The following is a 120,084-nucleotide window of genomic DNA, read 5'->3' on the forward strand; positions in this document are numbered from 1 at the left end:
ATTTCCCAGGCATTGTTTCAGGCAGATGACTTCAGGCTAACTTCCAAACTGCGGGACTCTAAACGTCACCGTGTGGGATACAGCTCAGTCCAGTTTCACTTAAACACAACAACCAGAGTTGTTGCAAAGTGTTGATCTATAAGACTAAAGTACATTTAGAACTTTGCTATGAGCTACAGGTGAATCTCAAGACATAAACTCACAACAACATGTGATATTAGCATCATTACACCATTGTTTATTAACCAGGCCCTCCAGACAGTTGTGATGTTCCGATTGCAACAGTTCACACAAATTCAACTAACTTCCCGCGAGTTCCACCAATCTTAGCAGATCTCCATGCAAATGTTTTAAATCATTTTTTATTTAGTCACTCATGTTATTCTGAGAACACAAGCTTCATCATTGTTACTGGCGTTTATCAACGCTCTGTGCACTTTGATATTTTATAATTTTGTGCTCGCTGTTTGAGCTCCAAAAAAGATGTTGCTTCTTTGTGGAATATCCCCCCAGATGCACTTCTTCATTTACAAATACAGGCAGGTAGGTAGATCGTTTTTAATACCCCTGTGGGGAAATTATGGTCTCACAGCAGCAGAGATATGAGAGAAAAGGAACAATAGTAAATAAGGAAAAAAAAACTATTCAGCACAATAATGCAGTTACAGTACAACAGGAAGACCAGAGATAATAGCAATACTGATACTAATACTGGTCTGAGAACAGTATCAGTAAGCATATAATGTATAGACAAAGGTATAAAGAGTGAAACGAATCAATCGTTTCGGAGATATCGTGTTTATCAAGAGTGGGGTTGATGTGAGGTCACAGTGATCTTGACCTTTGACCTTTAACCACCAAAATCTAATCAGTTGAAGCTTGAAGAAATTCCCGTTCTTGAGAATCACATTCACGAGGATGGGATGACCAAAGGATGAACAAAGGTTTTTCAGAGTTTTTCACAAATTGTCAATCGGCATACAGACTGGAATGTGCACAAAAGACAAGCTCCAGATCCACTGGTCAAACACACACACAAAAATACTTATCTGTCTCTGTCGTCTCTCCAACATAATGGAAGTATTACTGTTTTAGTCAGCGCTGTCTAGCTCAGTGTTGCTAACATTCCAGCTCAGGTGGACAACATTAATGTTTAAATCCTCAGCCTCTTGTACAACAGTGCATGCACGCTTTCTTCTGTGCGGTGATACGATTGGCAGGCATAGTTTCTCAAAAAGAAAATAGTTCTTACGTGAAAATGCTCAGAACAAGGTCTGTGGATTATTTTGAGTGACAAGGTCATGATTTCTGGAAAGAAACAGTGCTGTTGATTTTTTCCAAATGTGTTTTTTGCCACTTTGACTGCCAGAAGTCAAGTGCTAACTAGTTCCATTATATTCAAGAGAAGGCAGACGTCTCTACAGCTGATGTCTCCAAAACTCTGCAGCTCACACCAAAACAATTTGAATGGATAAATAGCACTACAGGGTTAAGCATAGCTAATGCTATCAGACTATGATTAAGATAATATGATTATGTACTTAGTTAAAGTATAATCACATTAAGATGTTGTTGAGTGACAGTGGCATGAAAAGACATTTGCAGGGACAACATCATAAAAAGGCTTCTCCTCTAAATGAAGAAGCTTTATTAAATCCAGGGGAGTTTCACTCAGAGAACCTCTGTCTTTTTCAGACCTGATCTTCACATGTTCACACCTGGAAGCTGCTCGGTACAACCACAGTCTGAGATGAGCAGCAGTCAGGATTAAGGGCCTTGCTCAAGGGCACCTCTATGGAGGAAATGAGGGAGGAGAAAGAGTCAACTTTAAGTTTCCCCACCCAGATTTATCCTCTCTGACCAGGGGATTGAACCAACAACCCTCCGGTCATAAGCTCGCTTCTCAATGCAAAGCATAAACTGGAGCTCATGCAGGAAGATAAATTAAAAAAGAGACAAGCAGAGAAGTTCATTAACGTGGTAGATAGGGTGTGAAAGTAGCAAGGACCAGGGCTGCGACACAGAGCTGCCTCCCATTGTTCGCTAAACAGGGATCATTTAGGGATTTCCCTGTTTGGCCAGACTTCAGGCAAATTGTGCCATTTGGAAAGTTCAGCTTTAGAAGTAAAACAGCTTTTTGGCCTACATAAATTTTGGAGTTCACCCAAATTAATTTTAAGGGTTTTATAAGCACCAGTGATGAAGTATCTTGAAGCCAAATTTAAATATGAAAATTGCTCAAATTGGAGAAACGCGCTCCAATAGAGGGTACGCATGTGATGTCACAGTGCGCAGAAGTCACCGAGGTTACACTCACCGAGGGGCAAACAGACTACTGAGAGGCCAAGTCTGTATTCATGCTGCAAAAACACAAAACCACATCAAAAGTGAGAAAGCGTACGATTGACTGTTCAAATAGATTTCAAAAGAAACCGGAGCGATCTTTTTACAAACTGCTGAAAGATGCAGAAGCAAATGGAACGCTGGAAATCACTGAAATCCTGGCACTGAAACGTAGATTCGTGGTTTCCATTTTGTGTTAGTTATGTTGGACAATTTGATAAAATCATACTTATTTACTGTATTGACTAACTTCTCTGTGTAATTGAGCCTCTTGCTCTACAAACACACATTGGGCATCATCACTCCCGACAAACATCAACACTGCTGCATGCAGACACGTCTCTGCAAAAACATCATAAAATAAAAGTCTGTCCAAACCTGTCCACAGACAAGAGTATCCTTTTGTGTCCTTGGCACTCCAATCTCACCAAATAATCCACCTTGAATACTGCAGCCATTTTTGCATGCCGTCTTTGCTTTGTGTATTTCCCCGCCGTCAGAATCAGGTCACAGTCCACATGTCAATGTCCATTAACCACTGTGTCTTCGGTAAGTTGTAAGGATAACTGTCAAGTTCAACTGCTTTTCATTTGAACAGCTAATCAGTTGTTTTGCACCTGGTTTTGCAGTTTTCCTTAGTAAAGGCAGCCATGTTGCAGGAGTGGGCGTGTACTGGGGAGACAGTGCCGTCAGTGCAAACACTCTATTCTGTGATTTTTATTGTATTTGTCAATCTACTTAGTTTCAGTGGTGCTCTCTTGGGAGTCATGGGCACATAACAAACTATACGTTAATGAAAATTATTCAAACAGTCAACAGTCTGTTGATTGAGTGTGTTCCATTGTAGACCTGTCGAGCTGATAGTGCATGCAGGCTGCTCTCGAACACTGTATTTATTGCTGCAGGTAATTCCAAAGATTGTGAGTCCCACCTCTATAAAGCCTTTGCTGCTGACCTTGCATGGTTATTTTAATTCCTTCCACTATGCTAGGCCATTCCACATTAGTGGGTAAGAAGAAGGGCTTTGTATAAAGTGATGAGGATTTCAAAGACTGCATATATTTTACAGAACGTAAAACTCCTAGATCTGTGCCATTTCCAACCAAACCTTAATTCTGACCTCCTAAAAGTTCCCCTCTAGACACATCTTAAATACTCTATGATTAATATTTTGTTTAATGTAGTTTTCCCACATAAAATGACTGGAAGCACATCTGCCCTTCCCTTCACAGAGAAATTCTTGAGCTGACCTCTTGTCCAGCTCACGACAGCTTGAACTAGGTTGACCAGTGAGACTGATTGATTGATTTATCTATGTGAAATCTACGACCTATCAGATGAATATATGACTGCAACTATGAGCATGCATGTAATTCTCTGTTAAGCATGTGAAGTAAAATAGATCATAAATATTGTTAAGATTGTATTACTGCAATCGCAATGCTAATTTCTGCTAGCGTGGTTATGGGAATTCCCATTATGTGTTAGCACCAAGCTAACTGACTTATATTAAGTAAGTTACTTGCATAAAATAGACTAAAATACACTTGAAGCGTAAGAACATGCATCAGTTTGCACAAGTGAAATCACTGACAAACAGAGGTTTTGTTTGTTTCAGCTAAGTAATATTTCCACACATAACCTCCTATAAAACCACAACTTACACTTCAGTTTTTGTATAGATTAAACAACCAAGATAAAATGGTGATGTTAATTAGTGCACTTTAAAGCTGTTTCTTTTTGTCTCCAAGTTTTGTGCTAAGCTACGTTAGCCTGCTGCTGGCTGTAGTCTTACATCAAATGAACAAGTATGACTGTGGTATCGATTTGCTCATCTAACTCTCAGTAATAAAACAAATGAGTGTATTTCCCAAATTGTCCAACTGTTTCATTACAAATCTTCAACATATTGGGCTACAGTTGAATTATTGTGCTCATATTAACATCACCGAGCATCTCGACATTCATTCATGTGGTTTCTATCCATCTTCATCTCTCCGTTTGCTCCTTTGCTGTCTTTCTCCTCCTCTCCTCAGGTATCCTCTCTTCCTCAGCGGTGGCAGGAATGGTTGCCATAGCAACAGAGAGCCTACAGCAAAGTGAGAGGGAAAAGAAAAGAAAGAAAAGAAAACAGATAGGAGACAAAAAAAGGGAGAGAAGGGGGAAGGAAGGGGAAACTTTTAAGGTCGAAAGCTGCACTTCACATCCATCTCGCTCCCTCACAGCGTCCGTCTCTCTCTCTACATCTGTGTTTCCTTCTTTTTCTTCACATAGATTGGTTTCCTAGAGCTTCTCCCGGAGCTTTCATCTGTTCCTTCCATCCATCCCTCCGGCTTTATCTCTAATCCTTCATCTATCCCTCTGTGTCCTGGAGTTAAGGGCCAATTATACCTTCTGGGTCTGAGAAACATGGTTTATGATACACACAACTACATTTCCCCCGCGTGTGTGTGTGTAAGCGTGTGTGTGTGTTCTGTATGCAGCAAGACTCCTCCTCCATTGTAAACAGGGAAGGATGGGTTCTTGCTTGAGGTAAAAACTGCTTGTTAGCTGCATTATTTACTTGTTGTCGGGGATGTTGTGGGTTGATTTAAGACAGAGAATCAAAGTCACGCAGGGTGTCTCCTGACTGGAGGGCTGTCTCATTATTGGGTGGCTTTTGCTCCGCTTTTATCCGTGCAATTCCAAGTTTCTCAAATGCAAAATGAATGCCCTGCCACTGAAATCTATTCTATTCTTAAAGAACTAATAGTGATGAAGTTGGAAAAAGTCAGTAGACGTTCACATCGCTGAAATGGAAACGATAAAATGTTTATGTCCCTGTGTGGTGTGGGGTATGTGCTGGAGAAGGAGTGTGTGTGTGTGTGTGTGTGTGTGTGTCTCTCTCTCTCTCTGTTTTAATCTCATTCATATATTCATCAGCAGGCAGAGAAGTGCTGACGCAAGTGAGAGGGAGAGGAGGCATGGAAGTGAGAGGCAGAAAGTGTGAGATAAAGTGTGAGGCGAAGAAAGAAATCCAAAAATGCATCCATCTATCCATCCATCCAGAGTGCTAATGGTGCTATTAGACATTAAACATATAGCAAATAGATGAATAGTGAATGGAAAGAAGACAAAATAGAGCAGGAAATATGGGAGTATTTAGGAAAAAGAACAGGGAAAATCAATTTCCTTCTCTCCTAGCTGATTTATTTAGGAACAAAGGGCAATTAAATCCTCAAATGTGGACTAAAATAACATTAATACACGCTCTCTCCTTCCAGAAATGTATTTCAGCTTACATCACAGTATGCTCGGCTCTCTGTTGTGTCGATCTCTGTTTACTTTTGTGCTGACAACACAAAGAAATGGAAGAAAGGAAAGTGTACAGAAATCAGATGAGACAGAACTGGGCAAACAGCAGAAAATGGAGAAATGATGAAAACTTGAGAGGAGGATATGGGATAGAAATACAAGAGGAAGGACAGAGAGAAAAGGAAGACCTTTGACCACAACCGTGGCTACCCATAATTCATCAGGAGCGTGTCCATACTGTGGACAGCTGGCTGAATCTCACAGTTAACCAGATGTGACATGCATCTGTTTTTCACAACTGTAAAGGGCTGTTAGACCAGCAATAACGAGATGATTACATGCTGGATTGTTAGCGACATGACATGGAGACACACAGGAATGTGTGTGTGGTGTATACTGTGTGCCTGATTGTGTGTAAAGGCTCGTCTAGTTTTGTGAGGTTTTACGTGGGTTTATGTGTCCTTGAAAAGTAGGTTAATTTAAACAGGAATTCAGGCAATTTGTAAATAAATGTAGATTACGATTCATTCTGTGTAAGTGCATATGTAGGACAAATCAGCCTGGTCTCACTCCCGACTCATCAGATACCTACGAAATGTCTCCGCCACTCTATGACTCATACAGACGTGCACCGGTACCCGTTTGCGGATGAAACCGCTGCATCTGCCTTTTCAAGTGGCTTCGATGTGAACCCATCCACGGCTGCACAAGATGCCCCGGGCTGTTGACGTGGTATAAGGAGGGAGAAAGTCCACACATGGAGGAGGAGGTGGGGTGGATGGATGGATGGCTCAAATAAGCACAGGACTTTCACCCAAGAGACTGTGGCTCGTGTCCCGCATGAAACCAAAATGTGATTAAAAATTGTAAGGGACATAACGTTATGTCACGACGGTTGCGTCACGAGCAGGGAGTGACATGTATCCTGAAGCTAATCGAGTATTTTTTGTGCTGAAACCTAACTGAACTGTGATCCTTTCAGGCAGTATCACAGTGTTAATCACTTGTTGAAAACACCAAAACTGCAGCCAAACAGTGTTTTCTGCCTCAGTAATCAGACGCAGAGAGGCAGCACCAGTATGAATACTGAATTCAGATGAGACCACATAAATCTGTGTTTATACTTACATGAAACACTGTGGTTCAGAGATGAGTGGTATAAACGGTACATAAAGTACACTTGAATAAATTTGCCCTCCAGTATGATTTTTTTTACCACATCGTGCTGGTTGGTAGAGCCCTTCCTCTGCATGGCCAAAAAAAAAAGTTGGTCCAAAAGGATTCATTGTCACCAGCCTGCACCAGCTAATCATCTGGAAAATGTGAGAGCTCGTTCTGCCTTTTTGGAAACAAAGTGCTGCACAGTTGAGCTAGCATGCTGTACTTGTGTAAAAGTCAAATACTGACGCTTTGGGTTGGATTGATTGTTGAGTGTTGGTATGTACCTGTGTATGAAACTCAACAATCAACCATCTTCCTGCAGAACTGCTTACTCCACCTTTAAAAAAGACATCCATGCACTTTGCATTTGTTAGAAGTGGTGCTTTTAAATTGGAAAACTGATTCTTATTCATAGAAATATGTAAGATGTGTCTATACAGCTCTATTCAGCATTTCCTGGAGGCGATCCCAGTTAAAAAGCCTGGAATTAAAATTACAAACCACCCATGAGAGGTCCAGTGAGGAGGAGTTCAGATTTGGATCTGAATTACTGCTCCCACCTGCAGCACAGTGTCGGAAAGACTAAAACTGCCATCTTGTCACCATCCAGCATGAGGAGGTGGACACTGTAGACTCACATCCTTCAGTGTGTGCAATAAGCTTCTCCACATGTTTCACCAGTTGGTTGTACTTAGTCCATCTTTTTTTTCAGCTACTTTTGTAGCAAGAAGGCCGCTTCTTGTTAGAGGCTTGGGACTCTTACTGCTTTCAAGTGGAGTCTTGTTCAACATGTTCATGAGAAGAATCTATATGAGGATCCCCTCTTGGGGTCTTCATAACCTTGTAACCGTGAATTTTCTGAAAGCTCCGAGCTCATGAGCTGTGCAGTTCCATTTGAAGGCAGCATCAAACTGTCTGATCACGGATCATTGGTTTGTCAAATGCTAATGTCACATCTGTGAAGGTCCCATTAATGCTGAAAGGCACATACAGGTTTTGGGGCAACATCCAGACGTCTTTTTCAGAGACTTCCCTGCTTATTTCAGCTTCATCAGTTTGAACATTAAATATGTTGTCTTTGTACGGTATTCAGTTGAATTTAGGTTTACTTATGTGCCAACTATTTTGAAATGGGAGTTGTTTTTCCAGGCAACAGGACAGGAATCATTCACTGGAACAGGAATAAAAATCCACTCCTGTGCCACCCCCTAGTCTGGAGTTTGTTTTGAGGTCTAGACCTAAGTCTGCAGGAAAATCTAACTGTGGCAGATTAGCAAAAATCCTCTTGCAGCCTTTAAACTCTTGGCAGCGGTTTGTTGTCGAGCCACAATGAAGGAGACATTCAGAACCAAAAAACAACACAGAAAACCCACTGAAACTCTTAAAATTAGCCGCAACACTCCACCACAACACCAACTAACCATTTCTGTCTTGATGTTGACTTGGAGACTAATAGCATGATTTTTTAACTGTTTTTTATAGAGCTCACATGGATTTTTTTGACTCCACAATTTTAAAAGGGCTGCCCAAATAAGGGTAAGGGATGCAAAGTGTAATGTTTGGTCCTTGGGATGCAGCCAATCTTGCCGGTAGTTGTTGAGACATCTTGCTCTGGACCAAAGCGTCAGACGGACAAACATGCACAAACTGAAACGTTCTCTGCTGCAGCACAAAATATTGCTTTTCTACACTGCAGCCCATTGATGAGATGCTTTGCCATGGAGAAAAATGCACAGTATGTTTGTCTCTTTGTGCCAAAATAAAAACACTGACAGTGACGGCCTCTATATGCACGTAATTCCTGTGGTTAGTTCAGCAGCTCCGGTGCTTCAAACTGTTGTCTTAATCCTTAATCATCTTAAATACAAGAACCAAGTCGCTATGCTTTACTGCACTCCAGTTACCTAGCAACACCCATTCACAAAATGCCATATAAGGCATAATGCAGTATAGAGGCTGAATGTACTCTCAAATTCAGAGAGAGAAGCAGAGTGAGAGGACATTAAAGAGACGTGGCTTTTCAGAGAGTACATAACAAACCAGTGAAAATCTAAAGAAACATCAGGAGCTTCTAGCAGGTCGGATGTCCACAAAACAGACACTGTGACTCCTGAACTCATCACCCTTCATGCTAGATGTCTCATTTATCTTTCCTGACATATGGACAGTCCAGTCAACCAACCATAGTCAGTGTTTTCAAGCCAGTTTAAGTCCTACATTGAGATTTTGCATCCTACTCTGTCTTACCATGTCGTCCAAATACCAGCTCCTGCCTACCATGTAATCCCATGTCTTTCCTCGGTGTGTCTCTCCATTGTCAGTCAGTCGTTCAGCCTGCTGGTCAGCCAGCCAACCAACTAGCCAGCCAATTAGTCATCTCAGTGGGAGCAGACTAAAACTTGGTCTCTTCCCACACCTAATACCTAACAGATCTCAAGGCTTACAATTCAGACAGTAATGGGCACCGCGCACAAGACAGCTTTATAAACCGCAGCTTTTGGCCCCTGAAAAAGAAAATAAAACACAGTGATTCATGAAACTGTGTTTCCATAGCAACCATGGATATTTCATATTGGCAGGAAGAAGACTGTGGGACAAGGCTGCCTACTGTTCTGCTCTGCTTCTGTCTTCTCTCTTCTACTCCACTCAGTTATTGTTGTATTCTTACAGCAGATCACTGTGGCTTCAGACTTGTTGAGGCACAGATTGCACAGCCACTCAAAATACACCGTTCATCCGAAAACCAGTCATTTTAAATGCAGATAAATGTCTTTAAACGAATTACATGAACATTTCATAAGCCTGCAGTAAACCGTTTTAAAACTGGTGCCGCATTTCGGGACTTTTCAGACAGTTTTGGTGATGTTATTCCTCAGCAGGCAACTTCTGGCAAATGAAACAAGCTATTCTGACCGTGGGGAGCAATGTTAATATGTCGGCTCCCAAAGCAGTTTAGTGCATATTGATGCAGCTGATGCGGACGCATTTACTGTGGCTGCCTGAGGCATAAGCAAATTAAACAGCCGTTTAGGGGCTCCCAGCCACTCATGGCTCCACAAACAAGAAAATGTGAAGTTTTTGTTCTTGAATTTTGTCATAATCTGAGTATTTATTCTCACAATATTATCATTTTTGCACTGCTTTTGTCCATGAAACAGAGATTGTGTTGAAGAGTTATTGATTAATTTTCACATTTTAACTTTTTTGTACTTGCACATTTGTTTCTTTTAGTTTAGTTTAGTTTAGTTTATCTCATTTCAGTGTGTACTTTCTGAAACCAAAGCCACTGTATATTTCCTGCCCCTTTCTTAATTAAAATGTAATCAAATGGCCTTTTTTCCTTTTATGGATCAAATAAAAATTCAGTCATACTCACATACAGTCAGTGACTGTCACCTTATCTTAAATATTAGTCATAATTCATAAGTTCCTAATGCCCCCTTATTTTTTCGCTATAAATGAAATATTAATCCCTTAAATTTAATCATATTTGAGCATCACTTTAAATCTTTGTCTGGACACTGTTTCACTACATATACTGAACAACATATTTCTTTTGCATATGAACTTTGTTGCCTTTGTAATTTTATTCCTAATATAAACAATTCTAGATTGTCAGATAATAGCCTATCTCTGGCTTTACACATGACTTAATAATGTTTTTAAATCAACTAAATCTTTAAATTTCAACACAACTTGATAAAGAGTGTTGTTGTCTTCTCCTACATTCACGTAATATCATTGCTCTTTTTTGTAATGCATACAAAGATTTAGTATTTTTTTTTATGTGTTTTACAGATCTATGTGAAATGTGCAACCAAAAGAATAAGTGAACAGTGTAGAATATGAAATGCAGCAAAACTGAAAGTGCCTTTTGCTTTGTGCATTGCAAAAATGATTTTTTAAACCTAACATAGCCTAAATACTCTGTATTGGTTTGTTTTGGTTCCTTGGTACACCAAATTTCCACTGTTCTTATCGCTCAGTCTTATTTATGACTTACTTGTGTTGTCGTGCTTTTTGCCTCATAGGTTTAAGTAAAGTCAGTGTAGTCGACGTGGAGCAGGAAAATGAGTTGTAGACAGAACGATATCAATAGCCTAAATATAACAGACAGACATTTATAGATAATTTATGTTCTATGCATTCTCAGTCAGGTAGCTCAAAGAAAAATATTAATTTCTCCTTTTTCTTCAGGTCCTGAGGAAACACTCAGAGATAATCAGGGCTGAGGAAAGCCTGTAGTGTGTGTGTGTGTGTGTGTGTGTGTGTGTGTGTGTGTGTGTGTGTGCGCGCGGGGCAGTGATTGCAGTTGAGTTAGTGTCTCCATGAATCACTTTATGATCTCGTATCACTTATTCATAGACCTATGAATTATAGAAACCTCAATGAATCGTTCATCTATATGCAACATCTCGAGGTTCATGTGTGCATTAGTGTGGCCTGTATCAAAGCAGTTTTATATGAGTTGTTTTGCTCTGCTCTCCTCTGGTGTGCAGTGTTGTGGGCTTTCATGTGGTACAATATTTTTCTGTATCCATCACATTAAAGGAGAAGTCTGGAATATAAATCCTGTAATAATTCATAAAAAGACGACGATAAGTCGTAAGAGATCAAGGAAACATGCTAAGTTGAAATACTGGCTACAGCAGCGGTTTTCGTTTGCCATTTTCATGTTAATTAGAGTACAGTTTAATGCTGAAGTTTTGCTGAATTAATTGGTGTTTATGAGTCGTAAGAAATCATTAATAATCTTTTAGAAGGAGTAGATTTTTATAACGGTTAAATTGAGCAATATGTTAATGGAGTCTGGCAGGCAGTGAGACAGGCAGTCACTGAACTCATCATCCTGAGTGTGTGTTTTCAGACTAGCAGCCTTTTGTTTTCATGATAACGGGCTTAACTTTACATTGACAACTGATCAACTTACAACTGAGGTCTCATGGGCGCTTGTTATTGTCAAATTACAAAGTCGTGCTCATCTTGTGCTCCTGCAGTGTTCCTGCAGTGTTCCTGCAGTTTTCCTGCAGTGTTCCTGCAGTGTTCCTGCAGTTTTCCTGCAGTGTTCCTGCAGCTTGCCTGAGCTTCTCCAAGTCTGAGGAGAAGATGGTGTGGGGACACAACTCCCTTCAACCACAGACTGTATATTAAATTCAACCTGTTTAATACCATCTATGGCTCCAACTCACTTGTGACATATTGCTCATTTAATTATATTTCCACGCAGTGAGAACAATTAGTGTTGCTGTACTGTCTCCTCTCTAAATAGATTCTCTAAAGTAAAAATAAAAGAAAAAATACAAAGAAAAGAAAAGATACAAGCATTTGTCTACCTGTGATCGTCTTGGTGAGCTATGTAGGTTGAAAATTTGGTTGAGAGAAAATACACGTGTTTGGAACTTAATTCAGGTACAATTTTTTCCATTTGTTCCATTGTCATTTTTGGCCGCACTAATTCAAAAAGTTGCCCCCAGGTGGGCTGCAATGATTTCTAGCCGCAACTCATGTTTGTCAACCAGACCAGACAGAGAGATGTTTTTAAAAGTGTCACATGTTCACCAAAGGGTGTTATCCCAGCTGAGAATGTCATTTTTCTGAAAATACTCAGCTGGGGGCACATGAAAGCGGTTTGGAAATGCGGTTTTATTTCAGCTGAGACGCTCTGTGTGGCTCCATGAGATTTTGTGGGCGAGGAAACATTTTGGCGAGTACCATCATTTGTCTCGAGAGCTAAAGTTGGATGGTCCTGGTTCAAGGGTAGCCTATTTACCCAAAACCGAACATTTGTAACTCTCAGCCATCAGGAAAAAAAAAAAAAAGGGTCACATGCTCAGCACCTCTTGCAGACTTTTCGTCCTTTTCGTCCAAAATTTTTTCATTGACTTATGATTCTGTGTCATCATATTCATGTTTAAAAGCACACAGACCTATTCACAGGTTCGTAGCTTGAACTCCACCCAGGCGGCTGTGATTATAGCTCAGAAATCCAAACCTCATAATGTAAAATTTCACAGTAAAACTACTGATCCTTTAGTACCTTTTTTTAACAGCTGAAAAATGTAGTTGTCAGGTGATCTTGGCTAAAGCTTCTCTTACTGGCAAGAGTTGTATTTGTTGCTTGGCAACATTAACTTAGTGAACATCTTAACAGGAAGCAACTATTGAGGCTTCAGTGATTTAATGACACAACTCTTTCTGCTGGTTCTGCACCAGGCTGTCAGTTCGCTGCATGACATCCTGCTACCTGCAGGGTACCATCTCATACTCATATAGTCTCTCTGGGAAGCAAGTGGGTGTGTGTGTGTGTGTGTGTGTGTTGAAGATACTCCTCTCTCAAGATGCTTGTGAATACAGCTGTAATGACACAATTCTGTCATCAACTATGAGACACACGTTTGCTTCTCCATGCTTTGCAGAACCATCACTGCTCCTAAGCCTAACCATAACGATCACGACTACATGCCCAAACCCCAACCCGTACTTTAACCCTAAAACCAAGTCTAAACCCTCAAACAGCCTTTTTGAGTTAAGTGAGACAATATGTTTCTAAAAATGTCTTTACTCTCGAGGCAAATAACTCAAACTATTCCTCAAAAAGACAGAAGAGTGCTCATATGAGTATATAATAGTAAGCAGGAGTTTGGACAGTTTGCAGTTTTACCTGACATCTCTGCGACCATTGCTCTTACTGTACTGTATCTGCAGAGCTGGGAATCCTGCAGTTGCAATATTATGAGCATCACTGTTGTCTTACCAGAATAGGTATGAGGTGTTGGAGCTGCAATTTTGCAACCCAAAATAGGCGTGCTCTCTAAATATACTGCAGCGCGACCTATGTTTTATGGCAGATCTATGCTTGGCTCTCTAAGCCAGAGCTGCCCAAAATAGGACCTGTGGGCAAAATCGGCTGAATCCGAGCTGCCTGAAATAGGGCCTGTGGGCAAAACCTGGCTCTCATGAACTGAGTTTGGCCTTCGAAAGTGTTACACAGAGTGTAAAATGTGCTCGCTCTCATTGATTGTGCTTAAATTTGATAACTGTTCATTGGAGTTACTTGACAACAACCTGCAGTATCAAGGTTCTCACCGTTCCTTGGAAACACATGAATTTTAATGTAATGTTCTCGAGGTTTGAAACAGCTTGGATTTTGGATAAAGTCCTTGTGATTGTATTGCTTTCATAATAAATCACTCTCTAACTGAACTGAACTTGAAATGGTATTTAATGAATATTTAATAGTCAGTGTTAATTTAATTTTACAAGAAAAGTTGCAAAAATGTTTGAGAATGCTGTCAGTTGTATTTTTTGGAAAGACTGAAAATCGGAAATGGTCAAGTAAGGTGTAAGGTGCTGGAAAAGTTTGACAATGAGCCTTGAAAATGCTTGAGAAGTGCTTGAAATTGTTTTTTTTTTTATTTGAAAACTTTTCACCATTCAGTTAAACTGTTTTAGAGATTATGCAACACTGTTTTTCTGTCAAACTGCACAACTGTTCTGTGGCATCAGTGTCAGAGTGAGTAGATAATGACTGAAATTTCATGTTTTGGGTGAACTATTGCTTTAATGTTCAACTCTGCTTGTGTGTGTGCCAAACTTTCTTCTGGGTTGTTTGAGTTATTGCTCTTAAAAGAGGAATAAGAACATGATGCTTGCACCATTTTTAATTTCTCCTTTACAGCCTGAAAAAGTAGGAATGGCAACTAATTGTGCATGTAATTTTCCACAGTAATCCTTGATTATTGGTGTTGGCAATGTTTCTGAGAGTGAAGATTGATCAATAAATCAAAAAAAGGTTGCAAAATAAGTTTATTCCTTAAGTAATCAAAAAGAACGACTGTTATTTTTTTTTATAAAACATTTGGGACTATCGAGCAAACCCTCAAGCAGCAGTCAGTCATAAACAGACACACCACGCGGCTCAGTAAAGCCCTCCTCATATTGATTTTAAATCACCGTAAAGCCTGGCCTCTTGTGGTTCAGGGCTTTTATAAAACAGTGGTAATGTAATACATCACTGTAATCAAACAGAGGGCAAGTGCGAGAGTGCACAGCTGCATGCAGAACAACCGTCATTTAAAGGAGAAAATGTTCAAGGATGCCTCGTCATTTTACACAATATAACACCTCTTACCAGTCTGAACGAAACAACAAAACAGCTCACATCTCTCCGGGATAAACACACTTTTTGCTTCAACTCTTTACATCCTTTTGTACACAAACTTTGAGACGTTACTCAGATGCTATGTATCATCCTTTCAACAAATACTTTAATTTTTCTGTTTGCGCTAGAAAAAAAATAGACCACTTAATTGTATGACATCTTATTTTGAGAACAAAACTTTTAAAATAAACTTTTATATATTGTTGCCAGGCAAAAAATACAGTCCCAGATGTTAAACAGGACTTGAACTCTTTCAAAATGTGTCTGAGAAAGTTTCAACCCTGGAAGTGAAAACTTAAAGATGTAACGTTAAAGTTGGTGTTTCATCAACTTCTATGAGTTTGGACGAGCCTTTAACTGGTGTTTTAAAATGTGAGGGGCATCCCATCAAGGCTGATCATCAAATCTGCACTAAACTTAAAAAGCTTAAATTAACTTTTAACACTCAAGGCTTAAGTTGTTCCACTAAGACATTTTAGCCTGGTCTAGTCAACACTAACTTTAGCCAGGCTGAAACAAGCTTTCATTGTGAGAATGCACGCAGTACACGCAGCCCCAAATAGCTGATTGTCGAAAAAGAGGACACTATTCCACAAAAAGAAGGGAAACTAAAAGTGTTTTTTTTTTTCTCAGTGTAGAAAAACAAACCCTGCTGATTGAACTATGTGAAGAATACAAAGGGTTCATCTTGAAAAAAGGCCAATGTTGCTGCAACTAACAAAGCGAAGGAGACAACTGGCAAAAAAAAAAGTAGACGTACTGAATGCCAAAATAATAAAATCCTGCTTCACCGCATCCAGGCACAATAGCTCATTTGGTAGCGCGTGTGCAGCATGAGGTACAGATTCAATTCCAACCAGAACACGACCTGTATGTCGTCCTCTCTCTTGTTCCCAACTTTCCTTCTTCAGTTGTATTATGTAATAAAAAAAGACAAAGAAAACACAAAAATATCTTAAAAACAAGTTAAACAGGCCTACTTAATGTCTACATTTTTTTTTTAATGTCTACATTTTACAAATTTTTTACAAATTTCTTCTAACTCGCTGCAGGGCACGAGTCAGTAACTATTCATAAAGATATTATAAGCATCATGAAAGTCAGAAAATGGACATGGAGCTGAAAAATCTAAAAATTAAGAAGTTGATGTTGGAGATAAAAAAAAAACAGAGAAAAAGGTCATGATTTAGACTTTATTTAATGTTGAACAAAATGAATTAATGAATAAATAACTTCAAAACAACTTTGGCACACTTTTGTTTCTTAAACTAATGTAAAGCCATTAAATAAGTTTCACTCTGTGTTCAAATGAAACAAAGTAAAGAATAAGAGGAGGCGTACCACTGTAAGTGTTTCTGTTTTGGTGACTGTTGAACTGATCCAAACAGGTTCCTGTTGGAACAGGATCCGGCATCTCCCAGATCTGGACGGGCGTCTATTTGATTGAATCTGGTACCTCTTTTTAAATTAATTTTGTGTAATATTCACTGTTATCTGGTGATTACTGTGAGCCCCACAGTGAAGTAAGTGGCCATTTGAGCTGTGAAATGGTTATATAAGTATGACTAAAATCAGAGGTGTAGTGCTGTTTGTGTAATTACCGGAGCACACCTACAACGCACAGATGCGTCCAGATGCCCCAGTTATATTGAGGCTTGTTTCGGGTAATTTAACCTCTGTTCAACAAACCACTGCAAGTTTACATATGTTTCTTATTTACCTCATTTATGTGCACTTGATTCATTTCAGCTCAGTGTGAAAGCAGTCGGTTTCTCTCTCTCTCTCCGTCTCTGTGTGATTCACCAGTTAACGAAGCAGAGCAGCGGCGTTACTCGAGATAACAATTCGTTTTTCAAAAGTCTGTGTGAGTTCAGCTCTCGGTGCTTTTGTAGCCTCTAACTGAATCTCTGGTTTAAAGTTTAGTCTGGTGTTTGTACCTTCAGGTATCTGTTTTATTTTACTGTTTCACGTTCATTTTCAGCTGATAGGTATGTTGAGTTACTGCTTATGAAAACAACATTTAGTGGTTTGGTTGCTTCAAAATAAAAGCTTCTACATAACTTTTATTGAGTCTGACTTGAGACAAGCGTGTCATTTTGGGTCAGTGTACAATTTCAGAACCATTTGAGTTTTGCCTTTGTGAATACAGACTGGACCAGCTGGAAGATTTAAGTAATGTGTCATTCTCTCATTGGTTTGATTCAGGACTTTTAGGTGTAAAAGTGCTTGTTTTTGCCACCAACAGGCTCAGATTGTTCTTGTAATTTATGGAAATTATCCTTACAGAGATAGATCTTCTTTAAAAAAAGATTAAGATCTTTCTTGTTTAACCAAAAACAGCTGCTATGTCGTTCTATTCAAAGCAACCAAACTCCATTAACAAAAGCAGTACTTTTATCTCTCTGGTCTACTGCTGCCTCGAAGGGGTTTTAACAATTTAAAACACCAAAAGACAATAACGCATAGAAACCAAGACACTTAAAGTTGCGTAATAACACAAACAAACAAAAACACCAAAGTCACACAATAACAGAATCCAATTAACCAATCAAGACAGAGAGGTAAAATTACAGTTTTTGTCAGTGGAGTCTGGTCCTTCTGAACAGAGCAAAATAGCAGCTGATCTATCTCTGTAGAGATCCTGTCCACAAAATTGTCAGACACATATAACTACAGTCTGAGGCTGTCAGTGGCAAAAACAAGCAGTTTGAGTGGATGCATTTTGATGGCACAGTTGTCTGGAGGGATTACTTTGCAGCTCAGATTTGCTTTAGTCAGCTGCTGCACTCTTGCTCCACACTGGACCAATTTCAAAAATGGTTGACTCCGTTGGTAACTTAAAGTTTGGTGCAACATAATTATAAGTTAAACAATGATTTAAAGTCAATCTATGTCGGTGCAACCCAGTTTTAGACAAAAAAGACGTGGGAAAACGTGGTCCGGGTTGAAAAATACTGATGTTACCCTTTAAGGTGACCCAGAAAACAGAGATGGAGAGAGAAAGAGACATGACGTGTTGACTGACAGAGTGACTGGTTGGCCGGCTTCCTGTTCTCTCACAGACTGTTGTTAAACTCAGTCAATCTTGGAGAGTCCCAGTGCTGCCATCTGGGTTTAACTGGAGCTTCATCCTGGCACTGCCAACTGGCACATATGGCGTAAGGATACTATGTCATTTGTTAGAGTAGAGTTGAGAAGAGCAGAGTGAAAAAAGAAGCGAGGGTTATGTTTTATTATCAAGTGTCAGAGGCCAGTTGTTTATCCACTTGTCCAGACCAGATTAAGGGGTTACATGCCTTTCATTTTGCATTTCAGAAACCTACTTTTATCCATTTGCCAATGTTACCGCTCCGGTTTTAAGCCTTCTGTTGTCATGACCTCCCACATGTCTGGTCCGTGCCTCCTGTAGCATCAATTATTGTCTACTCTGTTTGGGCTTGGATCATGAGAATTTAAAACAAACACACCACCTGACTGACACCAGCCTTTGGGAGGGCAGCTTTTTTTTTTTTTTATTATAACATCCTACTGAGAACAAAATAAATGAAGGGCACTGTCTGCAACCGAATGGTCTGAACATTTGAAATCTGATTGCAGTATGAAGTAGATGATTATTTTATTTTATTTATTTATTTTTTTACCTTTGTTTAGGTAGATTTACTGAGCATGAATTGTCTTTGTATTTCTCCACACTCACACAGTTTATACCTGGAAGCTGCCCGGTGCAACAGCATGTGATCTGCGCTGTGCTCAAGGGCTCCTCGGCAGTGGTTTCGAGGACGGTGCGACAAACAAATGTGTCCTGATGATCATGCAGGACCATCAGATAAATTTCCATGGAGTCAAACCTGCCAGAAGTCTGGTTGTATAAGCCCAGTTATCTCTAACTGATACCACAGCCAAATAAAGTCCACCTGCTCTGTACCAATGCAGGAAGAGTTGTTCATTTTCTCAAAAATGAATAAATCGGCACCAGTTTGGTTGATATTTCCCCCAGTGCACAATAAAAGAAAACACCATTTATGAAAATAAAATAAAGCTGTGATATCTTATCCAAACAAACCGCCTGTGCGATTGACATTCCTTGGAGTGCACCAAAAAAAGAACACGATTTAGGAAAATAAATTAAATCATATCTGATTTTCATGCCCTTTTGGTTGGTGGGTGGAAATTGAGGGTCCAGAGGTAGAAGTGGCGACGTGTTGCACATCTAGACTATAGTTTGTTTCCCTTTTTATTAAACCGAACCACAATCTTTCCATAACTGCGCCACATTCTTTAGTTCACTAAAGGCTCATTTATGTTCTATATTAGATCGGCATATGGATACAGACGGATCCTTCTGTCTGTACTCTGCATATCTGCACATATGACCACAGGTACGAACACAGGACTCAACAGACAAGTTTGGCATTGGATGTAATTCAAAAATCCAAAACGTGTAGCCGAGGTGAAAGACTGCAGGCAACAGATTACACCTCAGATCAAACCCCTGAGTTCAGGAGGTGAACAGTTCCAGTCAAACAAGCATGAAAGTGCTGCACACTGTAGATTAACGGGAAGTTTAGTTAATAATTTATCGCCAACCTGCTCATACTTAGATGCCAGTACTGAACAAACTACAGCCAGTCTGTTTTGTGGATTTTTTTGCTTTATAATCTGAATCAAATTGGCTCATGTTGAGCTGATTGGGCTCAGACTGTCATCACACAGCCGTCCACTCAGTAGGTTACTGACTGTGAGCAACACTTTGCCATGAGTTGAGATCTGACTGTCCAGACTACAAAACCAACAGAGGTCCTGTGCAGTTTATCATCTGTTACTATGAAATCAGAACTGTGCTACACCTGCAGATTGTTACCCTTTTTTTGTCTGTCAGGGTTACAGAAAAACTACTGGCCTGATTTTCATGAAACTTGGTGAAAGGATGTCGCGTGGGCCAAAGAGGAGGGTGCTTACGGGTGCTGGAAATCCTTGAAAACGCTTGAATTTTAATACAGTGCTTTCAAGATTTTAAAAGCACTTGAATTTTGGTTAAAGTGCTTGAAACTGCTTGAAACTGTAATTGCATTACTTCATATAAATCGCTACCTGACTGAATAGTTTGCCTTTTAAATAAAGAAATAAAATAAGTTGGATATTAACGCAGCCAGGCTGTGTCTAATCCCAGGTCTATTTACAGACAGGACACACATTCTGAAACATGAAACTGTTGTGTTTTCTTTTAATTCATCATCCTTCTGTAGAATCGTATCATTAAATATAATTTTGATAGTATACCACAATACCCTCTTATTTAATGAATTTTGAAAATGCACCTTTAAAATTCTTGAAAACTGCTTGAATTTGACTTTGGAAAAGTTGTAAGAACCCTGAATTAAATTGTGGAGTGCAACCAAATCACAGGGTGGGTATTTTCATTGTGAGACGGGGCAACTAACACCGGAATCCATCGTACATGCATGAACCGACCAAGACTAAACATACAACAGAACACCTCAAACTGACAAACGCAAAAAGTATCTAAGAAATTTGCAATATCTAAATTATCCTTACTGTTTTTTCCAAGTCGATATAACCAAAATAAAGTGAGTGAAATTAAAGTCGTAGTTAGTTATTGTGGACTAGCGTAGCACACATATAATCGCTAATTGTTTATTACAATATATTAACTTTAACAATCTTACATTATGACTTTTTTGATTAAAAATCCATGCAGATCGTCTTCATTGGAGCCAGCAGTGTTTTGTCTTAAAATATGTTGCAGGATCCACCGTTGCAGCGGTGTTACCTTCATGACGCTCACTGTTACAACTACTCTGCACTTTCTCTATGCCTGCATCAAGGTTGTAGCGCAGGAGATGTTCACGGTTTTGTGAAATTCTTCATAAACTGTCAGTCATTCTGTAATTCTTGCTTAACTTTGTGAAAACAGATATGTGTGACTCCTTAGTAATGGAATGTCACATCTTTTAAGTCTGTCATCTTTGTATAAAAGGAGTTGGAGCAGAAAGACTGAACTACTGGCCTTCGCGCTCTCCGAGTGCCCTTCTATTCAATGATTTTGATTTTTCTACAGTTCTGGACAACCATCAAACATTCTCAAGAAACATCTACAGATCAGGAATTTTCCTACAGATGCGTGCAGTTATTTAGCGTGTAGCGCTAATATAAGAGATGACAAGTAAATTTAGAGGTTTACTGTGAGTCAGGCACCACTATCAACAGCTGAATTCAAATAAAGAGCGAGCCAGAGAGCTGAAGGTTCAATGACACAGTGATGATCATTTTTGATAGATGGCATCGTTACCTTTCAGATTCAGATCTAATTTTGGAAACTAAAGTGTAGGTCAGGAGGATGATGAAGAGGAGGAGGGACACATTTATCCCGGGCATAAGGCCAAATACTTTGAGTCTTTGGCAGTGGGGACAGACAGTTGCCGATGATGTCCGTGATGTTTTGCAAACTGACTTTCAAACGCACAGCTGATCGTCTCAACATGTTGCTGCTGCTGGTTAGACTGGGTGACCTGCAGGTTTCACGTCATGAGTTAGTTGGAACGGGTCCCAAATTCTATCAGTAACTTTTTTTAAAAAACGTTGGCTCTAACAGAATTTACACAGTTCTTTACTAGCCGGCTTGTGCAAACAGTTCTATCATGTCTTCTTTGGCTCTGGTGGATCTCTGTCAAGCCTGAGAAAGTTACTGTGATGATGTCATTAAGGTTACCTCAGCTTGGGGATGGAAACGGGATATTTGTAACACAAGGCGTCCTGCATTACAAGGCTGGAGGAAGGGAACTTTGGAAGTCGAGACACTGTAGTACTGTGTTCACGTCACATGGGATGGATGGGGAGCATTCACGTCGTCGGACAACTCAAAACGGGTGTATGATTGCAGGATTGGACATGTGAGGGTTAAAAGGTTCTCTGCATTGACAATATGACACTATATTAATAAAGTTTAGCTAAATTATGTTGAATAACAGACTTTACATCATGTAAGACACCCATGTTTGCTGAGTTTTTAAGCACTTTTGTTTTTTTAAGCATCAAATCGCAGTTGTAATTACACCTTGTTGATGCTGACGCAATTACTTCAAGTCAGAAACTGCTTATTATTACGCTCCGATAACTCAGATATGACATGAATGTAGCAGAATGAAAGACACTACCAAGCTGCATCATGAGGACTGCAGGATCTTGTATTTCTGGAGTCAGACTTGCATACTCACAACTGCAAGTCAGGATATCTTAATGATGTCTTGCACTGTGATTTTGACCATCTTGCGTGCCCCCGACTGTGCAATGCTAAATCACCGTCCAGCATGCATATCAGGGCGGATGTGGCTCAGGAGGGTGGGATGGACCGACCACTGATCTCTGGGTTGGCAGTTCAACCCTCCTCTCCTTCTGCCTGCATGTCAAAGTGTTGTTGGGCAAGATTTTTGTTTTATTTTAACCTGTTACAGAAATAAACCAACTCAAACCTCTTTAAGAAAAGGTTCGCAGAGGACTGGCACTTGAATATTTGTACCGTTTCTATTATATAGGTAGCACTGCAACAATAAGTTGATCAGTTGATTATCAGTAAAGTTACCCAGAAATTTTCTGTCATTTGACTAATGGATTAAAAAGTTTGAGCATTTTTTTAATTTAAAAATACAGATGTTCACTTGTTTAAGCATTGCAGTTTGTGAAAATGGGCTGCTTTGGACTTTTTTGACCTTGGACTCCAGGACATTGTGGCATTTTCACATTTTTTTATGTAATATTAAATCACCCTGGTCTCTCCAATTGGCACACAAATGACACGACTTTCACTTTAAAGGTATAATGTGCAACATTTTATTCAAAAACAATGTAGACTCATAAAAACTCCAATTAAATTATCACTTATGACCCATCAGAAGAGTGTGTGGTGATGGCTGTATCTGCAGAGACCCTGTCTTCTGCCTCTATTTCCTTATTTTCGCTTTATTTTGCTGTAGTCGGGACACTCTAACAACTGAAAATGGTGGTATTTGACATAGAAAACGTTGGTGTTTGGTATCCTGGTATCTTTCCGTTGCATTTACCAACAACTCGAACAAATCCTACTGATTCTACCATTAAAACAACATGCACTGCACATACCAATGTTCCATTTTACATGCAGGTGATAGGCCAGTCCTCCCCATTAGCTTGTGTGGAGAGCAGATCCATAGCCAGGTGACCATCATCGTCATAGTAACAAAAAATGCATACATGATTACACTGAGATGGCTGCAGTATGGCTAGGTCTCGGCAACAAAATTACTTGGTTAGGTGTCATAAAAGATTGTGGTTTTGGTTACAGTAAGTACATAACACGTAAAAGTACGTAACTTAAAAGTTTAAATGACACTGAATTTGTTTGACTCATCTCTTTACACGAGCACCTGACATTTTTTATGTGTGGTAGTTTGATACATCTGGGAAGGATTGGTGTAGCACCTGCCAAAAAACTGGATTTGGCGTATGCACTGCACGCTGTTTGAAAGTATGAAGTAGCCTGGTTTGTATGCAGACTGAAGAGCCTGGGCTGTAGCAGATTTTCCAAATGATTAATCAAGAAATCAATCAGCAGATTAATCGACTATGACAATAATCATTAGCTGTTGTAGCCCTCCATGTATATGTTTAGAAAAACATAATAGTGTAATAAATCATCCCTCATAAACACACAAAAACCTTCTAATTTAAAATCATGTTTTAGCATCAGTGGGTTATTTTTGTCCTCAGAAGAAGCATTTTTTCTCACAGGAACAGAAAGAGGCAGCATGGCAACAGTCTCAGGGACAAGCGTGAGAGTGTGTGTGTGTGCGTGTGTGTGTGTGTGTGTGTGTGTGTGTGTGTGTGTGTGACACGATGAGATAAAAAGACGACTTCCATTCTTTCTCTCTCACACACACATAACCGTGCACAATTAGGCGTACGACACACAGACGCGCACCATCATGCGCACGCGTAAACGCACCTACTCTGGCGTCCTCGTTCCATCTTCATCCATCTCTCCTCCCTCCCTCCTCTCTCCTCTCTACGGGGGATAGATGGGAGGAGACGCTCCTGCTGAATGTGTTTTCCCTGCAGCGGGGTTTACGGTGACGGAGAAGAGGCAGAAGAAGAGGAGGGACGCGGTCACGGATCCGTTCGTTCGGTGTGATTTTCATAACCGCACGCTGACCTTTCTCTTCCCGCATCTTTGCTTCTTTTTTTCTTTTTTTTTTTCTCTCTCCATGGAGGCGGAGCGAGGCATCTTGTAAAGAAACCAGCCGAGGAGATCTGACTCAAAGCGCTGCGTGTGTGTGCGCGCGTGTGTGTGTCTGTGTGCGTGTACTTGGATTTAAACCTCACCGAATGCTCCTGAAATGAGTCTCACTCCGCGGGTTGACGCGCTCATCTCCTCCGCTTTCTGGCCCCGGGGGTCCTGCTAAAGATGCGGCTGGTAGCGCGGGTACCTGTCCTGGTTTCACACCGGCTCGGTTCGTCCCGGTAGACTGATCCTATCCGGTGCTGCGGTGTCCACAGGGGCCACCCGAGTGATTTTTATCTTCTTTAAAAGCGGATCCGCCACCAGCAGCCTGCCAGATGGATAACTACTCTACTTTACAACGTAAGGCTTGACACACAGCTACCTGCTGCAGTATTTGTCATTCAGTCTGGATTGTAATGATGGATATAATCATAAATAATCACATTAACATCTACTCTGTCCTTATTGTGTGATTACTGCACAAAATGCCATTTTTTTTTTTAGGCAAGATGTCCTTTAAATGTGTTGTCATGCCTCTCATTTTTATTCTAACGTTTCTCGTGATTTTCCCATGACCATGCATGTATAATTAGGCTAGTGTCATGTGACATATTTAATGCAATCATTGAATATTTTGACATCATTTAATATATTTGCATCATTATTGCTACTTAGCAACAAGACCTGGCTCTGTGCACTGTATGAGATTTTCTTTCCCACATATATTTCTATCAAAATGAGCCCTTCTAGAGCTGCAAAATTAATTGACATATCAAAAAGTGCAATATCCAAACTGCAAAAAGCTGCAGTTTTTTTTTAAATTAAATGAAAAACTGACAAAACAGTGTTATTATGAAGTACTGTAGTGCTGCAGAGATGCTCAAATCTTGTTCTCCAGGTGTAAGAAAGCATGTTTGTTTGGTTTAGACCCCAACAAATGTCACATCATCATAATTTTATGAGTTTTCATGAGTGAAAATGTAAATTGTGACGCAAAAATGATCATTCTCACAACTTGTAAGTCATATCACAATTGCAATATCTGTCAAATTCGTGGCAGTCTTGATTTTTCTTAACCACATCTTGCAGCCCTAGTTCCTTCATTCTTTCATTCACAGGCCTTTCGAGCTCTGTGATGAGCTAATGAAACAGCCATGACTGCAGGAAGAGAGGTAGCGAGAGAGGAGAGTGTGTGTGCATGAGTGTGTTTGTGTGTGTGTGTGTGTGTGTGTGTGTGTGTGTGTGTGTGTGTGTGTGTGTGTGTGAGAGAGGATGATATATGATGCAGTGTCATATACCCTCCCGTCTTGACATGTAGCCCCTAGCCGTTCTGCCATGATAGCTTCGTGCTTTCATATAAGACATTATAGACACACACTCACACACACACACACACCTGTTAAATCCAGCAGCCTGAGGTATTGTAGCTTATTAGCCTATCTCGCCCATTATTTAGCAGTATCAGTCACGCTTGTAATGACAAAAGCTTGTTAAGCATCTGGCTAAATGCTTTATTGCTGCTGTTATACACCTGCACAAGGTTAACAGTTTTATTGTCTGGATCGTATTTTTTCTGCTTATGTGCTGTGATGTTTTTTGTCCATGTCTTATTAACACTGAACAGCAGATACGCTTTATGTCTTTCTGACTTACAGCCAGGCCACTAAAGCAGCAACATGCAAAAAAAAAAAAAAAAAGTGGCTTCTTCTCGTAATCAAAGGGAATATTTAATTACAGTCTTCAATGCAACATATTTCAAAGCATCTCTGTCTGTGTTGCCTCTAAGATGGGCTCCATTAATACATTTTCTTTTCAGCAGGGCTTTGCGGTCGTTGCTAATAGCCTTATTTTGTATCATTTTGTGAACAGGCCTTTATGTGTTTTCAGTATTGGTCTATTTGGCGTCATGGAGAACAGCAGCCCAGGCTGCAGACAGTGAATCTACAGACATGTAGAGTGATCTGCTTTGTATCAGGATGCATGCAGTGCCGTCTCTTTCTTTGGACATATAATGTATGTCCTCAACTTCCTGTTGGCTTCTAGACGTGGAAAGACTAGCTACTTTTTTGAGAATCTGTGCTTTCAAGGGTTGGGAATCTCCTGGCACCTCATAGCACCCATTCCAAGGGCTACGATGCGATTATAAAATCATATCGTCGTCTTGAACCATCAGAATTTTTTCTTTACATGATTTATTTTCATTTATTTTCTCATGGTGTGAATACTTGCTATATTTATTTGTAATGGTCCATAATTACTTTAGTTAGACACAACTTGCCTACAGCATGGCTCTTGTCCAGGTTCCTTTTCTCTTCAGCTTCATAGAAGCCAAGATGCTTTCATACACTTGGTTTGATGTCAGGTTGTGACCTTCTACAGCTGGTCACGCTCAGGCATCCTCACCAAAACTCAACAAGTAGCCTCAGTTTAACATAATGATACATGTTTCCGAACGTTAAGTGTCACCAGACAATCGGTTCAGCTGAAAGAAATGTACAGCTCAGTCTTTCAAAATTGTTAAAGTTGATCATAATGTTGAGAAAGAATTGCAGTGTGTCTAAGAATAAATTTTTTTCCCCTTGTGCTTCCCACCATTTAAAAAAAGTTTTGAATGACCTAGTAAAAATTCTGCTATTTTGAGGCATTTCATTTATTTCCATTTTATGCTACTTTATATGTCTAATCCACTTCATTTTAGAGAGAAATATTATGCTTTTTACTCTGTTACATCTGACATCTATGGTTAAAGGTCATGTAAATCTGAAATTGAGTCCTTGAACTTAGATTTACTTATGAAAAGTGTGTGCGCAGGGGCGATCTTTTCTTGAACACAAATGAATTTGTTTCCTGAATTTATGAAATTTCATAATTAGTGCATTGACAAAAGCCTTTTCTCTCTTGTTAGGATAAAGATGCTCAGTCTTTGAATTTACTTAAAACAGGCTGGTTTGAATTAAAAACTGGTTGAAATATTCCTGCTGCTGCACAACACAAAGGTTTCTAGGACTCGGTGTCTATAATATTGAGGGATTTTATTTTTGCAGATCAAACAGCTCAACACTTTCTAAAGTTGTTCAAATCAGCTCCCTGCTGAAAAAATGCTGCTGCACACATTAATGCATCTTTTTTTTAATACTGCGAGTACATTCTGTTGATAATACTTCTATACTTTAACTTCAGTTAGAGTTTGAATGCAGGACTTTTACACTGAGGTATTACTATTTTTAACTAAACTGAAATATTTAAATACTTCTTCCACCCTGTCCAGCAGGGGTCCCAGGTATTTGTGGTCTCTTTAAGAAAGTTTGAAGCAGTCTGTCCAATAATCATCAGTAAGTTGATAAGAATGTGAATAGGTAAGCCTGAAACAAACTCATTTCATACGTAAGACGTCAAAAATATTTCCCCAGAGCCCAAAGTGACGTCTTGAAGTTGCTTCTTTTGTCCAACCAACAGCCTAAAACCCAATGACTCATCTTCTTTTATCATAATTGACAAAGAAAAGCAGAAATCCTCACATTTAAGAACCTGGAAACTGCAAATGTTTGTCTGTCTTGCTTGAAAAATGACAAACAATTATCAATATAATCAGCAACTAATTTTCTTTTGATTGAATTATCGATTACTGGACTAATTGTTGCAGCTCTGTTAACTGGCAACCATTTTGATCATCAAGTAATCATCTGCAACTTCTGAAATGTGACAGTTTGTTGCTTTGGCCATCTTATTTTGGACTGTTAGTCAGATGAAACAAGTGCACATATTGGTCAGGTTAATCGATAATGAAAATAATTGTTTGATGCAGCCATAACCGAGAATTATTTATCGTATAAGTGTTGTTTGTTTTTGTCTTTCGTAATTCCTTTTTCTGAGAGATTGTAGAGAGAGAAGCAGCATCCATATTTGAGACAGTAATGGTGGTGAAAGTAGCAGTAACGTTGATATGTACATTTCTTTACATGTCAGCCTGTCGTCATCTGTGCCACATACTGCACCTATTTCAGTCTAACTATAGATGTGCTCTCGATGTCCTTTTCTGTCAGTCTAAATTACAGTAGGCACCTCTTTAGTTGAGTGTAGTGTCGAGTGTTGAGAGGCTTCAGATCTGAGACACGATAAACGCATTAATATTCGCTCTTCAAAGAGCAAAACTTGCTTGCAGTCGGGAAGGACGAAGGTTGGCTCCATCTCTCTGCTGCTCCACTACAGCTCTGACAGGACACTGCTGCTCCTGCTGCTGCTGCTGATGCTGCCGGTTGCCTAGTGACTGTATCCATGGAACCGGCTCCCATCGTCATGGTGATGGGCCAAGGGAAAGAGACCCAGTGAGGGAAGGGGGACAGAGATACCAGTACATCTGCAGTGTGTGTGCTATGATGATGGGGATGAATTGTGATATCATCGAGGATGATGATGATGATTATGGAGGCTATGATTGTGATATATCTGTGTTGCTGGTTGTTGGTGATGTCACAAATGATGCTGAATGAAGTGATGGAGAGTCTAGTTGAATTAACTGAATCTTAATCTAATTTATAGAGGAAGCAGTCATGTTTTTGCCAAAATGTGACCATAAATGTTCCAGAGGACCTTGGGGCTTGAAGAGTGTAATAGCTCGACATAGAAGCAATGCTTTAAAGGAACAGTTTGGATTATTTGATGCAGGGTTTTTTTTTTTGAGATACTTGTCACCACTTTACTTTGCCATCAGACAGCCTTTTTCTGACACAAACCCCTGTTGTATTAGCCAATTATTGCTGTCTCCCAAGTAACCAAACTCCATAGGTAAAATCATTAATTTTACCTCACAGAGCACAGCAGCTGTTTGTTTACTGCTGCCTTGTCCTGTTAGTTTGTGTTTTTGTGTGACTTCTGTGTTTTAAATGATTATTTCAGATTCACCAAAGTCACATAACGACTCAAACAAACTAATAGATCAAAGCGGCAGTAGGCCAGCAACTCCTGTGTTCTGCGAGGTAAAATTATCGATTTCACCTCTGAAGTTTGGTTGGATTGTTGAGAGCAATTTTTTACTTATTTATCATTGGAAAAGACTGTCTGACGGCGAGGTAAAGCAATCAAAATATTGTAAACATAGTGTACACTTAAACTGATATTGATGTTTTTCAGGTGGACCTTTTTTAAGTGTCTAAAATACCTTTTGTTGCTGACCCTGTCCACAGCAGTTCATTGCTTAACTTCTGTCCCACTCTGCTTCTCCTACTTTGGGGACGTGCTGACCGTCAACTACAATAGGTAATATACTGACTACTGACAAGTATTTCATACAACCCTACATCAAATAATTCAAACCATCCCTTTAAGGATATTTTCACAAACCGTTTAGTACATGCTGCAGGAGAGAGCTGCAATAATTAGCTGATTAACAGAAAATTAATGTGCAACTAGGTTGATAAGCAATTAATCCTTTAAGTTATTTCTTAAGCCAATCTATCAAAAAATTATGTCGTTCCGGCTTTCCCAATATTAAGATTTTCAGCTTTTATTCTGTTTTATATCCTCACAAAACGAAGATATTTGGGTTTTTAGACTGGTTGTCGAATGAAAAAAAGATAAATTGAGGCATATTTGGGCTCTGGGAAATTTTTGATGATGATTTTCACCATTTTTCAGACTGAACATTTAATGGAGTAAACAAGAGAATAATGGGCACATTAATCAGCAGTTTTTGAGAAGTTATAACATTTTTCTTGACAAGACATAAATCCTTTATAACTGACCAAACATCTTACAGCCACCTTTCAAGCCTCCAGGGAGTGAATTTTTCTCAGATTTTGGATGGAGTACGGCTTGAAGCAGCACCCGTGTTTAAGCCAGAAAACACACACTTACATTATGATAGAGTTTTGCGGTATTTTCTTAAAACCACCAAATCCATGTTAGGGAACCTTTGCAGGATTTTAGAGAAGCAGAGAGGAGAGGAGAGGAGGGAGGAGGAACAGACAGAAACATTATCCTCTTCGTCACGGCACGTACTGTACTGTAGGTTCACACAGGCTGCATGAAACTGTTCCAAACTGGTCGCTCAGAGGATAAATTTATCTCACTCTCTTTGTTCATTTAACTGGTTTAATGCGATTTTTTTTTTCCCCCTTCACTGTGAGTACAGATTCATTCGGGAGCATCCGTTCTCTCCCCTCTCTCCAGTCTCGGTGACAGTGTTGCCATGGTTGCATCATGCACATTGTTCTCTCCGGGGTGACATAATTCTTTGGCTCGAACAAGAGATTCTGGATCCTGTTCTTGTACTACGGTCTTAACAGGGAAATGAACCTTCAGATATGAAATATTTAACTTTATCCAGCGCTAACAGGAACATTTTTGCTTTGGGTGGGGGTCATTCTGTAGTACATCATGTGTTCCTTTAAGTAAAATTAGTCAGATTTTGCTGGCACACAGCAGTCATAGTTCTTATTTGTGTGCTTTTATAGGAAAAGAACAACTCATCCCGGCACAATAATGAACAGGGGGACATAAAATGACTATTAGTAAGAAGGAAATAAATATAGAAGTACTATTTTTCCATGAACTTCTTTTATTAGAGCTAAAAAAAAATAGTCAAATAAGAGTCAGTCATCAGGAAATGAATCACCAGCTGTTTTGATAATCATGCAAGTCATTTATCATGCAAAAATGTCAATTATTCCTCTGGTTTCAGGTCAACCATTGTGAGGATTTTCTGCGTTTCTCTATTTTCTGTCATTGTTAATTGAATATTTTTGGGTTTGGGGACATTTTGGACATTTGGAGACATCACTTTGGGCTCTGGAAAATTGTGATGTGCAAGGTAACATGCTAAGTTGAAATACTGGAAAATATTATATTGAAATTTCCATTCTGGTTCAGAATGTGTGTTTTTCTTTGCCTGTTTCATCTCCATTTGAGTTCAACTTCATGCTGAATGTTTGCAAAATGAGTAAGTGTCAGTTTATGGGTCCAAAGAAATCATTAATAATCTTTCAGAAGGAATAGAAAGGTATAACTGTTAAACTGAGTAATATGTTAATAGAGTCTGGCAGGCAGTGAGTCCCTGTACGTTCAGAGCAGTTGGCTTTTGTTTTCAGGATAACAGGCTTAGCTTTAGACTGACAGACAACTGACAGTTACTGTACTGTAGATTAATCAATGATGAAAATAACTGTCAGTTGCAGCCCTGCTTCAGGAGCTTTTTGGAGAAGTTTGTGTAGTTGGTTAGTTATTATCTTTATTGGTCGGATAAAACAAGACATTGGAAGCGTTCCTGGTTTCCGCTTCAAGTCTGAGCAATACTGACCAATCACATTTAAGCAAGCTTTGGTTGAGTAGAGGTAAATGGTGGAATTTATTGACCGAAATGCATTCTTGTCTCATCTGGTGATGATTTAGCATTCTGTTAGCTTTTTTTGCGTGCCAGTTGGAAGTGTTGGCCTACAAAAACATGGTCTGGATATCTGTTTGAAACTCTGCCGTCAGAGGCTAAATCGTTGTCAGATGACAGCCAGTGAGTTCTGAGACAGTTTATAGTCTAAATTCTAGATTCTCGGACTGCGGTATGAGTTCGACTGCTGGTGCATGAGCTCCCTCTAGTGGTACATGATTTTTTTTTTAAGGAAAATAGATTATTTTAACAACATATAATACTATCAAATGCTACAAAATTCCAAAAGGAAGAAAGTTTTTTTCTTTCTTGCATTTTTATTTCAATATCAGCCCACTACATATTCATGTTTATGCATGTAGTACACGTATACGTCATCCATGATTACCAATAGTTACAACTCCTGAAGCTAAACTGTGATAGGTCAGATAGTAAGCGGAGGTAAAATGAACGGAAAAAAATTAATGCTTCAGAAAACACTGCAATAGTGGCTCCAAACAGGAAGAGAAATGCACATCGGGGGAAGAACATTTTGAGCAGCCATGTTTAAAAGAAGTGTACGACAGTGGACTGAACACAGGTGGCAGCAACTTCAAATAATTGTTTGCATTTATGCAAACAGTGTGAATTGCATGTTAGAGTAAATGTTTTGTTAATCTTAGGTTGCATCATAGCTTAAAGCGAACAAACCAGAGATATTATTTCTGCATCTTTGCACTGGAGTCTCTTAGGAAGCCCGAGACAATCTTCGTTTGTCTTTGTCCTTACTACAAGTATACTTACATTGTTTTGAGTGGTAGCCAAAAATTATACCCTCAGGTGCAAAATGCCCGATGTAGCGGTGTCGTGCGATTCCTCCGGCTTCTCTTCAAGATCCCGTGTCCACAGCTGTGTCTCAGCAGGCATCTTTTTTTGTGATACAGTGACGGGACAGGTCATAGAGCTCCTGGTATTTCTCTGTCTCAACAAAAAGTCTGTGTTCATCCATTGTGACAGCTTCAAGAGCACCAAAGAAGATGACCTGTCACCGACAGAGAGAGGTTTGGTGGGGGGGGGGGGGGAGTCAAGCCGGGATATTGTAGCTTGTATGTGACAGCTTGGGCGTCCATTCTGAGATAATGCAGCTTTTTAACAGGCGTGTAAAATAGGACACCCCTGTTGGGATGCACATAATACAGTAGCAGTGTTTACGTTCATGCTGATAACGGGCAAACTAACAGTTTAGCAAAAACCATAGGTCACAATGCAGTTGTTAAAGTACCTCACAGGAGCGTAGCAAGGTGTTTCACACTGTATGGTTGGCTCAGTGTGTGTGCATGTGTGTGTGTGTGTGTGTGTGTAACTTAGTCTTTCACACTTGTGTCCAACGTGTCACATGGTGTGACCCAGTGTTTCTGCTGAATCTGCTAGGTTTGTGTGTGTGTCCGTGTTTGTATATGCGTGCGCGTGTGTGTAGTTTTATTTTCCTCCATGTCGTCTCCATGTTTCCTGCCTGCTCCGTTTCACTCTGGAGGGAACTGGCCTAGGACAAGTCCTGTGAATCTAAGTAGGGCATTTTATTCTGTTGACGGTACGCCTACATACTGTATGTGTATATGGGTGAAGCTACAAATAGAGTGCATAAATTATTATATGTCTTAGATGAAATAAGTGTTTTAAAGTGTCTAAGATTTACAGGGATTTCTTTAGAGAATATAGCAGTATCTACAGAAGGCGCGGCTCCTCTTCCTCTTCCTCTTCCATTCCATTGAGTCTAGCCTGCAGATCATTTCAAGACCAGGACCAGTAATAAGATAGTCTGTACAAGTGGTACCTTTCAGCAAAGCCTGTTGTTGGATCTGAGATTCTGTGTTTTATTTGCAAATACTAAACTTGCTTATATATGTGGATAATCTGCCTAGAGTGGCTTTATTTTAACTCTGACTTTAAATTAGCAGTGACATTGCTGGTTGAGTTTTAGCCCTAATCTGTCTGTGGCAAATAGTCTCATTTTCAATCATACAGCATCAGCAGGGTACTTAGCTTACCTTTGATTAATAATAGTTGACTTATTTCTTCTTTCTGCACAAAGAAAATCACAAACTCAGTGTCTTTCGGCATAATAGATGGAAAATTAAGTCACTAAAATAACTTATTTGAAAGCTACCTGAAAAATGAGCTGAAAGGCAGCATAACAAAGTGAGTAATACCTTTCTTAAACTCCGTTACACAGAAAGAAAAAGAAAAATCACAGGCTTTTTGTTGCATGGAGTTTTATACTGCAGACAAACAGCTGACTGTAAAGCTTGAAAAGTCAGTCCCTTGGAGAATACAGATGTCTAAAGTTTAAGAGCTTTCTTGAAAAAAACCCCCGAAACAATGGGAGATAAATTCAATTTTTTTGTTACAAAGCAGCTGGTTGGGTGGTTAAGGGAGTCTATTGAAAGATTTAAGTGGAAAAGTAGACCATAATGAAATGATAAGGTTTCACTGGAGTAGCAGTTTGCTCTGGGGTCCATCATAGCTCATGGTAAACATCTTACCAATCAGGATGTCCACTGCAGATGCTTTAAATGATGTAAAAAGTCAGCACAACTTCTGATTGAAGTATGAAATCATTGGCTTCCCCAAAACACGTGCCAAGTCCAAACTGATCCAGTAATTCCTGGAGAGGGGATGTAAGTGTGACAATCTCCCAGGAGACGGAGGGAGAGAGGGAGGAGGAGGAGGAGGAGGCGGCTCAGTCTGCATCCTGTGCTGGTTGGTCCACGTGTTGCCGTGGGCGACCCAGTCTCCTCTTAATGAGACAAAGGGCCGGGGAGCCTCTGGTCTGAGCTCTTCATTAGACGCCTGCGATCACGTCAGGATGTTTGAATGTGAGAGAGAGGGAGACAGAGAGCCGACCCTAAGGCCTCTGTTAGAGTCTTTAAGACCCGCTCATCCGTTTCAGACTCACAGCATTTAACATGGAGGTAATTTGAACCTATTGAGTCTATTAATAATGGCCGCCTCATTGTAGCAAAAATAACCACAGCCCGCTTTAATGAAAGGGCACCAGTGAGATGGAATAAAAGCAGAAACATGCAATAGCGATGAACATGTGATCAAAAGTCGCCGCATCCTCGGAGGAACTTTTAGAGAGCGGAGCAGCACAATGAGCAGAGGGGCTAAAAGGCAGAGAAGAAGAAGAATGGGCATGAAGCGGAGAGCAGGAGAATAATCTTTCTAAATCGACAGCATCTGTCTCCTGTCCTGCCCTGTCTGTCTCAGCTCAGCTGTCATTGGCTATCAGACAGAAAGAGACTGAGAGATGGCTTGTCTCTGTGAAGACTGGGGTTCCCTGCTCTTTGGGATTTTATCATTTTAAGACAGCTTTTATTTTCTTTGGAAAATATTGCCACATATAACTTTATTTTGATATGACTTTTTCCAACTATAAAAGCAGTCTTTTAACCACCTGATACATCTGTAAGTCACCTCCCTTCAGCCAAATGATGTGTTTGTGTGTAGTATCCATGGTAACAAGTGTCATTGGCACCAGCTTTTAAAAATTTATGTTTTCACACCATCATATGCCGTATACCCTGGTGAAATGTCAGGAAGGTGTGCAGGCAGGATATCGCCCAAGCCTAATCTTCAGCAGACCTTTAATAAAGCATTTAAAATGTGTATATTGTTTTCCTCATGAGAGGAAAACACACATCTGTTAATTCCTACTTATTTTCTCTCATTTATTTATTGAAGTAGGCAAGATGAGAGGAAATAAAAACACTGAGATGGGCTGTTAACTCAGTCTGAATGCATTTATTTCTCATTTATAAAATATATAACGGTAATTTATGCACAAACTAAATCTCCCAGGATTTATTTTTACAGCGTGTTGTGTGATGATTCGACATTTTAAAAAAGTAGGTCCCTAGAAATAAGTTTGGGAAATACTGGTTTAATTCACAAAAGTTGCTCAGGAGTAACTTTTATTTGTGTGGCTACAAATAATGTTTCATTGTGATTCTTTAAAACTCTCTACAGTTGCAGATCATAACAGATTCAGCCAGCCTGCAGTGGTCGTCCACCACTGATGAGTGTATATATGACTTATGCAGGAACAGGAGGGGGGTCATCTACTTCGTGATAACTGGGCTGCTCCCAGCAGGATCGGAGGAGGAAATGGAGACTTGGCACCATGCCACTTCCTTTTAGGCTCAGAGGAAGGAAATTATTTCCCATCCTCTCCTCAGTAGCAGCATGCAATGAATGTTTTAACAGGAAGGAAAGTCAGAAGGATGATAAAACTCTGCATTCTGTGCTCACTTACTGTGAAAGTTCCTCCTGTCATTTTTGAATAAAACACTTGACCCCCCCAAAACAGCAGAGATGTTGACATCTCATAACAGGAAACAAGCAGATGTGATTAATAACATTAATAACAGCTGCATGCACGTAAATGGAACAGAACCATCATTAAGGTTGTTCATCCCACTTGTGCTTTTCTTGTTGTGACAAGTCAAAGAGTCAGCTGGAAGATGATTTGTTGTTGTGTTTTTATGCCAAAAGGGTTTAGATGTTTATATTAGGGAAACGCTCCATGCCCCACGCTCCACGATGATACATGACATTTTTAATGATAGTTTTTGCGCCACTCGCTGCTCCGTGGCTTCATTTCTTAGCGCAGAACACCAGCAAACGTCTCAAAGAGCTTCCTACAACAATGCACACGTGTCAAACGTTCATATTACAGAAATTCAACATGTAAACGAGCTGTAAGACATGACAAAGACAAGCCTCAGTGAAACGCCGTTTGAATGATGCTCCATTGAATCATTTTCGTCCATTCACGGCTTCGTCTCCGGGAAGGGACGTGGTAATTTTGTTTGACAGTGTTTTTTTCTTTACATTTGAGCTAAGTCCCCAGGCTCGCTGTAGGCACTGATGTGTGGAGAACGCTAATAGACCGCTACGCTACACGTGACTGAAGGGGAGACCTCGGACCAGTGTGTGTTTGTGTGCAGCATACTGTGTCACTGTGGAGTGTAAGTGTCCACCCATGCGTGTATCTTAAGTGAACTGTGTGCGTGGAGCTGCATGTGAATCTATGAATTGTGTGTGTGTGTGTGTGTGTGTGTGTGTGTGTGTGTGTGTGTGTGTGTTAGAGACAGAGAGGACTGCTGACTATGAATTTTCCAGTCACAACACTGTCATATCCACCCCTGAAAACCTTTACCTTCGATCACTTTACACACATCCCTGTGTGTGTGTGTGTGTGTGTGTGTGTGTGTGTGTGTGTGTGTGTGTGTGTGTGTGTGTAAAGCTCAGGCTCTTAATGCATCATTGACTTCCTCTTTCTCTCCACTCTTTCTTGCCTCTTCTTGTTGACTGTCTTCCTCTCTGTAGCGTGCTGCTGTATATCAGTATATGTAGGGCAGATCCCACAGGTCTTATGGGCTCTATAGGTGTCCATCCGACTGCCTGTATGGCAGCTGTAGCATGGCAGCTTGCTCTGCTGCTTTAAACATGCAGCCTAGAGGGTTCATTCATTTGCAATTCAATTATGGCCCTTGACATATATGTGCACCTTACATACAGTAGATATTTATATATTTTTTGAGTGATATCATGCATTTGAACGTTACTCTTCCTCTGAATGTTTTATCTCGATCTTGGGAAGCATTCAAACCTTTTTGGCGGTGCAGAAAACTGAAGCAGTCACCTCTTGTAACACAGATTATACGGATTTATCTGTGAGAAGTTCTGGTTGGTTATGGCTGTTAACTATCCTGCAATGAGCATGAAAGAGCAACTTTAAGAAAAGAAGTTCATCTGGCCTCATGCAAGAATCATTTGTGTGAACAGATTTGTTCTTAATGATTTAGGAGAACTTAATGCATTCACTAATTTCCTCTTATTTTGACTTTTCTTTTGGTTACAAACACAACTGAAAGTGGTCCAGATCTGTCATAAAAGCCATGTGCAGTTAGTCTAATATTATCCAAACCAAACCAAAGTTTTTCACTTTTGTGTTTGAAAAATAAATTACGCTTCTTAACACACATTGGCTGCGTTTGCATGCACACTAATTTTCCACTATTATTCAGAATATGACAATATTTCAGATTTGATGTGGGTCATGTAAACAGAAGATTCTGTTTGGATATTCTGAATTAGGCCAAATTTAAATGAAGCAGTTTCCAATTAAGACATGCGGGATGTGCTGATATTATTCAGGTTGTAGGAGCATTCTGTGGACATGTGCACAGTGCATTCAGAATATTTGCCACAGTTGAGGTTTTTACTACTGCAGTTTGTGACAAATTTACTTTTACCTGTTTATGGTCAGCTCTGTGTGCTGTGCAGCAAGACAAACGTTTTTTTTAGGCTGGAGTAGAGGTGCATGCACAAAAGAAAAGACCCCATTTCTGAATGAGATTGGTTGGATATACAGACAGATAGATGGATGTATTTGTGCACATATTGGCTTCAATAGTTGCCTAACCTTTTATATGAAATACTTTGTACACAAAAGTATAATTATTGCTTGACATCAGATTGTAAGAATTATGGTACATACTGTATCTTTGATAATACGAACACCATGTATCTTCTGCCCCCACTCTGCATGTAGCTGCAACAAAGGCTGAAGGCAGTGGTTGACCTTTGAAGTTTTTTCTTGAAAGCAGCTGTGAAGGTGTGAAAACAGTAATGGATGAGACACACCGAGTTCAATGAGTAGACATAATATGACATAAAGAAATATTTGCACAGGTACAGACCTTTGAATCCGCCCGCTCCGCAGTGGAGACGGAGATGGAAATGCAGACTGAGAGATGGAGATGGAGTTTAACAAGCTGACAATCCTGTCAGCTATCAGGCAAAAGAAACAGACCAAATGTATTATAAAAAATACTGGTTCTCAAAAAAAGTTGCAGATGAATTTTCTCTTGGCTGCACATAACAGTTAGCCCAGCAGTTTAGTAACAGTTCCGTATTTCTATCGAATTTCAGGTTCAAGTGGGGTCGTTTTTACCGTATTGTAAGACATGAGTCTATTTGAACGCACATTCGTGTTCACGACATTATCAGCTGGAAGTTTTCTGTTCTGCTTCAAGTACATGACGTTTTTCCTGATTTTTATTAGAGACCGACATCAGAGTTACGCGAGTCAACAGCTGTCAGTGATGAGTGCAAAATGATGACGATGATAAATAAGATTCAGAAATCTTAAATTACTGCTCATTGTTGAGTGTGCATTATACAGGGAGAAGTGAATGAGTGAAGTCACAGATCTGACAAAATGGCCGACGCAACAGTGTCAGTTAAGCTGCTGTAGTACTCTGTCAGTTGTGGTTGCTACTAGCAACAGAGTGTTCAACTGAAACCAACTGGTGATGCCAGATTAGCATAAATTAGCATCTGGTAGTTTTCTGTTCAGTTCAATTCAGTTTTATCTGAAAGGCACATTTCATACACAGGTAAACTCAATGTGCCAAAACCTACTCGCAAAAACCTGAGAGGAGCAGGTCATCAGGCAGTTAGAGAACAGCACCACAGAAACTAAATGCACCTTCACCTGATTTAGTTTTAATGCTAGACACATTCAGTAGACACACATCTGATGATTTGAGGGATCAGATTGGGCTATAGTCAATGAGCAGGTCAGGAATATATGTAGGACCCATACTATTTAGGGTCTTATAAACAAGCAGTAATACTTTTAAGTCAATCCTGTTCTGCATCTGCAACCTATAAACCGTTTAACCTGCGTTTTCCTAGTCCCAGTTAGTCCTCTGGCTGCAGCATTCTGAATGACCCGGAGTCTACCTACTGTCTTTTTGGGAAGTCGTGCAAAAATGGTATTACAGTAATCTAATCGACAGGAGATGAATGCATGGGCCAATTTTTCAGGCTGGGACTGCCAGTGGACAGCAAACAACAACATCAACTGTTTTCAACACAGAAAAATGGATAAATAACCGCAGAAGACAATCAGTGTCGGATTTATCATTATGGATTGTGGACTGTGGTTTCTGAAAAGACACAGCAGTTCAAAGGTTCGGAAAAGGTTACGATCATGCCAGAGCCGATGTTTTAGGAACAAAGGTTAGCATTTCCTGCTCAGCTTTTACTTCAACACTAACCTGGTCACTTCTCCAGCAATTTGGAAAAAATAGACTAGACTTTTCTTGGTCTTGAGAGACAGCGTTTAGTATCTGACATGCTGCATCCTTCAATAAGGTCCAAAAAATTATAAATGTAAAAATCCAGAATCCATCAGAGCCCACTCCTCACTCAGAATCTCTGCGTCTGCTGTCTCCATCAAGGCCTGAATATAATGTTAGTCCCACACAGACAGTCCACTGACAGCTGTGGACATTGTGGACACGTAGTAGTTCAGCATCTTTCTGCGAGGTGAAGAGAAGCTGAATAGTCCAGTGGAGATGTGGGGACAATAGGTTCCTCTTGTATGTCACATAATTTGCCTTTTTTCTTCAAAATGAACCAGTAAGTTACCAGTTAATGGGTGCTGGGCTGACAAAAGCAAAATTAACAGAAACTGACATCCTTCACAGTTTGAAAGCTTATCAGATGCTACAACACTTAAAGAGAAATCTTTAATATATTTACTATAATAAATCTTAAAATTCCCATGACGTCATCAGAGTTTAAGGAAACATACAGTTGAAATACTCCTGGCTGTGGTGTCTTCCTCTAAAATTTCTATTCTGGGCTGGAATAAGTGTTTTTGCATGCCAATTTCAGGTTAATTAGAGATTAAATTAATGTTCATTGTTCGTCAAATGAGTAAATGTCTGTTTATGAGTTTTAAGGAATCATTGATAGTCTTGAAAAAAGAGCAGATGTTTATACCGGTTAAATTGAGCAATGTGTTGATGGAGTCTGGAGGGAAATTGACAGTTACAGCCAGCATGTCCTGAAGTGTTCCTGCAGCCTGCCTGAGCTTCCTTGAGTCTGGAGAGGAGGGGCAGGGGGGAAACGACTTGCCTCAACCATAGACTGTATATTAAATAGGATTTCAGCCTTATTTAATATACAGTCTATGGCTCCAGCTCGCTATTTGAACTGCTGTACTGCTCATTTTTGAATGCACAGATGCTACATGTTGCTCCTTCTATGCTTTGAGACAAAATTTTCACCTCTGACAAGTTATCATGATGACATTTTATCTTTTTATCATTTAATCTTTATCTCATCTGCTTATATGTTAACAAGATCAAGCTGTGAATAAAATGAGGCAGCTATAGTCCTCAGTGTTGCCTCTCGTTGGTAGATTATAATTCTCCAGTGAGGTAGCTGGTGTAGAAATCCGAACCAGAGATTAGAAAGTTAGTCTTGAACCATTAGAGAAAGGAAGGCAGAGAAACAGAGATATGCAGGGGGGTGGGGGTGACAAATAGCAAGTACAGACTGTGTGTTGTCCCACAGTGTATTTGTGGGAATGACGTATTGTTCATTTTTGTGTACGAGAACATTTGCAGCCAAGACTCAGAGTCAAAGTTAAATGATCCTGCAGTAACGAGAACTTGCACTTGGTTCCTCATTATATTCCTCATTATATGTATGAAATAGAGTTCTACAAGGACAATGCATGATTAGTGTTCCTTTAAAACACTGCGAATCGTGATGATGAAGTTCGGCTGTGCCCAGGTATGTGGGAGTGAAGTGTCTCACCCTTGACTGACTGGCCTGAATTTGCCTTGTGATGCCCACGTCGCTGTGGCGATGGCATCGTGTTAAAAACATTTTCCAGAGCGCCTTTGTGTCGTGACTAGTGGGCTTCGCACCAATGTGTTCTCGTGGAGCTGCCTCCACGCTCTGACTGCTTCTCTGACTGTCTCCGTCTCTGTCCAGACAGGGGAGGTGTCTGTGGTTATTCTGCAAACAAGCTGTATCTGCCAGGTGATAACTGGTGGTCAGAAGATTATGCGGACGGTTTCGGTGGAGATGGGAGATTCATTCATCTGAATCAGACAGGTGGTGTGGCTGTGGATGCTTTTCAAGCCATCAGTTTAAAACTGCCTGCTGATATCCACTCCAAGTCAGTTTGTATTTTAATCAGGAATGAAGGAAAAGAAAAGGAAGATCTAACATGTCACCAGAGTCTGAAAACAGATGGGGTTCAAAGGGGCAGCACTCACCGGTGGCAGGATCAGCAATTGTCATATTTTTTCAGGCACTCCTGCCTTTATTTGATAGTGATGGAAAATGAGGACAGAAAATGAGGAGAGAGAAGAAAGATGACATGCTGCAAAGGTGTCCCGCATGCCCAATACTCCAGAAAAGCAGCAATTTGATGACATTTGCTCCTCAGATCAGCTCATCCCCGCTACAGAGCTTGACTTCTGTCCATATGAAACCTGAAGCGTGTTATGCGGCCATCACTTGAAGCAATCATGTCTTCCTCCAGTGTTCACTGTCAGCCTCATGCAGCAGATGCACAGCCAAAGATGTAATTATTGCAATAAGAGTGTTTGATTCTGCAGGTACAGTTTGAGAGAAGTTTGTATGTTTGTTTATTTATTAGTTACTGAACATTATGATGGGCAATAAACCAAAGTTTGTTCAGGTTTCATAACAATACAACATTGTTTCGAGTCTTTGGGCAGTGATTTACATTAATATCAGTATTTGGTGAAATTAAAAAGTGTGCTATGATACAATATCGATTTGATTCAAAACGCGGACCTGTGATCAATATGTGACAATATTATATACCTACTTAACACAGTCAGTGACAGAAGAAATAATTGTAACTAGTTAAAAGGATGGAGCGTCAGCAAAGATTCATTCTGGAATCTAAAAAGACACTTTTCTCAAAAGGTAGAGAGAGCTTAAGATAAAGAGTGGGTGGGAGAGAGAGAGAGTGTGTGCATATGGACAGATGTGCCGACTTGATTTAAACAGTTTATGATCATGAATCATAATGTTACTGTACAGTTCTGTGGTGCAATTTGTTTACTTGTACAGACTTAATTTCGCCATGGCGATTAATCATAACGACAAAGGAGGAGAGAGAGGAGGGAGGGAGAGTGTGTGTGTTAAGTGCAGACTGATATAAAACTTTTTTGATGATAAATTCTGACGTTACTCTGCAGTTCTGTGATTTATACACTGCAGACTAAAATATCTGTCTATGTATCTGTCAGACAGACGCTCGTCTCTTCCATGAAACATCTGTCGCTGCGCTGCGTTGTTGTTAATCATGATGAACTGTCCAGATGCCGTCTCTCCCTCTTCATCTTCTCGGTGTGTGTTGGTGTTGTTTGTCTGCTGTGGTCTAAAACATCCTCACTGATGTAAACTGAGTGAAACTGATGTAAATTATTATCCCTTAATACAAAAAGACAAGTATCTCGCACCATGTAGTCATTATACAGACTGAGCTGAAAAAAGGTGAGGATTTTTTTCCCCTCAGAGGACAATATGTTATTAAAGTAATAAACTGTTATTAACTGCTTTGGCCTACGGGCTACAGTTTAAACTTGCTGAATAACAATGATTATTTTTTCTTTTTTGAAATCTGAGCTGAGTGTAGAGCGATAATGAGCGGAGTGGCCTGGTTCGGCTTTGAGCGAGGGAGCGGAGGGGTCAAACAGCTCCGTGTCACATGCTCTGCCATCAACACACATAAAATGTGCCTTAACATCAATCCACACTGCTGATTTAGTCCTGAGAGGGGAGTAAATATCATCAGTCTTTTTCTTGACTTTATTACTTGGCGTTTTTAAATACTCAATTCTGATTGGTCAATTACAGCATTCTAACGTCTGTTATTATAGTAGACCGTCACTACTGACATCATAGACTCTGGAGGAACAATAAAATCATTGTTAAATCACTAAAATCACTTTAAAATTAATATTTATTGTCAAATTATTGATTTGTTTTTGGTACATAACCATAATAGGATAATGCATGATGAGCGGGTCACTGTTGCTAAGTAACCATGTAATAAGTGGAATAGTGTCATTATTCAGAAATAAAAAATACAAAAATAATAAATTGCTCCTTTTGGAAATTTAATCGTATCACCACGTGACTTTTCAGACACCAGCCCTTCATCAGACGTGAACCATGTCTTCTTCTGTCCAGCACTCAGTATTTATTGCTTTTGGATGTGCGCACTGTTTTTGAGTCTTCATTATTGTGAAGTAAATTTTAGCAATTTGAGCATGATTTAAGACCCCTCTGCTTCGCGGTGTGGTCATGCATCATCCTGTCAGGATTTATTTCACAATAATGACCTGCTCACCGTACATTATCCCTTACGTATTGATCCAGACTGATAGATCGTTACCTAGGTATGCATAAAATGGTGACACTTGTGTAGTCTTACTAGCAAAAAAAAAAAAAAAAAAATCCACAAAGATGCATCAGATTTGGTCAAAATCAGGCAAATGGTGTCAGAAAAAAATGTGTAAGTCAGTCTGATCTGTAACAATGACTGTCTCATCATCAAATCAACATACATCTATAGATGCAGCTCAGTCTAATTCACTAAAAATTTGTCCGGTACACAAAATATTAAAAACCAGGCACTTCAGAAGTACTTAACTCCAGGCTTACACATTATACCACACACATTGTGCCCCTGCGCTCAAGTTTACATTGAGTGCACAGAATTATAAAACAGTAGGTGTTGAAATGATTTCCATTCCCGGCCCATTTTCCTCACCTGAGGGACTGGTTCAGCAGCGCTGCATGAAGCTTGTCAAAATGGTGCTCTTAGCCAGGGCTTTTTAATTAGTGTTTTATGGTAATTTTGGGCAATTGAGTCTGCGGTTACCATGGCAACTGCTCACTGTGCAATTTCCATGGACTGTTAAGGAAAGCTTTAGGGATAAAAACTTACTAAAGGGTGTTTATGCAAATGGAGGCTGTCATGCAGTGTGAGAAAAAACATTCAAAACCCTGCAAAAACTTGTGGGTAGAGTTCACTTTGAGAGACAGTGGGGTAGCTGAGGGGTCACAGGTTCGATTCCTGCCACATACAGTGTGCATCAGCGTTGAACTGACCTTGAGCAAGTGATGTAAACCCGACCTGCCAGTCTGAGGAGTATAAAAGCTCAAACATATCAATGCATAGATAAAAAGCCACCGCATATTATCTGTTTTCATTTGGAAAGAGGCAGCGAGGGGAGGGAGAAGAAAGGGAGGAGAGGATGGAGGGGTGACAGAGGCAGCAGCAGGTGATAGATGGAGTGAACGCATGAATAGAGATCCAGACAGTCATGCACAGCTATCAGCTGGCAGTAAAAAAGAGAGATTGACTCCCGGCCAGAGCAAGAGAGAGAGGTAGAGAGGGAGGGATGACAGAAAGATAGAGAGGTTGTTCCAGATAGCAGCAGGTCTCACAGTGTGTACAGAGAGAGTTTTTCAGGTGAAGGTGAACCGTTCTCTTGCAATCAGGACTCTGTGTGCTCCGTATTTATCACGGAGGAGAAGAAACGTTATATACTGGAGCTCAATAATACATCTGGGACACAAATCACAGGTCACCTGTTTGTTTTAGGGTTAAGATTAAAGTTAAGACTGCAGCGGTATGAGATTTTCACGTTGCAATAGACCTGGTATTAAGTCGTTTTTAGGACAAGGCCACTTTGGCTTTTGATAGATACAGATCTATTGGAGCATGAATGTAGGGCATGAAGGCCCAAACTGATGATGCAATAACAATAAGTAGTAATTACAACATAAGAAGACAAAACAGTATTAGCTAATAATTAGCCTGATCAGTCACTTTCAATAATCAGTACAAGCGCACATTATTATTATTAGTAGTAAAACATCAATCAAACCAATAAACTAGAAGAATGCACTCAGTAGAGTGCTTATTCTGCCAGGCAATAGAAGGTGAAGCACCTACTGCAATGCCACCACAGCTGCAACCAGCAGAGATGTGCAAAGTTCAGCCGACATGAACATGACCCCCCAAATACGTTGTCCTGAGCTGAAACAGCATCGAGTGGCTTCTTAAGAAGAGTGAGAAGTCAGCTGACGATAGTCGTATAAAACACGACAGTCAAAAAAACAGGATTACTGCCTCACAGTTGTACGTCTCCACCAACCAGTGAAGCTGCAGTTAGCATCAATGTCCGTCCAGACTCATTAATGTAGTATAATAGTGTGATGTAGTGAAGACTGAAGGTATTTCATATTTTTTCTTGCTTGTTAATATGTGTGCTGAGAAGAAAAGCAAGACTTTCCATGCCACACGTGGGCTGCTCCGTGTCCTGGGCGTGACAGTTTTAAATGAGAAAATCAAGCAGACTATTTGGTGAACAATGTGAAGCATTCAGCTGCTAAAGGAACAGACATCTCCCCCAGGACAGGGACCACAAGGTCGGCAGTTCGATCCTCAGCTCCTTTTATCCAAATTTAAGTTGTTTATTTAGTGGGGAACATTGCACAGTACATGTATTATATCACATTTAGCTGAATTTTCACCTTTGCAGTGCTTTGCGACCCCGGTCCTTGGGACTTCCTGCCCTGCATGTTTTAGATGTTCGCTCACTCAAACATACCTGATTCAAATCAGTCGGTCATTATCTGGCTTCTACGGCGAGCTGATGACGAGCTGATCATTTTGTCATCAGGCGTGCCCCTGGGAGAAACGCTGGGCAGTCCCCCCACATGTTAAAGACCTATTTCATGGGAGCCATTACGACAAGAAAAGTTGCATATATGTATGAGCAGTGAGCAGTGATGTTCCCTTTTCAGCACCCGAAGAAGTAAAACTGTCTCGTATTTCACAATAAAAAAAAAAGATGAGTCAAATTTAATGTCTTGGCTTGGACAGTTCCACATTGTTAGACTCTCGACACATTCAGGCGACACTGTTAATGTGGATCAGACTGTACTTTACCTGAAGTGGTACATTGCATGTACCTCGATAACAGAGCGCTCGTATATCTTGTCTTGAAAATGTTAATTCACATCAACCTAAAACTTTTAATAACAAGTGTCGCCCTGTTCTTACCATCATCTATGAATAGTTCAAAGCTTCTAGGTCGACAGTGTGAAGACATGAGACTGTAATAGTAGACGTTCGTGTGTGTGTGTGTGTGTGTATGTTAGTGTGTGTGTGTTCTGTCCTTCGGGCTCTGAGCGTTGGACAAGCTGCTGGGACACCAGCATGGCAAGGTGACCTTAAATAGCTAAATAACACAAATAAACACACGCACGCCCACATGTCACCAGAAATACACTCTTACAGACTGACATTGACATCAAGAATCAATTCAAGAGCTTCTTTTTCCGTCCTCTCTGTTTGAGATTAGTCTAAGAAGTTTATTATAATCCCCATTTCCCATTCCCCATTCTCATCCGTGTTTGGTTATAAAACTACAAATGCTCAAAGTGAGTTAATTCAAAGCAACAATTAATTATTTTCAGCGCTAATTTTGTCTTTCTCAGAGGGTGTGCGAGTTAGAGTGTATGCGTGTGATATAGTGTGATTTGGCTTCACACTAAACCTGAAAGCTTTGTTGCATCACACTTAAGATTCTGGTGCAGAGGAACATCTGAAATATCTTGCCTGCAGTCAGATAGCGTGCGTCTCTTTCGGCCTTTTTATCCAGAACGTTTGTCTTGGTCCCAGCTGAGGAGCACATCTGGCTACAACTTCACCGTATCAGCCAACAACCTTGACGATTGGCTTGATGGGCTTTATAATAACACTCTCAGAATTAGTTTAACAAATATTTTCTTTCAGTTTTTTTCCCTTCACCCTGTGTTTGGGTGTGGAAAGGGGTCCTGTTAGCATCCATTTAACATCTAAAAAGAAATTAGATAAATGTTTTAGTATATATTTATATTCTCCGTTAATTACCATCCATAACACAGTTAAACTCACTGATGAAGTCAGTCCAGCCTGTTCTCACTCCCCAAATGCCAAATGTGGCGGCTTGGTCAGTGTCCCTGCGCTTCAAGCTCAGACACTGTTTGCCTCTGGCGTCATTTCTGGAGCCGCTTGATGTGCTGTCGAGGTCGGGTGACATAGTGTAAAGAGAAGTTGGGTGGATGGATGGGTCAAACAAACACGGGACTTTCGCCCAGGAGACTGGGGTTTGTGTCCTGGGTGAAACCAAAAGTCGGTAACGTCATTACAGTAACATACAGCTCAACCACACCTCGTTGTTATTTCTCAATAAAAACCAGTCTGAAGGGTTTGGGGGAAAGGAAATGAGAAAGAGAGACTATAAACCTCTCTATCACTCTTAACACAACACAAACCTAAACCTAACCAAGCAGCTTTTGTTGTTTAATCCAAGTAGTTTTTGTTTCCTTATTTTGAAAGTCTACCTGAATGTTTTTTGTTGTTGTTGTTCTTAAGCCTTTATTTATTCAGGGAGGGTTCACAGAGAGGGATGCTCTCTTCTGCAGGAACACCCAGATCACATTCACACAGTGACACATTCACACCTAGAAGCTGCCCAGTACAACCCCAGTCTGATCTGCTGGCCGCTGAGCCGTTCTTAATGGAGCAGTCGGCCCTCAAAAGTGCTGCCTTTCACTTTTCCCACCAGGGCTGAGTGATTTCGAAAAAATATCTAAATTGTGATTATATTGACTGACATTGCAACTGCGAGATTATTTGCAATATTAGAGGTAATGATAATTTTTATTTTCTTTGAAAAACGTTAAAATGCAATTAAAGTTAAATAAAAATGCTAATTTTTGCAGTAATCTGTACCAAATGTTTTCTTAAATCTGCAGAATCTGATGCGTAGGACAAGACATCTCTGCCTCACATTCATTCATTAATTTAAAAGTTTTATGATGCACGTTTTGCCTTTAACAAATATTGCACTTCCTGCAATTTGAAAATTGCAGAAACCCATATTGGATTGGATAGAGTTTTGATTAATTGTGCAGCCCTGTTCCCTCCCTGCACAGTCCCAAGCTTGCTTCTCTAACCTGCATATTTGTTTCTGCTAACTTGACTTTGCACATGCAGAACTGAGGCTGCAGGACTACTGACAGCATCATAGTTTGAAGCACATGGCCACTGATCAAGCTGCTGTATTGGACAAAGAGTGAGGACAAGTCAGACAAGTCACACGTTACATCTTTATTAAAATCAGCGTGTCCTGAAGCCACAGTATGTCAGGCTCAGTTTGGGTTGCTGACCTCTAGTTTATGGTGTTGAAGACCCTGAAGACTGAGTTAAGAGTTCGTTCTGTGTGAAAAGACAAACTTTAGTTTTTAAAAACACAAAGTAAAGTTATGATCTACTTTTTCTTCTGTTGACGATTGAGACCAGAGAACTCAATCTGTGGAGATTTCTTCATTCTCAAACACAAGATGATAAGTTTGTCTTTCCAGTGGATCGCCTCCTGGAATTTAAAAATGGATTTAGATCGAGGCGCTCCAGTCGAGAGGAAACAAAAAGTACTGCTCTCAATTTAAGATGGCTTCCCTCTCTGTATCTTGGTAGGGGGTGGGATGGAGGAAGAGAGGACGAGAGAGAAAGTTAAACAGACGGTGGCAGAGCGCTGAGAGAAAGAGAGAAGCCTGAAAGGGAAAAGAGAGAAGACAGAAAGAGGAGATGTGCCGGGGCGTCTCAGGCAGAACTGGGCCACTGAGCACAACCCTGGAAGAACAGAGAGGAGAAAAAATAAAAAGACTGGCCTGGAAACAGGGTGGAGAGAGAGAGAGAGAGAGAGGGAGAGAAAGTGAGAGATGACAGAAGGAGAGGAGGGAGAGGAGCGGCTCACATAAAGTCTCCTCTCTGTGAGCTGCACTGAGGAACAGTTGGACGACTGAAGCCTCGAGAAGAAAAACCAAATAAGTCGATCTGGAAATGTTTGTGAAGTGCCGCTTTGTGTTTATAATGACATCACTTCACATGAAAACATAAGAGGACACATCCTCCTTTGTTTTATAGTACCTCTGATCTTTAAAGGGTAATTCCGGTGTATTTCAGACATTCATATTAAACAAACTCCCATAGCTGAACTTTCCTAGAAGAGATAGCAAAGACAAGACTTACAATGGTGGAAGAGCTATTCAGATCGTCTACTTGAGTAAAAGTACCATTACAAGTAAATGTCCTCCCCTCAAAATCTTACTTAAGTAGAAGTAGAGCAGTATTAAAATCACAGTAATGTACTGAATGTACTCTAGAAGAAAATCAGATGCAACATTTTACTGTTGTATCTGGTTTTAACTTCTTTATATACATTTTGGTAGTTCAGTCCAGTGTTTTCCATCCAAGGGTTCAGGCCACCGCAGGTCACAAGATAAATTTGAGGAGAGGAAAGACAGTAAAACAAAGTTTTGATATGCAAATGTATATTTATGCTTTAAACTGTTATCTAATCTTTGTTTTTCTTGTGCAGTATTAGATAATATCACCTCTTTGAGCCACAAACAGTTATTTAAATAAAACCATCTGTGCGGCTTAGAGGGAAAATGTGTTTTTAGTAGAACTGCTAACATCTCTTATACATCTGAAACATAATAAATGGCCCCTAACTTTTTCTGTATTAAAGCTACTATGGACAAAAGTGTTTGTGTTTCCACCATAATGGCCACAAAATATAACGTCAAAAATAAAAGTATCTCCTTTTTCTTCATTTCAACTGGCTCATATATTGTTCTGCAGCTTTGTCTGGGAAAATGAAAACACGTTTCATGGAGAATCCAACCCATTGGCAAATACCTCCAAGCAGCTTATTTTGCTTGCTTAAGTAGGTCATATAGAGGCATCGGTATTAAACTGAAGCTGTTTTATAGCCACTTAAAAATAGCATTGCCGTTTTCCTGTGAAACTCGGTCAGTAGATAATGACTGAATTTTCATTTTGGGTGAACTATCCCTTTAATGTCAGAGCACTCCATTATATGTTAAGGTCCTACACTCAAAATTCTTCTTGAGTAAAAGTACAGCAGTATTTTCTGAATATACTTGAACTATAAAAAGTAAAAGCATGTGATTAAAAAAACAGGTGCGTCATAAGCAGGATCGTACTGTTGTTGCAGTTTTAATTAGTTTATATGCAGTTGGGCAGATCAGTCCAGGGGTTTCCAACATAGGGGTCAGGCTCCTCCAAAGGGGCAAAAGATAAATCTGAGGAGTCATCAGATGATTAACGGGAGAGGAAACTCAACTTTGTATTCACGTTCTTAACTTTTCTCTAATTTTTGTTTTTTGTGATATAATCAATAATTTTACCTCTTTGTAGACTCACAAGTCAGTTTCTCTAAATACTTGACTCAGTAGAAACTGAGGACAATCTCCCAGCTTTCACTGCAAAGACTGGATGGAAACAGTTTGAGAGTTCTGCCCTGCAGCGCAAATCCCTTCATGACACGCACAAGTCATGTGCTTACCATTGAGGAGAATGAGAGTTTTTTTTTTTTTTTTTTTTTTGAAAACGTGTCCTTGAAAAATAAGGGGTGTATCAGTGGCCATTCTCGCTTCTACTCAAGCAGCTATTTTACATTTAGAAATCCCCAGATGATCAGTAGGTGGTGAGATCTCTGACTGTCTGATATCGCAAGACTAACCTCCTTCAGTCTTGAACAGCATTTTAAATGAAACCATCTGAACAATTTAGAAGACAAAAGTCTTTTTGGTGGAAATGCAAACAACTCTGAAACATAACAAGGAGCTCAACCTACACACTGATCTTTCTGTGAATGATCACAAGCCAAAAACTTGTTTAATCTTTATCAAGTGTATTTTATAAACGTATCATATGGTTTTGTAAAAAAATTAAAGTTAATTAATGAAATTTGACACAGACTTACTGTGTGTATTTTTCGACTGAAGCATCGCGCAACAGATAACTACTTGCAAACTTTTTAAATGGATTAACTGTTTACTTGCACGCCCTCGTCATCTGTTGCATCTGTTTATTTATTTTAATACTTTGGAGTTTTGAAGAGATAAGACAGATTGATCTTGCAACCCTTTATTGGGGTTGAAAACCTTTTTTTTTTAGTCTATATAATGCTCATCACATGTGTCCTGATGGCCTATAGTGATTAAAATGCATCACTTATAACCATCCCAGGTTCAGCTCAGGCCGTGGGCCTTTGTTGTCTTTCCTGTCTGTACTTTTACTGTCAATCCATCCGATGAAGGACAAAGAGTCCAAAGCCCAAAGACATTCATAGCAGCCTCTCATTTTAGAGGCTGAAAACAACAAATATTTGGCATTTGGGTTTAATAAATTATTAAAGCAATTAATCAATTACCAAATTGAATTCTCTGTTGATCAGCTAATTGTTTAATCAGTCAATACTCTGTACACTGTACTGTATGTTAGAAAATCACTGCAGTAACCCAGATATGTTCCTCTCTGGAACACGACTCTCTGTCACGCCGCCTCTCTCTGTCTGGCTGCTTGTTTATCTGTCTTTATTGCATACTATTTATATATCCCACTGTTTGTCTGTGTCTGTCATTTGTCTGTATTTGCCACTGAACGGCCCTAAACTTTTCCAGTCCGGAGTGAACGTGGGCACTTTGGAAACATCTTTTCAGGTCATTCCGCGGCTGAGTTTAGGTAACGCTGGTGTGACCCATTTGGTGCTTTTGTGTATTTGTTCATTCATGCGCCTGAGCATAATTGATTCCCACGTTTTGGGTGCAGGTGAATCGTCAGCTGTTCTGCGTTGTGTTGTCGTCAGTCGATTGTTATTTTTAGTGTCAGTGATGTAAGGGTCGTTGAGTTTTACAGACGTGCCACCTGGAGCCACTGTGGCAGGCAGATTGGACTGACTGAGTGTGAAAACGCCTGGACCATGATTCAACGAGACTGCATCGTGATTCCTTCAGACTTTGTCCTCACCAGGAATAATAAAGTATATGACCGTTAGTTATGTTTTCTTGACAGCGATAACTCTTAATTGCATGAGTGATTCCTTCAGTAGCAAAGGTGGATGTGGCATGATATTGTTGTGCAGCTGCAAACTCTTATACAAGAGGTTAGAGGCGGATGTTTAGCCATATGTCTGTCCACTGCGTTCACTAATTTACTCACAAGTGGGTGGCTCTTTGTTCACAAACCATTTGCATATTGTGTTATGAAATGTCTTCTCCCTTCATGCATTGGCTTGCTCTTGCAGGGCCGCATGTCATCACCTTCTCGCTCGTCCCGGTGGGCGTGTCGCTGCTCGCAAACTGCAACTTTCTCCAACAGTTTATGTGACATTGTGCCATGTAGCACTTAGTTTTTGTCTGTGCTCTGGAGATAAGAGACTTACAAAAGAGGGATCCTCAGAAACTACAATGACTACGTTTCCATGCCTGCTAATTTTGCACTATTATTCCGAATATGACAATATTCCAAATAATGACACGGGTCATGTTGTGTTTGGATATTTTATATATATATGTATATATATATATATATATATATATATATATATATATATATATATATATATATATATATATATATATATACATATATATATATACATATATACATATATATATATACATATATACATATAATGTAGGGTTTTCTGGATAACTTGTGGGATATGCTGGTATATAGTCAGGTTTGTGGACATTCAGAATATGCCTGTTACCTGTTTATTGTAAATAAACGGTTGTAGAGATGCATGCGCAAAAGAAAAGTCAAACTTTCTGGTCGGGAGGAGAAATACACATGCTCGTAAACATGATGGCAAACTTGGATATCAGCAGGTTTTTGGATTTGCTTTGCTATAAGTTGATATATAATATAAACCATGAGACAAATGCCATTATGTTAATTTGAGTATGCAGGGCTGCATGTAAATGCGAATATCAGAGGGATATTCATTTTCATTTGCTATGTATACAGCTCAGCAGGAATAGTGTCTTTCTCAGAATAAATGCTTTGCCGTTTATTTTGTGCAACTCTTATCAACTCTTTCACTCCCTGTTCCACGACTGCGTCAGATTTTCTTTGTCAGTTTCTTGGCAAATCACTGCAGAACTTCCAAGATCAAGTAAACACTTAACAACTTTCAGCCCATCCCTTTCTGTCACAGCACTGACCACTTTGTCAGTGTCATGCTTTGAGCGGCAGTTCATTTGCACCCTACTTAATTACTAAATCCGCTGTCATGCTGCGTTCAGTGTCGTTGCCCATAGCAAGAGGGTGCTGGGATCAAATTCACCTGCTGGCTGAAGCCTTCATGTGTGGGGTTTGCATGTTCCACACGCATTAGTCTTTCTATTTTTATTTTTTGCAATTAATTGTTAGAAAAGGCTGAATGTCTTTTTATTCCAACCAACAAAAGACTAAATATATACAGTTTTCCATCATTGACCAGTTAGAAACCAGAAGAAACCAGGAGCTGGAAGCAGAGAATTCTGACATTTTTTTCTTAAACAGTTTCCCCACATAGATAATCAACAAATCAGTTAATGGACTAATTGTTGCAGCTTTAGGCTAAAGGCATCCAGATTGGATGAATCAGTGACTAAATTGCCTATTGGTGTGAATAGTTCAATCTGTATATGTCAGACCTCTGACAGACTGGAGACCAGTCCAGGGTGCACCTCGTCTCCAGTGTGAGCTGTGTAGCTGAGTAGCTCAGTGGTTTCCAAACTGGGGGGCAGGCTTCCCTCGGGCGGCACAGAGCCACTGCAGGGAGGGGCGTGGATGACCAGGAGAGAAACAGAGTGAAAGAAAGATAAATGAATGTGAACTATCTAGGGGAAATAAACTAACAAGTTTGGTGATGTTATCATGCTGACCTTTATTTTACTTAAATCCAGCTTGAATCCTTTGTTATCGCAGTTATTGTTAATCATTGTTAATAATTGTGATGATGATGATAAAGTCATATTCAGCATGCACAAAAAAGTTCAATATTTGTCTTCATTTATTTCCTCATTGTGCATGTTCCCTGTTTATGTGATGTGTGGAGGGACGATATCCCTGGATTTTCAAAGAAAAGAAACACAAAACATCAAAACCAATTTAAGTTTATGCTGTATTCATAATATTTTTACTGCTTTACGTTGCTGGTAGTCGGCGTTTTGCAAGCAGAAACCATGGTTGTATCACATCACTCTCGAGCTCAACACAATAAATTTGCCTCCCGCAGCACAGACGTCTCTGGTCTGTCACTGTCTCGATCAGTTAATTTATTCATGTTACTGTATGACTTTGGTGAATCCAAACTAAATTTTCAAAACACAGAAGTCACACAGTAACACAAACAAACTAATTGAGGCAGCGGTAGACCAGCAGTGCCTGTGTTCTGTGTGGCTAAATTACTGATTTCACCGATGAAGCCTGGTTGTTTTGGAGAGAGTGATATTTGGTGAATATAACAGCGGTTTCCCACCACCAATGTCAAGCATGAAAATATTATGAAAAACCACGATGGTGCTAACTACCACCTAGTGTTGCTAATAAGTACCTCATAAAGTTTCACTTAAAAAAACCCAAACTATCCCTTTAATGTCTGTCATCAATATGCATTATTTTCCATAAGATATGTCTTTGCGTCAACGTTCAGTAACTTTATTTTCTCATTATTTTAGTACAAAATGAGTCACGACAGCACTTTGAATGCAGCATATTTCCGCTGTTAGTGGAACGCCGGCTTTTCAAACAGGAAGTTATCAGATGATTAAGGTCCCAGTTCAGAACAAAAGACAAATAAATCTAACTGTGTGTTTGTATTCATGTGCTGGTGCAGGTAACTGCTGTAAGTGGTTATTTAATGAATGTAAAAAAGACAGAACAAGCTGTTCCTGGCTGCTAGTTAGCTAACTGCCTCCCACATACACAGTCTCACACACACAGACGCACACACACACACCGACACACTGCTCAGGGATTTGCTTGACAATGTGAATCACTGGGATGTGAAACAGGATCTTCCATTTTCTCTCGCCATCACTGTCGCAAAAGTAATCATAAACTAAAAGTGTGTGTCTGTCATTTCATTGATTTATACGCGTGTGGGCGTTTTTTTTATGTGTGTCCGTGTTTCACATGTGCGTGTGCGTGACAGTGTGTGACAGTTTAATTGTGAGAGAGTGCAGAAGCCCGGGGTGAGTTACGCAGAGTGCAGCGCTCACACCTTTACGAAAAACCAAAGAGAGAGAGCCGGAGAAGGAGAGAAGCTGCTCTGAAGCTCGTATTCAGGTGCTATAAAGGTGTCTGATGTATCTGAGTCTATGTAAAGTGACGCCAAATGTGGAGCGATCGCCCACTGAGTGCAGCATGTTCTGTTTTATGACAGAGAGAGAGAGAGAATGAGTAAAAATACACCCAGCTCCTGGGAGACGGTCTCTATGGCAGCCGTTACTATGGTGACGACAAGGCTGCACGTGAAGTGATGGCTGTCACGGGACCCTGGGGAATTCACCCTATCGAGCTGCTGCTGGAGGAGGCACACACACACACACACACACACACACACACACACACACACACACACACACTCTCACTCACACACAAACTTAAATGAAGAGCAGGGAGGAAATGAGAAAAGAGACCATTTGAGGTGAAATTCAGGAAGAGAACTGACACTAGGTGGACTATATGCTAGCGCTGGTGCAAAGTAACTAAGTTAATTTACTTAAGCGCTTGATACTGTATACTGTACTACTTAGTATTACTATTTAAAGGGACATGTTGTACTTTTTACTTCATTACATTTATATATTAAACGGAAATGGAAATTTTGCAGCTCATCTTAATGGAAAGGACCAGTGTGTAGGACATGTAGGAATCCAGCAATGATCTTGCGGATCACTAACGAATCCTCCCGCCCTCCCTGGAGAACCACGTATAAACTTGTGAAAAGGGCACAAGGCTGTTATCAAGAGCCAGTGTCTGGTTTGTCCATTATCGGCTACTGTAGAAACATGGAGGTGCAACATGCTGATATTGCATTCATGGCATATTCTGCCAATAAATCCCCGTAAATCTTTATTACAAAACAAATAATCATCCTCTAAAACCAGATCCATTGTTAAGTGAAAACAAATCTCCCCCTTATCAGGTCAAATCAACAAATTGCTAAAATAAACATAATGATTTTAGTGTTTCACTACAGCTTTTCTTTTTGTTTTAAGACACAGAAGCTTGTTACTGTAATAGAACATTTTTAACTAGTTGATTTAAATTAAATACTGGTTGAAATGTTTTACTACACTACAAAATAAGAATATCGACAGAAATTATTTTACACAAGGTACTAGGTAAATGTGTTTATTATTACACAAGAGGTTATGTAGCGAGATTGAGATGTAGTTTCTTCGTGGCTACTCAGTAAAAAAACATTTTTAAAAATATAAAGTAGCTTGATTAAAGAGATGAAAATAACACAAACAATTTTATACTGAGGAGTGGTGAGGATGAATTAAGCAGTCTCACAGCCTGAGGGAAGAAGCTGCTCTTCAGTCTGGATACTTCTGTATCTCCTGCCTGAACAACTGTCCACACATACGAGACTTGTTTCTGTACAGTTGGAGGACAGTTTACTTAACTTCCAAAAGTTCCCTTTTTTCCTTCCAAACCCCATCCTTTTTGAGGAATGAGAAATGTCACATTGATTTTAAACAGATAAAACAGGTTGGAAGCGCGTGAAACTGACGCACGGAGCAGGTTAGCACGCCCTCTATTAGGAAAACTGAAGCAATCAGCTGTTCGCTCACTCACTCGTTCGCATCGCCTCCAGTTAGGAAGTGGTGTGAACTCTGACGGCTTTGCTCTTTAATGTTGCTAACGGTGATTAAACTTTGAGCCGAACTTTGTGTGCATTAAATGGTTTTACCTGCCAGCTTTGTGCAGACGTCTTCTCTTCCCAGTATCACTGATGCTCAGTAGATGGGTACCAGTGATGTTCTTCCTCTCCTGGGCGGTGCACGCCCCATGTCAGAGTGTGATGTTCCCAGTCAGGACACTTCATATCGCTCCTTTGTAGAACATAATAAGAACCTGACACAGGATTTTTGCCTTCTTGAGTTTTCTTGAAAAATCTAGCCCTTTCTCAGCCTTTTTTTTTAAACCAGCGTGGAGATGTGTGATGTCCATGACAGTCCTTCTGTGATGCTGATTCCCAGGAACCTAAAACTGTTCACCTGCTCAGCTCCACTGATGCAGACAGGAGTGTCTGTCTTTGCCTCCTTTCTCCAAATATCAGCGCTCAGATCGTTGCCTTTTCTTCAGGAAAATTTGAGACTTTGTTTATTTTATATTTTATACTTTATGATATTAAAGTTGTACTTGAAACAACAGAAACACCCAAACCCACCACTGCAGAAATACTGTTCACACATAAATGCACCATTAGTGAAGTACTTAGATAGGAGTAGGAGAAGGGTACATGTAATTGAGTATTTTTACATTATAGTATTACTGCTTTTACTGAAGTATAGAATCTGAATACTTCTACCATCACCTTAGTAGTGTGTAAATGTGTGTGGGAGGCTGTGTGTGTGTGTGTGTGTGTGTGTGTGTGTGTGTGTGTGGGCGGGTGTATATTTGCAGTTCTTGCCAAATTTCTCACTCCTCACATTTTTACTTCTTTTATGAAAATGAAATTGTGTGTGTGTGTGTGTGTGTGTGCGCGTGCGTGTACACGACGTGCATGTCGGGATCTTGCACATGCACATGTAGCGATGCCTCTGCAGAGTCAGTCTGCTCTGTCATGCTGTTTCCATAGCAGCAGCGAGAGCCAACACAGCCAACCACGCTCACTTCCTACTTTCACCCGATTGGTGCCGGCTTGCTCTGACTCTCTTCCTACTTTTTTCTCTTTTTTTTTTTTTTTTTTTTTTTGAGGGGGGCTCTCTGGGAGTCTGGGCTGGAAACCCTTCAGTGTGCCCCCCTTACATTCATTCATACAGACGGGGTTGAACAGAGCATGAGAAACACAAGGAAACGGAGAGAAAAGGCAAAGATTTTTGAAGTTAGGTCAGTTTTCTTCCACAAAATATAATCAGCTGAATGTGGGGTTTTAAAACTCAAATGCTGGTATATTGTGTTAATGTAGTCATACTGTAGAAGCTGTTTTATCTTTTAAAGTGAAATCCTTATATTGGAGGAAACACTAGTCCGAGCAGCTCTACATCCTCCTGTTCTCTGCATCTTCTTTGTCCGTGTTCTGGGTTCTTCCTGGTGTAAAATCTCCAGAGGTGTGTCAGTGTCATGAAGGTGAGTGCCCGCGGTCGGCACTCGCTGTTGCCCACGTAAACAGTCTCCCATTTTGCTCCTGATGTTTGTCATTGTCCCAGCGGCCTAATCCTAACATCAGCTCTCCGCTCTTTTTCTCTGCTCTCTTGACAAAAAAAGGTGTTATTTTTAGTCTCCTCTCTCGTTGCATATTTAAGCTGTGACATCAATAGACTGAGTGTATAATCAGGCAGCTGCAGTATCAGTGGCTAATAAAGACAGATTGTTTAACAGAATGTGTGCTGATATTTATTCTATTGACTTCAACAAATCAATAACCACAATACTTTTCACTGCTTCATACTGGGTCATTTTGGATGTCTTAAAGACGGCCTGTAATTATTTTAAATCACACTCTTGGAAATAAAGGCTAACTAGAACCATAAAGGGTTCTTCAGTCCCAAAAACAGAACTGTTTTTCTTTCTGAAGGTTCCATTTTCAGAGGGTTTTATCTAGAACCCAACATAAAGGTTTATACCTAGAAACATCTGTGAAGAATCCTTCTATGGTGAAATGGTTCCACACAGAACCTTGTCTGGGGGTTCTAGCCACAATCTTTCCACCTACCAGGGAACCCACCCAGAAGTTTCTACCACAAACCCTTTTATATTCCAATGATTTTTTTTTTATCTATAACCCACCAGAGGGGTTTTTACCAAGAACACTTTAATATTCCAATGGTTTTGTCTGGAACCCATCCAGGAGGTTCAACCGAGAACCCTTTTATATTCTGGGGGTTTTATGTCGAATCCACCTGAGGGGTTTTTCCTGAGAATGCTATATTTCAATGAGGGGTTCTACCAAGAATGCAATATTTCAAGGGTTTCATCCAGAACCCATCCAGGGTTCTAGATGAAAGAACCCTTTCACATTCCAATGGTTTTATATAGAGCCAACCCAGGGGGGTTCTACCAAGAACCCTTGTATATTGGAAGGGTTTCATCTGGAACCCACCAAGGGGGGTTTACCAAGAACCCTTGTATATGTCAAAGGTTTTATCTAGAATCCACCCAGGGGGTTCTACAGAGGACCCTTTTGATGAAAGAGTTCTTCAATAATTTTAATAATCCTTAAAAAAACTATTTTCTTCTTGATCTTACAAGGAACCATTGATGAACCCTTTCTTTGGGGAAAAAAAAGGCTTCTTCAGAGGCAAAATGTTCTGTGTAGAACCTAAGCCCTTCAGGAAGAACCCTTGTGGAACCCTCAGTTCTCAGAGTGTCCTTCACCACCTGTTGGGTGGGAAACCAAATGTTTTAGTTGTGGTGTGATTAATCATCAATGGACAGAAATGAATGGACTTCATGACTCAGATTACCAGAGGAAGAAGAAAAGCAGACCAAGCCAAGCCTCCGAATGAGATCAGAAGAGCTCTGATCTGTGGTGGGTTACAGGGAACCTAAAGATCATATCAGCTGTGATCAGTGTTCCTGGTTTGGAACGTTGTACTGGTCCATGTGGCTCTTGGCTGGGGTGTCAAGTGGATGCAGCACGCATTAAACCCATTTCACACCTTTAGTCATGTAGCTTTCAGCCAAGCGAGCACTCAGACTGCCTGCTTACTCAGCCAATAAAAAGACCCCTACATGCTTCTTGTTCTGCTGTTTAACTATGATGGAGTCATCTGACATTTATTTGTTAGGATCCTCATTAGCTTTGCCCGTTAGTCTTCCTGGGGTCCACATTTAAAAGCATACATTTGTGTCTTCCTCTGGTTGGACAGCCATACTTGGGAGGAGATTATAGAGTCCTAAACATGAACAGAAGTCTTAAACATGTTGGGCACATATATATACGAATGGAAAGAAGTGTGTGTTGTGTCACAGTGCATAGTTCCCGTGGCTTTGTTTGACCATCTTTGGTGCAGAGGATCCCATGCGGAGCAGCAGGATGTCTTGACCCGTAAATGTGTGTTCTGCTCCAGGCCTGAAAACTATTAGCACAACATTAACTGTTGATGGTGAGACTGCTGCAGCTCGTTGTGGTGACATGTTAGGAGGTAATAAAATATGCAGTATATGTACTTTTTACCATCTTCAGTTGGAAAAACAGCACAACAACATGTTTTTTATGCAAATAAAAGACAGTAATTATTGTTATTTGTTTTATTTATCTCAATATATGAATGTGAAGCTATCATGGTTCATGTCTAAATGTTAAGTTTGCTTACAACTACTTACTAAAATTTACTAGTACTACTGTAATGTGGCAGCTGGTGATTTTTTCTCCAGGGAGGACTGTATTGAAGATCAGGGAAACATGTTAAAGTATGGCACCATCGTATTTTGATATACGAAAATGCCTTTATTTGTATTGCTGAGCTGAATGAGCATTTTTATGGTAAAAATCTTTTTTCATAATTGCTTTTATGCTCCATTTTGTTATGCTGAAAGACTAAAGTAAGAAAAAAGTGCCTCAATAAGTGTGAAAGAAATCTTGATACCACAAACCTTCAGACAAAGGAAGACAATTATGAACATGCCGTAGAAAATAGCAAAAATTTAACCCAAAACAAAATGGTATTTCTTTTGAAATTTGAAAACTGTTAAACCGTTGTTAAAGATTAAAATGTACTTTTTGTGCATAAATTCTGCCACAGAAATGAACATTTTTCTTTGACTCTGTGGTTCAATTTCTTGGCAAGTTTATCTAAAGTACCCACTTTAAGGTGTGTCTGCGTAATACAGCACTATTTAAAAGTTTAAGTCCAACACCACACATTCAGCTTCTGTCAATTCGGCACCAGTGAAAGTCAGTTTCCATAACTGACTACATTAATGGTCAACAAAGGTTTTAATTTTGAATATTAACAGAGTTTGAGACACATACCAATAAGTCATCAGCATCAAATTCAATAAAACTTCACAGTCGATTCCACTGATATCTAGGTGATTGTCATAATGTGAAGTATGTTAGTGTGTTTCAAAACATACAATGTTGGATGTAGATAAAGCATTTTAAAATAATATAACAGTCTCTGAACACAAACCCATCAAATTTAAAGTTGCACAGATCCTCTCCCTCGGATACATTTGTCTTTCACTGCATGCAAAGTTTTATCGAATCAGCTTTGACTTTTCTTAAATTCAGTGTTTTTACCTGTCTCTGATCTTTATTTTGTACATGCAAACCCCCTCACCTTTCTTTTTGTCATTTTCTTTCGGGTTAGACTGCCAACTCAGACAGCTCATTGTACCACCGCACAGATGTTAAAGTAAAAGGAAAAAAAACCTGACTTTTTAGATCCAAGTAATCCTCATTGTTTCAATCCCACCTGTTCCCTGGTGCTAAACAAACCCAGGTTTACCTTTTAGCTGTAAACATGAAGGGTTAGACAAGAACCCGTGGTCCGAGGTGTGGGCGCCTGACGGGTTTACACATACTGTAGACAAACAGTAAATCCCGGCTCGCCTCATTACGCCCGCTTTGAGCATGACTGTGGATAAGAATGTATTGATTTTAATGGTCCAACCCTTTTAGATAAAGAGTCCCGGCGGATCTTTTTTTTATTTTTTTTTTTATCAGATTTCACTGGCCGAGCAACAAACAGGAGCAGATAAGACAGTGTCCTCACAGTGTTCAAGATCACTGCGTCTATCTTCTGGATTCATCTGGTCACACTGTGCAACTGGACATGTGTGTGTTTATAGACAGATAAAGCTGCACATCTTATCTCTGAGCCTCCTGCTCTGTCTCTCTCTGCTCTCTTCACCTCCCCATTTTCATCTTCTCTCCCTTTTTTTTTTACCCCCCACCCCCCCCCCCCCCCCCCCCCCCCACGTCTCTTCACGCCACCCTCCTCATCACCTCCTGTTGACGTTTTACTCCGTTTCTCCTCTCCTGTCCTCAGCCCATCCAGATCAAACAGGAAATTAAGGCGGCAGTCAGATAACTGGAGATTCGCTCTTTGTTCTATTTGAAAGAGCTGGCATTAAAACGTTTTTATTTGTCAGTAGATTGAGTGTAGTAAGCGTTTGGGTTTGAAATGATAAAGCTGAATGATAAATCCTCGCTCAAGGATTTTAATACCCATAGTTAGCCTACTCCTGCCATTCAGCCGCTGGCTTTTTAAATGGAGTCGTGTAATGGAGTGATGTTGTCGCAGAATTACAAAGGATTCAGTCTAATTATATGGCTCTGGCTTGTTGTTTGAAGAGAGTGACTGTGTGTGTGTGTGTGTGTGTGTGTGTGTGCGTGTATGTGTGTGTGTGCCTCACACTGCTGTAAGCTGGGTAACTGATGGTTGGCGAGGGGCGGCAGTGTTACCCATCTGTCCGGGGTTTTACACCTGCCTGGCAGCAAAAAAGCATCTGAAGCTCTCAAACTAATGTTGATCCCACATCAGCCTGACTTAAAGGGAAAGTTTGGATTATTTTAAGTCAGGTTACATAAGGTACTTATCCGTAGTCAGTGCACTACTTCCGGTAGACGGTGGTCGGCACAGCCCGAGCTTGGAGAAGCAGCAGGAGCACCGATGTAAGAAGCTAAATAATCTAAAAAAAAAAAAAAAACATATTGTAACCACCTTTAAAAAATCGATATGAGTTTAGCTGTATTCTCTTTGAGGAATATTTTAAATGCTTTACCTTGCTGTCAGACAGCTTTTTCTGACTGTAAACTGCAGTTATATTTGCCAAATAGGGCTTTTTCTAAAGCCACCGGATTCTTTTGGCAAAAACAGCAATTTAATCTCACAGAACACTGGAGTTACTCATCTACTGCTGCTTGATTGGTTAATGTGTTGGTGTTTCTGTGTGACTTTGGTGTTTTAAAGGGTTAGTTTGGATTCGCCGAAGTCACACAATAACACCAAAAAAATGAACTGATGGAGGCTGTTTTAGACCAACAACTCCTTTATTCTGTGAGATAAAATCACTGTGAGTCTGTTTGGTTTGGAAAGTGCGATATTTGACTTATGTATCTGCGGTTTCTGTTCCCATATTGGCAAGGTAAAGTAGTGAAAGTACACTTGAACTTAGGGCTGGGCAATATATTGATATTATATCGTATCGTGATATGAGACTAGATATCGTGATAGATTTTGGATATCGTTACATCGTGATATGGCATAAGTGTTGTCTTTTCCTGGTTTTAAAGGATGCATTGCAAAGTGATGTAATTTTCTGAACTTACCAAGATTTTCTATCTGTTTTATCTCTGTTTTATCGCTGTTAAATCTCATTGGGTTATATTTTATGAAAGAACCAAACATCTTATTATCAATATTGTCACAATATTGAGGTATTTGGTCAAAAATATTGTGATTTTTACCAATTTTATCACTTCAGTGGCTTCCACCCCTTGGAGTATGCTACATGTTGTCAGTCACAACCTATGTCATCAATAATTATTGATACAGACCGATATGAAACATCATTATTGTGATAGGTTTTTCAGCTATATCACCCAGGCCTACCTAAACTGATAGTGATTTATCTAAGGTGGTCCTTTTTTGTGATTAAAATAAGTTTTGCAACTGACCTTGTTCACGGGAGTTCATTGCTACTGTAGTTCGTCCTCATATATAGGTGTACCTCCTACAACAACACTACAAAAAAATCTTAACTATCCCTTTAAAGGACTGATTCATATTTTATCAAGTCTGCCCTAAATAACGCTCAAATGCCCATATGCACTTTGCAAAAGTTTTGATTGCCAAGAGATGGGAAGCAAAACACAGACCCTCATTCTGAGTTTCTCCCAAAAGTACCGACTTTTTTAATGCAAAATTCACTCTTTTGTTTCCCCTCGGTTCTTTGCTGAGCTGCAGTGGAGGCACAAAAAACACAAATGGAGCAATTTGGAATAAAAAGCCAGTAACTCTGGAAAGTTCACACTTTTTTAGTTTTTATAACTCAGACTTCTGAAGCCTCATATTAACGTCAACTTAATCTTGAAAAGCATTTCTGCACAGAGGCAGGACTGCAGATTTTGTCCGCTGTCTCTTCTATTCAAACTGCCTCATAAAGGAACCTTTTTACGACCAGATGGAAAGTTACAATGACCAAAAAGAAAGTTTTATCTAAAATGTTTGATCCACAAAATCACCACACAGAAATTCTTATTGTCCACAGTTGATTTATTGATGCTATTTGAAGCTGAAATGTGTTGATTTAAGAGCTGTTTGCTGTCTTTGTCTGTTTATTGGCTGCAGGGTTGTGAAGGAACAGAGTTTATCGCAGCTCAAAATGGGCGCGAGGCCAGAGTACACCTTGGACAGGTCGCCCGTCTGTCTGTTTGCCAACTCATAGATGATGTGTCTCTACTGATGAGCTGATAAGGCTGATCTAAGTGTCGATGTGACGCTGATGGCTGCAGAGTCGCATGAACACTTTCATTTTTTTTTCAGACTTTTGCAGTAGGTGTTTATTTTGTTGTTGTTGTTGTTTCTTTGTGCTTTTATTTATTGCATTACTCATCAAAAGCAGTGAAATCTGTCACTGTTTCTGAATGCAGCTTATGTGGATGTCATCAAAAACATATTTTAGAACAGGAGAAAAAATTTATAAATCTAAATTTAACGCCAGCGATTTTGCCTGACTGTTAAACTTTCTGTCAAACCAACAATCGAACATAATGAGCCAGTTGATGTTTCAGAAAAAGTATCTAACATCGTCGCTCTTTTCCTTTTCTTGTCTTTGCAGTGCAGTGTCTGGAAATGACCACGAAGCGGAAGCTGATTGGCCGGCTGGTGCCGTGCCGCTGTTTCCGCGGCGAAGAGGAAGTGATCTCAGTGTTGGACTACTCCCACTGCAGTCTGCAGCAGGTCCCCAAGGAAATCTTCAGCTTCGAGAGAACTCTGGAGGAGCTCTACCTGGACGCAAACCAGATTGAGGAACTACCCAAGGTAACCCTGAAGCTCATGTTAACCACTTTAACCTCTAACCTCCAAGCCGGATGTTATATCCACTCATGACCGCCTCTGGACTACCTGAAACTGGACCGACTGGTCGCTGCTGAGGGGCAGTGACTTTACTTCAGTCAGCCATGAAGTGTGTAGATCCACTCAGATCGCAGTATAGTAGTTACTGAAAGGTTTTGTGTTGTGTTTGCTGCCACAGAAAATGAATAAAAAGTCCCTGTTTATGTTTAGCATCTTCCTGCACTCTTCACAGTAGAGCTGGTCTGTGAAAAGCTAACTTAGCTTAGCTCGCTACAAACGGACATAGTGTGCTCACAGTAGACATGATGCGTATGGATGCATGTGCATGCATTAACAGCAGTTATTAGTGGGCTTAATGCACCCTGGTTGCTAACGGTATGAACGTAAACAAGCTAGCAGCATTTACCTTGTCTTTTGCTGTGATTTTTGCCATTACGGTGCCAGGGCATACCTCCCCACGTGCAAATGTTTCCCATAACAAGTTTCTTTAAAATGATTTTGCCAGGGCACCATCACCCATGATGATTGTAATGGATTTAAAGAAATACAAACAAGCCAGAGTGTTTGTCCTCTGTGGCAGACTGATCATGCGTGCAGGCCAGGACATCTCAGACTCAGCTTGTCAGTCTACATTGCAGTTTTCATGCTTGTATGTTGTCAGCCTCAGGCCAAGACCAGCAGTATTGTTTTTCTGGCATGTTTACATGCTACAAACATCATCGCATACTAGACAACAACAACGAGTGACAGGAAACATGGGGTGAAAAAACGGTCAGTTCTTGAACAAGTCACGGCCACAAGGCGCCGTCCCACTTTCAGAAAACTCGCGTGTCGGCAGTAATGAGGTAAAGTGTCCTTCCAATATTTCAAGGAGAATTACAGGTGCTGTTTATAAGAGGGCTGTCTCGCTTTATTGATATCCTGTCCTGCTTTAAATGACACAAGTGTTGAATTGGATTTCTAAATATAACCTGCATGAATGGAGAAAAAAATCTAATAGGGCTGTGTTAGTGGCAGGTCAAACTTGCATTCAACTGACAAAAAACAAAACAAAACTGCTTATCCTTGATGGTGTGTATTCGTGTGTGTGCCAAGATTGTATTAGAGCTATTGAGGCTGCCAGAGTGATTGGCCTTTATGTAAGGGAGCTGGAGAGCGCCTTAAGTGTGCGTGATTGTGTCTTTAAGTATAGTGGCCTGTTCTGACCCTTGGGCGCAGAGCGGCCCTTTTCCATGTTTAGCCCTGGCAACCTCTTTTTACCCTGTGCCACTGCAGCATCTGCATGAGTTCATTCATTGTGCAAGTTCTGTGACATCAGTGGCTGTAGGAGTGAATATGAGCGTATCGTTTAGTGGATGCATTTTTGCAAACAAATCACATTCAGTAGGTGATGTCTTGGTCACATCAAAGGGCTAGTTATTTGAAGTGAGGCTCTATGTGGCACTTATCCATAGTTAGTGTATTACCTGCAGTAGATGGTGAGCAACACACTTAAACTAGAGGAGTACCAACACAGAAGCTAAGCAACATGTTGCTACTTTAACATATTAGCCACGGCCGATCTAAAAAAATCACTATCAGTATAACTGTACACTATATTTATAATATTTTCAGTGCTTTACCAACAGGAAACTGTTGTTACATGAGCCAAATATCGCTCTCTCTCACTCAACCAGACTCCATTAGGCAGAATTATACCTCACAGAACACAGCAGCTGCTGGTCTACTGCTGCCTCCATCTGTTCCTTTTGTGTTGTTGTGTGACTTTGATTAATCCAAACTAACACCAAAGTCGCACAGTGACACAAACAAACTGATCAACCGAGGCAGCAGTAGCTCATCAACTCCTGTGTTCTGTGAAGTAAAATTACTGATTTTATCAATGGAGTCTGGTTGGTTTGGAGAGAGAGATATTTAGCCAATAAAACGGAGGTTTTCCATCGGAAAGGCAAAGCTGCTGCCGTCCCTGTCCATAGCAGTGCATTGCTCAGCCTTTGTTGTGGTACTCCTGTCTGCTTCTTCAAACAGAGGACGTGTCGACTGGCGTCTACTGAAGGCAAACTTGCCAACCTTGACGCCTTATAATAGGGAGAAAAAAAGTGAGTGTCAGAGACTTTGTTTCCTGCATTCTGGTGACTTTTAAATGATGAAAATCACAAAATAATAAGCATTTTTATGTTGAATAATTTAAATTTTACTTTTGTTTCTCAGGAAAGAATACATAATAAGTTGTCCCTTCACCATGAGCTTGGGGAAATCTCTGGCGTAAACTGACATTCATCAGCTTTCTTTCATTCACTTAGGTTTTGTCCTGACCCCTAAAAGAAAATTGATGTGGCAGATAAAAAAAATCCACTTGTACAGTGTCAGTGACGGGTTGTATTAATTGTGTGAAGGCAATTGGGAGAAAGCATCTCCTGGGAAAATCGGGAGTTTTGGCAAGTATGACTATAGGTAATAAACTGACAATCCATAAGTACCTCACACAACTCCACTTCAAAGAATCCGAACTATCCCTTTAAGTTGTACAACTTACGAGGAATTTACAAGCCTGCAACTTTCTGAAATAACATGGGTGTTGTGGAAATCATCACACAATCACACTCTGGAAGTGCTGATAAGTTAAGTATAAACTTTTCAGTGACTTCATACTCGGGGTTAAGAGACATGCAAAGAGAAAAACAGTTCATGGGATGATCCAGTGAACTGTGTTTTGTTGAAGTTGTATTTTACCATTAATCCAAACACATTCAGTGCTACTGGTAGGCAGGAAGTCCTCAGCATTTTATTTTATTCATCCTTTATTTATCCAGGAAGGCTTCATTGAGATAGTAGATCTATTCTTCCAGGGACTCCTGTTTAAGTCCTGTTATCACCTACAGTGTAATGATCTGGATCTAAGTGAGATCACCTTTTCAGAGTTATTCTTTTATTACTGTGAATTTTATACACATTTTCCAGTATGATCTGATGCTTAAATATATTCTTATATTATTGTTTTAAATAAAATCTTTCTTATTAAAAAAAACAGGCACAATAAGACTTAAAAGTCTCCTCTCTTGCCTTGTGTTTTTGAGAATGAAGGCCTCACTCATATCTGTTTTTTGAGCACTTTTACTACAAGTTATTCTGAGATGTCCTGAAATAAATGATAAATAAATAATGTGGCCTTTACGATGTTCGGCCTAAGAATAGTTGTCTTTCCATTTTTCATGCATTTTTTTTTTGTCTTTGTTGCCTCACAGGTACTGCTAGTGTCCTCATAGATTTCATCATTTTATCATCATAGATTTGTTAAATTAAGCTCAGGACGTCTGCACGTCTTGAAGATCCTAAGAGGGCAGTAAAAACAAAACATTGCAGTGTTAATTTGAACATTATGAGACAGTTATTATTATTATACAGCAATAAATATTTTAATGGACAGGACTGCAGATTATTACCCAGATATCTTAATGTTAGCACAGCTAACTGCTGTGGGGAGTTGTCTGTGATAGAACAGATTATTGTTGTATGGTTCTTGTGTCAAAGAAAGAGTGTGTAGGATTTTGTGGCATCTAGCAGTGAGCATGCAGATTTCAAACAACTCGCCTCACCCTCCCCTTCTATACAGGAGAAACTATAGTGGCTGCAAAACTCATGAAAAAGTGTGAAAAGCCCTGTCTAGAGACACTGTTCGGTTTGTCTGTTCTGGGCTACTGTAAAACATGGCGGCAATAGATACAACAAAGATACAACAAACATATTCTGCCAATAAATCCATGTAAATCTTATAAACTGGACCTTTAAATGTGGAGTTAGCTGGAGAAAGATAATTGTTTCCCAAGGCATCAAATACCAGTTTGGGTTGGTGGCTCGGACAGACCTGGAAATGAGATTCAGCAATTAATTATCTTTAAGCTTCCAGTTCTCAGTAAAAGATTGGTCTAACATTCCTCTTTATGTCTGTGCTTTTGTCTGTTGTGCGTATTTTGGTGTTTACAGTGCAGCCTTTCTGTCTAAGCGCTTTCCTTTTTATGCATGTGCTTTCACTCTTGTATACGTTTTGGCATTTGCAGTATTTTTCTATTCAGGGCACTTTCTTTGAATGTTTTTGCTTTCACGCCGGTGTGTGTTTTGTCCCTGAGGGCCATCATATGTTGGAGATTAATTCTGCATTATTCATAGAAAAATGCCGCTAAAATGGCACTGCTTTTCCACAACATTAAGTGGTGCGTGCCTCCAGCTGACTTTCTCGCTCTCTGTCCTTTTGTACCTTTCCACCAAAGGTCTGTGCGATTTTGCCAACAGCCTATAATACTCCATTGTTTCCTCTCTGTGTTTCCATAGCAACTCTTCAACTGCCAGGCCTTGAAGAAGCTGAGCATGCCCGATAACGACCTGTCCAACCTGCCCACCACCATCGCCAGCTTGGTTAACCTCAAAGAGCTGGACATCAGTAAAAACGGTAAGAATCCTCATGGAGGACAGATGACCTGAACAAACCTGAAAACAAAAAAAAAAAAAGAAAAACTTAAGGAAAATAAAAGTCTGCAAACTTTTTTTCTCTTTTCAACTGCAGATATACTTTGGATTATTTTAAGTAGGATTGTGGGAGGTACTTACCAATAGTCAGCGTCTTACCTACAGTAGATGGCGGTCGGCATGCCCCCAGTTTAGAGAAGCCGAGAGGAGTACAAGCATGGAAGCTGAGCAATGTACGGCTAAGGACAAGCAACAAAATGTTTTTTTTAAAAGAGGCCCATCAAATCAATATCAGTCTAAGTGTATGCAATATTTCCAATATTTTCACACCTTTATCTTGCTGTCAGACAACCTATTTTGACAGGAAACAGCAGTTATATAAGCTCTCCCTAAAGCAAAAACACTCATTTTACCTCACAGGACACAAGAGTTGTTGGTCTACAGCTGCCTCGATCAGTCTTTGTCTGTTTTCTTGTGTGACTTTGATGATCTAAAAGGTTACGCTCTTAATACTAGTTATTTGTAAGACTAAGGGTTCCATTAAGAACCATTTTCATCCAAAGAACCCTTTTCAGAAGAAAGAGTTTTTCAAGGATTGTTGAGATCCTTTCATCAAGGGTTCTTTGTACAATAATATAAAAGGGTTCTCAGTAGACCGCTCGATGAAAGCCTTGAAATGTAAATGGGGTCTCAGGAGGACCCACTAGGTAGGTTCTAAATAAAGCGCTTGGAATATAAAAAGGCTCTTGGTAGAACCCCCTACATGTGTTCTAGACAAAACCACTGGAATATCAAAGAGTTTTCTGCAGTACCCCCTGGGTGCTTTAAATAAAACCATAGGAATATAAAAGGGTTTGAGGTGGAACTGCCTGGGTGGATCCTTGTTGTCCTCAATAGAACCCACAAAGAGGAGTTCCGAGTGAAACCACTGGACCAGAAAGGTGTTTGGTTCTCTCTGAAACAGTTCCAAGGTGAACCTGTCTATGTAGTTAACACCTTTATTTCTTCTTAACTGATTGAGGCAGTGGTAGACCAGCAACTCCTGTGTTTTGTGAGGTAAAATTAATGTTTTTGCCTTTAGAGTTTGGTTGTTTTGGAGAGAACATTGTTTGGCTTATGTAACAGCTGAATAACAGCAGTGTCCCCTGGGAAAAAATGGCTTACATCAAAGTAAAATGGTGAAAATATGCTAAATATAGCATACACTATACAAATAAAAAAAAGCAGTACATTGCTTCTTCTGCGTGCCAAACGCCATCCACTGTAGGTAATATACTAGTTTCTGTGTATAAGTACCTCATACAGCCATACTTGAAATTATCTGAACTGTCCCTTTAAAGTCAAAGTTTTCCTGCAGATCTCCAACAGCTGAGGCAGACCAGAATAAAACCTCCTAATCACAACAATTTCACATCCAAATTATTTAACCAAAATGCGAAGCTGTCTAAACAATAGCAAAGCTCGCTGAAGATAATTATTCCTCGTCTTTATAAGAATGCACTTAACAGAAAGTCAAAATAGTAACTAACACACCTCTTCCCTCTCTGTTTTTCTCTGTGTGTCTCACAGGTATCCAGGAGTTTCCAGACAATATAAAATGCTGTAAAGGCCTGTCTGTGGTGGAGGCCAGTGTCAACCCTATCACCAAGTAAGACTCTAACACTGACCTCACTCATGTCATGACCGCTGAAGTCAAACGCTTCATTAGAAAAGTCTGGCCTCTAATTTGACGGCAGCGGATATTATTGTTTATCTGAAGCACAAGGGTTTGTTTTCCAAGTTCACAAAGCTGCACTCACAAAAACCTGAAAAAATGTCCTTGTCCCATTTATGTGAGCATACAGCAGCCTTAGGGAAAACAATGGCTCCGTCATCCAAAAAACGAACGTCTCTCAGACATTTTCACATTGGCTTGTTTACAGTATTGTCATCATTAAGAACAATTTCCTATTGAAGGAGAAAATGCACTCCAAGGATGAGAATTTTATGGTGAATCTGGACCCGGTTCAAGACGTAATGGATTGTTTGATGGATCTGCCATGTATTCAGCTGGTTGGACAGCTGTGTCTCTGTCAAGAGGACGTCACTGTTCTTGTTTTTATTTCTGCGTTCATGTTTTCCAGTCTATGCATTTATAGCACACAGAGGTGCCAAATATTTTATAATAGTTGGCTGCATCCACAGACCCTATACTACCATGCACTCGTAGAAATAAAGGTCCTAACTAGAACCACAAAGAGTTCTTCAGCTTCTGTCCATAGGAGAACCATTTTTGGTTCTTGGTAGAACCATTTAAAAGGTTTCATTTGGAGTTCCCAACATACAGTAAAGGGTTATACTTAGAATCATTTGTGAAAGGCTCCATCCAGAACCTCCCTGTAAGAGGTTCTGTAGGAGAACCCTTCTATGGTTCAGTCCAGAACCAGAACCAGAACAAGAATCCACCCTTTTTACGTTCCAAGGGTTTCATCTAGAGCCCACCCAGGGGGTTCTACCGAGAACCTTTTTAATATTCTAAGGATTTTATTTAGAACCCACCTAGGGGGATCCACCGATAACCTTTTCATATTATGGTACAAAAAACCCTCGAAAGAGTTCTTTAAGGATCAGCAATTTTTCAAAAATGGTTCTTTGGATGAAAAGGGTTCTTAGTGGAACCCTTAGTCTTACAGAGAATGCGTGACACACTGTTTCTTCAAAACAACGGCTCATCAGAAGCAGATGGTTCTGGCAGAGCCTCAGCCCTTCAGGAAGAACCCTTTTGGAACCCTTATTTCTGGGAGTGTAGAACCATATGTTTTCCCTGTTTGCTCAGCTGTGGCCAGACAATAGAACCCGCTGCAGTTAAGTGCTGGTGTTGTTCACCGTTCTGATATGAAGCTATAGAAGCATCAGATGATATTCTAGTAATTGCTGTTTTCCTGTTAGGGGTGTGATGTCCACGAAGCAAAAGTGGAGTCAACCACACAGTGTACCGCAGACAGAAATGCCTCTTTTACTTTGTGTGTGTGTGTGTGTGTGTGTGTGTGTGTGTGTGTGTGTGTGTGTGTGTGTGCGCGTGCGTGTGCGCGTGCGCGTGCGCGTGCGCGTGCGTGCAGGAGATGAGTCATCTGCAGGCTAACAGCAGCTAGCTGTTTCTATGGGAATGTTGTCCGTGTTTTTTATTCCATCAAGGCCTTTAAGGACACACACACTTTCTCTTTCTTACTCCTCTTTTGCATATGTTCTTATCGTCTTTGCTTCTTTCTTTCTTCCTGCCTCTCCCAGACTCCCAGATGGTTTTACGCAGCTCCTGAATCTGACCCAGCTCTTTTTAAACGATGCCTTCTTGGAGTATCTGCCGGCTAACTTTGGCAGGTAAACTGAAGCATGCAATCGTTAGTGTGTGCAAACGTCTGGATGGGATGTTTTTACATATTTCAAGCATCGCAGACTCTGAGCACAGCACCACTAGTATCGACTGTAACAAATCTTTATGAAAAGAATACGTTTATCAGCCTTTAGCCTTTATTTACTGCACATAATTCATTAGTTTTTTAATTATTTAAAGAAGCCCAACAAGCTTGAGACATGGAACTTTTATGGAATCTTTTACACTCAACAAAAATATTGCATTTATATTTTTTGCTCAAATGTATTCATATTCCTCTGTGCAGTCAATCATTGTTCCCTCTTCTCATTACCTCATTTTCATACTTTTTAACGGTATATCCAGGTAAGGGTCATGGTGTTTTTACTTTATTGCTTGCTTATTACTTTGTTTCCAGAAAAATGTTCTGCTGGTTTGCTAATTGTGTTACTGTGAGTGTGGGCAGCTGATGCCGGTCACTTCACAATGAATTAAATTGCAAATTTAATCCTGTGAATTATGTGGAACCTCATTAGTAACAGAAACCTTCTAAATTGAAACATATCCATGGTGATGATCATCTGTAATGATGTGGAGTTTACCAGTCAGTTATTTTGTAATATTATTATTATTATTATCATTATTATTATTATTATTATTAGCACTAAGAAGTAAGTTGAGAGTTGAAATCGGGACACCCCTCATTTTATATTGTAAGAATTAACACATAAATTACATTTTGTTTTTTGCGCCTTCTGTTTTTCAGACTCTCCAAACTACGGATCCTGGAGCTGAGAGAGAACCACCTGAAAACCATGCCAAAGTAAGACACACCACCATATGTGTGTGTGAGAAAGAAAGAGGGAAGGAAGGAAAGAAAGGAAGGAAGACAATTGGATTTTACGCATCACGCTGTCATGCAACACACAGATGCTTCATGATATTACTGTGTGTATGCTTACATTCCCAGGTGTCCAGATTAAAACTATATTTATCCCTGGCAGGTGTTCTTGAATACTAATGAAGCCTCTCATAACAGCAGTGTGTTGGCTTATAACTGTGTTAAATGTTCCCCACAGTCGAAGCCACTGTTTCAACTGCACCTAACAGAGATAACCTTCAGAGTAATAGCGATTTCAACAACTGCAAAATCCTCTTTTCTGACGTTGAATATGTTTTACAGTAAGTGCTGGTTGTTGAAGTGCTTTCTAATCAAAATGTAGGAGGCATTTTGATTCAAATCCAGAGTAAAGCTGTGAGCATCACTAGTTAAAGGGAAAATCTGGCACTTTTTATGTGGACCTCCAGTCGGTGTTGACGATAAACGTCAACTGAAGCAATAAATCCCTCAGTGCGTGCTGCACTGACGAAGAAATTAAGTTTTCCTCTGCTTGCAAAGCTCTGCTAGAAGTGCTTACATGTTCCAGGATGCACTCTAGCCCATAGCATCATATAAATATACCTTTGTCAGTTAAAGGATAGTGTCAGGTGAGAAAGAAAAACAGATCCAGCATGCCCCCGGGCTACCCAGAGGTTGAGACTAGAAATCCAAGCTGTAATGCCTGTAGTTCAACAGATTTTGCAGCAGGAGAGCTCAGCTTTTTCTGTCAATGTAGCACAAGGAATTTATTGTTTCAATTGACTGCATTTACCATCAACATCGATTGCGCAGCCGCATGAAAAGTGCCAACTTCTCCCTTTAAGGCAAGGGAGAGAGGTAATCATACAGTTGGTTTGCAACGACCGTAACTAAGTTCAAAATGTAAATGAAGTTATAGAAAGTCTGAAAAAGGATATAGCTTTAGTTATCATCGCTCCGCGGATGATTTTCACACATTTTCTACACTTGCAACACTTACAGGAACGTGCTGTGATAGACTTGCGACTCTAATTCGCTCTAATTCATGGGCTGTCAATGTGTTCCACTTGGGAGTTCTGTCTGATATTTGTGCTTAATATCAAACCAGTTTTACACTTTTTACATCAGCCCAATCTACTGTCTCCGTTATATTCAAGAGAAGGCTGATATCTCTAAAACTTGGCAGCTCACACCAAAGCAATGTAGATGAATAACTAGCAGCACAATTAAGAGAAAATATATGTATTTTTGGGTGACCTGTCTCTTTAAGGTTGTACTCAAACAAAGAATTACATGATTACAAATTCAAACATAATAAAATATACACATGTAGGAAAGTATTAAATCCTGATGTGCATGTTGGCAATATTTCAGGATATAAAAATGTAAAATTTAGATTTGTTACAGTGTAGTAATCAGTGTTTTCTCTCTTTCTCAGGTCCATCCACAGACTGACACAGTTGGAGAGGTTGGATCTGGGTAGCAATGAATTCTCTGACGTGGTGAGACTGTGCGCTGTCACGTTCATGAAGTTAATTTTGAAATGCAGCATAAATTCAATGTTTAACACTGAGATTATCCTTGACAGGAAGCTCAGTAAGTTACGTTATAGTAGTCGTATGTGCTTTTACAAGTTGAATCATATTTGTAAAGAGATGAGCGGAAAAAGGTGAAGAGAGCGAAGGAGGCAGAAACACAGATGCTGTGTCCTATTTTGGGGGCCGCCGCCTTCAAAGTTCACATTTTAAAACCCAGCGCGGCATATGGTGAATCCTCTGTAGGCCGCCTCTTTTAGGCAGGAGCGAGCTCAGCCCACCATCCTTCAGCTGGACCTTGAAATGGGACACAGCGACACGATGGAGGAAGAGATCAGGGCTGGATGGAGGCTAACACGGGGGGTCAGACAGGAAGTCGGCCATGACATGAGTAGGTTGGCTGAATGGTCTGCTTCCTGCCAAGAGAGAGAAAAGCATGGAGGGAGAGAGTGCCAGTCTCACCCACTCTGCCAACATTTTTTTTTTTTTTTATTTTCTTTATTAATGCCAAAGAGTTGGTCTGCACTGAAGTTTTTTTTTGGATCTGTGCATGTTCACAACATTTTCGCTGAGACGGTGCTCTTTGTTGATGAATAATCCAGTTGTTTTTACATAAAGAGCAACACGATTCCATATTTGTTGATTTATATGTGTTGCTGATATGGATTCCTGTGTTTGCATGTCAGCCGGAGGTGTTGGAACAGATCCACAACCTGAAAGAGCTGTGGCTGGATAACAACTCTCTACAGTCTATACCAGGGGTAAGAAAAATAGAAATTTCTTTGAGAATTAGGACAAATTGTGTCCTATCAAAAAAAAAAAAAGAAAACTTTAAATGTTCTTATTAGGTGTAAGAATGTGCCATTATGATCGTTGGTGTTTTAAAGTTGTGTCCCAGTTGGAATACTGATCAAGAACCGGTAAACTTTCTGTTATTCCACACATTTATTTAATCATATCGCTCTCAGATGTGTCTCATCCATAACATATCAACTTTGTAGCCCTTCTAAATTAATCTGAATGGGAATTAAGGTTAAAAAAAACATTTATTTAAATTTGAATTAAGAGAACTCTTAGCTTAACTTTAAAAAAATAAAATGGATACTCACTATGATTTTGCTGTGTAACATTTTGAACATTTTGAAACTGATGGAGGCGACATTACTCTCATGTCTCTTTAACAATTGAATAATGTTTTTGAAAATATTGTTTGTTTGTTTTTTTCAGTTTAATAAAAAAAAAAAATAAACAAGTGCCAACAAGTAACCCTAACCCACTTGGTTATAAATGATATTATATGTTGTTTACCACAAAGACAAATGACATCAACAGAAATTGTAAGAGGGCAGCATTATACTGGTATTTATTTATTTTTTATTTATTTTACTTTTAGATTGTACAGCTAATTAAATAATCTTGCATTTAATGCAACAAGCAGTTCTACATTATAATACTAAAACTTTTTGTGTGTGTGACGGAGTTGACAAAATTCAAAAATCCTTATAATTGAAAAGTAAACATCAAAACCCCCTAAAGATATATATTTTTTTCCCGGTGAGTGTTTTCTTTTCTCTGTCTTTCAACTGATCCTTTCTCTCTTCGTCCTTCCTGCTGCAGTCGCTAGGGAAACTTCGTCAGTTGCGGTACTTGGACTTAGCCAAGAATCGTATTGAGACGTTGGACACGGATATTTCAGGCTGTGAGGCCTTAGAGGACCTGCTGCTGTCCTCCAACATGCTGCAGCAGCTCCCTGACTCTATAGGTACACACACAAACACACACATCCACATATTCTATATTTTTCTTACCGGCGACAATCCCATGAATACAAACCAGTCTGCATTAGTCTATCAACAGTTACCTGACATCTACTTTGAAAGGTGAAAGAAATCCAGAACCATAATCCCAGAGCTACGGTAACTACTGTAACCTGTACCTTCAGAAATTTAAAAACTATGATCTATGATGAATAAGGTTTCTTTCATTTACACTGGAGCCACAGAAGGGTACAAAATGCCTCTTGCAGAACCCACAAGCTTTTAAGGAAAAGGTCAAACAGTGGCTGTTAGAAAACATCTACAAATACAGTTTTAATACACTATGACCGAGTTGAGAAAATACACATCGATATATATATATATATATATATATGCAGATTTTTCTTTTCCTTGCATTCTTACTTGTAAGTCAGTTGTTGTGCTTTGATGTGTGGCGAGGACAAACATCAGGGACCACGATGGAAACAGGACTTTATCATGTTATCCCTGACAGTGTCATATATACTCTGGTACTGCTTTTACTGTTGCATTTTAATCCTTTGCCAGATAAACCTAACTAATATAAACTAAACTACTGACTCCTCTACCATCTCTGTGGCACTCAGCCCTACAGCCATGAAAATGAAGATGTAAATGTTTAAAAAGAGAAAAATGGCTAAGTGTTTTAGTAAAACAGCTGGGCGCTGTAGTGTTCTTTTGCATTTGTTTGGGACTATTTTCAGACTCTGATTAATATGCATTTGGTGCGCGGGGGAGTATTTATGGCAGCAGGCTGGTGTATGTGGAACTGTCTCAGAATAAACTATAGTGTTCATGGTAATGAAGGTACATGTCACCCAGTGTGGCTCAGTTATGGGTTTTTTAAAGCCACTGGAAACTAAAATCCACAATAGCATCTTAACTGTGTAATTTAGGGTCTTATGTATATAATAATAAGCATCTAAGAAGTTTTAGAAAATAGTTTTAATGCACTTTAAAATATTGTCATTTAAGATTTTGTACACTTTTCTGATATCTCAGACATTTATTATGACAATTACACAATTAATTCTGCAGACCAATGACAGTTGTCCCAACTGAACAGGTACTTCAGACTCCTTTGACAAAAACAATAATTTTACGTTTCAGAACAGGGGAGTTGCTGGTGTACTGCAACCTCAATCTGCAGCAAGGATGAAAATGTGCCAAAAAAGCAAGTCAGTCCCTGTACAGCCCCATTTTAAAGCCATGACAAGGAGTTTTTAACTGCTTATGCAGTCTAGATTTATTACTGATGCCTCCGTATGACCTATATAAGCAAATAAGATCATCCCAGAGAGGACTGGCTATTTCTATGTAGTCATTCTTTAGGCCTGCTGCTGGGTCAGATTCTTCATGAAATCACATGAAATCAGCCCATGTTTACATTTTCCCAAGGAAAGGTTACAGTAGATCGTATGTTAAACTGTTAAACAGAAGCAGGATGAGATTTTTATTTGGATAATTTTATTTTTGATTTGATTTGATTTTATATTTTGATTTTTGATTTTATTTTTGAGAGTCAATCAAAGTGTCACTCACACAGTCTTGACAAGTGGTCTAAACAGCAAAATCAGTTTTGTTAAACTTTAAACTTTTCTAATTGTTCTGAAAGTTTATTTTCACTCAACTTTTTGAGAATGCTTCACGAGACTCCAATAGGAACCCTATAGTAAAGTGGAATATGATATGAACACTGGTACTTGGACAATACTGCTGTTGGTTTTAGTCTTTTAAAGGGCGAGTGTGTAAGATTTAGTGGCCTCTAGTGGCGAGCTTGCAAATTGCAAACACCTCGCCTCACCCTCCCCCTTCCAAACGTATAGAAGAACCTATGGTGGCTGTAGAAAGATGGTGGCAGCCTCCATGGAAGAGGACCCACTCCCTCTATAGATATAAACAGCTCAGTCTAGGTAGGTAGAGGTAGAAAAAACAAAACACAACACAATGATTCTTACACTAATGAAAACATACTTATCAATATTATAATCAATTTCTGACATGTTCTGCTAATAAATTCCCTTAAATCTTACAACTGCACCTTCAGTGGGATATTTTCACAATAAGAAAAATAAAGAATATCACCTTATATTTATTTGAGAAGGAAACAACTTTGCATGTTTGTGTTGAATGCGTGTGTGTTTGCAGGAATGTTGAAGAAGCTGACAACATTGAAGGTAGATGACAACCAGCTGACCTCACTGCCTAACACCATTGGGAGGTAAGAAATGCTCACACACACACACACACACACAGAGTCATGCAAGAAGAGGACAAAACTAATAATAAAGCCATGTAGACTTTAGTTTTTATTTTGAAAACTGTTTTATCAGATTTTCTCAGCAGGTTTATCTTTGGTGGGTTGTTGTTATTTTCCTTGTGTATTACTTGTTAGTTGCTGTGTTGTTATGCTGGCTCATGATTGGGGGGTTCTGTGTGTTGTGTTTGCTGCGTTGCCGTGGCGTTAGTGCGAAGCCCAAGCAAGGGTGAGTAACATTAGCCTACTGGATCCAGGGGTGCGTTCAGAGACAGACAGATGTTCAACTGCGTTACAGATACAAACACACAAGCTACATGGGGCCATGGGAAACATCTTGATTCATGCAAATTACATGCAAACATAAACTTTAATACAGTTTGAAGGCATTGATTGATCATTTCACTTTCTTGTTTCAATATTTGGGCTTAATATTTGAATAAAATCTACATTCTTAATTAAAAATGTACCCAGCTCTGCTAAAAACAACAGGGCTGAGATGGAAATGATTGCATGTAAAATGATTACGGTAATTTGATTATAATCATTCTTGTGATAATCCATCACAGTCCAGATTCTATCACAGATAAGTTGCTTATGAAAAGCAATGAGCATTCGTTGAATTAAGCAGAAATGCATTTGAAAGGAAAAAGACTCTGAACTGAGAAGTGTCGTCATTGTCATTGCATCTTTGTTTATTTTAGAAATTGTTTCTATGAATAATATTCTGCTCACATTAAAGACTGCAAATAAGAACAACTTGTCTGTTTAGCTCCAGGACTGATAGATTTAGGAAGAAAGACAATCCAAACAAGGCTTACAGCTACAGAATTATTGAATTAAATCAGTTTTAGTTTGAATAAACTGATTGAGCTCCTTTTTGCTGTTTGAAACAGTTGGGTAGTGACGTGAATTTTGTTAATTGTAGTGTGAATCGGTTAATCTGTGATGGATTATATTATTAAAACACAAAGCGAGTGCTGTTTAACATTCACTGTCATACGCTTGACTCACATATTTGTATCTGAATGCTGAAAACATTTTGTCTTCCTGAACAAATCCCAGGTTTTAGCCTATATAAGTAGTGCTGTAGATCCATTGCTTTCCCTCTGATTAAACCAAAAACACCTTAAAAGATCCTTTTCTTACCCCTCTTGGTTTTTAAGTGTTGCTTACCAATGATGAATGTGATCATAGTTTTACTCCTCTGTTGCTACATAGAGTATGGACAATCTTTTTACAGCTGATATGTGTATGTATGTACAGAATTTCTGTCTGTGTCAACCAATACTACATTATATTTCCCCTCTAGTTGCATCAGTACTGTAGAAAAAACATTATGCACAATCCCTTTCATTTAAAGAGCAAGTAAATTTTGTTTCCTTTCAGTTGTGGGCCATAACAATATTACAGCTACAAAATGGGCCACTATGTGCATGTATACCAGGTAACTGTGTAGACTGAAATGTGTAGGTTCTCCCACTGCTGATATACGGTCTGTGTCAGTTAATGTGTCAGTTGACCTTTCCTAAGTCCCTCCGCTTTTTGTTCTGTGCTCCAGTAACAGTTGAGAAAGTTGGTACCCGCCGGAAACCTCGGACATCTTTCTCCTTTTCCAGTTTTCTTGTGCTTAGATGTGCTATGAAAAAAACTAATTTAAAGACGTTTTAAAGGTGTTGCTTGGGGACCTGTAAAAGCGACATATACGCATATATAGTCACATCTTAAGTTGGTTAATGTTAGCAAAAAGCTCGCTAACTAGCTAGTTAATCTACTAGCTAGCTAATCTTGGTCCCAAACCTACCCAAGTTGTTTTTGTTCCTAAACATACAAAGTTTATTTTGTGCCTAAACCAAATTGTATGATATTGCTGGATAAACACAACCTAACTGCAACCGTTTCGGTATGATGTATCTTGTAGTAGGTGTGTCCTGTAGTACTGTGTACCCATAGTTAGACCCACCTGAGCTAATGTACATTAAGTGTTAGCTTGTTAGTTTCATCTGAGTTAATTTTACCCAAACACTAGCTAACTTGCTAGCTGATCTACATCAATTGTTAGCTATTTACATCTGATTGCTAATGTTACCAAAAAGCTAGCTAAGTAGCTTGCTAATCTAAAGCAATCATTACTTAGCTAGTTAGCTAGAGTTTTACTAACGTTAGCTAACTGAAGATGTGACTATATGTCGCTCTCACTGCTCCCACATTATTCTCAAAAATTGGCTTTCTTTTCAACACAGATGAGCCTAGCACATAGCATATTTAAAGTTACTGCAAGGAGTATTTAACTATTTATGAAACTGTCTCAGTTTAATAATGACGCCTGTATCTGACTTACATAAGCCCGCAAGACCGTTGGTAAGATTAGCTATTTCCATAGTTATTCTTAATGTCTGCCACTTGGTCGAATTCCCCTTGAAATCAGATGAAACGATTTACAGCATGCAAACCGAAAGAGCCTACGTTTTTTTAGATTTTGCCAGGAAACATTACAATATCTAGTTCAAAAAGCTGGAGGGGATTTTTCTTTAGATAATTTTATTTCTCATGATATATTTCATGATTATGGTGGTGGAAAAATCACCGCTTTTGTCTACAGGAGCCTCCAAAATCCAAACAATATGAAAGTTCCTTGTAGTAGCTTTAAGGACAAAAAACTGGAAAAAAAAGGAAAGTTGAGGTTCTGACGGGTACGCCAATTTTTTTTTACCCAAGGAGAGCAAAGTCATGACCCACCCTACTCTGACTCTGATTGGCTAATACTCAATGTCTTTCTCAGTTTGGGTCATTTTGATTGGTTAGGTTTGGACATGAGGGTTGAAACTGGGTTAGGGTTAGGGTAAGAATATCAGGGTAAGCCAATCAGAGGCAGAGTGGGGCGGGTCACGCTTCGGCAGGTACCGATCTTGCTGAGCACAGACCAAAAAGGGGCGGGACTTAGGAAGGGTTGATTGTTGTCATTTAGCTGAGTGTGCAAGCAGGGTTTGAGTTTCTTCCTGTTTCTTTCTTGTTATGATGAAAAAAACATGCGCAAAAGCATGTTTGTCCCATACAGAAAAAGAGATTTAAATCTAATCGCTTGTGTCTTAAAGTGACCTTGTGACGATTCACCAAGTGACTGTGTTTCTTTGAAACACCTGCCACCGAGTGTAAGCTTATTATTATAGCTGGTTGGCAGATGGCAGCTAAATAATCTGAGGAGCGCTGTTAAAAACTCATACTTGACACATTCATCTCTAGCTGTATATAGTATTTGTGAGAAAAGAGTAGGACACATTTTAATTATTCATACAAACAATGTTAAAGAGAATATAATAAACTAACCTTAAACGTTAACGTAGCATCTGAAGCTCCTCTGTTCCCTTCTTTCATTTCAGACCGTATGGTGGCCCAGATGGTCACGGTCCATTGGGAATAATAATAGCAGACTAATGCAATGTTAACAGTGACAGTACATTAATGTAAAATTGTTGTCTCATTAGCATTAGCCTGCTGTTAGCGTGCTGCTAGGCCAGTGATGCCAGTCAAAAGGGGGGGGGGGGGGGGGGGGTCAGGGTGTCCTGTAGAGGGCCTGCCGTGGATGTTACTGTGACTCTTGAGTTGAGTGGAGAAGTTGAGATCCAGGTTGAAGAATTTCACACATCAAAGGGGATAAAAGTGGGGAAAGAGAGGATGAGCGATCAGAAAATTCGACCAAATTAATGCAGCAGACTGAGATTGATTGGTGGGTTGAGAATTAATTGATTGGCCGATCAAGCAATTGGATGATTCTTCAATTTGATGATCTCTTCCTTCTCTTAATACTCTGTCCTTCTAAGTTGTCGCTATAAAAATGAGTTTCCCTTATTACTGTTAACGTATTACAGGATAAGGCTGGTGTTTTTCTTTATTTTCCTTATTGTCAACAAATCCCATGAAAAGGCCAAAACCAACGCTGTGTTAGTCCTCCTCTCAATACTTTGTGTGAACAATAAAAAGTTGTATTATTTAAAAAAGGCTCAGTATTTCCCTAAACAGCTGGGCTCTGTAGTTTTTATTAAATGTTACTCAAACAGGAGGAAACATTGCATTTGTTTGGGACTATTTTCAGCTCACGTATTTTAGCAGCAGGCTGGCATATGAAGGATAGACCCTTGATAAACTGTATTTACTCATTGTAATGAAGGAACATGTCACCCAGTGCGATGTGATGTTAATTGATGTGCTTTTAATGCTTTTTGGACAACTGTATAGCTCTCTTTGCACAGAAGAAAAAGTTGTATCGGGCTTTAGATACAGACAGCACTGGACAGTAGGATTAATTTATTCTCAGTCCAGTCTTTTCATAGAATTTGTTGACAGTAACAAGAAGTACCACCCTTATCCTTTACAATCTGTGTCTCAAATAAATGAAAGTTGCAGCAGAGATTTTTCAGCCTGCAGAATAACTTCCTGTCTTTCTTTCTCTGTCATTTTCTCTGCATCTCTTCTTCTCTTCCTCTGTTCCTTCCACACAGTCTGTCTCTGTTGGAGGAGTTGGACTGTAGTTGTAATGAGTTGGAGTCGTTGCCTCCCACCATCGGCTACCTGCACAGCCTGAGGACCTTCGCTGCAGACGAGAACTTCCTCACAGAGCTGCCCCGGGAGGTAAAGGAACATCAACTGCAGTACTGGCCTTGACAGTATTATCTCCCCCAGGTCACGTGATTGGTCGTGTGTGAGAGTTTGAGCTACTATTCGTTCTGTCTGCAGATAATCTGGCGTCTCACATTCTTCACATATATTATAATTTTATATATTGCAAACTCTGTTTTCAGGTTCTGTAGTTTTTGTGATTTTGCTGTTCTGATCTGTACATGCAACATTTATTGCACACCTGTCCGTTCTCAGAGGGGGATTCCTCCTCTGTGGTTCTCCCTGAGGTTTCTTCCATTTTTTCACTCTTAAAAAGTTTTTTGGGGGAGTTTTTCCTTACTCTTTCAAGAGCATACAGAACAGGAGATATTGCACAGTGTACAAACGATAACGCCCCCTGAGGCAAATTGTGATTTGTGATATTGGACTACACAAATCAGCCTAACATTTGTTGTGCAAATTTATGACTGTTTGCTCAAGGACTTCCCTCTGATTCACAATTTTTGAGGAACCTTGAAGACCTATTTTATTGTCTGCTCTGTTTTATACCAACTGCTGACTCCTCATCAACACCTGCTAGGCTAAAAACAAGGCTTCCTTAGTCTGTTTCAGGCCACATTTTGGCCTTTGTCTTGGTGCAAAAACTGACATCCACAGCAAGGTTTTTTGTCTCATTTGAACTGGAGCATCAGCAGATTAATTCCTTAAGATCCACTAAAGTTAGGTTAGATGAGAGATAAATAAATCCCCTTTTTTGTTATCTTTGCAGCCATCTTAACTTCACCTCAGTGGCTTGTGGGATTTGTCAACACCAAGCGCTTTGTTTTAACTAGTAAACAAATACAATCTGTATTGAGAGACGCAGACTTCACTACAAAATTGACTCTAACTCACTTAATTTGAGCCAGTTTTCATGAAATTTGGTTTCTTATGAACGAGAGAAATTAAATACAGTAGTAGTAACTCGTTGGAATTAAATTCAGCGACTGGGGTTGATCTAATCAGCTGTCATGCCAAAACATGAACCCTCTAAATAACCAGAGCTTCCACTGGGACATGCAAGCTCCAACCTCTGAATCGGTAACATCAAATGTAGAGTATTTGCAAATTCACTTTCTCTAAAAATACATCATAGATTTACTGCTTCCAGCCTCAAACTTGTGAAAATTCACTGGTTTTCTTTGCTTTCTATGACTGCAAATTAAATCTGTTTTCTATTATTGGTCAGACAAAAGAAGCATTTAGAGGTGTCACATTAAGCTTTGGGAATTAGTGAAAAGCATTCCTCGTGATTTTCTGATATTTTCTTGACTAAACCATTAATCGAGGAAGTCTTCAGTTGCAGCTCTAATGTTCTTCACTCACAGTACTGTAATGCAGCTCGTTCAGAGGCGTCCTTCATGCAGCAGATCTTTTTCAGTATTAGACTTAATTGTGATGTGATCTGATGCTTTGTGTGTGTGTGTGTGTGTGTGTGTGTGTGTGTGTGTGTGTGTGTGTGTGTGTGTTTCAGATCGGTAACTGTAAGAACGTGACAGTAATGTCACTGCGGTCCAACAAGCTGGAGTTTCTTCCTGATGAGATCGGACAGATGACCAAACTACGAGTCCTGAACCTTAGTGACAACAGGTACACACACACACACACACACAAACACACACACACACACACGCTAACAGAGGCAGATGACCAAACTATGACTCAGTAGTGACAATAGGTGCACACACACACACACACACTGACACTCAGACACAAGCAGGCAACACTTTCTCAATGGCCGTTTCGCTCCTGTAGCGGCTCTCACGGCCTGCAGTTGCCATGGGAATGGGTGAGTGTGTTGCCATGGTTACGCGCTCTGCAGGCTGTACAGTGCGTGGGCAGAAGAAACATCTCTCTTTTCTTTCTCACCCCTCCCTTCTGCGTGTGTGTGTGTGTCTCTCTCAGGTTAAAGAATCTACCGTTTACCTTTACTAAGCTGAAGGACCTGGCAGCTCTCTGGCTCTCTGACAATCAGGTATCTGTCCGCCCACTCTCTCGCTGACTGTACCTGCAGCACAAACACACACACCTACAGTATGTACACATTGATCAGGTAACCAGGCATCTAACCTGAGACAGGCTAATTGTAAATAACAAATTTCCGTCCTATTTTATCGGTGCATTTTATCATATTTCTTATAAGAAGCCTCTGCTTCCATTGTTTGTGTTAATTTGCTGTGACTGCTGTTAACTCTTGATGCAAACTCCTTCTACCTCTGTTTCATATTAAAAATCTAACATTGGAGGAAGTGTTATTATTGCTTTATTTTCCTGGAAGACATTTATTATGAAACAGGTGCAGGAAGTGTTAAGTGTCAGTATGGCATGACCCTGCTGCTGTACTGATGGAAATGATGCTGTGCATGCAGTAATTTATGTGAATGTATGTCATTTAGTTGCCCTCCTTGTGACTCTCTGCCTTTATTTGAGGTGGGCTGTTATTTGTTCAGAGAGACCATGATGATTACATGATTATGTGCTTTTAAATCGGCTCTCTGCTCCTTGAAAATCAGCATTTGAAATGAGAATGCAGACAGATTTACAGGCTAAAACAATGTGACACCACTGTATGATACAGTGGTCTAACCTAAACTAATTATTTACATTAGGGTTGAATGACACACTTATTGATAGTCAGTGTATTATCTACAGTAGATGGCAGTTGGAACGCCCCCTGGTTTGAGAAGCAGGTGTTGGAGACTAAGCAAGGGTCAGCAGCAAAACATATTTTTGCCACCTGGAAAAATCAATATCAGTTCAAGTGTACTCTGTAGAATATTTCCACCACTTTACGTTGCCGTCAGACAGCTTTTTCCAACGGGAAGATGCCGTTATACAAATAAAATATCACTCTGTCCAAACCAACCAAACTCCATTAGAAAAATCAGCCATTTTACCTTGCAGAATGTGGGAGTTGCTCTTTTATCCCTGCCTAGATTGGTATCTTAAGTGTTTTTATAGGGTTAGTTCGGATTCACTGATTCACAATAACATAAGCAAACTAACAGATTAACAGATTGGAGCACTAAATAGTTGTTTTTGCAGAAGAAGTGTGATTGAGCGAGGAAGAGAGTGATGTTTGGCTTGTGTAGTGGCGGTTTCCTGTCAGAAAAGGCTGTCTGACAGCAATGTAAAGTGGTGACAATATTCTTGAAATGATGTTGTTAAAATATGCACATTATGTTAATTAGTTGCTGTTATTTTTGCTTTTTTTCCAAACTGCCAAAATACACAAACTATGGATAAGTACCTCATATAACCCCACTACAAATAATCTGAACTGTCCCTTTAAGTATGCAGAGTTGTTGCTCAGGCATTATTCTGTCATCAGTTATTCTGTTTTTCCACGATATGAAATCTAAAATTCAGTTTTAGGTTTAATCAAAGTTTGTTAAAGGAAATTGAAATCTCAGTCACAACAACACAGGGATCTTATTGAAGAAAGGAAATTTAAAATTCAAATGCAATTTGTAAAATGGCAGTTCAGTCTTACATTTACATTTAAAATTAGCACTGGCGTATGCATATTCTGCAACACAATTCAAACCCAAAAATAGCCGTGTCATTTGCACTTGGCCACTTCATGTATTACAACTGGAAACTGACAGATTTAAGATTGAAATGCCAACAACACTGTCATCAAATTTTATACAAGGCAGAAGGGTTTCATGAGTGGCTTTCTTTGAGAGAGACCAAAACAGAAGTAAAAAACAAAACAGAATTAATTTATTTTAACTTTCTTTGTGCGATAACATTTATAACTCCATCACATTACCATTTTAATAGATATTAATCAGTGTTTTTATGAGATGAAAATGCAAATTAAAGAGACATTTGACAATTCATTTGACTCACTGAAAGTAGATGGCAAAATTTGTCATGTATTAGGTGTGTAAAGTGGGAAACAGTGCCCCCCCTCCTTGACATTCGGTTTTATCGTTGGCACAATTAATTTGCAAATTCTTTCCAAGTGATTTACATGAACATTTTGTCTGTTTCCCACCTGTCAGTCAGACAGGTTTTGTTTCAAGTCCAACTCTGCTTCCTGCAGCCAATCAGATATTCTAATAGCCAATCAGCAAGCAGCATAGACTTTTTTTTTTTTTTTTTTTCAGAATTAGTTTTAGTTTAGGAAAAAGTGAGTAAATGTGATCAGTGAACGTGCAAGAATACTAATATGAATGTGTGTTTGTGTCTGTGTTTGCAGTCTAAGGCTCTGATCCCGCTGCAGACAGAAGCCCACCCTGAAACCAAACAGAAGGTTTTGACCAACTACATGTTTCCTCAGCAACCGCGACATGATGAGGGTACAAACTGTGTGTGTCTATGCGTGTGTGTGTCTTATAACATGTCAACATAGTTTAAGGACATGTAAAAAAAAAGTCACAGAATTTTTTAATAACGTCTGACAATCTACAGACCTACGGTGCTACATGATAGAGCAGCTTAACCCCGTCCTTAATGTTTGTGTGTGTGTGTATGTGTGTGTGTGTGTGTGTGTGTGTGTGTGTATACAGATTACCAGTCGGACAGTGACAGCTTTAATCCTACTCTGTGGGAGGAGCAGAGACAGCAGAGGATGACCGTGGCCTTTGACTTTGAGGACAAAAAAGAAGATGAAGACAACTCTGGGAAGGTCAAGGTTAGCTCTTTCTTTACGGCCGTCTGTCTGTCTTTCTCTCTGTCTGTCTGTCTGTCTGTCTGTCTGTCTGTCTGTAAGTGTTAACTGACCGGCCGCTGGAGCACCTCCAACTCTTGAACTAGCATGAAATTCTCCAGGTTGAATCATCAGCACAAACAGTGAGCGAAAGTACTGAAAAAATATGCTTCGCTGAGAAAATGTCAAAGGTTTGAAGAATCCAAAGGAGCATCGCTTTGTAGAGCTACAACTAGTATATTTTTGTTTATCCCTGAGAGAAATTCAGATGTGTTGTTAGTTAGAGGACAGAGTCACTGTAACATCACACATCGATTTGTGGACTACCATTTTGAAGCATTATGGCGGTCGCCATCTTGGTTTTTGCAACCAGAGCGTGTGCAGCAAGGGCGAGAACGTGGAGCTGGTGGATGACGTACTGACATTTTTTATCATGCTTGTCTTTGTCTGTGATATTTGTAAATGCCTCAACCTGGATGCCCTTTAACGCAAATCAAATCTATCTACAGGTACAAATAAAGTAACCTGAATCTAAACCTGGACTTATTATCTATATTATCTGTTCATCTAACCCTGCTGTCCTGTAGATGTAGGAAATTTGCACATTGAGGTTATGATTCAAAGTAAACTTTAAAAAGTGAATTTACATTAAGCAATATATTCTTCAGGACTTGCTGTTACATTTCTCTATAATTTCAGTGGTTTATTGGAGTGTCTGAAACGATATTGAACAGTCGGTAACACAACGTCAGCGACGATCTTCAGATGAGCAGCCAATGACGAGAAATGAGCAGACAACAAAAAGACTAAATGACAGAATCATTTTAACAGAATTTATTTGTCATATCCTACACAACACAACACAGGGTTTGCACAACTTTTTAGGAGTCAAATTCAAGCACTTTCAAGGTATCTAAACCAAAAATTTCTAGACTCTTGAAGCATTTCTAATCACATCAAATTTTTTACTCTAAATGCACTTGTGAAAAATAGTTTGTGGATTTTTTTATACCCACAGCAATCAATGTATTTTGTCACTTGTATGTCAGTTTTTTTTTCACTTGTGTGAAATATTATATGTTATTATTATATGTTTTGATCATGATGTTTTAATGTGAGCTAATTTTGATGCCCAGAGACGAACAAATATGTCACAGAGATTGTTTAGTTTCAAATATTAAAAGATTTTTGGTTTACAACACTTGTTCAGTTCGTGTCCTTCACTTGCATGTGTTCACTCAAACCATTTCCATTTTTTTTACCTGCAGGTGGAGATAAACCTAAAGCGCTACCCGACCCCTTACCCTGAGGACCTGAAGAACATGGTCAAGTCAGTGCAGAGCCTTGTGGGTAAAAGCGTACACGCCGGGCACGCGATCCAGCACCAGCACCAGCACCAGCACCAGCTGAGCACAGGCACTGCCACCTCGGCAGGAACCAACATGGAACACACACACCTCAGCAAAGAACCGTATGAACCGCCGTGGCCCCTGCCTCCCAAAGAGGTAGAAAACACACTCTCTCAGATACACACACACACAAATCTATTCAGAATCACCACACGGTAAATATTAAGTGCTCAATTTGTAAATCAGGCTCCTGGGAGCAGCTGATGTACAGTGATAACAGATACATTTTACACAGATAAGTGAAGTGCGTGCACAGTCAGGAGCGTTAGTCATAGTTGTCGCCAAACGCCGCGGTGTCTTTTGATCGAGGTGTGCGATCATAAAGTTGCAAGACAGACACCATAAATTATCTTTGTGTGTTTGCGTGTTTGGGTGTATGTTTTCCAGGTGACGGACAGAGAGATGCAGGACTTCTCTCAGACTCAGCTAATGGATCAGGGATCAATGCATAACTCTGGCATCGACATTCCCAAGAGGAAGGACAAAGAGGACCTGACAGAGAGCTCTGAGGTTGTGGCCGCTTGAATTTAATGGGCTTTTTGTTGCATGTTGTGAAGCAGTTTCTCAGTGTCATTCCCATTCTTCTGTGTCTTAAGTGAGTTTCTTTTCCTGTGATTTTTACAGTCATCTTGGTAACAATTAAGCACATGCACAGAATGTTTTTGCCCCTATTCCAAAAAGAGAATATTCTCCTGAGCAAAGCTGCTTACGTGGCTAATGAAAATTAATATTCCACTAATATTCCAATTAACATGCAGCTGTGCATACTCCTAGTAGTTAAAGTCTATGTTTATATTCCAATATTCCAGTCTGTTCCAGAGAAACAAACATTATGAATGAAATGTTACGTTTACATTTAGTGTTACTCATCAAAATGCATTATGTGTATCCTTGAGATACAACAAATGTGTTAAATTAATTTCCCTCCTTAGAAAACATTTGCAAAGGTGATATTTTGAATATTTTGAAACCTGGATAGTTTACATCTATGTTTAGTTTTCTTCTTCTCTGTGTTTGCTGGCACACTGCTGCGTTTTTTTGGTGCATTGCTTCCACCTGTAGGTCAGTTGAATAGTGTGACACAATTGGCAGGGATGTATATGGATATTTAGATACACGCGCAACTGCTGAATACTTGCCAAATCATCTATATATTTAACCGAATTAAATCTAGAGTTTCCCATTTCAGAGAGCTTTGTGCTCCATCAGCTTTAACTAACATGAGTTTCACAGACTGACAGGACGAGCCGCCTCTCATCATGGCCCGATGATTAAAAATGTAACCGGGTGATTCTGGCTCCTGCTCGCTATCCACTTTCTGAGGCTGTCTTCCTGTGCTGGTGTGAACCTGTGGGTTTTGTCTTTTGCGCAGGACTCGATGGGCGGCTCTCCCAACGACATCCGCATCTCTGACATGAGGCCCACCCTGGTGGAGCCACCTATGTACAAACCAAAGGTGGTGCTGCTGGGGAAGGACAAGAAAGGTACTGTTTGACGGCGACACGGAGACACGAAGAGGCTCGTACATATAGACACGTGTGCGCGCACATACAGTTCACACTGTAATTTAATGTGCTTTATTCTCAAGCACTTCGGGGCATGTTGTAATAGTGTCCACTAATTAGTCATGGTGGTACAGTAAGCGGATTAATTTCATCACATAACAGAGAGATGGAGGGAATACCATGAACCTCTCCAGTGAATCTAGATTCCAGTTTGAAGTCTTTTAGCTTTGAGACTTTTTATTTACTTTGCCCAGAAGGCCTCGGTTTCATAATTAGCAGTAGACAAAAGTTTTATTCATGAGCCCAAAGCTAATTTTACAGCCCTATCAGAAATCTGTTTGTTTTGTTCTTAATAATCTAGTGCCCTAATCCCATCTACTGAACAAAACAGTTTATTATCTCTTCTTCATGACAAACTCTGTCTAATTCAGAGTACAGTCATGTAATCTGCTCTTTTGTTTGGGAACCCAGTGTGAAATAAAGCTGAAACAAACTTGTCTGTACTGGGGAGTGTAAATTCGTAATGAGGGATTTTGTGTCAAAGTTAATAAGAAGCTTTCTTTGGTTTGTTTTGTCAAGATCTTAATAGGTTTGACTCCTGTTAGTTTGATATTTTTAAAATGAATACAACATTTTTAAAATGTTCCCCTCCCGTGTGCCTCTTTGAAACTGTTGTGTTTGTTTCCTTCCATAAGAGGTTCCTGATTTCAGTGGGACTAGTACGGTTAAATAAAGACTTTCAGAAACTGTTGAAGCCGTCTTTTATAACCAGGCCATGTCTTGCGTCAGTGCAGTGGACTCAATATTGTCCAAACATATAATGAGAGCACTACAGGAATCTGGGTTAAGGGACAGATGATAAGATTCAGAAAGAGATGTGATTCTTGTACCTCTCATCATGTGGAATACGGTTTATTCTACAGGCCTCAATGAAACCTCCTGATGTTGTTGAAGCTCTTGTTAGCTTTTTAAAAAAGGGTTCATGGTTTAGTTTCGGTTTCCAAACAGTGAGCTGGGATTGTAGATTCTGGATAAGGATCTATATCTGAAAATCTTGAAAACTATAGACTCTGTTTCAGTGTGAAGATCATTTCTTGGCTCTGCCATAGCTTGAAAATGGTCGAAAAGTGCTTAACTTTGACGTTGGAAAAGATGAAGGAACTCTGGCCGACTCTTAACACTCAGCTTGTGGTACTCGGTGCACAAACAAATACATTTTTGTAATGCAACAAGAAGTCACGTCTCAGCTGAGGAGGATACCCTTAGTGTTTACATCTTGCACTGTCACGAGCATGAGCCTCTTGTCCGTGAGTAGATGCACACTGCCTTTGGTGCAGTGATACAGTCAGGTAGAAAGAAAATAGTTCCTACATGAGGATTTGCTGTTGAGTTTGTCAAATGTTTTAATATTTTTTGGCCCTTTTAGCACCACAAGCCGAGTGCCATCTAGTTCTATCATATTGGAGAGAAGACAGACGTCTCCACCGATGAAATCTCCAAAACTCACCAACTTACACCAAAACTATCTAGTTAAATAAATAGCACTACAGGCCAGACAAAATATATTTTTAATTTGGGGTGAATCACCCCTTTAAGTCACCTGAACATATTCTTATATCTTTGCCGATACGATTAAGAAGACATGAGATATTATCGAATACAGAATCTGCTTTCCAGACATGACAAAGACACTTGAGCACTTGTAAAGAGGGCTATCAGAGAGAAGAAGAAGAAGACGTGACATTTTCACTGAACAGAGCTGTCTGTCTCTCTCTTGTCTGTCTGTGTCCGTCTCCGTCCAGAGTCTACAGATGAGGAGGTGGATAAGCTCCACTGTCTGAACCACAGCGGCTCCTCGGCCACCTACTCCGACTACTCCCCCTCGCAGGGCTCCTCCGGCTCCTCCAACCCGCCCGCCAACACACACTCGCACACACTCTCTCACGCACACCAACACACTCCCGCCCTGCCGGCCCCCAGCAAGGACCAGGCCCCTCAAACACACTGGACCAACAGGTACACGCCCACACAAACACACACACACAAACACCTGCCCGCTTCATGTTCAATTTCATCATCGTCCCTCCCTCAGACCATCCATCATCTCCTCTTCTCTTTCAATCGTAACCCCCGCCTTCAATCTCCTCCATCTATCATCCATCCGTCCGTCCTCTCATCCCTCTGTCTCTCTCTGTCTTTCTCATCTCTCTGCTCGCTCAGTCAAGGTCAGGGAGACTCATTAGGATGCTGCAGACTTCCGTTCAGGTTTCTCTGTCTTTTCCCTCCCTCAGCTCGCTTCTCCTTCGCTCCAGAACCGTCCGGTCTGGACTCCAGCGCTACACGTAAAAAGACGCAAACAAAGAGGCTTGATCCTTCTACTGAGGCTGTTACTCTGACTGCAGTGCACTTATGAAGTCTGACATATTTGGGATGAAAAATAGCTTTGAAAACTAATATCTAAAAGTGTTTCCAGAGTCGTAATCAAAAATGTCGCAGTTATAAACAACAACAACAAATGTGTCAGCTGAAACTGCCTGCCGTATTTGTGACATTTTCAATATAGTCACAACGATTGGAGCCTGAAGCTAGTAATGATATTTGAAACAATTTTTTTTAACATCAACACATGACAAAGGCGTACTTTTTTGATAGGAATCCTTTAAATTTGTTTATTTGTTTATTTGTTTTTCCACTGTGACCAATATGCACTGAGAAAAGTTTAGTCTGACAAAACTGTTATTAAACCAGGGCTGCTATATTTTTGTACCAAATACCTTATATTAACATTTATTGATATTGTGACAATTTTGTAGGGATGACTGTAACAGATTACATGTAATAATCATAGATTACATTTGTCAAGAATTACTTGATTACACACACACACACACACACTGCAAAAATGTATTTTATTTGCAAATGTTTGCAAATGTTTTGAGATGTTTAAAAAGAAAAAAGACTGTATGTGAAAATCACACTGTTGTGGTTTAATCCAGCTTTATATGTATATGAAGTAATCCAAAAGTATTCAGATTACATTATTCATCCAATGGATTACGTCACTGGTTACAAAAATTGAGGTGTAAATTGTACTCAGTTACTGCGTACATTTGAAAGTAATCTGATCCTGACTATTGGTGCTTTGACCAAATACTGAAGGTCCAGTGTAACATTTACAGGGATTTATTAGCAGAATATGTTTGGTATGTTTTCATTAGTGTTTAATCACCTGAAAATAGGAACCGCTGCGTTTTTGTGAGTCGGTTAAATCAGCGGAGGATGTGGTTCCTCTTCCACATCATGTTGCACCGCCGTGTTTCTACAGTAGTTTCTACAGAGTGGACAAACCAAACACTGTCGCTAGGTAATGCTTTTCGCAGTTTTTTAATTTCATGGCCACCATAAGGATCTCCTTCACGCTCGGAAGATGAGAGTGACGCACGTGTCGGCAGATGTCACTAAATCTGACACACTGGTCCTTCAACAAAATTAGATTTTTGAAAAGCAATAATCAATAATGTCTGCTAGATGATTAATAGTGAGAGCAGTGTGTTTTAGACAGAGAGAACTCATGCTGTATCACAATATAATGATATCCAAAATCTAAGATAATAACAACATATTGCCGAGGCCCAGCCTTATTTTAAACTACCTCAAATATATCTTTGACATTTTCTTGTTATTTATCAGCCAAAGTATTCATCAAAACAAAACACCTTCAATATGCAAATGATTGTGTGATTTATTGGCTTAGTGCAATTTGCCTCTGCAGGTTATTGTATCTATTCAAAATAAAATATTTGCTTCCTTCCTGGCAGGTAAATTACACATTTTAATATCGTTGCCAAAAATTCTCTATTAGTGTGTTTTCTACTAGTTTACAGCCTGGAATGGTTGTGTCTGTCAAATACGTGAAAGTTGGCCTAAAAATTTAAGAAGCTCGTAACATAAGTTGGATACTGGTTTATTTATTCAGTTTTCTCACCACAGGGTCTGAACACGTTTTTTTAAAGAACAGTAACCTTTTCCACGTTGCTCTTTGACTTGAATACTACATTTATATTAACGTTAAAAACTCATTTCTTTGTCCTCACTCTTCTCATGCGTCTCCTCGTTCTAAGGAGGCCCTGTGGGTTGAAATCTCGCTTTGGTATTTTTTTGACATTAAAGTTGTCATTTCACATGTCCCGGGGGTGATGTACGGATCACAGTCTGTATACTTGTCCCTTTGTCTGTGTACTTGTGAAGCGTGGTATTTTTAAACTGAGAGTGGCAGCGAGGGAGGTTGAAGGCATTAATATTTTCTGTTCAAGGCTGCTCTCGGAAACATTAATTACAACAAACATGGTTGTTGGCCAAATTGATCTTTCAGAGAGACATGAGAGAGAAGGAAAGTTCCCACTGCCCACTGGCTCTGATTAAATATACAGCACATCATAATGTAGCATGGAACTCCAGTATAATTCAGCTCACTTTATTATTTGCCACAGCATAATTAGTCTTTAATATTTTGTATATTTGCAGATTGGCTCAGTCGTTCCCCAAGCCCATTGACTCCAAGCCCCTGCTATCTCAAAGAGAAACCCCTCCATCAGGAACCCTGCAGCAGCGCGGGGATCGACGTCCACTGAGCGAGCCGTTCGATTGGTCTGAGGCCCCTCACTACGACAACACGGGTTTTGATGCCGAGGAGTCTCCTCTGGACGCTCCGTCCTCCACCGGGAGTCAGGGAAACCCACCGCTGGGCTCCAAACCCCGCAGCCAGTCGACGCACGGGCGCCGCCCCCTCCTCAGGCAAGAGCGGATCGTAGGAGTACCTCTGGAGCTGGACACTCAGACGCTTCCCTTCCACAGCAACCAACGCTCCACTCCGGACAATGACCCGCAATCCTCCGGACCTCCGACCCAGAATCCTTGGCAGAACTGGACCAGAACCCCCAGCCCACTGGAGGACCGAACTGCTTTTCCCTCCAAATTGGACATGACACCCACCTCCAGCCCCAACCCTGACCGCAAGGACATAGACTCAAGGTAACTTAAGATCGCACCAACCGCTCTTTAGTTAGATGTGAAATGTGTGTGTGTTTATATGGAAGGCTTCATGACCCCCAGGGTCTGCAGGTTTTCATTTCAACCAACAGTTACAGCAGCATTTGTACCCTTTCTCTGGTTGGAGGTGCAGCCTATCCATCATATTCATGGTGTGATATAGCAAATGACTGAGAACCAGCACGCTGTAAGCACTTTATTTGGTGTTTTGAAACTTTTCCAGCTTTGGCTAATTATCCATCTCAAATAATGCTGAAGCAATCAATTTATTAACCAGAAAGTCAACCAACAGATAATTAAACATTTATGCTTGTTGTCAATCAAAAATAACAAAAAATATTTAACAATGTCCCCTGTTTTACAAAATTAATCTTCCTAAGCACTGCCCTTTTCTTGCTCTGTGCTCCAATAACAGTTAAACAAATCTGGTACCCCAGTCAATGTTCTCCTTTTCCTCTAAAAGCAACATATAGAGAGGCAAAGCCTGTCAGTAATATACTCTTGCAGCATGTGCATGCGCAGGAGGTCAAGGCAGGTCACATCAGCTATTAGCCAGAAACCTAAATGAAGGATGGAGGATGAGGGAGAGAGGCATACTTCCACAGGTGACGTTATTTTGAGTTCTCCGTGACAGAAAATGTGGTAATGGAGTCTAATTTGAAGGTCACACTCAGAGGTTGACACAGTTTCCACCACAGCTGACATCTGGACAGAAACAACGAAAGCTTTCTGAGTGTTAACAGTTGACTGGATCAGTAGTTCAACTACTAATGTAACTTATTTCTTTTGATACCAAATAATAAGTAAAGTATCACTTTTTAAAGGAGTAAGACTGTAGTCTTTCTAATTTTGTGTTTTCAGTCTTATTCTTAAAGGTTTTATGAATGGTGACTTTCTTGCCACGTAAAATTATCTTTTAAATTGACAGACACCTTAAGTGTAACCTGTGGAACAATTCAGATGGGACCAAAAAATATAGGTAAATAAAAAATTTTAATGTGGATAAGCCCAGCACTTAGCCTATCTATGTACTGGAAACAGGGAAGGAGCTGATGTTATAGATAATCTAGAGTCAGATTCAAATGAAATTCATGCTAGCATAGTGTGTGTGTAAGAATCTGTTCTTATGAAGCTGTTGGACCCCCTTCTTCATTTCTGACCTCATTATTCCTTAACACTGACCTGGTTCCAGACCTCTGATCAGCCTCCCACATTCTGTCAGCTGTTTAAATAGAATGAATAATAGAGTAGAAACGAAATGACAACTTATTAGGCCATAATGACACGGTTTCACCTCTTCCACATCTTTGTCTTCTGCTTCTATTAACTCCAGCGCTGCTCTAGTTCAGCTCATTGTTCGACTCATGTTGGTATAACACTTCCTGGCCTTGTTTTTTTTTTTTTTTTTTGCTCCAGGATGGAGCAAGGTGCAGGGCCTCTGCCGGGCAGCTGGACGTACCACAACAATCAGGGGGAGCAGAACAGGAAGGATCAGCTAAGTGTCAGCGGAGGCAACAAGGTGACCGTGGTGATGAGTAAAAGCTCAGACCGTCTGTCCCCCATGATGAGGGAGACGAGATCCAAGTTTAAGAAGTCACAGAGTATCGATGAGATTGATATCGGCTCCTACAAGGTTTACAGGTAGGTTTGTTGTGATTTTTCTGCACAGTAGGAGAGCCAGCATGTTATTTCAGTCGGTAAGTTAAAGCTGATTTCTCCTGCTGGTCTCCCTGCAGTATTCCCATGGACAGCTACAGTTCGTCCATTGAACAGCAGACTAGTTTGGATCGTCCTGAGTTGCCCGGCTCGATGGAGCAGACCAGCATGTCACGGTCACAGTCTGCCCCCATGTTGGACGATGAGCTCGGCTTCCCGGGACATGGAGGCGGCCAGAACCAGAACCAGCCGGGACAGAACCAAAAACCTGCCATCCCACAGAAGGCGTACCACTTTGATCACAACTACAACCCCCAGGTTAGCAGCTTTTTGGCCACTTGAGGGCAACAGAAATAGGTTGTTAACCCAACTTTACCTTTTAAAGTGATTTTAAGCAATGCAAAACAATGTTATGAAGCAACATTGTTTTATTTGTCTAGACACCTGGCAAATTTAAGTCCAATTTTCACTCTCTTTTTGCTCCGTTTTTGGTCTCTACAAACTCCTGAAGGAAAAATCCGGCTTTGTAGCTTATGATTGCTCAACTAACTTCTCCAGCTACTCAATAAGCCCTTTATTTTTAGAGTGGTGAGAGTGAACCAATACAGAAAAATTGCAACCAAACAACTAAACAATTGTTTTTAACAAGAACACTCCACAGGGCACTTTTAGTATACTTACTTACTCCTCTTCATCCAGGGACATGCAGCTTCAGTGAGATCTTACCATTGCATTCAGCCCTTGACAGCACTTTTAGTATACACCTATAGAGATCTGAATAATAATATATCTACTTTTAGGTAACAAATCATTCACTCAGCTAAAAGAAAACTCATCACAAATTGCATGCAGCATTTAGTGGGTCAGATTCTTTGAAAAGCTTTCATGTCTGACTTGACTGAAAAGCAGGACTCTGCTGCCCTCTCTGGTTGAATGTTTAAAGTCCGGAGCCCAGCTGTGCCTGACTGCAGCAAAGTTTGTGTTGAACAGTTTTTTTTTAATGACAGCAACAATGCCTGAATTCTTTTCATGGACTTACTGGTAACCATTCTAACCAATCAGGTGACCATGGACCGTCGGGTCCCTCCCCCCTTCCCCAACACGCCAGATTATGTCAACCACTCATCGAAGGCCTTGGAGTACATCAATCAACCAGGGAAGACATTACCCAAGGAGCTGGTGAGCCCTCGGTATCGTGCGTATCCACCGCTGGAGATGTTTTCTTTCCCCCAGTCACCAATCAACCAGGACGGCCCGCCCAGCCAGCAGCAGCAGCCAATCCCGACGCAGCGGTCCAGACCAGGGTTTTTGAGGAGAGCAGATTCATTGGTGAGCTCTACGGAGCTCGCTTTGTTCCGCAGAGTCCATGAAGCCCAGCAGGAGGCGCTGCAGGAATCTCAGTACAGACAACAGGTAAGAGATCTACTGTCTGCAGCTGATTCAATGACGTGTGCTTCATTTATGATGTTTATATCTGTAAAAACAATATTAACAGTCATGGACACTAATTTTTATATTCACCCTCTGTTATGTCACTGTATGAACTGTTTGAATAACATGTGGCAACACTGACGGTGTTTTTTTAAAATTCTGTGGTCTGGTGAAACTCCCCTCTCCTCAGGCGGACCCCCCTCTTTATAGTCGGGCTCTCGTCTACTCCACCCCCATGGAGCACTCTGCTATCTCCAACATGGCCGACAGCCAGAGCCAGATGCACAACAAGAGAAACGGTCGCTATGATGACGACTATCCCACCTACCAGGAACAGAAGAAGCCAATGATTGGTTATCCGACCAAGAGCTTGACTCAGCGCCGCCCCCTGTCTGCCAGGAGCTACAGTACTGAGACCTACGGAGCATCTCAGGTAAACTGTCTGTCCGACACTGAAGCTGCTCCTGCAAACTTGTTTGAACTCGCAGTCCCATAAAATCCGCTATTAAAGTGTGAGTCATGTTACAATTAAAACAGTTACGGCTAGAATTAATAATTATTTTCACAATTGATTCATCTGACAATTAGTTTCTCAATTAATCGATCAGAAAATAACAAAAAATCGGATATTTTACCGAGCCCAAGGTGACATTTTTAAATGGTGTTTTGTCTGACCAACACAAAGATTTTCAATCAATTTTCAACTTAATTCAGTTTATAACATAAAGCAGAAAATGACAGCAAATCCTAAAGCTGAAACGTACATAATTCTCTGATTCCAACTTCTTAAATGTGAATGTTTTTGTGTTTCATTTCTCCTCTTTCTAAGTAAACTGGATATTTGGGTTGCGGGCAAAACAAGACATTTGTGAAACAGTGATAAACATTTTTCACAACTTTTCGGACGTTTTATAGACCGAACAACTGATCGAAATCAAGAAAATAAACAGATTAAGTAAAATTAATTGTTGTTGCAGCCCTAGAGTATTAATTAAATGAAATATTTACAGCCTCAAACACCAGTAGTGAGACAATCTTGCAAAAGTAGACCACTGGACACACACATTTGATATAGAACATTATATAATTGTTAATAGATCACTGAGATCCTTTTAAATAAACAAAATATACATATAAACTTGCTCTTTTTAATCCGAAAAGCTGCACAGTAGTTGATATCAGTGAAGCTCTGAGAGAGATATGAATCTGGAAAGGTCAATTTGTTGTCATGTATTTCTTTTGTTTCATGAAGCTATTAGCCAGGTAAGAAGAACAGTGCACATTAATCACAATAATAATCTAGATTTTCCATATACAGACCAATAATACTGGGGAAAAAGTCAATACCAGACCAACAAAGACAGAAGAAAACATAGAGAGAGATTACAAAAGAGGAAACAAATCAATGAAAGGGACAGGAAAATAGCAAAATTGTATTCATGGTTTGCACACACTTTGTACAAAAGTAGCAGTATTGGTCATTTATTTAAACAGCTCCAAGATTTCCAATATCCTTTGTTTAAACTGAAAAAGGCAAGAAGTAATGTCTTTATAACTCAACAGAAAGCCACATCCAAGGGGAATGAATTGAGCCACAAAACATTTGACTTTGACTCTGGAGACTAGGTGTTTGTATCCTTTCTTTAACGTGACCACCATCTTTCCCTCCTCCTCACCCAACCTTTACTTGGCTAAAAGTAAAAAAAATACTCTGAGCGCTTGTTTGAGTAATTTCTGAAGCCCACTTTGTCATGGAGGTATGATGACTTTGCATTACAGAATAATGTATGCGTATGATTGAGTGGAAGCATTTTAATTTGTCCATTTTCCACCAATTACCTCAGTCGAGCTCACTGTAGCGGCAGACTAAGCAAAGTAGCACAGGTGTCCTTTACCTCAGCCATATCCCCAGATCCCAAGGCATTCCTAAGTCCATAAATAATCCCTTCAGCATGTGCCGGGTTTGCCCCAAGTCAGACTTTCCAAAAATAGCCACAGAGTGGTGTCCAGGAGCATACTGATCAGATGTGCAGAGCACCTCATCTGGCACTTTTCAGCATGAAGGAGCAGAGCACAAGAACGATACTGGGAAACTTATATTGAGCGCTTATGACTGCGGTCTTACACTTCCTATCTTTAGCCAAAGAGCAAGTCCTAAAGTGAAGAAAATTCGGCACCTGCTCTGTAAAGAGTTTCACCTTTAAGCTATAGCTGTATCTTCCCCACAGTAGTCTGGTTTAGTTTCGACTGCAGGCTTTGTGCTCGTTTTAGCCTTGCAACACCACAGGATACTTAAAGAGAAGCGGGGTTTTATGAGGTACTTATACATCGTCAGTGTATTGCCAACAGTAGACAGTGGTCGTTGCCCCAGTTTGGAGAACTAACAAGCTAAGCTAACAGTGCACTGCTGTGTACGCTATTTATAGAATATATTTTACAGCTTTTCCTTTCTGTCAGACAGTCTTTTCCATCAGGATAGGTTATATAAGCCACATATCGCTCTCTGGGGCGTGTCACCAGCCATTTCCTGTAGATCCTGTAGAATGTTCTCCAAGGACCACCCTCCCAAATAAACGAGAACAAATAATGATGCCGTTATGAAACCAAATTTAATGTACTCAGGGTGATATTTCACTGTGAAGCAGGTTTGTCTCCTACATAAATTCATTTTGTGTCACTGCATCTGAGGGAACATTAACTTGCTAAGAGTGACAATATGTGTTTATCTTTCCTGATGATGTGTTATGTTTGTCTCGATCGTTTGGTAGCGCCACTTTCTCTGCGGCCCACAAGGTGGCTCAAGCTGCCCTGTCACCAGTGGCCCAGTGGTTGACAATATACACTAACTGTTGATAACTCTCTTATAACCCCACTTAAAATAATCCAAACTACACCTTTAAACTTGCTGTGTGTCATGCTACCGAAACTAAAAACAGTTGCTATTAGTTATGCTAGCAGCCTAGCTCTAAGGATGGTGATATCAGCTGGACGGTCTGTCCGTGAGCCCGATATGTTGGTCCAAACTAAAGTAATTGTCCTGCCATCGAGCCCAACTTAATTTCTTACTGTCTTTTATAAAATATTAACCCTCTGGACCCGTTCTCAGGCACGTCCAGTGTCAGCTCGTCCCACCATGGCCGCCCTGCTTGAGAAGATGCCCCCTGACTACACTCTGGCAACCTGCCCTGAGAAACCATCTGATGACACCATCAAAGTAAGACCTGTCGTACCACAGAAACCTGAAGACATCACCTCCAGGATGCCTGCCGACTGGAGGCAACAGCTGCTTAGGCACATAGAGGCCAAACGACTGGACAGGGTACGTCAGCGCAGTGCAGAAACACTGAAGATGGAGACACGCACACACACACACACTCGCTAACACACACAGCGTTCGGAGGCCCTCCCTGTCTGTATCTGTGTAAGTCTGTGTTGTAAGGTTGACCAGATTATGTGTCCGGCTGCATGTGTGTCCCATCCACACTGTCGCTCTGTCAGCCTGACCTACTGCACACTCACTACTGGATATGTGCTGAACAAATCACATGTCCTGAGATACAATTCAACAAAACTGAGTGAAAAGTCACCCAGGAAAATTCTAGTTTAATGTTCCTTTTTAAAGGAGGAATCTGTACTATATTTATTGTAATTGATCATAAAAAATCTCATCAGAGATTACGGCCAACTTGCTAAGTAGGATGAAGCACTGTGCTGTTATTATAGTGTATCAGTGTATCAATTAAGGAAACAGTTGTATCTGTAAAGGGTTGGGGTTAGCTTAAGCTGTGTTGGAACTACTCTTACGCACTTTCTTGCTGAAGAAGTTAGATGAGAAGCTTGAAACCACTCTCATGTCTGTATGTTCAGACATGGCTTAACTCAGACTGGAAGCGTGAAAAAACAGCTAGCCTGGCTCAGTCCAAAGTAAAAGAAAAAAAAAAAATCAAAAACCACCTGCCTGCACGTTTTAAAGGTTACTCTCTTACTGTAAAACAACAGTTTGTGGTTTTATCAGTACTTATGTGCTGTAATGATTTCTTGGTCAGGCCCAGTTACTTCTGGGGTCTGTGCTGGTTGCTGGGAAACCTCGCAATAGCAACAAGATTCCAGGAACGTCACGTGCCCAAAGAAGAAATAACCTGATGAGCCAGATGGTTTGTCATACAGACCCATCTGGGAAGGCATCCTTGGAAACTGTTTGGAAAAGAGCGGGCACAGTTCCCACCAAGAGCAGTATCAATACCACATAGCCCCGCCTCCTCTCACTCTCACTTGCCATTGTTGTTTTTCGCTGTCATGACACCTGAACCACGCCCATAGCTGCCAGTAATTCCCCACAGGACAATAATTGATCCAAAACACGTTTTTTTTAGTCACAAGCACATTAACTTCAAGCCTGGCGAGATGGATTCAGTCTCCAAATTTAGTCTTGTGATCACACGAATCCAGCTGCCTCGTAAAGTAAGAAAATAAGCCAATGTAAAAGCACAACTTGTCGATTTCACCTTTAGGTTTTTGCACAGATTAAATGATATATGACATATTAATTAGGGAGCTCTAAAAGCGCCGGAAGGCAGATTATTTTACCAGCAGACAGAACTGTTTCCTGTCTTGATTTCGCAGCGAGCTTCATATTCTCATCTAACTTTCAGCAAGAAAGTTGCTAAACATATTTTCCAAAAGGTGAAACTGATCCTTTCATCAGATGGTGCCTTAACAGACAGGACACTAGTGTTGGGAGGATGTCTGGGGCTCACGTCTAGTGATGCATCACATGACACCCCTAGCCTGTCACATGCACGTGCAACACATATGTGCCTTGTCAAAACAAAGACAACAGACGTTGGCGTTGACCTTTGGACAGAGCTGTGGGATGGTGCTAAGATGAAACATTGAAACAGACTGACTGTCCAAATGTAGAAGTTGTCAGTTTTTCATTTAGGGATTGGGCATATCGTTTGTTTAAAGGTCCACACATGTTAATTTGAAAACTTGCACACTAATGTTGGAATGAACTGATCCACCAGTTGTTGCTTGTATGACACAATGTTCTCTGTGTGTATTGACGTTCACTAGCTAACATTTCTCTGTGCTTTCAGCAACTCTGCACTGTTGTTGTTGTTGTTTTATCAGTGTTACTGTTGTTTGTTTACTTGTTTGTGGAGCTCACAGTGTGTTGTCGAAACGCTGCAGCCCGCTGTGTAGGCTCCGCCCCCCTCCCCCTCCTCCCCCCCCCCACATTCACCCATGTCGTGTGATGTTGTCTTCTCCAATCAGAGTGGTGTCCTAAAGCACAACACGCTCACGCTGGGCATGCTCTGTCAGGGCGGGGGTCACGGCCAGGGGCGCAGCAGCACTTTGAACTTTAACCTTTACAATAACACTAAGCATGAGCCCCCTGCTGGCCGCTGGCTGCCACTACCTCCTCCTCCGTCTGCTAACGCTGTGAGTATCCCTCTGAGAACAATGAACCCCTGGTACTGCTGTTATTACTGCACACATAGGTAATTATAGAGAATAGCTGCCTCTTCACCCAACTACAGCAACCATGAACTGTTTAACTGTGATTATTATATCTACCTTGTCTACCATCAGCGTTGCTGTTAAAGTCCCATGAATCTTTCTCAACATGAATTAAAAGTTACTTAAAACGTCAAGTGTAGCAGCCAGCGAACAAATTCTGGTGATGGATTTGTATTTCAGCAGTTTGGACCCAGAGATAAGACAATTTCAAGTTTACTAAAACAAGAGATTGATGCAGCTCAACAAACATTTTTCAGGCATTTTTCTTCGCCATCCGAAAATACGACACCAGATTATATCTATCTACAGGCAGATCTTTGTTGTCTGACACATGGAGCTGGTGGGCATTGCATGTCTACGATACATTCAACCATTTTAGGGCTTACCATGGGGTCAGCTAACATGTTAGTATTAACTATAAAACTTTTTATTACCTGCTACTTGATACATTACTAGTAATAGTAGTTACTTGTAAAACTTCTTTTCAAATAACTTCTTACTATAGTATGGAAAGTGAGAAGGGCCGTTCTTGAAATGATTTTTTCATGCAATTATCTCAAGATCACAAGTTAATTATTTTGCTATCTTAAGATAACAAGATATTCAACATGTTTTCATGAGAAAACAAGACTGTTTTGTCTTATGATGTTTTTTAGAGATCAGGTGTGCCATGCCAGTGCAGCAGTTGTATACTATCTTACATTATGTGATGAATCAGGCACAGATGTCGCTTTTTGGCCTTGAACTAACCATTTATTTTGATAAGAATTGATTCATATTAGACTGGTAACAGCATGTGGGTTGTACCTCTCAATTCTGCAGGGGCCCAGTAAGGACACCCGTGTTTTACACATTGCACCAGTCCTAGTGGGAAACTAGTAATATCTTATAAGTAATATTGACAAATATAAAATGCTCAAGGAGTACACATTATTGATCAAGCCATCAGGCAGCACTTAAATCAAGGTCTAACACAGGCATAAATTGCACTGTGTGTCTCTCTATTAGAAATAACAATTCAGATCAGTCCTCGTCATTTAAGGAGAATACGAGCCCGGCTGCAACTTCACAGGCCGGTGCACTTCAGTGATCCTGCTGAGTATCTCATTACGTCGAGAGAAGACAGATTTCTCGAAACAACGAGATAAATTAAGCCATTATCATGCCAAAAAAGAGGTTTGTTATCTCCAGATGATGAAATAATTAATTTGTGATCTCAAGATAATGATATTAAAAAAAAAAATTCCGAGCATGGCTGTTCTCGGCTTCCGCGCTGTGGGTCATGTGATGCTATGTGCCAATGCTATGCACCAATCTGGATTTAGCGCCATTTGTATCTGAATCTGATGACAGTTGATGGGTTGTTTGGACTGGAAATGGAGTCTGTCAGTATTAATCAGCATCATCGGCCATCAGACCATGCTGACTGGTGGTAACAGTGCACAACATATTACTTTACTTCAACAAGAGGAGGAACTCTTAGTCACAGAGTATGCATACTTAAAATAACAGAATCTCACCTAACATTCAGATAAACGTGTCTGAAACTCATGCAGGCAAAGGTTGATACATTAATTGATTACTAAAGTAAAATGTTCATTTTCAGTAACGTTCACGCTGTGTTTCTCTGTCTCTGTCTCTCCCTCAGACCCCCTCTCAGCAGGCTGCCATGCTGGATAACGACCAGGAGGGGGTGACAGGGAGCAACCAGTGGGCTCCCTACTCACTTGGCAGGAGGGACGTCCCACCTGACAATCTCATGAAAAAGGTGCGCACGGTTGTCTTAACAGTGACCCGTTTTGTATCTGTTTTACCAACAAAGATTCATTTAATCTAAGATTAGGTCCAATCAGATTTCAGCCAAACAAGTTTTAAATTGTGTAAATCACAAATTTTGAGATTTAAACCAAATTTAAGAGTTTAATCTGTTCTATATGGATATGCTTGCTTTACCAAGCTAAAAAAGATTAATTAAGTAATTTAGTTGCTGTTGGGAAATAGCAATTATGAAGGAGGGGGGAGAACAATTAACTCTCACCTGTTCTGTTACATTGTTTGCTAACTAGCTAAAAAGTTATTTAAAAAAAAATTATGTTTGCAGGCTAGCGAAAAAATAACAAAGTGTTACATTGTGTGGTAGCTAACTAAAAAGTTAGTTAGCCTAATGAGCCTAATAGAGGATAAAAAAATGAGTGAAAGACCGAAGAGACACACCATAAAACTGAGGTTTATATGTATTCTTTCTTAATTTTAAGATAGTGTCCTATTTAGCTACACTTCACAGCATCAAGCGTCATAGAGCCTTGTTTTGCAACTGATGTATGAAACTAGTCTGTAGATGTTTCCATAAATATGAATCTTGAAATTTGGAAGAAGGGTAAATTCCTAGCTGCCCCTCCTCTGTCCACAGAGTGGCCACCCCCACAACCCTTCCCACCAGTCACACAACACGCACATGATTGTCACCTCCTCTTCCTCCTCCTCGTCCACGACGCCTCATCGTGTGGTCGGGCAGCAGGGCTACGACGGGATGATGAACAAAGGCGGTCAATACCAACCAGGGATGCCCTTGTCGGTGGTTCCCTCTGGGGGGCCGGGGCAGTACCAAGGCAACATGCCTCAAGGTAAAATAAAGTCAAAAATGGTTCATTTGTAGCCTATAAAGGTTTATTTTGGGGTTGAAACTTTGAAATACAAAGACGTTTTATTTCACAGTGTTAGATGCTACCAGTTTCTCTGTTTTGTCCAGGCCATCCGAGTTCTGGACAGGCTTACCCCAGCTCCGGCCTGCCCATGGCCCTGTCCCCGTCTGGGAACCAGCCCCAGTACAACCCCCACTCCTCCCACTCCTCCCACCAGCCCTCCCTCCCCGCCACCAACCCGCAGTACCATGGCAACCAGGGCATGGTCCATAGCAACCAGGTCGTCATGACCCACACCAACCCACGGCCTCAGAGCGCTCGCTGCCTGTTGCAGACTAAAGGCCAGAAGAGCACGGATGGTTTCCAGGAACAGGTATCCGTCTGTCTTTCTGTCTGTCTGTCTTCTGCAACCACATCCTGCTATCTTGGAGGTCTGTGTGAAAATGGGCTGTGCTCAAATGAGAGCTAATTATAATGTAACCAGGTTAGAAAGGATATTAGTTTTGTGGATGTTACACTAAAAACCGAAGGTGAATGGTTTGATGAACTAAAGTAAACTGACTATAGTTTTCTTGAGTTAGAGCTCCGCTACAAGACAGTTGTGGCATTTTTAATGAGTTACCTGAACCAACCGGAAAAATATGCTGTTTTTTGCAAGTTAAAAGACTCAACAAATGAGTGACAAGCTGATAATAAGACCGTACAAATATAAACAGTAAAATGTGAGACAAAAGCCCACAAGCCATAAAATGGTAAAAGGGAAATGATGAAGCAACCTGCAAGTTAAAGGTAAAATATGCAGCATTGTTTGTATCTGCATCTTTAAAGTTAGCCCTTCCTGTCCACTCACTGAGCGTGCTAGAGGGCGAGAGACCTAGGGAGTGAATTAAGAGAGCGAGCGCCAACAGCAAGAACAAAGTACTGAATAAGAGAAAAAACAAATCTGATTATTTTACAGCGATTACCTTCTAAAGCACAAATAAACACGCCCATACCAACACTGGATTAGGATTGCTAGTCAGGAGCTAACAACATGCTAACAACACCTGTTTTCAACATGGAAAAATTGATAAATAATCACAGAAGACATTCAGCGTTGCATTTATCATTATGGATTTATAGCTGAATTACAAAGCTACTGAAAAGTATACGATCACACCGCAGCCAAAGCTATATTAGCTTAAAGTTAGCATTAGCTTAACGTTAGCCCTTCCTGCTCAGCTTAGGTTGGGTCTAAGCCTGTCTCTTTTCCTGCAGTAGGGAAATAACGGACTTCTTTTCTATCTTCATTTTTTACCCCTTTCTCTTTCTTGAGAAGCTGCAGCATTTATTAACCGACTCACTGAAACTTGTACCATATTTTTTCTGTATTTCCGCCCTCTTCCTTAAATGAGCTACACTACACGTGTGACAGTATGCCTCAGTAAAGTCCAATAAAACATAATTATTAAGGCAGTTGCAGTACACTGCCATCCTGTGGGAATATGTTGTTTTGTTACCACGGCAAGAAAATATCAATACTATCACAGCCCTGTGATTAAGATTAAATTAAAATATGACAAAATGAGAAAATACAGACTGAGGGCAGGGTCCCTGCAGATATAGACACCACTATTTTTAGTTGGCTGTAAGTAATTATTGATAGGGGTTGTTTGTCCATTGTTTTTTTTTTTTTTTAAGGAAAATGCTGCATACTCTGCCTTTAAAGCGGCACAGACTGTAGTGGATATGTTAACTAACTAGCCAGATCCAATGTGTTAATAATAACAGTACACGATGGTTACCAGATCAGATACTCATGTCTGAATGTGGATTTTGAAGATTCCACATAAGGCAGACAAGCTGTTAACTACAGGACACAAAGTATTATAATAACTGGGACATGTAAGTGTAATTTTAGCCACCTAACAGCAACGGTTTGTGAAGAAACAGGTCTAGAAAAAGCCACGGAGGCGTAGTTCTAAATCTGAGATATCTCACAGATGGAGATCACTGTACCAGTTTAGGTAAGAACATGAAATCATTCACACCGCCCGGATCAGCTGATCTTCCTGCCGGGCTTTGTTTTTCCCTTCCTTGTATGAGACGGCTTTCATTATGCCAAATTGAAAAACTCTGACAAGGATATTTGCGGCTCAATTGTTGTTGCCAGAGAACTGAGGACCTCCAATATAGCTGCCAAAACGTGTCACACATCACATGAAAGCACTCTTCCACTGTTCTGCATGTCGTCTAACTACTCTGTGCCTGTTATGATCTTTGTATTTCACTTTCACTTGTCTTTCTTTTCTTTTCTTTTTTTGTCTGTCTTTCTTTTTCTCCTCGCCCTCTCTTTCTCTAGTTGTGTGTGAGAATAGAGAAGAACCCTGGTCTTGGTTTCAGTATCTCTGGTGGCATCAGCGGCCAGGGGAACCCCTTCAAACCCTCCGACATGGTACGACCCGACCCGGCCTGCCAGCCAATCACAGCCTCCCCGGCTTTACCTCAGAGTTGCCATGGAAACTGCTGCTCGTTACCGCAGTGTTTCGTCTATCTGTCCGTGTGTCTGTCTGTCTGTGGGGCAGCAGTTGACTTGGTTAACTTTGAGTCTGTGATCTTACACCGCAGACTGATGGGAAAAAAAAGCAGTTTGAAGTTTCACATATTTGAAGGTGTAAAGAAGCCTGAGGTGTAATAAAATACATCAAAACTAAACCTCTTGAAATATTAAAACCTAGAAGACTTCAGAGAAATGATATCTGAGTTTGGCAAAGTATATTATTAGGACTAAATATGCATATACATATCATTACTAGTGTGTTTTTGTGTGTCCTTATCAAGTCTTTTGGAAAGTTACAGCAACAAATTTGCATATTTCTGTATTTAGAACTAGATTTATGCCCACATGCATACATGATGTGTTATTACAAGATATGCCAAATTCTTCTATCATTTCTACTCCTGGGTTTGACTGATTCTGTCAGCGTGCGCCTGCACCGAGAGCCTGTTGGGGATGCAGATCCCTCAGGCCTGCTGCACATGGCAGTCTGTCCTAGAAACACGCCGCTATAGTCAGTCTAACGGCGCGAGGCTGCTAACGGAGCTCTGACAGCTATTTTGGGAAGGCTGCTTTAGTTCTGGGACACCGTGGGTGATTTTTAGATGTTCAACACTTTGATCTAGGGATGGGAAGTATGGCAGGTTTTTACTGACTGTTATTCAGATGTTGAGTAACTGACGAGACAGCCGGGCTATAAATAGAGAGGCTACAAGAGGAGTTATTTAAACAGTCAGCCTCCGTGCAGCCCATGTGACAATTGGTGAATTAACTTAAGTCGGGGGTGTGAAGTGATAATGTAGGAACTGTCAATTCATCATTTAACTTAAGTTTTGTGTAGACAAGTAGTGACTCAGTTGCTGACACACGCAGTTATTTAATCATTCCCATGTCTATTTGTATCCATAAAGCTTCCAACAGCTGCAGTTTGTCCATTATTAATGCCATGTTTCACAGGCAGCAAATGGAGTCAATGCAGATGAGCACTTCCTCCAGTGATTCCCCTGAACATTTTGTCAAGTAATTACACTATACATGCAGTATCAGAGCTGCACCGTATGGCGATTATTGTGGTTATTATTTTGATATGATTCTTGATTAGTAAGAATTAACGTTTTTGCATCACAATTTTCATCTTTACTGAAAAAAAAAAGCTTAAAATTCTGATGATGTGACATTTGTTGGAGTCTGCAACAAACAAACATACATCTGACATCTAAAGAACATGATTTGCAGGTCAGGGCATCTCTGCAGCACTACAGTCCTTCATTATAATACTGTTTTGTCACATATTTCACTTTTATCAGAAAAAAATGCAGCTTCTGTCATTTGGATATAGCACTTAGCCATATTGTAGTTTCAGTAATGTTTTGCTTAAAGGGATGATTTGGATTTTTTTTTTTATTTTATGAGGCACTTTAAGTGTATTACCTACAGTAGATAGCGGTTAGCATGCCCCCAGCCAGGAGAAGCAGAGAGGAATACCAGCATGGAAGCCAAGCAAGCAACAGGGTCAGCAACAAAAGTTTTTTTAGTCGCTTAAAAAAATTCACCTTAAAAAAAATTAAGTTTCACTTTAAACATATATGTTCATAGTATTTTTACCACTTTACTGTGCCTTCAGAAAGACTCTGACAGGAAAACCACTCTTATACAAGCCAAATGTCACTCTCTCCAGATCAACCAAACTCCATACACTAAATCAGTAATTTTGCATTGCAGAACACAGCAGTTGTGGATCTACCTCTGCCTCAATCTGTTGTTAGTTTTCGTTATGATGTGTCTTCAGTGTTTTTAAAAGGATAGTTCGGATTCACCAAACTCACACAATAACCCCACAAAAAACTAAACAATTGAGACAGGAGTAGTCCAACAACTCCTGTGTTTGGCAACATAAAATTACCGATTTTGCCTGTGGAGTTTGGTTGGTTTGGAGGGAGCGTTATTTGGCTTATGTAAAATCTGCAGACGACAAAGTAAACGAGTGAAAATATTCTGTACACTCAAACTAAAATGGATATTACTTTAGGTGAATATTTTTGAATGGCTAAAATTGCTGCTGACCCTGTCCACAGCAGTTTATCTCTAACTTCTGTGCTGGTGCTCCTCTCTGCTTCTCCAAACTGGGGGCCTGTCGACCGGCATCTACTGTCGGTAATACACTGACCCTGGATAAATGGCTCATATAATCCCATTTCAAGTGACCCTAACTATACCTTTAATTGTGCGACCCTATACTGTATATTTAAATATTATAAAATGTTTGAGAGATGTAGATAGAGGCGATATAAGTCTAGAGATAGACGTACTTGATCTAATTAATGGATATTGCAGAATACTTTGCAATATCTCACATTAAAGTAAAACATTTACCTTTACCATCATACTGTAGTTTATTAAAGTCTCAGTGAAATGACTGTCAGTCACCTGCTGATCTTCTATCTGCAGTGATGTCAGTTAACGTCAGAGATGTTTCACTGAGTCATGGGAGTATGTATGGTTCAAATGTAAATGTTCTAAGGTGAGTTGTGCATTTAGATGTCCTAAATGCAGTGTGTTGTGTGTGGCTCCTGCATGGGTCACACAGGGTCACACGTGGGGGATATTTGCCCTCTGTTAAAGTCACCATGACACAAAAACAGCTATAATCTGTCACCACCAAACTTCCTCTTAATCGCCTTGTTCTCACTCTGGTGCTCTTGTTACTTCCATCCAAGGCATCTCAGCTTTCATGCTTTTGTCAGCGCTGATTCGTCAGCAGTTTTAGCTCAAACGAACGCAGACGCCTTTGATTTTGGTTTTATCATCTTTATCTGACCTACTTTTGAGAACTCGCGTTGGTTTGTCCAACCGTTTCCACACATACATGTATGACTGTCAGAGGTAGACTTACCCAGATTGAAGAATACATTCATTATTTTTAATTTTCTTTGACTTTAAATTAAGGCCAGACTTAAAGGCTAAATTGAGCCAGAGCTTAAATAGTTAAAAAGGACTGTGCATCAAAACAGCTTGAGTGATAAATTATACATCTGTGGTTTTGATCCCCAGAGTCTACTACAGCCACTGCTGTTCCACAGGAGCGTGGCTCCCCCTTGTGGTCAGCCTGTTTTTTGCACTCAGCCCCTGATTTGTGTGTCCTAGAAGAGCACACTTGTAGCCCAGATTAATTAGAGATCTCTATTTTTGTAAAACAAAAATTGTTGCCCCCTATTTATGTTTTTTGACCTTTCAGTTCGGCCTTTTTAAGGGAAAAGGAGCCAGCATCTTGATTTAGTTGTGCCTCTAAATTCTCTGATCTCTGTCCTTCATAATGGCTCACAACAGGAATATTTTACCATGAAAAGTGTGTATTTGTGTGCGCAAATGACCCAAACTATAATCATAAACTTGACAGAAGTTTTTAGCTTCATATCATCAGTAAATATTGACTGACATCTTTTTTCATGACATTTTTTTTTTGTTTTTTACTTTAAACAACAAAGAATTCTGATCATCCTCCATTAATGATCTATTCTACTTTATTCTTTTCAAAAGTTCCTTCTGAGAACTAATTCAGATTAACTGACGTTGACCAGGGATGATGACAGGTTGTCTCAAAGTTTAGATCATTCAGTGATTTCTTTTAAATCCTTTGTGAAACCTGCCAGAAATCATTAGCAGGTTTCCAAAGAACAGATATCCCAACGATCTTTTAAGTGTGACTTTAAAGACTAGCTGTGGCTCTCAAAGCCACCGGGTCATTTTCACTTCTGGCTAATTAGGATTCAGCGAGTAAAGACGGTGACTCAGTTCCCGTATTGACAGGAGTGGGATCCCCGGCTTTGATGTATTAGCTCCTCAGCCTCGGTTTAGGAACAGAAGAGGGGGTTTTAAGGAGCAGAACACAGATTTTTAGTCAGATCTGAGTCATGAGTGTTCGAAAATCCAATTTTCTGTTCCCGCTGTTGCTAAATATGCCATCTTTGCACACGGAGCTGCCAGCGATAACAGACGTATTTCTGTATGTTATCACTGAGCTGCAAAGACCTCACCCACAGTTGTGTAAAAAGCAGTTAACAAACTTTACATTACTTAAAGGAGAAATATGTACGACACTAGCATTCAAAAACGAGTACTGCAGTCCTATAATGAGACAGGGCCATAGACAGTATATTAAATAGTTTGAATCTCTATGTAATATATTATCTATGGTTGAAGTGAGTTGTTTCCCGTCACGCTGCCTCCTCAGACTCGAAGATCAGGTGGGTTGCCTGCAGGCTGCATTGACAATGAACTGACATGAGCACAAGATAACCAGATGATAACAAATGATGAGTCTTAACTCTATAAGGTGACCAAATGTTTATAACTGAGAGTACAGAGTACTGAACTCTGTCAAAGTAAAGTTGAGCCCATTACCCCAAAAACAAAAGCCCACTGCTCTGAACATACACACTCTGGAGTTCAGTGAATGCCTGTTTTACTGTTGGACAGACACTTGATCATTTGGTGAACATTCTGCATTAATATGAACTCTAATTAAAATGAAATGGGCAAAAAAAAAAAAAAACACATTCAGGACTGGAATGGAACTGCCTGCCAGACTCCATTAACATTTTGCTCAATTTAGCATAAATCATAAACATCTACTACTTCTAAAAGATTTTTATGATTTCTTATGACTTGTAAACAGACACTAACTCACTCAGGGAACATTCGGCATCAAGTTTAACTCTAATAAATGTGAAACGGTTGAAAAAAACAGATGTTCCAAGCCAGGATGGAAATTTCAAAGGAGGATATTCTGGCTGAAGCCAGAAAAGTATTCCATCTTAGCATGTTTCCTTAATCTCTGAGGACATATGGTCATTTTATTTTATGACATATTTCTCCTTTAAAAAATAAGTACATTTACAAAATTTCTGAAAAATTCTAAAATTTTGAAGAAAGAAGTTTTTTGCAAGGCGCTGCAGCTTTGTGTGCAACTGCTTTATATTGTGTAAATGTTTAATTGTTGTGACTAACTAATTTTCAGCTGCTAACAAAGACATTTGTAATATACAGTGAGCCCCATATCATCGCGTTTTTTAAGTTTTAAGTTTTCTAAGTATCTTAAAAGGTTGTGAATAGACACGATTTAAATCAGAAAAATTAACTGACCAAATTTAAGAAACAAAGAAGTTGCCATAAATTATTGCTATAAATAAGCATAAATGCACCACTTCACATTTACGTCATTTGATTGTATACACATATGAGGCTCACTGTATAACCGCCAGTGTTACTGTAAACAGTAACTAAACTAATACTGCTGACATAAACACCTCTATAACATGCAGTATCTATGTGTTTGTTCTTGCATTCACTCACAGACTGTAGTATGTAGGTGCTGCACTGCACTGTCAATACTACATCGATTTGTTTTTCGGTCGACTGGTGTCACTTTTGTAGCACAATTATCTGTGAAGCTCACCAGTGTGTGTTCAACACGTGCACAACCTGTTGAACCACGTTGACTTGATACAGCTGCATCGTCCCACACTTTGTGTGTTCAAAAACATCTTTCAGCGCTCGGTGAAAAGATGTTGGTGTTTTTACAATCTCTGCCTTGGGTTATTGAGGGAAAATATGGGGGACGAAATATGTTCTGCCCTCCCTGCTACCTACTTCTTTCCCCTAGTCAGTACCCATCCCACACCTATCCTTCTCCCCCCCCTATTCTTTATATATTGACTCTATATCTATTTTTCTCTCTTTCTAACCTCATGTCTATTCTATGCCAAGTCCTTATCTGTATATAAAGACCATTTTGACATGTGCAATCTATGTCTTTTGGGGGAGGAATGTATCACTCGGATGCCAATAACAAGCAAACCCAAATACTTTATTAAATGACTAAAATTCTATCATTGTGAATTGCATGCCTCTCTAAATTTAAAACAAAGAGAATGCACTGATGAACTGGGGGTTGGATATTGAGATGAGAATGAGAAAGGCAAAGATTCTAAACCATCGTGTCCCTGTGTTGTCCTAACGGTGTATCATTTTGACTTATAGGGTATCTTTGTTACTAGGGTACAGCATGACGGGCCAGCCGCCTCCGCCCTGCAGCCCGGAGACAAGATACTGCAGGTAACGTCCTCTCACTCATCATCAAATGGGCCAGAAACAGCCACATCTCTCCCCCCTCCCTACCCCTCCCCGACCCTTCCCTTTATTTTATGAGCCGTGAGGCAGAGCAATAGGTAGGAAAACACAGGTTCAGCTGCACATTTTCTTACACAGGCTATTAGACAGATCACAACTCACCCACTAGTGTTATCTTACTCATGTTATGTTATAATAAGTACAAGAGAGTGTCAGACTTCGACATTTTCCTACCTGTATATCCTGCCTCTGTGTGTGTACCTGTTGGTCCAGAAATCAGGCATGATCCCCCTCCCTCTCTGTCATTCATCATTAGCCAGCGACACCCAAAAACTTTAGATCCAAAGATCACAGGGGGATTTGGGTAGCCTAGAACACAGCGTTCCTTCTGTTATCATCACTATTACGATGAAGCTGACAACCTGGAGATCTCATGACGTTGAGAAGCGATGTGAAGGCCACTTTAAAGACCTCAAGGTTGAATCTGCTTTGAGTTACAACGACAGCTGCAGTGTCCTCCTTTGCGAGGACTGTTCTAGTTTGCCCATTTCACGTTAATTAGAGTTCATATTAATGTCGAATGTTCGCCAAATTATTAGGTGTCCGTTCATGAGCTGTAAAGAATCATCAATAATCTTTTAGAAGTTTCTTGTTATTGTAAAATTATGTCACACTCGTCTTGCGTTCTTGCAGCTTGCAGGCAACTTGCCTGAGCTTCTTAAGTCTTGCTTGAGGAGAACTTGTTATTTGCACTCCCTTGGACAAGCAATTGTTACATGTTGCTCCTTTGATCATACACTGCTGCTCGTAAATAGCGTGGGAGTAGTTTCAATAGAATTTACTCTTATCATGGCTAACCAAGACAGAAAACGGAGTCAGACAGCGTTTTTGTGCTGTTCTCAATCTGCTTTCTCCGTCACTTTTACAGCTAGTATGTTCTCCTTGGAAATTTGTTTTAGGGTTTTTTTTTGACCAAACTGCCTGTTTCACTCATTAATAACTTTATTTTGAATGAGCAGATGTTAATAACAGTTTAATTAAGCAATATGTTAATGGAGTCTGGCAGGTTGTCACTGAACTCCACATCCAGAGTGTGTATTTTTGGAGCAGTGGGCTTTTGTTTTCAGATTAACTGGGTTAGATTTACAGCAACAGACAACTGATTATAAGCCGCAATTCAACTTTAAGTATAGGAACTGTTGCTGCTTGCCGTTGTGAAAGTATAATGTTGCGCTCGTCTTATGTTTGTGTGGGTTCAGGGCAGCCCACAGAAAACCTGCGTGTGTGTTTTAGTCCGGGAAGGAGGGGTATTTAATATACCCTCTTCGGCTTCAACTCTTTATTTGCACTGCAGTACTCATTTTGAACACTAGGGTGTTACCTAATTCACCTTTAAATAACATCAAGGTATTACAAATAAACATGAATACATTTTGATTTCGATGCTGAAATGATAGATTGTTAGATAATTTACTTGGGGCAACAATAAATATTGAAACAGCTTTCACCTCCCATGTAAATGAGTCAAATTGGATCAATTAACAGCCATTACTTATAAATATTTATTTATGTACTATAGCTATTATTTCAAAGTAGTGCTAGAGTTGAGGCCAAAAGGAGCCGTGAGGATTGTACGGCGAGGTCAAAATGAAACCTGCCCCACCCACCATCTCTCATTCCTTTCATGTTCCCCTCCCCTCCCCTCCCCTCTCTCCTCCCCCTCCATCTTCTCTCCACAGATGTACAGTTTAGCTGGATGAACTCATCTAAAAGCCCTTTTTTGTCTTTACCCCTTCTCTCTCTCTCTCTACAGCATGACTGTGTAGCTCCTCCTCTTCTCTCTCTTTTCCCCAACAGTGATGTGTTACTGAGATAATGATGGCAGTGACCCTCCATCCCTCCACAAACACAAACACACACACATGCACACACACACACACATAGACACACATGTATGGAAATTACTGCAGCACACATACCTCTATACATACATGCACACACACACACATGCTGTTGACTGTGCTGCGTGTTTGCCTTGCAGGCTAACGGACATAGTTTTTTACACATGGAGCACGAGACAGCCGTCTCTCTGCTGAAGAGTTTCCAGCGGACGGTGGACTTGATGGTTCTGAGAGACAGCAGCACGCGCTAAAATAGTTTTATAACAAACAAACAAACAAACACAACAACAACAACAACAACAACAACGCTTCTCTACTCTGCTCATCGCCATCCCACGCCAACCCCACCTGCCCTCCACCTGCTGGAGGCTCGTGGAACTGAAAAAATGAGCCGCCTTTTTTACCTTTTTAGGGGAACACACAGACGTTTATTTGCCTATTGCTGGACCAAAGGCAAATACTAGTGCCAAATGTACCATAGGAAACATATCGGCTCTTCTGTCTACCGGCGGTCAGGGACCTGATCGACGACTGGACGGACCACAAGAGGACGCTTTGAGTTCCTACAGGGCTGCTGCAGTTTGGATTTTGTGGTCGGTTTGTTAATTAGGCAGTCATCTAATTGGTCAGTCTGAATAGTTTGCTTTTGTTGGTTAGTTAGGGTTCTGGGATATTTTTGCTTTTCTCCACTGCCTTTTTAATTTGCTGTCCATGGTAGATTTTTTTTTTTTTTTTTGGTTTGGTGTAGCACATGATTCACTTTCTGTGTTCTTCGCTGTTCTTCTTTGCTTTGTCCAGTTTTGTTGTCTTCTATTCCGTTTTCTTTTGTTTTCTGTTCTTCTTTCTTTCACCGTCTTGTGTTTTATTATTTTCTGCTGTCTTCTGTTCTATTCTGCAGGAATTATTGCCTCCAGTGTACAGAAATTGAAAACTTAAGACTTTCTGCCTTGTGTACATATACAGAGCTGCAGCTTTCTAGACCTGCACTCTCCTTGGGGCCTGGACAGACAGCTCTAAACATTTATGGTTCATATAAATATTGTTGATAAATCACATTCTGAATTCTCTCTTATGAACATACAGGGATTATTTCTCC

General features: G+C 40.1%; 1 protein-coding gene across 6 annotated transcripts; it reads left to right on the top strand.

Annotated features, from left to right (window-relative positions):
* Nucleotides 1–24,087: 24,087 nt before the first annotated feature.
* lrrc7 (leucine rich repeat containing 7) lies at nt 24,088–119,784 on the top strand. Of its 6 annotated transcripts, none has more exons than XM_084723620.1 (33): nt 24,088–24,593; nt 65,396–65,598; nt 69,964–70,081; nt 71,668–71,746; nt 73,366–73,455; nt 74,214–74,270; nt 75,745–75,808; nt 76,528–76,602; nt 77,459–77,603; nt 79,786–79,858; nt 80,106–80,123; nt 84,394–84,523; nt 86,025–86,140; nt 86,456–86,525; nt 88,758–88,857; nt 89,068–89,192; nt 90,476–90,712; nt 91,004–91,126; nt 91,989–92,100; nt 93,924–94,137; nt 96,646–97,152; nt 98,587–98,811; nt 98,907–99,144; nt 99,889–100,239; nt 100,448–100,690; nt 103,364–103,576; nt 105,535–105,702; nt 107,429–107,548; nt 108,191–108,404; nt 108,530–108,795; nt 110,764–110,856; nt 116,998–117,072; nt 118,901–119,784. In XM_084723620.1, exons 1-33 carry the CDS (start codon nt 24,569–24,571, stop codon nt 118,961–118,963), a joined length of 4,950 nt encoding a protein of 1,649 aa, XP_084579746.1. In that variant the 5' UTR covers nt 24,088–24,568; the 3' UTR covers nt 118,964–119,784. The 6 variants fall into 6 exon arrangements, with proteins under 6 accessions (XP_084579746.1, XP_084579745.1, XP_084579747.1 ...); XM_084723619.1 differs by having other exon boundaries at nt 119,129–119,784; XM_084723621.1 differs by having other exon boundaries at nt 117,015–117,072.
* The last annotated feature ends 300 nt before the right edge of the window (nt 119,785–120,084 follow it).

Source organism: Lutjanus erythropterus, chromosome 7 (assembly GCF_056507025.1).
Source record: "Lutjanus erythropterus isolate fLutEry1 chromosome 7, fLutEry1.hap2, whole genome shotgun sequence".
NCBI lineage: Eukaryota > Metazoa > Chordata > Actinopteri > Lutjaniformes > Lutjanidae > Lutjanus > Lutjanus erythropterus.

Excerpts from the sequence above, each read along its gene's own strand:
- lrrc7 (XM_084723619.1), top strand. The coding sequence starts at position 24,569 with ATGGATAACTACTCTACTTTACAAC. Across the intron at positions 71,747-73,365 it reads AGTGTCAACCCTATCACCAA|ACTCCCAGATGGTTTTACGC; the intron begins GTAAGACTCTAA and ends TGCCTCTCCCAG. Across the intron at positions 100,240-100,447 it reads AATCTCAGTACAGACAACAG|GCGGACCCCCCTCTTTATAG; the intron begins GTAAGAGATCTA and ends CCCTCTCCTCAG.